Source organism: Lissotriton helveticus, chromosome 4_1 (genome assembly GCF_964261635.1).
Source record: "Lissotriton helveticus chromosome 4_1, aLisHel1.1, whole genome shotgun sequence".
Taxonomy (NCBI): domain Eukaryota; kingdom Metazoa; phylum Chordata; class Amphibia; order Caudata; family Salamandridae; genus Lissotriton; species Lissotriton helveticus.
The window spans coordinates 1791198558-1791342736 of NC_136063.1; positions in this window are offsets into that span (position 1 = coordinate 1791198558).

Below are 144179 nucleotides of genomic sequence, written 5' to 3' on the forward strand. Positions count from 1 at the left end.
GCGGGATCTTGCTATGGGCATACGCCCATATTAATGAAGTCTGAGTATATGCAGGCACTGCGTCTTTAATGGACTTAATAGCTTCCAGAGTCTCCGACGTTGGTAAACTTATCAGTGGGCTTTTCTTCTCAAGTAAGGAACTGGATATTATACCAAAAGGAAGAGGTGTATGTAACATGTTGTGAGTTGTAAGCGCCTCTGAACTGTGTAACTTGGGTTGTTGACCCTTCCTTTTTGCAGTGGTGATGGAACATCATTAATGGAATATTCTGTGTGATATTTTCCATACCTGGAGGAAGGGATGTGCCCTCCTAGTCACATCCCGGTTGGAGGCCCTGTGGTGCTGACAAGCCCTCATAATGACCTGGGCCTCAGATGAAGACATTCAGGTGGTCGTAGGCGGTTTTTAGCTCTGATGAGAGGTGATAGTTATAGCTGTAGATGTGTTGGTGTCAATGTCTGTGGTTGGAGTTAAGTCAATAATTATGTTGGCGTATAACAGCCAGGTGTAATTATGTTGTACAGTGCCAGGAAAGCAGGCAGTAGTGGGTGATCTGAGCAGGCGCTACCCCTCGCCTTTCACTAGTCTTCAGACCTCAAAACTGCTGTGCTAGGCCACCGGTCAGGTCACTGCTCGCCAAGCTGCTGACCGGCCGCTACAGCAGGAGAAAAGAAGCAGAGATCAGAGTAAACAGTGTGTCCCCCACCTCGCCTGACTTTCTCTGGGACAGTTAAAAAAATATTAGGCGGGTGGGGCGGCAAGACCCAGGGAAGCACTTCTTTACTTGGTGTCGATACCCGGTCCAGGTCGGGTGCTGCGAGATCTTAATATCAGATAGTATGCGCGCGCACCCTTGCGACTGCCAGATTTTTTTTTAAATAAAGGAAAATGCAAAGGCAGGGGCTGCGGCTCTTTTACCGCTCCTGCCGGATTACCAGGTCATCACAAGCATTGAATAGTGAGTGTTGGGCGTCGGTCGAGACCCCTGGCTCCCTGCTGTTGGACTTCAATGGCCTCAGCTAGACTTGACCAGGGTGATTGTGTCAGCCGATTGCAATTGTGGCCCCGGGTTATGGCTGTGGCTGCTGTTACGGCTGTGGCCTATGACGAGCTACCGCAAAGGGTGGAAGAGCAGAAGCTGAAGTCCCCACTGTATGGTTCACAGTTACAATCCTGAGTAATCCTGTGACAATCAACTTTGATCAGATACAAAACATCGGGTGACCCCAGGCACGACTAGGCTAGGTCTTGTACTCCCATAGAACCAAGTACTTCAAACATGCATTGTCATAAGAAATAGCTGTGCACTGAATAGAGCAAGAAACAAGGTGGTAAGTTCAAGAAGTAGGCAGAATAACCACCTGCACAAGAAACCAAATAGTATACTGGACTGTGGATTGGTATGTCCATACCCTTACAGAGCCACCAGCTCCGGCCTCCTCTGACGTGTAAACAATAGCTTCATGAAGACGAATAATCTGCCCCGCATTCAACGCTAACATTAGTTTTAATCCTTTCCACTTTCTCTGACGCATGCAACGTCGATTCACGAAGGTCTCATGGGAATTGTAGTTCCCTGCCCTACGTTAATTCCGCCAACCTTGCAAGGCTTGGAATAGCGCCACCAACGCGTCCTGTTTACCCAGAGGTAATGGGCCTGTTACCCGTGGCGTCTTCTTGATGTCAGTTTGGAGTATGTGTATAACAGTCTGACACCATTCCTGCAGATGGAACACAACACTCCCTGAAAACCTCCATTTAACAGCAGTGCCTGCAAATCACCGATGCAGCAGGCAGGGTGAGGGAAGTTGCAGGAATGGCCCAGTGAGGGGTAGGAGAGGGTGAGATGAACCAGCAGCTGCCGCTCTGGATGACCAGTAAGCGGCCGGCTGACAATTAGGCTGAAGACTGAGTCAAAGGCATGGCCGGCAAGATGATTGCAACACGTTTCGGCATGGAGTATATAAACTCACTGGGGCTCTGTGAATCAAGAGCCCGGGAACAAAACTGCAGTCTGAAAACCACACCAGCCACAGAAGAAAGAAACACATGGTGCACGAGCACGCCTGACTGTTACCTCTGTCCACAACTCAGGTGTCGGGGAAGCACTTTCTGGGAATCAACAAATAAGTCTCTCTCTGTGAGTCAGCTGCATTTCTACATTAGCAGAGAAGACAATTGGAATGTGTATCACTAAAGAGAAAATATTCATATGATTTGATGAATTCTGAGAAGAGAGGAAGAGTTTAACTTTAAGCTAAGAACAATCAGCAGACAGTTGACTGAACAGCAGAAGCTTATTCAAATACTATGGAGTCTGGACAGTACCAAAAATGCAGTCTGATGTTGGTGACAATTGGCTAACGTACCGCAGCTTGTTGTTGTTGGTTTGCAATGGTATGATTGAGACTTGTGAAGAATTGCAAGGTAGGAAGGCAGCAGAGGCAGTGAACAAGAACTCCACCTTCTAAGCCAAACAGCCTATCACCTGCAATATGGATCTGATTTGAGTAAGGGGAGGCTCCGTTGTGCGTAATCAGGAAAGCTGGGTTCACGCTGAAGACCCGAGTTTCCACACAGAACAATTACTCAGTACAAAACTTGCATCTTCCCTCTTGCTTCGCTCTAGCCAACCCACTTTTCATAAAAGTGGATTTTAGAACTAAATCACATCAAATAAGTGCCTTAAAAATAAGAAATATGCTCACTTTGCCACTGCATTCAAGCTAGCCTGGCTGATGAGGGCTGTTAGCCCAAAACGGGTCCCGGGATGCTTGTTTCTGGTCCACGGAAGACATGTTTTGGCAGTTCGGGCTTGACTGTTCCCATGAGGCACAGGGTCAAAACTGATTGCATATAGGTGTGTCTGAACTGGGGTGGTGAAGTGAGCTAAAGAACGATGATGGATTCAACCCAAATCTGTGACTGGGGGTGAGTGTCTGAAAAGTTTCAGTGCTCTCCCCATCATCTCCTTGTGTTTGCTTTGTTCGCCTTAAAAATAAGAAAGGCATTCCGACATTAGAATTCAGTTCGCCAACATGGAGTGTGTTCTGTGAGATTGTTCTGTTAAGTGCAGAATAGTCCCCCAATCACTCTCTCACATCACCTGTAATGTTTACTCATAGAAAGGCCTTTACTTGGAGCTTTATTTTATTGAGCTTCCGCTACATAATATTTGGACTAGGCCTTTCTGCTGGGACACCCTAGATTGTTTCCTTCTTCTGCTGCCCTATGCTGAACCTGTATTTGTTGGCTTTTAGGATTCTGTGCACTTTTACCCTGCTAGACAATGGTAAAGTGCTTGTGCCCACTCTCCCTAAAACATGGTAAAACTGACCTACCTCTGACTGGTACATATACTTTACTTGTACATTCCTTGTAAATGGCACTGCATGTACAAGGTAACCATGGGTGTTAAAATCTGCTCTGCTGGAAGAGGTTGCGGATTTTCTGCATGGAGGAGATAACCTCACTGGGGGCACTGCGAATCAAGAGCCCGGGAACGGAACTGCAGTTTGCAAACCACACCACCCACACATAAAAGAAACACCATGGTGCACAAGCACACCTGACGGTTCCCTCTGTCCACAACTCTGGGGAAGCGCTTTCTGGGAATCAAGAAAGAAGTCTCTCTCTGTGAGTCAGCTGCATTTCTACATTAGCAGAGAATGTGTTTCGCTAAACAGAAAATATTCATATGATTTGATGAATTCCGAGAAGAGAGGCAGAGTTTAATTTAAGGTAAGAACAATCAGCAGCCAGTTGACTGAACAGCAGAAGAAGCTGGTTCAAATACTATGGAGTCTGGACAGTACCAAAAGGGCAGTCTGATGTTGGTGACAATTGGCTTGCGTACCTCAGCTTGTTGTTATTGGTTTGCAACGGTATGATTGAGTCTTGTGAAGAATTGCCAGGCAGGAAGGCAGCAGAGGCAGTGAACAAGAACTCCACCTCCTAAGCCAGACAATCTCTTCACCTGCAATACGGATCTCATTTGAGTAATGGGAGGCTCTGTGGTGTGTTATCAGAAAAGCAGGGTCCATGCTGAAGACCCGAGTTTCCACACAGAACAATTAATCAGTACAAAACTTGCATCTTCCCTCTTGCTTTGCTCTAGCCAACCCACGTTTCATAAAAGTGGATTTTAAACTACATCACATGAAATAAGTGCCCTAAAAATAGGAAATATGCTCAATTTGCCACTTCCATCAAGCTAGCCTGGCTGATGAGGGCTGATAGCCCGAAACAGGTCCCAGGATGCTTGTTTATGTTCCCGGGAAAACATGTCTTGGCAGTTCGGGCTGGACTGTTCCCATGAAGCACAGGGTCAAGACTGATTTACATATAGCTGTGTCTGAACTGTGGTGGCGAAGTGAGCTAAAGAACGATGATGGATTCAACCCAGATCTGTGACTGGAGGTGAGTGTCTGAAAAGTTTCAGCACTCTGTCCATCATCTCTTTGTGTTTGCTTTGTTTGCCCTAAGTTGGCAGGGTATGCCCAGACGTGGGTCCCTTACTCACTTTGCCACTGGATTCAAGCTAGACTTGCTGATGATGGCTGTTAGCCCAAAACTGGTCCGAGGATGCTTGTTTCTGGTCCAGAGAAGCCATGGTTTGGCAGTTCAAGATGGACTGTTCCCATGAGGCACAGGGTCAGAACTGATTGCATATAGCTGTGTCTGAACTGGGGTGGCGAAGTGAGATAAAGAACGATGATGGATTCAACCCAAATCTGTGACTGGGGGTGAGTGTTTGAAAAGTTTCAGTGGTCCGTCCATCATCTCCTTGTGTTTGCTTTGTTCGTCTTAAAAATAAGAAAGGCATTCTGACATTAGAATCCAGTTCACCAACATATAGTGTGTTCTGTGAGATTATTCTGTTAAGTGCAGAATAGTCCCCCAATCACTCTCTCACATCACCTTTCATGTTTACTCATAGAAAGGCCTTCACTTGGAGCTTTATTTTATTGAGCTTCAGCTACATAATATTTGGACTGGGCCTTTCTGCTGGGACACCCTAGATTGTTTCCTTCTTCTGCTGCCATTTGCTGAACCTGTATTTGTTGGCTTTTAGGATTCTGTGCACTTTTATCTTGCTAGACAATGGTAAAGTGCTTGTGCCCTCTCTTCCTAAAACATGGTAAAATCGCTCGCTGAGGTTGCGGATTTTCGGCAACTCCGCATTCCGCGTAGAACGTGGAGTTACCGAAAACTCAGCAATCCGAGTCGTAGCGGAGTTTTTTTCTTGTACACATTTTCAAAATGTGTTTTCGTGTGCGCTATAGCGACTTACTTGGATCCCTGCATTCACCAACAAGATTTCCTATCCGTTCGCGTGCGCCAAGAGATTTTGGTAGCCGGCCGCGTGATCCCGCGAGAGTGTGTAATCGTGAACACGTCAGTCAGATGCCCCATTGGACATCCGGCAGAAGTTCGGTGGAGATCGTGATAATGAACACACAGAAATTGCAATCTGGAGAAGAATATCTCTCAAGCAGCATAAAACCGTCTCGAAAATGATAATTTGGAAGAAAGAAACCTCCTCAGATTGACATTTTGCTGTACTTTTTTGTGCAAGGAATCCTTTTTTAAAAACTTTTTTTTAAGGGAAGGAAGTGTCCCAGAATCTCCAACTTCCTGTTTCAGTCCAGCAGGCTCCTCCCAGTGCTTTGTCTATGCCCTGTTCACTTTTCATTTGGATTTGGAGCTGAAAGGATCACTCTTAGTGCTTGCTGCATCATATATCATTGGATTTGAGGACTTTTGGATTTGAGATTTTACAAGTAAGTTGGAGAATTGATGTTGTTTATTTGATTGGGTATTTGCACCTGCATTTTTTGGTACTTTTCATCGTTTTTTTGTAGAATTTATTGTTGTGGGTGGTCTCTAGTTTTAGTAGGGGCCTAGTTGTTTTTCTTTGGATGTAAGTTTTCTACTAGTTTTGTTTGATAAAGGAAACATGTTGCAAAGTTCACTATATTTTCTCCAACTTTTGCAATCAATTTGCAATATTTATATAATTCACTAGTCCAGTAGTCTGGCCCAATAAATAGGCCTTTCAGCCAGTATGCCCAGAGCTACTCATGGGTGCATGAAACAACTGTTTCTGTGGTGTCTGTTGAATTTAAACATCCTTTAGGGCATGAATTGCATTGGATCGAATTGCAAAAAGTATTTTTCTGGGGGTATTTCACTTTTTTGGTGTGTGGTAAATAAATGCCTAGTGTGGTGTGGTTGTTGTGTAACTTGCAAACCTTTTTTATCCTGGTGGATTTTTGTTTTTACAATTTTGCATTAAAGCTGTGTTGTTTGGCATGCCTTCTTTGTCTGGACATATATAGGTCTGCTTAAGTTCATTGTTTTACAGGCCTCCTGCTTGTTGTGTCTGTCAGTGACCATGTTGCTGGTGGCCATTTTGGGGTGATAGTTTAGCAGTGTGCTGCTTTAGTCATATAGGCCTGCATGTCTTCCCTTTGTTCCTCTTGACTTATGCTTCTTGTTGATGTGGCCTGGCCCTTTGGCTTGCGGCCATTTTGTGAAGCCAGGCAGTGTGCTTTTGCCATAGTCCTGCATTGTCTGTCTTCCCTTTCTTGTTGTTGTGGGTGGCCTGGCCATTTGGCTCGTGGCCATTTTGTGAAGCCAGGCAGTGTGCTTTTGCCATTGGCCTGGATTGTAGTGTAGTTCCTATTATCCCAATAGGCTCTGCGCATTGGAATAATATCTTCAATAGTATAGACGTAGGACAGAGGTTAACTATGTCTTCTACTGACGATATTAGACTTAAGTTTTGTGTGCCAGCTAGCTCAGAGTTCACTAGAAACTTTCTCGAATAGGCGAGGAGGAGTTTAACCTCCTTGGATAGACAAGAAGGGATTTAGTTTCTGACAACCATAGAACATGACAGCTTTGCTCTCCCTAATCAAGAGTATATCTCTAGAGTCGTGTGAAAACAAAAGACAACTATTTTACTCAGTCAGTACGTGCATACTTAGTTCCACCAGATTGTAGAGAAAGAAGAGATGGGCGTGTTCAATAAAAGGTGTTATTTATTGTTCAGTCTCTTTTTCGCATACAAGAGAAATGAATCGCTACAGTAGCAATACTTAAGGTTAAGTAAAGTGCATACAGTAAAAGCAGGATTATAAAATAATACTGTAAAAGCATTGATATGGTTTCTTAGCCATATGATACTTTAAAATGGATAAAAGATATACATACATATATACAATGACTAATCGTACTCAACTGGTGCTTCTAACTACGCCTACCCCGGTGTACCTGACCTAAGCCTAATACGTGGGAGGGAGTAAGTAAGTAGCCGTTTAAGTTAGGTTTGTTTTACCAAGAATCTGACTCAAGAATTCTCTGTAAGGGGTTAGTCAGTTCAGTACCTGGGATTTAGAAGGCAGGAGGGCTGGTATCTCTGTCCCAGGACTCGATAACCCAGTCACCCGCGAAGGTGGGCTGGAAACGCTGGAAGCTGGATTTCTCGGCAGGAGAAAAGGCAGCGTCTCTCTCAGCGCGTCAAGAGGGAGGGGCAGCGTCCGTGGGCTTCCTGCATCAGCTGGGCTCTCCGGCAAGTAGTCACTGCTCCAAGCTCATCACCACCGTGTCTTTGCTTAGGGCAGCGTCGGTATATTTATACCTGAAAGGTGCCGGGTTTGACATAAGGATGGACATAAGACGTCAATAAAAGATGTCATTAAGAACTGGTCGTTCTTACATTCTTTACAGGAGTTCTCGAACGAAATCAAAACAATAGCAGCGGGGATTTCCCAGGTTTGCTGGAGGCTTGGTTTGTTTAGAGAACTCGGTGTGCTTTCTAGGGGGCTGGAGGAATAGTGCTTGCTTAATGTGACAGCATGCGCTATGACTAATTTATGAAACGGGTTTCTGTGCCGTTGTATGGATATTAGTGATTTATAACCGGACAAGGGTCAGAAATTGGAGTATCGATACAGGTCCCTAGATAAACATACTACACCCACTCCACGAATTCATGTCCATATTTACTAACTAAGCAATAGTAAACATAACTAATAGTGCATGTGTATACCGAACCACCCCAAAATACATTTTATGCATTTGAAAATAGGCAAACTCGAAATACACGAAAATGAGTATAGGTACTGTATGCATTAAGCAGTGGAATCATTCAAAAAAGATGCACAATTTATATCAACATGAATGATTTGCGAAATTACACATGAAATGGCTCTTAATACAGAAAAAAGGTGCAAGACCATCTCATCACATATAAATACAATTACTTGTACATAAGCTAGAGGTTGAGGTAACGTATTGTCTCTAGAGTTCCTAAAAATAGAAGCTCCGTTCTCTAAGAATAGTTCTACTTTAAGCAGAAGATAAGTGCCAAAAGGTAAATATTTTGGGTTTGGGAAAAAGGTTTTCGTTTTTCAGTGAAGAAGGAAAAAAATTGTCAGTAGCTTTGTTTTTAAAGCCGAAGGCCAAATTCAGAGTTCAGGGAACGCTGTGTGCAATCTTGCTTAAAGTCATTCTCTCTGTTCTGGTGAAAACATCATTTCAGACAGACTCTCGAAAAAACAGTCTACCGCTTCTGGTGAAAGTTCGACCAAGTTGGAAAATGTCGCTACCATGCAGTCATGCGCATGTTCGCTTTCAGGGATGTTTAGACCAGTACTGCTTACAGAAGGTCGTACCTGGTTGATGCTGCTCTCATCCTGTACTTCACTACCCTTCAATCGTAGTGGTGAAGTCTCCATGAATGCCGTCATCAGGATAGGTAGCCGCTGGGGACAGCACAATGCATGAGCCTTTACTGGACCCAACAAAGTATCTGCATCCAATGGTACGTCTGATTGTAGTGTAAGACAGGTGTCCAACACGCATTCTTCGCCGCATAGCATGCATCTTAATACAGGTAAGACACAATTCTGCCATATGGGTCTGAACGAAAGAAACCAGGTCATATTTAGATCTCTTAGCCGGGCTAATCCAAGGACTTTAGTTATGCGGTCCCGGTAGCGTATAGCTAGGATCGTTTCTTCCATTGTTGCTGGAGTCTTGTCTGTGACATGGCTTGCCATAACGAAGCAAGAGTAGCAAAAATAGGATGCCTGCTACGAGTCCCAACAGGAGAGGAAGTCCGCCAAAGATGGAATGGACGAAATTTGGAAAAATACCCAGGACTGCTTTGAATGGGGTTAACAGGTACCGAAAAAACGGTCTTAAATACACTCGCGATACCATTTGTATCAGAAATATTTAAGATTTCGTTTAGCATTTCTGCGAAGTGTAGGGGGCAATTTGTTGATAACAATGCATGTATCTCTCCCGTTGTCCTTGCAACTTGGAGATCATACGTTTCTTTTGATGACGTCAAGTGAACTGGCGTCTGTAGGAGCACAGTCTTCATTCTGCTTAAAGTATCAATTCGAATAGAAGAGATATTCAAACTGGGCCAAATTTTTCCCTCCCTGTCTGGAGTGTCATTCGGAAACAATACTCGCTCACAGCAAATGACCATGGAAGTCACGCTTACTAGATAAGGTTTTCCTGGCAGTAAGCCACAACATCTGTGATCTACAATTAAAATGTAACTCCCGTTAGAAAGTCTTCTAAAGAATGGTTCTATTTTTGTTGCAGGTGTGCCGAGCTGGTGACATGAAAGGTTATTTGAAGTCCCCTCACAGGCCCCATGTAAACTTATACCCTGACACAGAAGTATACCACTTAGTGATTTTTCATAATTATTACCACTAAGAAATACACTTTGTCCCTTATTACTGTAACATGTGTGTGTATAAGGTAAGTTCCATGTTGACTTAATGTATCCTTTACCCAACCTTTCATACTGGCCTGCCTGTATATGTTTCTGGCAGTATCGAAATTGGAAAGTCGTTATCGGAATAGTTATGATTCCATGTATTATCCATTCAATGACAGGTCGTTGTGACATTGTCAATGGTAATCTCTCAAGTTTTTCAATGCTCAGAATTGTATACTCTGCACCCTTTTGTGCCAAGCTGATTTGTGTATCAGTAAGGTTAAAGATAGTGAATAGTGACGTGGTGTTGATTAAACGCCAAGGCACGTAGCCTGAACGCAGATTTTGTAACGTCCAGCCAAGCTGTACAATAGAACGCAATTGGGACTGACCGTGTTGTAACATCAGTAAGTCTTGTTCTATTATATCGATTGCAGATGATACAATACTGTCCAGTGAATATATTCTGGAAGACAGAGTCATTAACCCATCATCCACAACAGAAAACGATTTTTCCAAATTAACACGGTCAATTTCCCGTATTTTCTCTGCTGTTTCAATTTGAGTTACTTTCCAAGCTTCGTTGTAAGCTGCATATATAGAGGCCGCTATGAAACGTTTTTGACGCTGTTTGCGTGGTCCCATAATGAAATCACGCAAGTCAGCACCTTCTTTAAGTAAAGTCAAGTGTTGCTTAATTTCTGCCAGTGTGGATGTTCGTAGCCATTCGAGGCAGAGTTTCCCTACACTGTATGTAGTTATAATCCCTGGATGTTGTCTCTGGGAGTATCTAGGGTGTGGCCTGGTTATTGTGAACCCCTGTTTTTTGTTCAGGAATCTATCTTGACAGATATTTGTGTCTGTGGGCCAGATCAACCATTTTTTCCAATCTGGATGTGTTCTGTTTTGGTTTAAAATATGGGATACGTCTATCTCAACATCTGTAGTGCTATTAGTGTCGGGTGTTGGTTTTGGAATAGACGGTTTGTTTAAGTCTTTAATTTTGGCTAGGCCAAGACAGGATGTCTGTTGAATTGTATCATTCAAAAATATAATTTGTTCTGGGATCATGCAGGCTCTAAATAATGATTCTATACCTTGCACTTGCCAATCTTTTGTACCCCAGATCGTTTTTGTTTCAATATTATTGTTCCAGAAATCAAAACCAAATGTTTTAATTTTTTCAAAAAATGTCTCTGAATAGATTAATTTTGTGTTTGTAAGCATGTTTTTCATTCCTGTCTTATTTAATAGTCTAAAATAAAACGTTTCTACATCACTTGTGTTAAACCCTGAGAAGTATGAAAACTTATCATAAAATGTTTTTGAACTTCCTTTTGGTGGAGTTGCACAATGTTCCCATTGGTTATAATTAAAAACATTTCTAGGTTGAGCTGATTTATGCAGATAATGGTTACCATAGTGGTTATAACAATACATCTGGTCATAATTAACCTTGTAAATAATCATGTCCTGTAAATTTAGCTGACATCACTAGATCTGACATCATATCATTAATACTGTCAAAGTCCCAATCATCAGCGAATGTTCTTGGTTTTACAAAGTCACTAAATGAAATCTTGAATTGATGAGGATACTTCAGGAGCTCGACCGGACCATAGATTTCGTAATCAGTTTTGTCCCATGCTACCCCACCTGGTATAGGATTTGCTGTGAAGTTCACTGAAGAAAGTTCTCTTTTCTCGATGTGTGAAGACTTGTGTGGTTTCAGGACCAAGTTGATATTCTGACTTGCTGTGTCCATTGTAACATATTTTCCCTCAATGAAATGTCCCAAGCATAGTACCATGATGAGCCAAAGTATGAGGATGAATACTCCTAGTGCCACCCAAAGTTCAATCAATGGAGAAATCAGATAGGTTTCTTTTAGTTGATGAAAGAGTTCCTTTGTTTTGTTTTTAAAGGTTTTTGTTGTTGGTTCTTCCTCATGTTCACTCGGATCTTCAGAAAAATCATCGAAGTTGATGAAGTAGCCTGATGCTGTTCTGTCAATTGTATCAATTGCTTCTGGATTCTTTTTTGCTTTTTGAATTTTCTTTGTTTCATTAGCATAGTCTGTGGTTACATCATTGTAGACTGGTGTTTCTTGATGTAAGTTTTTGATTTGGGTTTCAAGAGGTTTAAGTTCCATGGCTTTGTTGCATAGTCCTTGTTGATTCACTGTAGGTTTATCAATTGTGATTAATCTCTCAGTTTGAACCTCTGTATTTGTAGCAAACTTTGGTGTTCTACTACTTCTTGGGAGTCCACTTGGCCTACTACTTATTATCGGCCACATGATTGTGGTTTAACCAGGTTGATGGATACAACTCGGTTCTCCTTTTTACCAGCAAGGGGCGGTAATACCACTGATCTTGTCCCGTTGACAGACAAGACAGGCACTGCTTTTCTGTAAGAAGGCCCAAATTCCTTCTTTACCGCGATCTTCTCTCTGACCAGATCCCCGATTTTTGGAATCCAGACAGGCCTTGCTGGGACAGGTGGTTTCTCTTCAGTGGCTGTTGGCAGTTGCTTCAACTTTATGTTGCTCAGGTCTTTTCTTTTTTCGTTTAAGTCCTGTAAAATAGCCAAACGATCTTTGATATCAAAGCATTTTTCTTTAACCACTGAAGTTTGACTGTCGAGGTCCTGGATTAACATTCTAGTCCCAAACAATAGTTCGTACGGACTGAGACCTCTCAGAGAATTTCTTGGCAGATTATTAAGACTACGTTGCCGTTATAGATTGCTTTATGCGTTGGTTTTTTCTTTACACCATCCCGTTTCCCTCAGGAAGGAAGTGACAAGAGTCCCGCAATGCGATGCCCATGCTGTTCATGGCCTCTTTGTAAGCTCGAGAGCTAAACGCAGGACCCTGATCAGAATGTAGCATGCCAATTGCGTATATGCCATTATAGACTCGCAAATCTTAGTATAATAGTTCAGACGTCAGCCGAGAGCTGGGGTCTACATTATAAGTGAAATAGTCTCAAATAATATACATTGGGACGCATGTTTCTTGTTTAATCATGCGAATAGATCGTTTTATGCTTTCTATTATGTGTTCTGGCAATACCTCGGCCGGTTCGTCACTGCGATCTCTGTTGCAGTTTTCACAATTTTTTGCAAATTTGTGATTATCCACGCTCATCCCCTGACCACCAGTATTTTGATTTTAATTCTGTTAAAGATTCTTTGATTGTCTGATGCCTTAAACCTAATCCCATATGTGCTTCTTGTATTAAGAAGCCTCTCCTGTTCCTGTTTGGAATTACCCTATCCCCCACTCCAGGGATTTGAGCAAAAGGAACAGAGTTCGCATCGATTATGTATGTATAATTGAGTTGATACATGATGGGTAGCGCTGAGCAGTCGCCTTTTGATGACGTTTTCACCGCCAGCATTGTTTCCCCGTCAATGTATTTTCCTGAACGCTTTTTTGTAGCTACGGGAGCCGATTTGGTTGCTTCCGCTGTGGCTGTCTCAGCCAATAAATTCCCTGCAGCGTGAACGTCATCACGCTGATGACTCAGTGTATGTATCACGTGAGCCTTTTGTAGTTCTTTCTGTAAAAGAACTACTTGTTCCCAAAGCGATGTTTGCTTTATTGTGGCATCTGTGTCATCTTTGTAACCGTTTTGAACCCATTTCTGCAAGTCTTCGTTGTATGATTTGACGCAGTAATACGAATCGCAAACTATTAGTGTCGGGAATTCGCGATCGGCATTATCTAGCGCCATTTTTAACGCTATTATTTCAGTCTGTTGTTCTGAATTATTTTCCACCGAGTGTGTTTTTGTAAACAGAGGTCTCAATTTACCTCGGTGCCATACGTTTTTTACAATCTCGCATGTGGCGTTGTAGGCTTGCTCTCCCCAAACTGAGGGTTGAGCATAACTGTTTGTGTATATTACGCAGGCGTAAAGTTGTATGGGCAGAATGTCGCTAGGCAGAGGGTATTCTCTTTCATATTCTAGATTTTTAAATTTTTTCATTTCCGGGTCAAAATAGTATTTCACTCTGTCTGTAGCAAGACAATTTTCCCATTGTATCCATTTTGGATTTAATGCCATAGTAGGTAAATTACATGGGCTTGTGCCTCAAAGGCAGATTCTGCTGTTCTGACTGTAATCTGTCTGCCGTCTGCTTGGTATCTTTCTCTTGCTACAGCTGTTTGAACCGCATGAACAATGTTTTCTTTAATGCTGAATGTTTTTTCAGCTTCTGTGTACAAATGTGATTTGTATGCCATTGGTACCGTTTCTCCCTCATTAGAGGTTAGGTATGTGAATCCGCATCTTCCTGGGATGACTCGAATCACAAGGTTGCGTGTGTTATCGCGTGTTTGTAGTTTTGTTTTAACTAACATGTCCGTTTGTAAAGATCTCAAAATTTCTGTGTGTTTTTGAGTCCAATTAATTCTTTTAAAATCTGGTCTTATTAAGTCATAGAGAGGTTTAACCCTCTCTGTGTAATTTATAATGTAAGTTCTTCCGAAATTCAGGAAACTTAGAATTGATTGTAAGTTTTTCAGCGTTCTTGGTGTTTGGATTACAGCACATTTCTCCAGGAAATTGTCAGCCAGGCTTTTGCCTTCACTTGATAATTCATATCCTAAAAATAGGACAGTCAGATGGGCAATTCTTGACTTTTTGAAGTTGAATTTGTAACCCTCTGCTGCAAACCCAAGTATTATGGTGTTCACTCTTTTCAAGTGAGTATCCAAGTCATCATCTGTTAGATAGATGTCGTCGACATAAGATAATGCCTCATCATCATACATTTGTAGTAACTCTGTTACTCTCGCTGAGAATAATCCTGAGCTGTTCTTGAACCCCTGTGGCAAACGACAGAAATTTTTCTGCGAGCCATTTATTGAGAAAGCGGTCAAATATCTGCTTTCAGGTGCTATATTTTGACAAAAGAATCCATTAGAGATGTCTAATGTTGTTTTGTATATTTTTGCGCACTATGCTATTCATTAGTGCTGCACTGTGTGAGTTTTGTACTGCAAAAGTTTTGCAACATGAGTTAAGGTGTCTGTAGTCCAAAACTAGACGATATGAATCATCTGGCTTGGAGACAGGAAACAAAGGATTGTTCATTTGTGAGGTGCAAGTTTCAATCACCCCCTGGTATTCAAGTTGATCTAAGATCTCCCTGACCTGTTTTTTAGCTTCTTGCTTAATTGGGTACTGCCTTTGTTCAGTTGGTTGAGATTTTAACTGGATTTTGTGAGGAGGTGAGTCCTCATCCCATCCTACGTGGTTTTTATATAATGCAGGAGCTTGGGCTACTGTATATTTTTTATGTATTGGAATGTGATTTGAGAAGGCAGGCATATTCATTTCTTCGCCATGAGGGCACTCCCTGACAAACTCTGGTGGCCAGTCTTTTTCAGCTAAAAGGATGTCATAGCCTTTGGAGAGATTATCCCAAAATAGACCCCTTATTTTCCTAGTCTTATCTCCCTCTATACTTAATGTTATTTTGTGTATTTTATGAGGTTTGCTAACTCTGGTATCTGCAGTTTCCACCTGAATGTATTCATTCGTGTCCAATGGCTCCAGATGATTCATCAGGATCTTGCGAGCTATGCTCACTTCTGCTGCGCTGTCTAGCATTGTCTGAGCCCACTCTCCGTTTTTCAGCTGTGTCTTCAGTATCCTCGGCATGTTTGATTACTTTAATACTGGCTACCTTCTTCTTTGGAAATTGGAAATTTTTATTTTGATGAGCAGGTTCCTTGTCTTTGGACTTGACGTGCTCTTCCCTGTGCTCTGACCGTTCTCTTCTCTCCGATTTCTGCGAGGAAGTCTGAAAAGATCGAGATGGACGTGTACAATATCTTGATATCTATCAGGTTTCTTCAAATTATCCCTATTTCTAAGGTTGTATTTTTTCTCAGAGGGCTCCCTCTGGGGAGACTTGTGTCCTTGGTCCGGAGATCTTTCTCTCCACCGAGGAGACCTTCCTCTGGACTGGAATCTTTTTTCTTTGGGAGTGGATTGTTTATTTCCATCCCAGCTCTTTTTTGGAGTGTTTAGATTATTTTTAATAAATACTTTTTCTGGATTTTCAGTTAGTTGGGGTTTCACTGGTTTTCCACCCAAACTATCTCTTCCTAGTTCTTCATAGGATTTTTCTATGATTCTGGCAAGTTCAAATGGTTGTTCTGCTACATCTGTTTCTTTCAGTCTTTGGCGGATCGCCACAGTTGCTGCTTCCCCCTTTATGTTGGCTAGTAATATTGCCGAGACCTGCTTGAAATCTTTCAGTAATTTCATACCCAGAGTTAAAGCAGGTTATGGACCGTATTCATTTTGAATCTGTTTTAGCACTTCTGGTATTACCGCCATGGACGGAACACCATGTGTTTTTGTGTAAGTGGAAGCAAAGACTGTACCCCAAGTGTCACAGTCCTCCACATGTGGTGCGATCCCCATTGGGAGACAGATAGTCAGAATTCTGTGTTTCTCAGTAGGGGTAGTATCCGGAAATACTGCCTCTATTTGAGTGATTTTTTGCGCTAACCAGAATGGAATTTGTTCCCTTTTAATGGGTACTTTACCTATACAGGACTGTATGTTCTGTGGTGTGATCTTATTTATGTTCCCCTGATGAGGGGTCAGCTGTGGAATTTTAATAGCTGGTTGGACTGTTGAAGTCCACATTATATACTGGACTAATTGTCTATGTATTTTAATCAGTTGTTTTAGCTGTACTAAAAGTTCTGGTATTGACATTTTTTCAATGTCTGGATGTGGTGTGTAGCTGGCTAGAACCGGCCACGTTGCTCCTGGTCTACCTAGTGGACCGAGCCTGGTGATGTGATCATTAGCGATAGCGATTTCCTCCTGAGGCGAAAGCCGGGAGTAGGCCTGTCTGTTTGTGGTGCTTAATTTTAATCTTTGAGAGTCACTTATTTACCATTGTTGTTTTAAAGACGCCCACTCCTTACCTGACCAGGGCGCATTCACGCCCTTAATTTCACCGCGCAGCGGATTCTATCGCTGACGCAGGACCTGGGAACCGCCGCCATCAGCGACGCCCATTCAGGCCACGCCCCTCGCTCGAGAGGCCACGCCCCCTTTCACCGCTATATCTGGCGCTGATTACAAGCGCACAGACGATAGCGATTTCCTCCTGAGGCGAAAAGCCGGGAGTAGGCCTGTCTGTTTGTGGTGCTTAATTTTAATCTTTGAGAGTCACTTATTTACCATTGTTGTTTTAAAGACGCCCACTCCTTACCTGACCAGGGTGCATTCACGCCCTTAATTTCACCGCGCAGCGGATTCTATCGCTGACGCAGGACCTGGGAACCGCCGCCATCAGCGACGCCCATTCAGGCCACGCCCCTTGCTCGAGAGGCCACGCCCCCTTTCACCGCTTTATCTGGCGCTGATTACAAGCGCACAGACGATAGCGATTTCCTCCTGAGGCGAAAAGCCGGGAGTAGGCCTGTCTGTTTGTGGTGCTTAATTTTAATCTTTGAGAGTCACTTATTTACCATTGTTGTTTTAAAGACGCCCACTCCTTACCTGACCAGGGCGCATTCACGCCCTTAATTTCACCGCGCAGCGGATTCTATCGCTGACGCAGGACCTGGGAACCGCCACCATCAGCGACGCCCATTCAGGCCACGCCCCTCGCTCGAGAGGCCACGCCCCCTTTCACCGCTATATCTGGCGCTGATTACAAGCGCACAGACGATAGCGATTTCCTCCTGAGGCGAAAAGCCGGGAGTAGGCCTGTCTGTTTGTGGTGCTTAATTTTAATCTTTGAGAGTCACTTATTTACCATTGTTGTTTTAAAGACGCCCACTCCTTACCTGACCAGGGCGCATTCACGCCCTTAATTTCACCGCGCAGCGGATTCTATTGCTGACGCAGGACCTGGGAACCGCCGCCATCAGCGACGCCCATTCAGGCCACGCCCCTCGCTCGAGAGACCACGCCCCCTTTCACCGCTATATCTGGCGCTGATTAAAAGCGCACAGACGATAGCGATTTCCTCCTGAGGCGAAAAGCCGGGAGTAGGCCGGTCTGTTTGTGGCGCTTAATTTTAATCTTTGAGAGTCACTTATTTACCATTGTTGTTTTAAAGACGCCCACTCCTTACCTGACCAGGGCGCATTCACGCCCTTAATTTCACCGCGCAGCGGATTCTATCGCTGACGCAGGACCTGGGAACTGCCGCCATCAGCGGCGCCCATTCAGGCCACGCCCCTCGCTCGAGAGGCCACGCCCCCTTTCACCGCTATATCTGGCGCTGATTACAAGCGCACAGACGATAGCGATTTCCTCCTGAGGCGAAAAGCCGGGAGTAGGCCTGTCTGTTTGTGGTGCTTAATTTTAATCTTTGAGAGTCACTTATTTACCATTGTTGTTTTAAAGACGCCCACTCCTTACCTGACCAGGGCGCATTCACGCCCTTAATTTCACCGCGCAGCGGATTCTATCGCTGACGCAGGACCTGGGAACCGCCGCCATCAGCGACGCCCATTCAAGCCACGGCCCTCGCTCGAGAGGCCACGCCCCCTTTCACCGCTTCCTGTCCCCTATAAAATGTGCAATTCCCGTACGCGCAGCGGACGAGCGCAGCGGGCGCGCCGATTGCGCGCCGAAGGCGCGCATAAGGCAAGCCCGTCTGCGCCCGTCCGCGCCAGGACGGGCCACGGGACACAACACTCTGCACTACCTCTTACTTACACTCCAGACCAGCTGCGCTCGCTGAATGCTAACTGGCCACTGAACCAAGCTGTTAGGTCATACACCCACAAACTAGGTATTGCAGGACCGGACAATATTACACAACCCCTATCCCCTCCTACCATCACCACTTCTGCCCTTCTCCTCAACACGAGATCGGCTGTTAGGCACCAGCTCGAAATTTTCGATCTTTTGGACTCAAAATCACCAGATCTTCTGTTTCTTACAGAAACCTGGTATAAACCAGACTCCTTGCCTAGCATCCTTGCCGCCCTCCCACCTGAATATTCAATGCTCCGCGCTGATCGACCTGGAAACAGAGCAGGAGGCGGCGTAGCCTTGATTGCTCGCAAGGAGTTCCATTTCCAAATTCTGGCCTCGCCTACGATAGCAGCCGCGGACTGTCTTGTAACACGTTCCACCTATCTCAAGACCCCTCTTACATGCTTACTGACGTATCGGCCCCCTCAGCCATCCCCTGACTTTCTCCTCGCCTTCCAGAACCTTCTTGCCACTCTGGTAATTAATAACGCCTCTGTTTTGGTTTTGGGCGATTTTAATTACTGGCCTACCGACCCCGCCGAAGACCCCACATCCAAAGATTTCACTCAATCCCTCCTCAGTTTTAATTTTACCCAGCATGTCCAGAGCCCTACTCATATCGGCGGCCATATCTTGGACCAGATCTGGACACTCAACATACCTACTTCCCCTCCCACTGTTTCGCCTTGTTCCTGGTCAGATCATTCCTTACTTACCTTCACTATGAACCTGAACTCAAGTACACCCCCCCTAACCCCAAACACATTTGGGCTAGGAACTGGAACAAAGTAGACATCACCTCCCTCTGCAGTTCGCTAGTAGCCACTTGTCCCGGCATTGCGGGCTTAGATCCCCACTCCGAGATAGCCACACTTGATCGCTGGCTCACCACCGCCTGTGACCCTGTAGCCCCTTTAAAGCGAATAATTATCAACCGCTCCCACAAGGCCAACAAATGGTTCAGCCCTGACCTTAAAACAAAGAAATTAGAGCTTAGACAGGCTGAACGAGCCTGGCGTCGTGCTTACTCACCCATCTGCCGGCAACACTTTATAACTGTACTTAATGAATATAAAACCTCCATACTCAGAGCTAAGACCGAGTATTTCTCCGGACGCATTCTAGCGGCGGAATGCCAACCCCGTGAGATCTTTTCAACTGTACATGAACTTGCATCATCGGATAGAGCCTCACCTAGTATTCCCCCTTCCCATGCCCTATGCGAATCACTCAATGATTTTTTCATTGATAAAATAACTCTGATCAAAGGTAATATTCCCCCTCCTTCCCCCACTTTTTCCCCCCCTCAACCACCTGAAAATCACTATTCCTTAATCTCAATTCCTTCACTTGTCAGTGAATCGTTGCTCTCCCTACTCAATCGAGTTAAGTCGGGCTCTCCGACCGACATTGCCCCGGCACACATCCTTAGCCAGTTTTTTACTGCATGCCCCTCACCAGTCTTGGCCTTCCTGAATAGCTGTTTTATGTCCGGACATGTCCCGGCCTCCCTTAAGACTGCCATAATTTTCCCAATATTAAAAAAACTCGGAGCGGACCCCTCTTCTCCTGCAAATTACCGCCCCATATCCCTCCTCCCTTATTTGGGTAAAATAGCAGAGTCTCATGTCACCCAGGTGCTTAGCTCCTTTATTGAAAGTAGCAGCTATCTGGCACCCTGCCAGGCGGGCTTTCGCCCCTGACACTCTACTGAGAAGGTGGTTATCTCAGTCATGGACCAACTCAGGGAGGGCCTAGACACCAACACCCCCCAAGCTTTGGTCCTTCTGGACCTCTCCGCCGCCTTTGACACGGTAGATCATTCCATCCTTCTGTCCCGTGTCAAGGCGGCGGGCATAGGGGGCCAGGCCCTCGCCTGGATAGGTTCTTTCCTGAAGGGACGAACTCAGGCGGTTCATCTGGCCGAATTCTCAGCTTCACCTAGTAAGGTGAACTGTGGCGTTCCCCAGGGCTCTTCCCTTTCCCCTCTCTTGTTTAACCTTTATATTTTCCCCCTTATTTTCGCACTCCAACAAATGGAGGTCACAGTCTATAATTACGCTGACGACCTCCAGCTTATTTTTAATTTTTCCTCCGCTTCACCCGCTGCCTCTAACTTCCAGTCGGTCCTTCTGTTTATCCGAGGTTGGATGAACGCTAACCATCTTAAGCTCAACCTGGATAAGACAGAACTGATCTTGACTGGGGGAAGCGGCAATCCTTGGTTACCATCCTTTTGGCCTGCCTCCTTCGGCCCCCCTCCCACTCCCTCTCACTCTGTTAAAACCCTGGGCATTATGCTCAATAATCAGCTGACTCTTCACACCCATATTAGTTCTGTTGTTTCCTCCTCTTTTTTCACTCTACGCATCATCAGGAAAGTATCTCGTTTTTTTTCTCCCTCTGCACTAAAAATGATTGTTATGGCCATGATCCTATCCAAAATTGATTATGGCAACATCATTTATAATGGAGCTCCGGCCTATGCACTCCAACGCCTTTCAGCTGGTGCAGAACCAGGCAGCTCGCCTGGTACATGGCCTCCCAAAATCTCACCACTCCTCCCCCCTTCTTATTGCCCTTCACGCTCCCAATCAAGCAAAGAGCCCTTTTTAAACTTGGCTGCCTTACTTTCCAGGCTCGGGCTGGCACGGCCCCTACTTTCATTAATGCGGCTATAACCAACTACATTCCCGCCAGAGACTTGCGCTCTTCCTCTAAATCCCTGCTAGTCACTCCCCGGTTTAATAAGAGCCGCTCCGGCGGCCAGAAATTCTCGGTGCAGGCCCCCACCTTTTGGAACTCTCTCCCCTCCTTTCTAAGATCTTTGTCATCTTACACTGAATTCCACAAAAACCTTAAGACTCTGCTGTTCCAGCAAGCGTTCAGCTCATAAATCTCCCCCTTCCCTCAGATCGAAATCCTATAGCGCCATGAAACTGCTAGTGAACGTGCGCTTTATAAACAACTCAAAATTCAAATTCAAAATTCAAAATTATGTTTTAGGGCGCCTTTAAACCAGAGCAGGTGCTCTTGGTATTTTAATGGGATTTCCACCTCCTCGAAAGGAGTGTACTCATCCGGTGGTTCCTCTATTTTGTAATAGTGGAACTCTTTTGTTACAGCGTTTGCTGCTGGAAAGTTTATCCATGAATAAAATACCTCTGTGTGCCGATATTCATTTGCCTCAATTACAAATATGACGGTACCACCTCTCGATGTCAGTCCAATTTCTATACGTTTTAAAGTTATAGTTTTTCTTATGCTGACCGGGATGAGTATTGCATCTGGGTCTTGCTGTAGGAGACTTGTGTCATCCGCTAGGAGTTGAGCTGCTATTCTAGCTGTCTCCCTATCTTCTTCATTGTCTGACATTTTACTGACAAGAAGATTTTTGTTGCAGATCAGGTTTTCACGGAAACAAAGATTAGGTGCACAATATTTTGGAACACTGTATCCTTCAACGTTGAATAAACCAAAAGACCATACATAGGAGTCTCCTCCTAATAAGTTTGGCGGATTTTTAACCTTTTACCCACTCCAGACGTCTTTGGAGTATTTATGGGAGAAAGGGTCTGTGTGAAAAGCACGACTGAGTTACTCTAATGTCTTGCGTTAGTTTTATCGCCTTACCAAACCGTTGGGCGCCATGTAGTGTAGTTCCTATTATCCCAATAGGCTCTGCGCATTGGAATAATATCTTCAATAGTATAGACGTAGGACAGAGGTTAACTAGGTCTTCTACTGACGATATTAGACTTAAGTTTTGTGTGCCAGCTAGCTCAGAGTTCACTAGAAACTTTCTCGAATAGGCGAGGAGGAGTTTAACCTCCCTGGATAGACAAGAAGGGATTTAGTTTCTGACAACCATAGAACATGACAACTTTGCTCTTCCTAATCAAGAGTATATCTCTAGAGTCGTGTGAAAACAAAAGACAACTATTTTACTCAGTCAGTACGTGCATACTTAGTTCCACCAGATTGTAGAGAAAGAAGAGATGGGCGTGTTCAATAAAAGGTGTTATTTATTGATCAGTCTCTTTTTCTCATACAAGAGAAATGAATCGCTACAGTAGCAATACTTAAGGTTAAGTAAAGTGCATACAGTAAAAGCAGGATTATAAAATAATACTGTAAAAGCATTGATATGGTTTCTTAGCCATATGATACTTTAAAATGGATAAAAGATATACATACATATATACATTGACTAATCGTACTCAACTGGTGCTTCTAACTACGCCTACCCCGGTGTACCTGACCTAAGCCTAATACGTGGGAGGGAGTAAGTAAGTAGCAGTTTAAGTTAAGTTTGTTTTGCCAAGAATCTGACTCAAGAATTCTCTGTAAGGGGTTAGTCAGTTCAGTACCTGGGATTTAGAAGGCAGGAGGGCTGGTATCTCTGTCTCAGGACTCGATATCCCAGTCACCCACGAAGGTGGGCTGGAAACGCTGGAAGCTGGATTTCTCGGCAGGAGAAAAGGCAGCGTCTCTCTCAGCGCGTCAAGAGGGAGGGGCAGCGTCCGTGGGCTTCCTGCATCAGCTGGGCTCTCCAGCAAGTAGTCACTGCTCCAAGCTCATCACCACCGTGTCTTTGCTTAGGGCAGCGTCGGTATATTTATACCTGAAAGGTGCCGGGTTTGACGTAAGGATGGACATAAGACGTCAATAAAAGATGTCATTAAGAACTGGTTGTTCTTACATTCTTTACAGGAGTTCTCGAACGAAATCAAAACAATAGCATCGGGGATTTCCCAGGTTTGCTGGAGGCTTGGTTTGTTTAGAGAACTCGGTGTGCTTTCTAGGGGGCTGGAGGAATAGTGCTTGCTTAATGTGACAGCATGCGCTATGACTAATTTATGAAACGGGTTTCTGTGCCGTTGTATGGATATTAGTGATTTATAACCTGACAAGGGTCAGAAATTGGAGTATCGATACAGGTCCCTAGATAAACATACTACAGGATTGTCTGTCTTCCCTTTCGTGTTGTTGTGGGTGGCCTGGCAGTGTCGCTGGCAGCCATTTAGTGAAGTCAGGCAGTGTGCTTTTGCCATAGGCCTGCATTGTCTGTCTTCCCGTTCTTGTTGTTGTGGGTTTCCTGGCCATGTGGCTGGTGGCCATTTTGTGAAGCCTGGCAGTGCGCTTTTGCCATAGGCCTGCATTGTGTGTCTTCCCTTTGTTGTTGTTTTGGGTGACCTGGCCATGTGGCTGGCGGCCTTTTTTGTAGATTCTGCCAGTGTGCTTTTTGCCATAGGCTTGCAAGCTTGTGGCCAGCCAGTAGGCCCAGAGCTACTCATGGGTACATGAAAAATGGTTTCTGTTGTGTCTGTTGGATTTAAACATCACTTAGGGCATGGATGGCATTGGATTGAATTGCAAAATGTGTTTTTTGGGGTATTTCACTTTTTTTGATGTGTGTTAAATAAATGCCTTTGTTGAATGTGTGTGTGGTGTGGTTGTACTTGGGTTGTGTAACTTTCCAACTTTTGCATTAAAGCTGTGTTGTTTAGCAAGCATGCCTCCTTTGTCTGGCCATATAATACAGGCCTGCTTGAGTTCATTGTTTTGCATGCCTCCTGCTTGTTGTGACTGTGAGTGAAAATGTGGCTGGTGGCCATTTTGTGGTGGTAGTTCAGTAGTGTGCTGCTTTTGCCATATTGGCCTGCATGTCTTTCCTTTGTTCCTCTTGGCTTACAGCTTCCATCCCCTTTGCTACCTGCAGCTCCCTCAATGACGTGATGCAAAAAATAATGCCAAACAGGTTCCACTTCCATTACAATTGTATTTTTGTTTTTTTTCTTCTTCTTCTTTCCTATCCTTCCTGAGTATACACAGTATACTATGAAAAGCCCTGTTGTCAAAATCTCACAAATGGCTACACTGTTGTTATGTTTCTTTAATAACTGAGTTAATAAAATATAATACTATAACACCAACTAGTGTGACCACCACACACTAACTTATATCTTATATTTGTTTGTTTGTACTAGTAATAATTTAACCCCAACAACAAATGCAACATTTCATTGATGTTCTTCTTGCTTCTTTGCTTTCTTTCAGGTGAACAAAAGGCTGAGGAGGAGGTGTCATCATCATCATCACCCATTTTACTGCCAGACAAAAGTCCTGCTGCGCATGACGTCACATGGCATATGACTGACCACAGACATCTCTGCAACTTGTGCAATTGTGTTCTGCTGACATCTGAAGAAGATGGCCCCAAAGAAAGGTACCAGGTCCTCCAGTTCCAAAAAAGTTGCCAGTGAGAAGAAGGAATCAAAGAAAGAAGAAGTGGCACTTAACAAGACTGGTGTGCCGCCCAAGAGGATTTTTGGGAAACAAAAAATGTATCCTACAGCAGCAGTGTCCGGGGAGCAAGCTGGGAGCAGCACCTCCGCATCAGTGGGCCCAGCCCTCCAACCTAGGCCCATGAGTGTCGCAAAGGCAGCCAGTCTAATTGCACAAAAGCCAAGTGAGCGGTGAAGTTGAAATTGACTTATTGTTATTGCAAAGTAGTACCCAATCAATGCACTAGAAACTCAGCAGATAAGTAGGCAACCACAGCTGCAACCACGGCCGCAACCACAGCCAGAACCACAGTTCCAACCACAGCCGCAACCACAGCCGCAACCACCGCTCACAATAGTAGTTGTTCCTCTCGAATTAGGGGCAGTTCAGGAAATCGAGCTTCCTGCAGAGGAAGAAGAAGAGCAAGCCACTCTTTCAGAAGATCCATTGTCTTCCAGGTCCCCAGCAAGGAAAAGGAGGGTTAGTCATCAACTTCTTCTTGAAGCCCCCCTTCTGATGATCTGGATGCCACTTGGAAGCCACCAGCTCAGTCTGAGAGTGAGGCACACCACAAGTCAAATATAGGGAAAAGGAAGCTTCCAGAAAGCCTTAGAGTTATGGAGGTAGATGTATAAGAGGAGGGTGATGACGAGCCAGTATCATAAACATCACTCCCGCCCCAGTGGAGAGGGAGACCGACATTTTTACCTCATCCCAAATTGTTGTGAGGGATGTGGCACGGACTCCACCAACACAGGTAACACCAGCACCTTCAGCTTCCATATTTGCATTTGCAAAGGCCCGGCCTATATCCATCACAACCACCACCTCAGTAGGTAGTGGTACTGCACAGAGTCAAATTCCAGGCACACGCTCCAGTTCATCTGGCATTCTAAGTGGCACCTCCAGCAGCACAAGAAATTTCACCTCCCCAGTTTGGGACTTCTTTTCGGTTATCAGTAAGGAGGAGAACGTTGCAATGTGCTCAATTTGTCAACATAGTGTTAGTCGGGGTGAGCTTGGTACAAACTGTAGTACAGAAGGCCAAACAACCCACCTGAAAAAACACCCCTTGATCCAGTGGGAGGAACACCTTAAAGGTCGAAAAAGTAAAACTACACCCATTGCTGTTGGTGTGAATGAAGATGTAGAAGAAAATATGATTGCTGTGGAAGGTGAACAAGAGGGAGACATTATCTCTGGTACAAAAAGTAGCCCTGTCCCCAGCAGTGCACTACTGCCCACATCGTCTTAATCCTCAGCAACTTCTCAGTGGCACCGTAGTAAGAGTCAGGCAGAGCCTGAAACAGCAAGGCAACAGAGTACCGTAGGTAAAAAAAGTGTGTATTTGAGCCTTTCAAATTCTGGGTTCAAGAAGTCACCTGCATCAGCGGCACCAGAAAGGAAAAAATCCAGCTTAACACAGTTAGAAAGTTTTGATCGGAGGGGCAATATGAAGGCAACCACCCAATGGCACAATTTTACAATGCGAAGCTGGTGAAAATGTTAGCGTTGGACCTTCTCCCTTTTTCTTTTGTGGCATGGGTGTGTTAGAAATGGGATCTCTGGTTGACTAAGGCTTGCGCCAAAGCCAGGCAGAAACCACCTCTTCAATCAGGCAAGGGAGTTACACACCAAAGAAATCTCCTGCTCACCCCCTTGGTAGCTTGGCACGAGCAGTCAGGTTTATACCGGTGTCCATGTGTAAAGCATTTGCGCACGCACACAGCAACAACATCCCAGACACTTTACAAAAGGAACTCCTTACAAGGTTGTATAAAAAATAATCTTTGTATTCTCAAAACACATTCGAATAGTTAACACATAATATACACTGTGCCAACTGGCACGGGCAATATTCACAAGGGATTATATACACATGACAGGGCCACATGGACCACTGTCAGAACTATAACAAAATGAACTTGGTAAAAGTAAAACAAATCATAAATGTACAGCCAGTAACCGCTGGTATTCACTGTAATTGGCATCAGCCTGTAACATAAACTACATTATGCACAGTATCACATCAGGATCGAATTACATTCTGCGCCAATCTCACCAGCATAAATACATTATGCAATCCTCTCACAAGTCTAAAAAAGTTAGACCCTAACCTCCTAAGAGTAACTCACATTAGGGGCATAAATCACAGAGACCATAATCTAACTGGCATAAACCATAATATGCAAGACAACCTCATAATCATAAAAACACATTTAGAGATATAACACAGGGTACGTAAATCATACTACATGCATTACATTTCCTAGCACCACAATCGCATTAGGGCCTGGCGCCCTACAAACCTACTAGTCCCCCTGGCCAAATGGCCATCTCAAAAGGGGCTTTGAATGCCCTATGTCCCGAGAGTCAGTGGGCGGGGTGCCAGGCGGAAGTGCTGCAGGACGGGAATGGCGGCATGGCCGCGGCGCTGCAACAAGGGGTAGGCTCCATCTGAAATTAAAAAATAGAGCGGGGTGGGCACCCACATAAAAATAAAAGTAAATACATCCAAAGCTGCCATGTGGGGTGGGCACCCACCGTAAATATAAAAGCATCAGCGGAACGCGGGGTGGGCACCCGCAAATCCGCATAGTTGCAAGAAAAAGCAGGGTAGGCTCCCGCTATCACAGGCACCATAACGCGGGGTGGGCACCCGCTCTCGGCAGCATCACGAGGGAATCCCTCCCACGGGGATTCCCTCTCTCTCCCTTCAGGCAGCACAGCGCTGCAAGGGTACAACATGAGCACCTCCCCTTCAAAACAAAGCGCTCTTCCAAGCAAAACGCCCCTGGGGGAACGAAAGCAAAGCACTCACAAGGAGCCACAGCTCCAGTAACAGGCAAAGATCCATGAGAGGCTCCAGGGGCAGATCTGAGCCCAGGGGCCAGCACACAGGGCTCTCCAGCAGGGAGGCAGCCCCCATGGCAGTCTCCCCTGGCCCCAGCAGCAGCAAGCCCCCCCTCCATCAGAATCAGGAACAGAACGGAACAATTTCATGGGGACACAGCCCCTATATTTATATTACATTTTTCCTTTGTGACACAGCACATGGCGGGGGAAAAACCAGACACAACTGGTTTGGGGGAGCTTTAGAGCACTTTGTTGTGCTCAGCTCCTCTAACCATTGTCAGGTGGGGGCTAGAAGCACCACAGGGGGCGGAGCCAGCATTGTGGAGGGAAGGCACAGCCCTATTTTGGTCTCAGGTGCAACTCCTCCCTCCCATCTACATGCAGATCTCCCTATTCACCACTGGGCAGACTCATCCTGGTTCCTGGAGCTAACCCAACCATCCAGCCCTTGTCAATCACAAGCCAGACATGCAATTCACATCAGGAAGTCAGACACACAGCACACAGAAATGCCAACTGCTAAAAGTGGCATTTCTCCACCAGACACCATAAATCTGCGCACACCATTGCGCAGCATTTATCCTCACGAGTTCATACATACTAAACTCACCTTGCACTCCTCTCATACCAGGAACTACCAGGGACACACATATCCCCCATGCATTCCTAGGGGAGGAAAGGCCCATCTAACAACACATACACAGAGAGCACACGCACTTTACACTGGACCACAGTGCAAAAGTGCTCAGAGGCCTAGAATCACCAACACCAGGTTACAGAAAAAGGTTAGGAGAAGGCAAAAAGTTTCAGGGTGAACCTGCCAAAAGGGCCAAGTCCAACAGGGTGGGTTTTCTGGAATTTGTGACAGCCATCTTCCCAAAATGGAAGGTTCCCAGCGGGTCCTATTTTGCCAGAGTCGCTGTTCTAGCACAACATCACAACGTGCTGGAATTGCTTGGACAAGCATTGCAGCAGAGTGCTGTTCACAATATCCACCTGACAACAGGCATGTGGACCAGGTGCCAAGCCACAGATTACATGTGCATCACTGCACACTGGATCATTTTTGTGGGGGTTAGAGAAAAGATATCTGCAGCAGTGGTTGTTGACAGTGCTGAGACTTTTAATGACACTCATAAACACGCAACTGGAGCCATGTTCGACATGGAGAAATCTCATACTGCTGCAAACATTTTTGAAGGGTTTTACAGCAAGGTCTTTGAATTGGTTTTGTTGCCACGGACAATGGCAGTAATATAGTTAAGGCCATGGGCGATAGTGGCCATTTCAGGGTCCTGTGTTTGGTGCACTGCATTCACATCATTGTTCAAGACTTTCTGAAAAAAGAATACCAAGTCAGCAACTTACTGACCACTTGCAGAAGAATATGCACACATTTCAGCCATTATTTTAAAGGCTGGTAGCTGCTAAGGATCATTCAACATGAGCATAGAATGCCAGTCAAAGTACTCATCCAGGAGGTGCCAACACATTGGAACTCAACTTATTACTTGCTTAAACGTCTGTTTGAGCAGTACACACCAATCAATGACTACGTCATGCAAAGACTAGGAGATGCTACTGTGAAAGGCATGACCATTGAGATTGGCCAATGGGCCCTAGTTAAATGCCTTACAGAGATGCTACTTCCTTTCGCGCTCTTCACATGTGAAGTCAGCAAGGAGGACTGGACTGTGGGCCAAGCTATCCCAATGTTGCACATGCTAGAGCAACATCTGAAGGTGGTGTCTGAAACATAAGCATGTGTGGAGGTAAAAAATTAAGCATATGAGTTGGTGGAGAGCTTAGCCCTTCGCTTAGCTGAAAAAATAAAGGTGCAAACAAAGATTGTGTCAAACAAACATTACATTTCTGCCACAATTCTAGTCCATGGTACAAAACAATACTGAACACTAAGACATTAATTGTGTTCTCATAAGTGGATGTTGCCAGTACAAAACTTGGATAGCTGAGGCAGCCAGTGACTTGGAAAAAGAACGCCTGGTAATTAAAGGTCCGATAATCCAATCCACAACAGGTACTGTAGCAGGGCATCCGACCTCAAGTTTAACTTCTGAGCCTAAGGGCAGTGCGTTGGGCTCACAGCAGTCACCAACACTATCAACCACAGCAAGAACAGGATCATTAGCCCCAGTAAAATCGGCACAGGATTGGTATCTACAGCAAGGGCTTGTTAGGTCCAGTGCTGATTCAAAAGCAAAAGAGGCCCAGTAAAGGGTAGCACCCCTGAACATTGAGGGGATGGTCCAGGCCTATCTGGATTACCCAACAGAGGTCTACAATGATCAAAACCCATTGGTGTATTGGTATGCAAAAAGGCGACTGTGGCCAGTCCTCAGCACGCTGGTGATAAAACATCTGGCTTGCCCTGTTGCAAGTGTCTCTTCTGATGCGTGTTTTCCATGCTGCTGGTCCCATTGTAACAGTGAAAAGGAAAGGTTTCTCACCCAAAATCGTGGAGAGGTTAACCATGATCAAAATGAATCAGCACTTTATACCACCGGAGTACAAAATACATGAAACACAGCAGGAAGATGAGGACAGCGACTTAGGTGACGGAAGTAGTGTGGTAGAAGACCTACTTCTGGTCGAACCACCAGAGTTTGAGGACGAGCTCTACTTCCCTGACAACTAGGCTTTCAACTTGTTACTTTCTTTCTTCCTTATTTACTTTTATTATTTGTGTGTGTCTTTGTATTTCTGGTTCGAATCCCAACAAACATATCACCAACATCTTCTCTTTATATTGCTAGATTGGAGTTGCAGCTGTGTGCATTTAAATCCACTCCTCCGATTCCTGCTCATCCTCTTAACTCAGCCTAAATCCATTTCCCTCAAGCCAGATATTTGATGGAGAATAGTACAAGAAATGTTGTCTCGTGGAGTCCCTCCAAAAGTAATAGAACAACATGACTATAGCTATCCTCCTTTCCGAGCCGAGAGAGACTGCCCGCTAAGTTAAGATGAGAAGGAGCAGGTAATGATGGCATGCATTGGACGCTGACTCTGAGTGATTGGTGTTTGTGTTGTTGTTTGTTGTGCATGAAGTGAAGTCAAAGTGTACTAGTATTTAATCTACACACTAAAAGTGACTCACTCAAGTCAATGTTTCCCTTCTATAATTGATCCCTTCAGATATTTTTAAATTTTCTTTGCTAGCTTTAGAAGGAAGTATGTCATTTAGGTCAGACAGGCAAGGCAAACAGCATAAGAATTAATAATATACTGCTGCCCTGTACTGTCTCCTACTACTCCAGTTAGTAAGTACTACTTATCATCATTAACCATCAAGTCATCATCATGCATGCATTTCCTTTTTCTCCCTTAACAGATATATGATGGTTGTATGGCAAGATAGTGTGTGTTCAGTTGTAGTTGTACATGTGTAGTGTTTGTCTTTGTCAAACCTTTCCCGCAAATACCCCTTCCCAAACATTCATCAAACCCTAACCCTCTTCCCCCAGGCTGTGTGATTTATATTAAGTGTGACTACATTAAATTTACATCAAAAATTGATCACACACTTGCTGGGGCGGATGTGGTGAAAGCAACACTAATTCAATTTTAATCAAGGGAGGGCGAGGATCTTCTCTTCCTTGACAATGCCCACCCATGCTCAGTATATATTTGCAAGTCACTTTTTTTTTCTCCAAAGAAACATAAACTATAATATTTAATTGCCAGCATCAATTGGATTCATCATCCCCCTCCTAAATTACAGCACTAAAGGTTATGCTTGTGTCGAGTGACTCAAGTCAACTACAGTTTGTAAGCTTGTTGTACGAGGCTATCCCTGCCACCATTATGTTTTATTTTACTTTAGCATTGCTAATCATTATTATTATGGTTTCTTGTTTAGCATTCTTCTTGTGTACTGTACTATACTTCGTTCTACTACTTCTTCCATAGTCTTTCTCAGGCAACTGAATGCCTCATTTGCTTTTTTTGCAAATGATACTGCCAGTGTATACTGTACTACCACAGCAACCATGGCATCTTGGGAAACCAAACCACCATCACCATGCATCCATCGCTGTGCCTAAGTATAAACATCAATCACAGGTAAGAGAAGAAGTTTGAGGGAGGCATAATTAATAATTGAAATAAATGAATGAATTCACAAACCCACGCCCTTGAGTCCAGTTGCAGACTGCATAGACTAGGAGGAGAGACTGACAGTAATATTAGGACAAGTCACTCAGTGAGGGTACCACATCTATCTGTTTGTGTGTTACAAAATTGGCAGATTATTTAAATCAACATCTGGCTGCGCACCTGCAGCAGCAAAGGAAGGAAACCAAGTGATGCAAATGAGTAAACCTCCCACACAACATTTACATCGAATGTAAAGTTTATGTATAAGTATAATTAAATCCCATAACAAAATAAACTAATGCAAAAAATCCCACAACACCTGACACACCCCTCTCTCTAACCCCAACCAATGTCCAAAAAGATAAAGAGTCCAACCAATGTACGTTAAATAAAATTCAAAAAAAAATTTGACCATAAATATATATAAACCCCAACTTTTCTCCAACTTAGCCCAATTCCCACCCACCAAAAGATAATAAAAAAGGGGCAATCCAATGGGATTTCTATCGGCAGGCTCACAGTCTCTGGTTAATCCCTAGGACCTCCTTTACCTGCTCTTCTAGGTGCGCCATTCGGTGGAGCATGCAGCGCTTAAAAGCTCAGCAATTGCATTCACAGGGGGGGCAGCAGTGATAGATAAAGTGATGCGGGCGGATGCCAGACTGTGGCGCTGCACCACTCAAGGGGCCTGCCTGGGGCCCGGTGCATTGGAGAAGGCTGCAGCTGCTGATGCCTCCTCCTCCTCCGCCAGAGCCACCAGCTGCTGATATTCATTGTGGATGGCCTCAATCTTCCGGCATCGGGCCATGGCTGCCAACTTCTTCCTGTCAGGTTTTGCTTTTGGTGGGAAGGAGGAGCTATATCAAAAAAGAAAAAAGACTATTGTAACCAATACTGTTTGCAAAACAGTAACACAAAATTAATTCTACACACATAGTGGCACAGTAGCACTAGCAAGCACTTGAAATAACATTTGTGGTATCTATGGACTCAAGTACATCAGGTTTCTTCTACTCTCTTGTGTTGCTAAATTAAGTAACCTTGTTGTAGCTGGCATGCCAGCTCAGTCAGCTTGCGCCCAAGACAAACATACTTGTGACGCAGACTCATGTTATTTTTATTTACTACTGGCTACAGGTGGGGAAGCTGACTGCGCAATCCTTGGCTTTGCTACTCTGGAGCAGTTTATTTCCTTTTACATTCTCTTCAAATACTCTAGTCTTCAGCCAGGGACAGTCTACTCTGTCTCCATCTATGCAATGATGAATGCCATCCAGGGCAGGCACCCATCCAAAGTAAACATGTCTATCATTCTTCTTAACCTCTTAACAAACGTTAGTTTGTTTCAACAACAAACATGTTTTTTTAAACCACCACCCATGTGTCCTTCCTTTCTTGCTTGCCTTTGAGTTTGACCCATGAAACACCCTGGAGGATTATTGCTATCACCCATAAAGTTTCACCCAACCAGACAGGCATCTTTTCTTTCAACTTCCACCCAACCTTCAACCACCCATGCATCTGATTCTTATCAGCCACCTAGGCATGCATCCCAAGTGGCACACATCTTTCTATGCCAGTCACATATATTACATATCACCCGTTCTTCATCCTTCCAACCTTCTTTACCTTTTCATTCAACCCATCTATCGATGTCATCTGACTATTAGTCTACTTCATAAAACTTTCCCAGCTGAATTGAAGTCAGATGGAAGAGACCATTAGTTACCCAACTACTACTCCCACCGCTAATTTTATTGCTCTAATGCTTAGTAAAGGATGACTTCTTCAACCGTTGTTCACAACAACGGAGTCCCTCTCAACATACAGTGTACACCCTTGCAGCGAGTGTGTAACTATTGTCAATAGGTAAAGAATATAAGTATAACTTACCACCGCCTGCCACTGCTGCTGAGTCACCCACCCCTGTGGCAGCTGCCGCATCCACTGCTCCCTTCCTGGCTGGCGTCGCCTGCCACGCCGCTGGTACCAGCACTGGTGGTCGGTACGCCTAGAAAAAACATTAAAACATTTTTAGATGCCATATACGCCTCCCCCTATTTGATATTTTTCACTAGCAAGATTGAAAAAAAGTTAAAATACATATATATATACCACATACATCACTAGTACAAATCGGGTACTAGAGAACAGTAGACACTAGTAGGAGTATGTCCTATCCTATCAAAAATAGAAAAATATCTGGTTGGGCATTTTGTTGGTGGGAATTGTCGAAAAGCCTATCAAGATTAAGAAGACTAGAAGAGGACAAACCAAAGGACTGGACTCGGTGGCTAGAGCTATTGCTGAATCTGAGTTTTAAAACCTTTTAAATAAAAATAAAGAGTGGCCAACTGGGCAAGCTTAGCTTCAGACGGACTAATATAGTAGTAGTACAGAGAGTCAGAGCAGAGGCAGGGATAACAAGAATTTAGAAACTGATCGAAGAAGATTTGGCAAAAAATTTAAATAGGAAACAGAAATAAGGTGCAGTATAAGTTAGGGAAACATATTTATTAATATTAACAACTTGAGGACTTACTGGAGCCAGCAGCATGTCGTGCAGGCCTCAGCTAGACCCGCTAGTGTAAGGGTTCGCTCTTCTCGGCACGAAGTCCTCAGATCAATAGAAAGAAGTTGGCACAGAAACTGGAATAGAAAACGTAACATTTATTACACCTCATGAGGTGGTGCTACGGTTCAAACAGTACCCTTCGGTATTGCAAGAAGTAGCACCACGAACTAAGAAAGCATGGTTTATTTATACCCGCACAGGGGCTCAAAAGAAGGCGGTACAAAGCACAAGAGCACATTTTATGTACATATAAGGTAATATCGAAAGGCACAATCGATCAGTGGGAGGAGCTAACAGTCTTGGGGGCTTGACAAGCACATTCCTATCTGAAGCTAATCACTACCAGATGTGAACCCTAACGGTCAGCGGCAAAGTAGGGGATGCTAAATATAGCTTGTTGCTGGGCAGATTCAAGCACCATGAACAGGAAGATAGGACAAAGCACATGGTCGGCACGAGGCAGCATGTAGCAAACAAAATGTCTGCCATGAACACAAAATGTCAAGATAATGGCTAGAACTAAGATGTCTTCTTCTAATGCTCAATCCAATCGCTGCCAAATTACAACAGACAACCCTTTAAACATTAGCTGAAGAAATACGCTCTTCTGGGATAATCTAAACATTCATCCTGTATATCTATACGCATCATATCGGCTACTTCTTTATCTAACGTGTGTTGTGCTTTTATATCCACAGTATTCTTCTTGGATGGTATACAAGCAGTTATACACGTAGAAGATAGCATTGGGCCACAGTGGATACACATACAACAGGTGAAAATCACTGCAATTGCAATACAGAGAACAGTCAGTAATTTCCAACCCCAGGCAGAAACTAGAGCCCAAAACCATCCAGCAAAATTCCAGGTGCCATTCTTAGTATGAATATCTGTAGCTATCTTATGCAGTTTAAGAATTGCATCATACACTTTAGGATCAGCCACCATTCCGGCACATAATAACTTTTAAACACTTAAACACTTAAAACCCCCCCCGCAAAACCTCCTGTATATCCCCCGTAACCCCCATATATATACAATCAGGCGCAATCAGGCGCAAAAGACTAAGGCCCGAGGCCTACGGCGCTGTAGGGGGGCTCCTGGCAGGTGTGAGCGCTGTTTCAGCGCTGTGATAACAATGCCTGCTAGTAAGGGTGGGGCGGTTGCTGCTACATTGTGGACCCTAGCGTCAGGGGGCCAAAAGTTCCAGCGTGCGGTAAGCAGGCGTGAGCGCTGTGTGGAGCTTGAGCGCTGTGATAACAACGCCGCCACCAACACTGCCCAGCTTGCCTATCTGGCTACGTACTCATTGAGCAAAGGACCCCAAGTGAACCAGAGCGCAGGAGGTCTACTGATCTGAGGAAAAACAGAGAGTAGGATTAACTTCGGGTCCCTCTCTAGGGGGTGCGGGAACACCGCCCTTATTTTCACTCTCTTTCACTCCGACCAGCTCAGAGTGTATTTTCACTTCGACCAGTTCAGAGTGTACAACGCAACGCAGCAGTAACTTTAATAGGAACCCAGTAGGAGAAAGGAGAAAGGAGAAACTATGAGGACTAGAAATTCGACCTTACTGCAGGCCCATATCCAGGCAAAGCCGCGTCCTCACCGCTCTGCCAGAAGACGGAAGGCAAAACTCTTTTACCCCCAGGGAGCGGGCGAACTCTACCCTGGGCCAGTGCCCTTGGAGGGTGCACTCTTGGATTCTTCTGGAGCTACAGGAGCCACTCCTATGCTCCTAACCTCACTGACGGCGTCCCCAGCATGGTCAGTGTCATTGAACAATGTACAGCCGCATACAGGGGAAGAGGGGAAGTGTTACACCCGAGCTTACCTAACCCCTCGCCCAGGTGCTACCGTAGCCACCCCTGGGTCCTTAGGAAATAAGGACATAAGAACTTTCTTGTGCCCTTTGGTAGTAAGTTCTGCAGCACCTGCTAGGCCCCAGAGCTGTATATCGCCTACATATACTCTCGAGGAAGGACAGGGCCAGAGCTTGAGCGCTACTGCGGTGCATGCTCCAGGGCCACCACTCTCATCTATAATAACTACGTCCCGGGGGGATGATCCACCCAAGCCAGAGCCAGCTGACAGGGTGGCATCGAGGCCCGAGCTCAACAGAACAACAACCCCGCCCCCTCATGCTTTAGAAAATCATCAATCAATTTTCTCCCACAACGGGGCCCCAACGACTGAAGCTGGTAACAGCCCACGCTGCAGCGTATCTGTAAAGAGAGAGTACCCTCTTGATGTGTCTGGCAACAGAAAAAGTCCTAAAAAAGGAGGAGCAACTACAGAGCCATTGGCTCGGCTCATCCAGTCTCCGATCTTGTTGAGCTGGAGTCCCCCGGATCAAGAAAAAATGTCTCAGTCATCATCTTCTAGACGCAGCAGGGGGGATAGCCCCCCAGCGTTTGTAGACCATCTAACATTGATCAACGAGACCCTCATTTCTATGACTGGAGCCGCAATCATGCATGCCGATAAGCTCGATGCCCAGATAAACATATTACAAACAGTTGCTAATCTAATATCAGGGTTCGATGCTAAATTGGATCATTTGAATTCCTTGATCCGTAGAGTACAGGATAGCACGAATTTTAAGCCTGAACCATGTAGTTGCGATCCTATTTTGAAAAATTTTGAAAAACTCCCGCACGTTATGACCACACTAATTGAGGATTTCAAAATAGAAGCGGGTAAGAACAAGGTCTCAAACATAAAGGCACCAACGCCCGACCCGTCTAAAAAAGAAGGCACAAAAAAAATCTCATCACCGGACAGAACAGAAACTTGTAAAGAAAATAATGAAAACTAATCTGACAGGGCGGGACTCCCATTGGTGACGGATGCAAATTCCCCAGAGGTCTTATCGACCTCAACAAATACTCACGATTGGGAGAAGATACCTATATCGACTAGCTTAGACTTTCAAAAGAATCTATCAAGAAAAAATAAGAACATATTTAAAAAACTGAATAAGGCGAACAAGAACAAATCCATACGGGAATGGCTACGTCCAGGCAATCAGTCGCAAGGCCATACAGACATAACGGAAATGATTCATTCAGATGCTACTCTCATTACACCAGAAAGCTCGGAACGAAAGCACGAAGCTCTTTACCTGACTGATGCAGTAACAAACCCTGGGCCGGCTGCCCCCCCGTTGGCGCCCCAGCCAGTCCCACCAGCTCTACCTACATGCATAGCAAACAACCTGCACGGTCAAAACGCCGTGGAAGCGACCCAAACTTGTTCTAATGAACATGATGCCGGATTAAAATATCTTTTGGACGCTGCCCCATCAACGTTGACGACGCACGTCGCGATTCAAAGGCCACGGGCCGTCTTAGATACCAAGGATATTGAAAACATCTCGCTTAACAACAGTCTTCCTAGCTTTCCACTCATGGTGGCCCCTCAACGAGCCACGGGGCCAAAAGGGTCGGCAATCGCCCTATCATCTGGTATACCAGTAGTATCACAATCATGCGGTCAGGCCGCGGGCCCTGTGGTTATATAAATAATGCCCTACCCCAGGATCGGGAAATCAGGCTGTATCCAGAATACGTCTCGCAGGGGAGGTGGGACGTTCTCAAACGCAGCAATCTTCTGACTCTTTGTGCAAACATCCCAGGTTGGAGGGAATAAAAACTACCGACATTGAAACCATCACCTTCCTACCACCAGATGCGGAAGAGAAAAATGAAACGACAGAGTTCACCTTCACGAACTCGGCCATGGCAGAGGCCTTGAAAAGCCAGCACAAGATACTGGAAAGCTGGGGAATCAAGATAAAACCCAAGCGCTCACAAAAATATCCCCTCATATTAAAAACACAGTTTGCAAACCCCCAGAGGGGAAACATGGTACAACCGGTTGGAGAACCACCACGCTCGCATGCACCCTTCTCCCACGCGCCAAAAATGGCTCCTACTCTCCAGGGGTCAAAAGGTGGCACAAATACTGGCCAATTCATCATAACCCCCATAAAGATAACCACGAATCCAACACAGGGTACACGCACATGCGCTACACTGGAAACCGCAAATAAAGACTGGTCCTGGCTGCCGCTTGCTTTAAATTCCAAGACCTAATGGTCCTTGTTTCAAACCCTGGGGTTACACCTATCGAGACGCGACAAATACGCATTTAAAGCCCCCAGAGAAGGAATGGTCTCCGACGAGCTTGAAAACGTTGCTGGGCTCAGGTGGTTGCTTCTCAAGCAATCTGCGGTGTCATTTATGGAGGAAGCAGACATAATTTGCACACAAGAAACTTGGCAAATCCATCCCCTTTCTTTGAGAGGACACGCTGAGTATGGAAAACCTGCAAAAAAGTCCAACATTTTCGGTAGACCCTCTGGTGGGATATGCGTCTATATAAAACACGCACTCAATCTGGAATTCGCGGAAATATCCAACCTGCCGGACACCATTCAGGCAGGCATTTTGAAAAGGCTGCAGCCTAACTAACAGTAATTTTTCATTATTATTAATTAATCTTTACCATATCCCTCAAGGGCTCATATCTAACACGTTGATACGCCACATCGAGCGTTTACTGCTGCAATTCGCGGGCCTCGAATGCATCATTGTTGGTAATTTTAACACTCACAACATTGGGCTTTCAACCACACGTAGGCTCCAGGCTGGGGCCACTAACGCCCTGAATGCCCTACTAAAATCCTACAAATTGGAGACAACGCACTCAGTCCTCCTAAAGAACAGCCCTGGGGTGACTGTCGGCCCTACATTTAACAACCAAACTACGGTCGACTATATAATCTTAAGTGGCAAACTCCAACTTCTAATGTCAAATTTTTTAGTGCATTCACGCAGTGATAGCGATCATGCTGCCCTAATCGTCATTTTGAACCTCATAGTGGATCATCACCATAAGCTTGAACCCATCGGAGAAGCCGATGGAGAAGAACTCATAAGGCTGCCTAGAAGGATTAAATGGGAAAAGACCGCAATTACTGGATTTAACAGCTGGGTTGATCAGTGGACAGGCTGGCCACCGAGCGAACAAAAAAAGGGCGCCATAGAACTCTGGAACTCCCCTACAGAGACTCTGGCGGGGATTCTTCGCGGGAGTGTGAAAAGTACATCACAAAGGCGCCTTTTACCCACATATGGTCATAATACTGAAATCAAAATAAGCGCTAAAAAATTAAATAAGCAATACAAACTTGCCCGCAAAATTGGGACTGCCCTGAACAAGAAACGTTTACAAGAAGTTAAAAAAAGCCATGCAAAAAAGGTTTGGGCAGCAAAACGTGCACATTGCAATGCACAATGGCTAATAATTTTTGATTTGCTCAGACCGGAAAAGTCACAGGAGTTTTGGAAGTTCATATGTAACTTGGGCCGCTGCCCAAACCACAGAGAAAACTCCCCTGAAGCCTCGATCTGGGTCGCGCATGTAAGAACACTTTACACTAATGCTGGTCCGGCCCACATGCAAAATGAAGCATCCACTGCTGGAGACAACTTAGATCTGTTCGCCGAGAAGATGGCTCCACCTGTGAAATCGCTTGTCGTTAACATCATAAAAAACATCAGACAAAACGCCGCTCCAGGGCCCAATGGCCTTCCCGGGCACTTATTCAAGGCAAACATCGATTTTTGGTCCAAAAATCTGACCTACCTGTATTCTGAATGCTGGCTCCTGGGGGACGTACCAGATTCATGGAGAGGCTCGCTTCTACAGCCTATCCATAAAAGAGGCCCAAAATCTGAACCGTCCAACTACCGGATGATCGCCTTGTTGGATATTGAGGAAAAAGCGTATGCTAGCGCCATCTTGAGGGACCTCGCAGACTGGTCCAGCGCTGAAGGCATCCATCCGTTCTGCCAAACCGAATTCAGACCTGGGTCTGCCACGGTTGACAACATCATTGCTCTTTCTTTCCTGGCACATCGCACACGGTCAAGCAAAAGCCTCCCCCTCTTCGCCTGCTTTATTGACTATTCAGCGGCGTTTGATGGGGTAGACCGCGCAATTCTGTGGCACAAGTTGGTCCAATGGAACATCACTCTGGTTTTGTTAAGAGCAATACAATCCCTCTATCAAAAAACATGGGTGCGAATCAATTTTTCGAGGGACCACGCATCCGTTAATCAACACAGACAGAGGCCTTAAACAAGGGTGTGTGTTAGCCCCGTTATTATTCAACCTATATACAGCAGACATGGAGAAGGCCTTCACTGGGGCCGCCCTGGCAACTCCAAAGATCGGTGGATTTAAAAACCACTTTATGCAGTATGCTGATGACTTGGTCCTTTTGGACCACACGAGAATGGGGCTACAAAAGGCGCTGAAGGCACTCGCTGCATATAATGACAGTAACAGGCTTGTAGCAAACCCAACCAAGTCTAAAGTAATGATCTTTGGTCATTACCCAAGGAAGAAATCTTTAAAATGGAGGTTAGGCAACCTCCTCCTGGAAAGCACGCAGCGGTACACCTACTTGGGCATTTGCTTCCAGGAATCCGGATGTGCAAGTGGCCATCTTAAGACAATTCAGGCTAAAGGCAAATCCATCACCTACGCCATTTGCAAGCTGCAAGCCACTTTATACAGCCCGTCTACCACGGCCATCAACAGAGTACTTAAAGCTAAGCTCATGCCGGCACTCAATTAAGCTCTACAGGCATTTCCGGGCAAACTAAGCAATGAATTAGAAAAAATTCACTGCAGAGCATATAAGAAACTTTTCCATCTTCCAAGGTGCACCAGAAACACCCTCGTCCGCCTGGAGTTCTCACTTAATCAGCAAAATCTAGAAGAGCTGGCCGCCCTAAGCAAGTATTACTTTTTAACAATGGCGGCACAGGAGAACACACTAAAGGCAGTTTTGAAAGGTATCTTTAGCGAGCCAGGGAACCCCTGGTCGGCCACCTTCAAAGCGGCTAAGGACCAGCTCAATCTCGCTACGGATTCATGGAACCCTGTACACGTCAAATATTCTGCCATCAAAAACGCAATTAAAAAACAAGTGCGTGCGAAGTCATAGGAACTGGATCTGGAGGCGCTTGGAAGAAAAGGCTTGCATGAGACCCTGTGTCTTCCGCACATTTTGCATACCGCTAAACCTCACCTCACGCAGGCAGTGGGCCGCTCGGCCCTTCACAAGATCTTGGCGTACAGACTTCACCCATTGCCCCTAAATGAACTATATCCAGGTGGCCAGGCAAGCTCAGGAGTCCAGGAATGCAGGCTTTGCATGTATAAACGCGAGTCTCTGTCCCACCTCCTCTTCTGCTGCCCGGCCCTGCGTGTGGCCCGGAGTCTCTATCTTAGGCCATTACTAAGACAATCTGGATCACGTACTGCAAAGGAGGGAATTAGCTATCTTTATACTTTGTCTACGGTAAAGCACATGACGGCTTTCGGAAAATGTATTTTTCAAGCTCGGGCAATGCTAATGATTTCTACTAGTCGGGTCATAGAGCTGCCTGTGGGACCATGAACCCTTTCATTTGGAATTTCCGGGACCTATGGAGCAATTAGATAAATTGCATTTTGATTTTAACTTTTGTAATGCTGAGAGTTTGGTATTTTGGTTTTATGTAATGGTTTTTAGTAACCAAACAATAAATATCATTCATTCACTCCCCACCAACACCACCACTACCACCATCACTACCACCATCACACCAGCACAGACAATCCCCAGCACACAACACACCTCACACATCAACACAACACCCACAACACACACCCCTGCACCCACAAACACTGCAAACACCACTCATCATGGCAGCACAGAAAATGCCAAAATTCATAGATGGTGAGTTGACAGTTATGGTCAATGAGATAGTGAGAGTGGAACCACAACTGTTTGGTAGCCTGGTCCAACAGACACCATTAGCCACAAGGACACAAATGTGGGAAACGATAATCCAAAGGGTCAATGCGGTAGGGACCACCCCGCGATCTAAGAAGGAGATCGTGAAGCGGTGGCATGATCTGAAGAGGGTTGTCTAGGAGAGGAAGAGCAAGAACTGGGAGCTGGCTACCCGGACTGGCCCTCCCATCCCACAGAAAACATTCACACCATGGGAGGAGAAGGTGCTTGCCATACTGCATCCAGAGTGTCTCACAGGAGTATCCGGGGGAATGGAGGCTGGTAAGTATAAACAAATGGCAACCAACACACTGATAAGTACTTCCTTGCACAACCCAAATACCATTGCATTGTTCACCCTCACCTAACAGGTAGCTAGCCATCTTGCTTGTGAGGCTTGTTTTGGGGGTGGGAGGCCTGTACCACGACTCCCACCATGCCCCCTGTTCCACACTCCAGCAGCATGGAGGCCTCCCCCACCCAGGAGCATGTGTCAGCCATTGCACTGTTTTCCCTCACCTAACAGGTAGGTAGCCATCTTGTTTGGGAGGCTTGTTTGGGGTGGGAGGCATGTACCATGACTCCCACCATGCACCCTGTCCCACACCTGAGCAGGATAGCGGCCTCCCCCACCCAGGAGCATGTGTCAGCCATTGTACTGTTCACCCTCACCTAACAGGTAGGTAGCCATCTTGCTTGTGAGGTCTGTTTGGGGGTGGGAGGCCTGTACTACCACTCCCACCATGCCCCCTGTCGCACACCTGAGCAGGATAGAGGCCTCCCCCACCCAGAAGCATGTGTCAGCCATTGCACTGTTTACCCTCACCTAACAGGTAGGTAGCTATCTTGCTTGTGAGGCCTGTTTGGGGGTGGGAGACCTGTACCACGACTCCCACCATGCCCCCTATTCCACACTCCCCCCCACCACCCAGGAGCACATGGAAGCCATTGCATTATTCATCAAACAAACTTACAGGTAGGTAGCCATCTTCACTGGTCTGTCTGCTTGTGGTTGTGAGACCTGCATCACTGCACACTCCACCAAATGCATGCATTGCATCGATACCTGACATGTATGATTAATTGAGGTTCCTCTGCACCATGTAATAACACCCAATATTGCATTTAACAATAATTGTGCAGTTGTTTCGATTGTTTAGTGTACAGACAGCGGATGACATGCAGCTAACAGAATACTTGCACATTGCCCAACACTGACCATTCCCCATCTAATCCACAGGTGATGAAGATCTCGCTGCTGAGGACAACAACGACCAGCAAAGCCAGTCTCCACCCCCGGTACATGGGTTCTCGGATGTTGGCTCCCAGGATAGTTTGGACAATGAGCTCTGGGCCGGCCCATCTGGTGTGCCAAGGACCAACATGTCCCAGGACCCCATCCTCCCCACCACCACGTCTGCTGTACCAACAACAGCACAGCAGACCCCTGCAGTCACGGCCTGTGCCTCCACCACTGCCACCTCGGCCACCACCACCACCAGCTCCCTCCCTGTCCCAGGGGACGACCAGGACACACCACCAACTGTGAAAGACAGGGAGAGTGTGCGTGGACCCACCGTGGCTAGGCAACAGGTCCGTGGCAGCAGGGCAGGTGGGAGGGCCAGGGTCACCCCCAGACCTCACGAGGTGGGCACACCATCCCTGGACCACTTCACCAGAGTCATTGGAGCATATGAACAGGTCCAGGGACAAAGTTGCCGGTCTGACGAACTATTACGTGAGCTCATCGGATGTATGACGTTACAACTCATGCTTTTACATCGCATGCCTTTACAACGCGGTTTTTACATCGCATACCATTACAACGCATAGCGCTTTTGGGTGTTGGATAGTGAATAGTTTAATTTACTATTCCAACTCCAGTCCCCGTGGACACTAGGGAAGGTTATTGGATAGTAAATTAACCTATTCCCTATCCTAGAGCGCCCCCCAGCGCAATGCGTTGTAATAGTTTGCGTTGTAATGACCGCGTTGTAATGGTAGTGCGTTGTAAAAGTTTCGTTGTAAGTGATGTTTCCCGAGCTCATCCTGCTGATGAGGTCCATCGACACACGCATTGGTCAAATGGTGGACCTCATGGCCCAGCAAGTGGCGTTGCTGAGGGACAGGCCTGCTTCCCAAACAACACCTCCGCCCCCTCTGTTGTGCTGCAGGATGACAGTGCACCACCCTCCCCTCCAGCTTGCCAAACGACTGATAGCCCTACATCACCGGCTTCTCTGTCTCCCCAGTCAAGTGTTCCTGCTGACCCCGACACACAGACAGCTCCAAGTCCACTGACAGCCAAATGTGAGTGGCAGTCCCCCTCATACACCTGTTTCTCATAGAGGTGTGCTAGTCCTGCCCATTGTTTGCCACCTGGGTGTGTTGCTGGTCATGGAAGGGTACAGTGAAACAGTCAGTGTGCAGCTCCTCATGTCCTGACTCCGCATTTCTCCATGGCCACTGAAATTGTCATTCACTGCTGTGTTGTACTCCCCCATGTGCCCTGGACACTGGCCCTGTTGTTCTGCTGTGTTGGAGTCTCACCTGTGCCATGGACACTGGCCCTGTTGCTCTGCTGTGTTGTACTCTCACCTGTGCCATGGACACTGGCCCTGTTGCTCTGCTGTGTTGTAGTCTCACCTGTGCCATGGACACTGGCCCTGTTGCTCTGCTGTGTTGTACTCTCACCTGTGCCATGGACACTTGCCCCGATGTTCTGCTGTGTTGGAGTCTCCCCTGTGCAGCCTCTCATGTACCTGCTGTGCCACCTGCCCTGGACACTGGCCCTCTTGCTCTGCTGTGTTGGAGTCTTCCCTGTGCCCTGGACACTGGCCCTGTTGCTCTGCTGTGTTGGAGTCTCACCTGTGCCATGGACACTGGCCCTGTTGCTCTGCTGTGTTGGAGTCTCCCCTGTGCCATGGACACTGCCCCTGTTGCTCTCGTGTGTTGGAGTCTCCCCTGTGCCATGGACACTGGCCCTGTTGCTGAGCTGTGTTGCACTCTCACCTGTGCCATGGACACTGGCCCTGTTGCTCTGCTGTGTTGGAGTCTCACATGTGCCATAGACACTGGCCCTGTTGCTCTGCTGTTTTATAGTCTCCCCTGTGCAGCCTCTCATGTACCTGCTGTGCCACCTGCCATGGACACTGGCCTTCCTGTTTGTAGTTTGCCTGTGCAGATTATCTTGCATATGATCAGCATGTTGTGCCTTGCTCTTGTCTACTCTTGTTCTACTGTCACATCTGTGCAATATGTGAATAAATACAGTTACTCCTATTGTCTGTTTTGCCAGTGTCCTTCCTGATTAAAGTTATTTTGGTGTGTGCATTTGGTTGCCTGTGCTCCATGCTCTGTGTGTCACTTCAACATTGCCAAGATCTTTGCCTGCATCACATTTTTATCCAGGGGTGACATGGTCTTCGGGCCATTCAGACACAGATACTAGTGTTATCTGTGTCGGCTCTTTTACCTGTCATGCAGTTCTCTTGTTAGTGGTTTGCTCTTGTTGGCTACGTTGTTGCCATGTCAGGTTGGGGTACACTGCCAGCACAGGGTGTAATGCTGTGCACAGGTTTGCATGCAGGCTGGGCAATGTCATGATGAATGTATGACATAATATCGACCACAAAAATATCGCAATACAAAAATATCGCAACAAAAATATCGAGGACAATAATATCGGGATCCTATCTTCATAAAGGTAAGTACAAAAATATCGAAAAAATAATATCGTAGTACAAAAATATCGAAATTAAAAATATCGTTTTTTTAAATGTATTAATAATAATGTAAAAATAATGTTAAAATACATATAATTTAACAAATATTAATAAAAACATTAAAACATAATTAAAAAATTAAAAGTAATACATATACATTTAAAATAAATTAAAAATTTAATAATTTAATGTAATTTTTTTTTTTTTAATTTCATTTAATTGATTTAAATTAAATTTAAATTTATTTTATTTTTACCCTTTACGCCTGTACCCCAAAAACCCAAAACTGACCCTGAACCCTAAAAATACCCCTGTACCCCAAAAACCCAAAACTGGCCCTGAACCCTAAAAATACCCCTTTACCCAAAAACTGAAAACTGACCCTGAACCCTAAAAATACCCCTTTACCCAAGAACTGAAAACTGACCCTGAACCCTAAAAATACCCTTTTACCCAAAAACTGAAAACTGACCCTGAACCCTAAAAATACCCCTTTACCCAAAAACTGAAAACTGACCCTGAACCCTAAAAATACCCCTTTACCCAAAAACTGAAAACTGACCCTGAACCCTAAAAATACCCCTTTACCCAAAAACTGAAAACTGACCCTGAACCCCAAAAATACCCCTTTACCCAAGAACTGAAAACTGACCCTGAACCCTAAAAATACCCCTTTACCCAAAAACTGAAAACTGACCCTGAACCCTAAAAACACCCCTTTACCCAAGAACTGAAAACTGACCATGAACCCCAAAAATACCCCTTTACCCAAGAACTGAAAACTGACCCTGTTTGGGGGTGGGAGGCCTGTACTACCACTCCCACCATGCCCCCTGTCGCACACCTGAGCAGGATAGAGGCCTCCCCCACCCAGAAGCATGTGTCAGCCATTGCACTGTTTACCCTCACCTAACAGGTAGGTAGCTATCTTGCTTGTGAGGCCTGTTTGGGGGTGGGAGACCTGTACCACGACTCCCACCATGCCCCCTATTCCACACTCCCCCCCACCACCCAGGAGCACATGGAAGCCATTGCATTATTCATCAAACAAACTTACAGGTAGGTAGCCATCTTCACTGGTCTGTCTGCTTGTGGTTGTGAGACCTGCATCACTGCACACTCCACCAAATGCATGCATTGCATCGATACCTGACATGTATGATTAATTGAGGTTCCTCTGCACCATGTAATAACACCCAATATTGCATTTAACAATAATTGTGCAGTTGTTTCGATTGTTTAGTGTACAGACAGCGGATGACATGCAGCTAACAGAATACTTGCACATTGCCCAACACTGACCATTCCCCATCTAATCCACAGGTGATGAAGATCTCGCTGCTGAGGACAACAACGACCAGCAAAGCCAGTCTCCACCCCCGGTACATGGGTTCTCGGATGTTGGCTCCCAGGATAGTTTGGACAATGAGCTCTGGGCCGGCCCATCTGGTGTGCCAAGGACCAACATGTCCCAGGACCCCATCCTCCCCACCACCACGTCTGCTGTACCAACAACAGCACAGCAGACCCCTGCAGTCACGGCCTGTGCCTCCACCACTGCCACCTCGGCCACCACCACCACCAGCTCCCTCCCTGTCCCAGGGGACGACCAGGACACACCACCAACTGTGAAAGACAGGGAGAGTGTGCGTGGACCCACCGTGGCTAGGCAACAGGTCCGTGGCAGCAGGGCAGGTGGGAGGGCCAGGGTCACCCCCAGACCTCACGAGGTGGGCACACCATCCCTGGACCACTTCACCAGAGTCATTGGAGCATATGAACAGGTCCAGGGACAAAGTTGCCGGTCTGACGAACTATTACGTGAGCTCATCGGATGTATGACGTTACAACTCATGCTTTTACATCGCATGCCTTTACAACACGGTTTTTACATCGCATACCATTACAACGCATAGCGCTTTTGGGTGTTGGATAGTGAATAGTTTAATTTACTATTCCAACTCCAGTCCCCGTGGACACTAGGGAAGGTTATTGGATAGTAAATTAACCTATTCCCTATCCTAGAGCGCCCCCCAGCGCAATGCGTTGTAATAGTTTGCGTTGTAATGACCGCGTTGTAATGGTAGTGCGTTGTAAAAGTTTCGTTGTAAGTGATGTTTCCCGAGCTCATCCTGCTGATGAGGTCCATCGACACACGCATTGGTCAAATGGTGGACCTCATGGCCCAGCAAGTGGCGTTGCTGAGGGACAGGCCTGCTTCCCAAACAACACCTCCGCCCCCTCTGTTGTGCTGCAGGATGACAGTGCACCACCCTCCCCTCCAGCTTGCCAAACGACTGATAGCCCTACATCACCGGCTTCTCCGTCTCCCCAGTCAAGTGTTCCTGCTGACCCCGACACACAGACAGCTCCAAGTCCACTGACAGCCAAATGTGAGTGGCAGTCCCCCTCATACACCTGTTTCTCATAGAGGTGTGCTAGTCCTGCCCATTGTTTGCCACCTGGGTGTGTTGCTGGTCATGGAAGGGTACAGTGAAACAGTCAGTGTGCAGCTCCTCATGTCCTGACTCCGCATTTCTCCATGGCCACTGAAATTGTCATTCACTGCTGTGTTGTACTCCCCCATGTGCCCTGGACACTGGCCCTGTTGTTCTGCTGTGTTGGAGTCTCACCTGTGCCATGGACACTGGCCCTGTTGCTCTGCTGTGTTGTACTCTCACCTGTGCCATGGACACTGGCCCTGTTGCTCTGCTGTGTTGTAGTCTCACCTGTGCCATGGACACTGGCCCTGTTGCTCTGCTGTGTTGTACTCTCACCTGTGCCATGGACACTTGCCCCGATGTTCTGCTGTGTTGGAGTCTCCCCTGTGCTGCCTCTCATGTACCTGCTGTGCCACCTGCCCTGGACACTGGCCCTCTTGCTCTGCTGTGTTGGAGTCTTCCCTGTGCCCTGGACACTGGCCCTGTTGCTCTGCTGTGTTGGAGTCTCACCTGTGCCATGGACACTGGCCCTGTTGCTCTGCTGTGTTGGAGTCTCCCCTGTGCCATGGACACTGCCCCTGTTGCTCTCGTGTGTTGGAGTCTCCCCTGTGCCATGGACACTGGCCCTGTTGCTGAGCTGTGTTGCACTCTCACCTGTGCCATGGACACTGGCCCTGTTGCTCTGCTGTGTTGGAGTCTCACATGTGCCATAGACACTGGCCCTGTTGCTCTGCTGTTTTATAGTCTCCCCTGTGCAGCCTCTCATGTACCTGCTGTGCCACCTGCCATGGACACTGGCCTTCCTGTTTGTAGTTTGCCTGTGCAGATTATCTTGCATATGATCAGCATGTTGTGCCTTGCTCTTGTCTACTCTTGTTCTACTGTCACATCTGTGCAATATGTGAATAAATACAGTTACTCCTATTGTCTGTTTTGCCAGTGTCCTTCCTGATTAAAGTTATTTTGGTGTGTGCATTTGGTTGCCTGTGCTCCATGCTCTGTGTGTCACTTCAACATTGCCAAGATCTTTGCCTGCATCACATTTTTATCCAGGGGTGACATGGTCTTCGGGCCATTCAGACACAGATACTAGTGTTATCTGTGTCGGCTCTTTTACCTGTCATGCAGTTCTCTTGTTAGTGGTTTGCTCTTGTTGGCTACGTTGTTGCCATGTCAGGTTGGGGTACACTGCCAGCACAGGGTGTAATGCTGTGCACAGGTTTGCATGCAGGCTGGGCAATGTCATGATGAATGTATGACATAATATCGACCACAAAAATATCGCAATACAAAAATATCGCAACAAAAATATCGAGGACAATAATATCGGGATCCTATCTTCATAAAGGTAAGTACAAAAATATCGAAAAAATAATATCGTAGTACAAAAATATCGAAATTAAAAATATCGTTTTTTTAAATGTATTAATAATAATGTAAAAATAATGTTAAAATACATATAATTTAACAAATATTAATAAAAACATTAAAACATAATTAAAAAATTAAAAGTAATACATATACATTTAAAATAAATTAAAAATTTAATAATTTAATGTAATTTTTTTTTTTTTAATTTCATTTAATTGATTTAAATTAAATTTACATTTATTTTATTTTTACCCTTTACGCCTGTACCCCAAAAACCCAAAACTGACCCTGAACCCTAAAAATACCCCTGTACCCCAAAAACCCAAAACTGACCCTGAACCCTAAAAATACCCCTTTACCCAAAAACTGAAAACTGACCCTGAACCCTAAAAATACCCCTTTACCCAAGAACTGAAAACTGACCCTGAACCCTAAAAATACCCTTTTACCCAAAAACTGAAAACTGACCCTGAACCCTAAAAATACCCCTTTACCCAAAAACTGAAAACTGACCCTGAACCCTAAAAATACCCCTTTACCCAAAAACTGAAAACTGACCCTGAACCCTAAAAATACCCCTTTACCCAAAAACTGAAAACTGACCCTGAACCCCAAAAATACCCCTTTACCCAAGAACTGAAAACTGACCCTGAACCCTAAAAATACCCCTTTACCCAAAAACTGAAAACTGACCCTGAACCCTAAAAATACCCCTTTACCCAAGAACTGAAAACTGACCATGAACCCCAAAAATACCCCTTTACCCAAGAACTGAAAACTGACCCTGAACCCTAAAAATACTCCTTTACCTAAAATTAATTAACATTATTTAATTACCAATTAATTATTAATTAACAATAACAATAAAGTAAATATATTAGCACATTAGCTATAATTAATTTAATTTACTAATTAATATTAATTTTTCCCAAATAATTAATTAACAATAAAAAAAGTATATATATTAAAAAAATAATCTAATTAATGTAATTAACTAATTAATATTAATTAATTACCAATTAATTATTAAATAAAAATATGTACAAATTTATATTAATTAGTTAACTAATTAATATTAATTAATTACCAATTAATTATTATTTAAAAATATTTACAAACATATATTAATTAATTAACTAATTAATATTAATTAATTACCAATTAATTATTAATTAAAAATATTTACAAACATATATTAAATAATTAATTATTATTAAATTACTTCCCACCCTATTCCCCTATAAACCCACAACCCGCTCTAATACTAAAACGCAAAATGTTAACAAAATTACTAATTTTCAAACATACATTTCTAAACATATTTAGCAAACATATAAACAACAAAATAAAATACATAACACTAAACAACAAAATTTCGATATTACTAACATACATACCTTAATCTCGATATTCTGTCTGTCGATATTATGGCACATCGATATTCTATACCATCGATATTAAAACATCGATATTATTGTATATCGATATTTTAATTTCGATATTTTGTCTGACTACCGTCATGATATATGTGTGTTATTCCTGTATATGTGCCCAGCTGTGTATGTGTATGGTCATTTTGTGTTGTGAAGAACCGGGTTTTTAGAACCCAGCGGCGCCAGGGATAACGCCCGAAGTCTTCGGATTCCCCTGTCTCGGCATACAGAGATACGGGACTCTTCTTGGTGGCGTCAAAGATCAAATTTATTGGCTGCAACCAGTAACAGAAGTTCACGAAGTACAATGACGTATATTCGTAGGAGACTGCTCAACTTTACAAAGCCAGTCAACCCTTTTTATACAAAATATTGTGCTTCAAGCAAACATTCCTTATTTACAACCAACCAATCCCATGTGTATACGACAAAAAGCATTGCGTGACAAACCCACATTTCATTGTCCAGCCCACCATCAATTATTGGTCGAACCCAACATTCTTCATCAGACAATTCGATCGAAACCCATCATAAAATCGGTCACCTCCCCATCGTAAACAGGCCATAAAGAAAGGAGCAGAGACAGGTGTAAGTAAGATAAGACATAGTTGTGTGTAATAAAAGTTTACAATGTCCTGTGCCTTGATCGCTAATCTTGATCAGCTACTGGGAAAAGAACTGGCCTAACAAGTTTGGCTTCGGGCAACGAAGTCAGCTTGCCCAGGTCACACAAGAGTCAGCTAAAGGTGTACGTGTCTCAAGAACTCGTTCAGCCGTAGTCATCGGCCTATGTGAGGGCAACCACAAAATGGCTGCCGTACAAAAAATGGAACCCAAGGGTTCAAAACGGAATCCTTTATTTCATGATGAATCCATCACTCGAATATGACGAAAACACCTGTGCATAATATACTCGCCATTCTCAGTCTACTGACACCAGATTCGTCACAATACGACAATCTTTATTGAACGGGTTCAGAATCTCGGAACCTCAGTTGGCCCTTAGTCCTGGTCCCCTGGCATACATGAGATGTGTGCTCTTGGGTAGTGAGGAGGTGTGCTGTGTGAAGGGTGTGACTTTGTTTTGGGTGTGGATGTGTGTGCGCCCCTGGATTGTGATAGACACACATGTGTCACCCAGGAGTTGTGTGCCTGTTGTTTGGATTGTCCTGCCCTGTGTAAATGATTGTATGCACTTGTGTGAGTTGTCTGTTGTGCACTGTGCAGTGTGTTGGTGTGTCCATGCAGTTCTGCGTGACTCCTCCTTGTTGTTTTGGTCACTTATGAGTGTGCAAAGTGTGTGACTTGCAAATCAGTGTTGTGTTTGTTTGATCATCAATGTGTCTTGAGTGTGTTTGTGTAGACTGTGTGGCGCTGCTGCTCCTCACTGGCATTGTGTTTGTGTTTCTCATGCATTTCAGGCACATGGTGCCTTTTCTCCTCCTCTATGGCATGGTGTTTGTGGTGTGATGCCATCCCCTATGTGTGCCACTTGTGCCTAGCCATTGTGGGTCTGCACTCCCTCTATTTGTGTATGGAACACCCCTTACATGTCTGCTACTGACATGCAAGTTGGTTCACTTGTCAGCTGTCCCCTTTGTTTACATGTGTATGTGTCTCCCAATCACTTAATTTGTGAGACTGTGCCTTGTGGTGCAGTTGTTGGGCCAAGAGTGATGTTCCACTCTGGACATGGCCCCAAGGTTTATGTGTGATGCTCTTGAGCTATTTATCAGTGAGTATTGCCTATGTGCACTTGAGCTGTGTGTGCTGCCCAGTGCTCTTGTGTAGATGGTTGTGCTCGTGTATCCCAGAGTGGTGCATCCTGATGTTGTGTTGGATGTCTTTGTGTTGGTTGTGGTGTTGCTTCACTTCCTGGGTGTGCTGTTGCTTTTGTGCTGTGCTGATTTGTGGTGTGTGTGTTGAGGTTGTGTCAGTCAGGTCTGTGTGTAGTTGTTGTGCTTGTTGTGCACATACTGCTTGTTGTGCATACAGTGCTGTGCGTATGTGGGCTTGACATTGCCTGTTGTGCATCGCCTGATGTCCTGTGATGTTTGTTGATTTGTGCTTTCAGGTGCATGTGTGGTTGGTTTGTTGTGGCAGTGTAGTTCTGTGCAGGTGCACTTCCTATGTGATTTGTGGTATGTTGTGTGTGTGTTTTGTTCGTGAGTGATGATGTTGTGCACTCATGTTGTGTTTGCACTCCCATTGCCTTTCCACAGTTTGGCTGGCAGGGTATGTATGCTTCTGTTGGGGTTATGTGTGTGTTCCTGTGGTGTTTATGTGTAGTTTTGGGCAGGCATCTATTCAGGCTACCCTGTATGTGTGTTCTGTTTGTGGCTATACCCGGGGTGTGTGTTTGTTTGTGTGTATATGTGCTGGGAAGTATTGTCAGCCTTCAGTGTGTGAGGCACTGGTGTTGTGTGTTCCTTGTCAGCTACTCCTGCAGTGGCTTTCTCACTGGTTGTTTGTTGTGTGGTGCAGGGTGTGGGATGTGCTTGCTTGTTTCTGTGCTTGTTTTTTGTTGCTGTGCATGGAGGTGCACAGGATGGGCACCAGGCCTGTGACTTGCTGGTGTGTGTTGATGTGTGGTTGGGGTGGTGTGTCCCTGTGGTCTCTGTGCCCTTCCCATGTCTTGTAGTGGCCCTGCCTTCTGCATTATGCGCATATAATGACCGCGCCGGTGACGTGCCCGGGAGCGGGACGTTGCTGCTAGTTCATGGTCATTGTGTGTCGCGGATGCAGAGGGGTGACTTGTTGGCAGGTGGGATATGTGTGTGTGCCCTTGTGGATGTGTTGGGACCCCCAGCAGGGTGTCTGTGGTAGAATTGGACCCTGTGTCAGCCTGTGTGTTGTATTTGTGTAGTTGCGTAACTGCGGCGGCATCCGTGGTGGCCCATTTGATGGTAGTGCTGTAGCAGGTACATGACCGGATTCATATGTAGAGCTGGATCCATGGCGTTCATGACCGAGTGGAGAGGACCGGGTGTCTGCTATGGCGCTCCGCAGTCGAGTTTCCGCCATGTCTGGTTGTGCGGTGTCTCCGCTGCGGTGCGTCTGCATTTTTGGGCCATCCTAATTTGTGGAGCGGGGCGGACGTCATTCCGCATGACAGTGAGTCTCCATTGGCTCCCACCGCCGTGGTGGCGGGCGCACTTTGATGGCGGTGCGCATCGCTCCGCGGCGGACGGGAAATGACCTATGTTTTGCTATACTAATATGGCGGACGAGAGTACCGCTGCTCAGGAGCGGAAAAAGGCATTTTTCCGCACCACCAGCACCGCGGTGGTGCCATCGCCCAACATCCTAATGGAACCACAGGTAAGCGGGAAACAGAATTACGCGACCAAGCGAGTCTCGTTGTTCCTGAATTCTATTTATTGGTCCTAGGTGGGTGGGGTGCATGTGGGGCCTTAACGAAGAACCGTCAGGAACAGATATGTGTCTCACATGGCTTAACTGTCAACTTGGGGATTTCTAGTGACAAGCGGCAGAAACGTGCATCTGTTTTGCATACCGTACAGTAGAAAGAAACTGAATGCACTTGAAACGGGACAAATATAAATAATAAAGCAATTATTCAATACAGATTATCTTGCCTTAGACTATATATGTATTTTTTTTACAACAACTTTATGGGAAAAATTAAATAAGGTATACAATGTCTCCAAAATATAGACCATGCTCCGTGTATAATATGAGTACTGCCCATTATTATTATTATTATTATTATTATGTTTCTTATATAGCGCCTGAATCGACCCCCGAAGGGGTATCTCCGCGCTTGCCTTGGGAACCCGTCCTGGCTTTTCCCTGTGAGATAGCCCCTACAGGGCATCCCCAAGGTGAAAGCCAGGCATCCCGCCGCAGGGGGGCCGTTGTGGAGATTAAGCAAGCTTAATGCCCAGAGTTGCAGAGTGTGAACCCATGATTAGGTCAGGCACCGAAGCGAGAATTATCGAGTCCATGGACATTTGAGCTCAAGACCCTGCCGCGTCGGGAATTGAACCCTGGTTCCGGGTCTGACCTCTGCTTCAGGGTCTGCCTGCACTAACCAGTGAGCCACACTTCTCCACATGTTCAATACACCACTCCTAACAGTTTGATAGGCCCCAACCTTTCCTTCTAATACATGTAAGTCACCCCTAGGTTATGCTCTGGACAGCACAGAAGGCCGGGTACAGTGTATTTAAAAAGTTGGTCATGGATGTTTTAGTTCTACATCTCCCGGTAGTAAAAAAAACTCAGAAATGTGTTTTTCACTATTGCAAGGCCCACCTCTCCTGTAGCATAATAAGGGAATTTTCTTAGTACATTTAATTAGTTGTAACTTCCAAATAGGAGCAGGTAACTCATTCATGTGTGGTGTCTTTTGAAATGAAATAGAAAAACCTAATGTTAGACAAGACAGCCTTAGGATGGTCTTCCCCGAAACATTTTTCCTTCCTCCTCCTTTTTTGATGATCTTATTTTTGCTGGACATAGCACTCTGAAAACTTTACCACTGCTAACCAGTACTAAAGTGCATGTGCTCACTCCTTAAAACATGTTAACACTGGTTCATCCACAATTGGCATGTTTAATTAACTTGTAAGTCCCTAGTAAAATCGCACTACATGTACCCAGGGCCTGTAAATTACTTGCTACTAATGGGCTAGCGCACTGATTGTGCCACCCATTTAAGTAACCCTCTAATCATGTCTCAGACCTGCCACTGGAGCCTGTGTGTGCAGTTTGTAACTGTCATTTCAATTTGGCAAAACACTCCTTCTTACCATGCCCAAATCTTCCTTTTCAATACATATAAAATCCCCCTAAGGTAGGCGCTTGATAGCCCAGATACATGCAGTGTATTTAAAAACAGAACATACAGTTTTACAAGTCCTATTAGTGAAAACCTCCTAAAGTCATTTTTCTCTGCTACAGGCCTACCTCTCCCATAGGATACCAATGGAGTTACAATAATACATTTAATCAACAGTAATTTACAAATGGGAAATAGTAACCAGATTATCTTTGCTATCTTTGGTACTGTAATGGAAAATCCTAGCATATGGTGATTTCAAATTTTAAATTGCAATTTTGAAAATGCCACTTTTAGAAAGTTAAAAGAACAGATGATGGAAGGAATGTTGAACAAATCAAATATTCACCCCCATTCACAGATCTGGGTTTAATCTATTTTTTTGCTCATCATGCCATCCCAGTTGGGACCCAGCCATATGCAAATCAGTCTTGACCCTGCTCCCCATGGAAACAGTCCAGCCCAAACTGCAGGTGCTCCCAGGACCAAAAACAAGCATACTGGGACCGGTTTCAGTGGTATCACCCCTCATCAGCCAGACTAGCTTCAATTGGGTGGCACAGTGATCACAGGATCCACGTCTGGGCATATCCTTTCCACTTAGGGCAACAAAAAGAACAGGTGATGGATGGAAAGCTGAACAAATCATCCACCCCCAGTCACAGATTTGAGGTTAATATATTGTTGAATTGCTCACCATGCCATTCCAGGTTGGAACCAGTCATATGCAAATCAGTCTTGAGCCTGCTCCCCTTGAGAACAGTCCAGTCCGAACTGCTAAGCTGAGTCCTCCCTGGACCAGAACAAGCATCATGGGACTGGTTTCGAGGTATCACCCCTCTTCAGCCAGGCTAGGGTAAATCCAGTGGCATAGAGAGCACGGGACCCAAGTCTGGGCATACCCTTCTCACTTAGGGCAACAAATACAAAGAGAACAGATGATGGACAGAATGCTGAACAACTCAAACATTCACTCCATTCACAGATCTGGGTTAAATCCATAGTTTCTTTTGCTCGCCGTGCCATTCCAACGTGGACCCAGTCATATGCAAATCAGTCTTGACACTATTCCCCAAGGTAACAGTCCAGACCAAACTTCCATGCTAGCTCCTCCGTGAACCAGAATCAAGCATCCTTGTATCAGTTTCATAGTATCACCTATCATTAACTCGACTAGCTTGACTCCGGTGGCATAGCAAGCACAGGACCCATGTCTGAGCATATACTTCTCACTTAGGGTTCCAAATGCAAAAAGAACACATGATGGACTGAATGCTGAACAAATCAAAGGTTTACTGACAAAGTACTGACCTCCAAAATATCCCCATACAAAAATATTGCAGCATAAATATTGATGCCAAAAATATCGTCATACCATACTTATCATATAAATTAAAAAAATATCTATATTATGCCACGTTTAGTAAGTTAAAAGAACTGATGATTGAAGGAATGCTGAACAAATCAAATATTCACCCCCATTCACAGATCTTAGTTTTATCTAACAACTACTTCAACCCAGTTCTGTGACTTGTGGGTGAACATTTGATTTGTTCAGCATTCTGTCCATCATCTGTTCTTTTTGCACTTTTAGAAAGTTGGCATTTTCCTGCCTTAGCCATTTCATACCTCTAACCTGTACCTGGGTCACATGACTGTGTATAGCTGACAGGTGAACTTTGCATTTTCCTCATAGACAGTCATATATAATAGGTAACTTAGGAGTGCCTGGAATTACCAACACTGGCAGGATCGGATGGAGGAGCTGGACACAGCACCACTTATACTTGAATAGGCTGTGTCCTGCCTCTACACAAAGGGCTGCATACCCCATGTAGTTAGCCTGGAGCCTGGAAAGGGAAGGAAGGATACCTGGAGGCTTCAAAGAGAAACCTTCAGAAGCGTCTCACTGACTTCAAAGGCACAATTTGGTATGAATACTGGACCTCAGACACCATTTCTCAGTACACTTTGGAACCAGTGGATACTCTGCCAGGAAGAAGAACTACTGTGCTGCTGAAGTACTACCATTGTGCTGGACTACTTCCCTGCTGGCCTGCTGACCTGCTGCCTTGCTGTGCTGACTTGATTATGCTGCCCTCTTGCCTGGGTGAGAAGTGTCGGATCTGTATCTCTTGAACCCAGAACCCCAGAGTGGCTCCAAGGGCTAGTTTGCTGGCCTCCTGATCTGCAGCCACAGGGACACAGCTGGCGTCCATCAACCTTACTGTTGCACTCAGACTATGCATCTGTGACCCTACCCTGCAAAGGGCAACCACCCCAGTCCTGAACACTTGGGAGTGGGCCTAAGGTATTCTGCCAGCCTCTGTGGAACCTATTGGAACTGATGCATTTTCTCTGCTGTGCAGTGCAACCCTGAGGAGAACTGAGGCATTGCCACTGTTACATGGATTGGAATTACTGCAACAACTGCATTGCACTCTGTTGCCACAGCTGAACTGCAACTGTGCGATGCATCCTCAGTGCAGGCCCTTGCACCTCTCATCAATGGCAGCCTGGAGGATGATGCGGGACTCCATATCACAGCCTCACAGCTCCTCAAAACCGATAAATCACCTCAATTGCATGATGCATCTTCAGTGCCGGACTTTGCATCAAAGTTCTCACTGATGGGATCCTCGTCGAGGATGCAAGACCTAGCACTAGCGCCTCCCCGCAACTCAGAACCAACGCATCCCTTCAACTGCATGATGCATCATCCACATGGGTTTTTCAATGCTCCGCCAACCAGGATTTAAGGAACTCAACTCAATGGTCCTAACTATGTCAATGTAGCCAGCCTGTGCATCATCACGGTCAGACTAAACATGTGACTTTGTCCCAGTGCGGCACATTGAAAATACCTAACAAATTGCCAGTGAGTTAAGCATGACTGCTGTGTGCCAAGCTACACCAGGGCTGAGCGCAGGTTAATTTAGGGATTGCCTGTGACTACACCCTGAGAAGAATTGTGGTTGCTTCTTGAAAAGAGTTTTATTAGCCCCCCTCAGCCAATAACCTGATTTGTTACACCTACCTTATATTAAAGTTGGATTTTAAATGACAGTTTTGAAATGCCCACTTTTAGAAAGCTGGCTTTTTCCTACCTTAGCCTATTGGTGCCTGCAGCCTGTCTCTGGATCACTTGACTCGTTGTATCCGACAGCTTGGCTTTATGTATTTCTCCTAGACAGCCACACACAATATAGAGAGTAGGTGTACCTGGATGGGCCATCCTTGGCAGGATAGGAGGGGGAGCTGAGTACTGCCCAACTTTCACTTGAATAGGATGTGTCACGCCTCCACACAAAGAGCTGCATAACCCTGTCGTTATTCTTTAGTAAGGGCAGGGAAGAGAGGGTACCTGTGCATTACAAAGACATGCCTCTAGAAGATTCTCCATAATGAGGAAAAACTGGGTATAACTATTGAACTTCAGACACTAACTCTTCAGTTCACTTCTGGATCTGTGGATACTCTGCCAAGAAGAAGGGCTGATGTACTGCTAAAAAGACTGCTACTCTGCTGACCTTCTGCTATGAAGGACTGCTGCCCTGCTGTGCTGCACTGTTGCCTGCTGCCCCCTTGGCTGAGTGAGAAGGACTGGACCTGCATCTGTTGAACTTAGTACCACTATAGTGACTCAAAGGGCAAGTCCCATTTCTGGATCCCTGGAAATAGGGCTATGGTGTTCTGCCAGTCTCTGCTGTTCCAGCATAACCAATGCATCTCCTCTGCTGTGCAGCACAACCCCAATCAGAACTGACACATTACTCCTGCTACATGGATTGGACCAGTGTCAAAGACCTGCATCTCCTCCGCAGCCTCTTCAGAACCGCTACTGTGAAACACTAGCATCACTCATCGACAGCAGCCTTGAAGGCCATGCAGGACGCATTGCCCTGACTGCACGACACATCCTAAACACCGGACTTCACATTTCAAGCCCTTTGAAAATGGGACCCTCTGTAATGATGCAGGACCTCATTTTGGAGCCTCAAAGCACCTTGGAGCCAATGCATTGGTTCGCCTGCTCGATGCATCTCTGACGCGGCTCCTCCCAAAGCTCCATAAACCAGGATTGAAGGTACTTTGGGGTATATATACAAGAACTGCTGCTAGCTAGCATTAGGGTTAGTTAGCAGCAGTTTTCTTAATGCTGCCTAGCACCAAAACCTATTGCCTTTTTAGCGATGTATTTACAATACGTTGCTACATGGCGATAGTAACAGCTAGCCGCGATGAAAACCGTCGCTAACACTAGCATCAAGTCGATACAAATTTTGACATTGGTGAGCGAAAAGTGACAAAACGCCCATTAGAGGCAAAAAAGAGCCTATAAGTCCACCTCCAATGAAAAATAGGAAATAAAACCTATAGAATGCAGAATGAGCAGCCAGGGTCAAGTCCAGCACAGATCAACAACTCCCCTAACCCTCACAACAGCCGGGATGACTTATCTTGGTCTATATTTATTTATTTGTTATAAATGCTTCTTTTAAAGACCATTGTGATAATTTTAAATTAATACCCAAGGTCTTTAATTACCTATTGGGTTCCCTTGTTCTTTCTAAACAGGTATAGCGCAATCGCTTGATTGCAAGGGATTAACTTCCAATCCCTCTCCTTTTCGAGTGGGCTCTCCTCCACCTTGTTTCCTCTCTACCTAACTAAAATCTATACTATTTCCAGCTTGTTTTGAACCACTATGTCAGACCATGCTCCACTGTATTCGGATGACAATGTTAAGAAAATATGTGAAGGTCCCTCGCTCTTTTCTGATTCAGCTGATGCTCCTAGATATACCAACTCCACACTTCCTGAACAACTAAAAAAATTGAAGAAGAAACAAGTCTGCTTGCATCTTATGATCCGTATGCTTATGGAATATTTAAAGGTGGACATAATACCTGAAGGTTTGCAAGTTAGAAATATTCCTGGTTTATTTACCGATAACCCTAACTGCATTAATAATTTCAGTTACATTGGAACAACCTGTTCTAGACATTGGCTAGTACTGAGAATTGACATTACAACCGAAACTTTGAAACGCTGGCTGAGGAAATTCTTGACATAGAGAAACAACTCCAAGAATCAAACCCCAGTTGAAAATAAGAAACGGCTTGACCAAATTCAAAAAGCTGTGGAAGATTTCCACAGACTTGAGCATAACAAAAAACAACTAAAGTTAAAAAGGACATTAAATCCTACAGTGTAGAAAACACTTACCCTTATTTACAAAAGGACTTCTACAGCAACAGATCATACACTAACCCGCAGAATACCCGGCCTTGGGGATGTTTTAATAGATGCCAGAATTTGGTTGGGTTTTCAAGCACTTCAGCATACTCTTCTGATAACTCAGACGCTGGGGAAGGCCAAAGTACTTCCAGCAGAAACCCTGGTACTAATAGCAATTGTTTAGGGAGAGGCCAGCATGACACTCCCAAATGAGGCTGAGCAAAATGGACACAGCGTTGGTACAATCAACCAGGCGAATGCCAGACGCTCAGAAATGTTATCAGTGGTGAGTAACAACAGCACTGAAATGGCACAATCCAAGATCATCCTTATTTTTAATTTATCCAAACATACCTTAGCAGAGTCTGAGCTATCCCTCCTCAGCAAAGGACTCTCTTTTGTGCCGACCATTCCCCCAACTTTTTGGAATTGCATAAGGAACTGCTGAGGTTCTTTCGACACTTACGCTTACAAGCCTACTTCCAATTAAATCCCAATCCTACCAGCACATCTAATATACCCTCATGTCCACCTTCTACATTCTTTCCCACGTCAAGTATGATTCCATCAGAAATCCTGACATTTGAAAAAATGGTTCTGAAAGATATCACCTCACTTGAGGAGAAAAGATGTTTTATTCCATATAATCTGTCCTTTGAGGAGAAAAAGGCTATCAAATCCAATGAGTCTCTAATTATCAAGTGTGCTTACAAGGGTGGTGGTATTGTCCTTCAAGAAAAGGATCTTTATAAACCTGAAATCCTAAGACAACTTGCTAACTCCGACCATTATTGTAGGCTGCCTACAAACCCCACTAAAACTACAGGGCCTCAATACACAGATCACCACAGAGGCATTGCATGAAGGATTCATTAACAAAAAAGAATTCCTTTTCCTCAATGTTAAGTCACCCAGGATACCCGTGATTTAGACGCTCCCAAAGGTTCACAAAAATCTCACCAGTCCACCAGGCAGACCCATAGTTTCAGGCAGTAGGCCCATTTTAGAACCTTTGGGGCAATATGTTGACTTTTTTATAAAAGAGTTTGTACCCACTACCGCATGTCAGTGATTAACCTAGTGGAGCACTACCCATTCAACCCAGACACTGACTTATTATGTACAATGGATGTTGAATCCTTGTACACAAATATTCCCCAAACCATGGTCATGTTGGTATTTCAGAAAGGGCTTGACTCAAGGCCATGCCCGGAAGCTGTTACCACATTGTACATTCTTCAACTCCTGGAACTATGTTTAACAAGAAACTTTACTGCCTTTGATAATCAGTTCTACCAGCAAGTAAAGGGCACCTCTATGGAGGCCATTTTCCCCAATCTGGCAGTACTTTTTATGGATCACCTCGAGATGACAACAATTCTGTTACCTTCTAACCCATTTTTTTCCGGTGTCACGTTGTGGTGCAGATATATAGATTATATTTTTCTCATCTGGCATAACAACCGTGATACCCTTAACCAAGTCCTGCATTGGCTAAACAACAATTGTTCAGGTTTGACCTTCACCCTCACCACCGACAAATCCGCAATTCCTTTTTTAGACCTTACCATCTATCATTCTGAAGGGGTACTCCTGCTTGAACAATACATGAAAACAACTGAGCGAAACACATTACTAAGCTATGGCAGTAACCACCCAAGAGCACTCAGGGATTCCCTCTAGTACTCCCAATTCTTGAGAATAAGGCATAAATGTTATGCCAAATAGGACTACTTTCGAGAGGCCACCACACTGTCTACCAAATTGAGAGATCGAGGGTATCCAAGGAGGCTAGTACGCAATGTACAGAAAATGGCTTAGTTCCGAAGGAGGTCCTCCTAAGCCCTAAACCAAAAAATCAGACAAACAGAATAGCTTGTATCACAACATTTTCCCGTTTCCAACTCTGTCTGAAAATCAATACTCAACCACTGGTCAATACTGAATGCAGGGGCTCTGAATATCAAACATCCAATGTTTGCCTTCCGCAAAAGCCGCAATTTAAAGGATCACCTTGTGAGAGCAGCGCTTCCCAAACCTACATCACACTCTACACTTGATGCACATTGGGGGTTGGAGCAATTGGTCGGTCACTCAAAATGTGAATGTTGTAATGTCTGTGACTTTACTATGGAAGGTAAATCCTTTAATTTCAACAACACCATTGTGAAATGTCGTACTTTTTCCAATTGTAATACATGTAATTTCATCTACTTAGTCCAATGCCCATGTTCAAAAGTGTATATTGGTCAAACAACAGAGAAATTCAAGACCCGGATCGTCCAACATCGGAGCAGAGTGAGGTGTAAAACTCTGAATGCACCGCTAGTTGAACATTATTCTTTGGCTGGTCATAATGAGGAAGATATAAAATGGACAGTTCTGAATGCACTCAAACACCCCCTAAGAGGTGGAGATATGGATCAACTTCTTACCAAGGTGGAACTGAAAATGATAATTCGTATGGAAAGCATCAGACTGGGTCTGAATAGAACCAAGGACTGGACCTCTCTACTCTGAAAGTCAAAAATGGACCTTTCTGATCACGCTACTGCAATTTCAATAAGACTGTACCCTGATATCACTGACTGTAAATAATCTGTACACAATGATTGCTTTCCTTTTGTTTCTGTACACATTTATTGTTTCCCTTATGATGGTCCAGGATATTAGTATCTAAATTCTCCTTCCTGGTTTACTATGTATAATTCTGGTACACCCCATGGTTGAATTCATTACGTAATAATGTGCCTCTAATGTCTTTGCCTAAATTCTACAAAAACACTACGGTGAGATAGGACCCAGGGGAATATTTAAAGACCAAGCTCTGTGAACGGTCCCCAAGAGTATATGACAACAACAAGGTTCCAGAGGGTCTACATAGGGGGTGTGAGCCTGCGGTAGCCAGAAGACTAGTCAGAAAACTAGGGCCCTAGACTGACTTACACAAAAATTCACTGTGACAACTGATTGGATGGTCAAAAGTACCCATCAGTCACCACTCGAGACCGCCCTTCATCATTTGGGATTTTTTTGGGACCATCTATGCAAGTTGATGATACTCAAAACGATGGGGAGACTAGATGGTAAATAGTTCTCCCCCGTTGAGTGACAATAGTATGGTATACCACTATCTGTGACTGGTAAGTGGTAGAGGAGCGGTGTGACTGAGGGGGTGCAGTGCAATAAGCCAAACGTGAAAAATTAATAGAAAAAAGTGTCTAAAATTGGATAAGGGAGCATAGAGCAAACTTTATTCAGATGATGCTCTCTTTACCAAATCTAAAACCATTATTATGTAGAGACAGTTTGAGAAATGCGCTGTCTATGGGTGGAACTAGGTCAACATGTTTCAGCAATTCATCGACATAGTGGTCGTTGCTTTCTTCAGGACCTCATAATAATTAATTGCTACTGCAAATCAAAATAATAAGTGAAATTTGTAAAAGGACAAGTACATTAAATCACCTGCAATCTCCAGGTGACGGGTCTTGTCCTAACTCACAGCTCGTGTCGTTCACTGCAAGGTCAGAATAAACAAAGGTCAAGCATCAGACTAACCTAAATGCCCCTCATAGCTCACAAAAGACCTAGGTACACACAGTAAAATCCTTAGATCAAGTCGACTATAGTGACTACAGGATTACCAAACAGTGGTGTGGTTGCATGATCAATATTAGGATATACAATTTATATGTAAAAAATAGAAAAAGGTCACGTCTTACCACAATCTGCGAGACGTGAAGACCTCACCCCACCTGGCAGCGGCTCAGGGAAAGAGTGAAGCACCGCTCTATGAAACATGTAAGCAAAGAAAACATGTTTGCCATGGTGTGCAATTTAACCTTCATCACAGCCCTCCAAATCCCAGCTGTGCAAGGGACGAAAATAAAAAGGTGTTCGAAAGACCCACTTAATAAAGTGAAATCAACTCAAACAAACGACCTTGTCAATCTAAACTGTTCACCAAATAATGTCTCCTTGGTGAAAAATGGGAATATACTGGGAGGTTCCCTTAACGTTACAGATTTATATTACTTCACCGCTCGTTCCCAAAAGGAGTTTGTAAACCAGAGCCTGGGAAACGAAGTGTCCAAGTACGTTATGTCTGGAGCACGTAAAGGAAAAGAAAGCTGGCAGGGGGCACTCACCTAACCGTTGGTACTCCTTCGCCGGCATCCGAACCGACTGGGGAGGCACCGGACGGTTAGGGAGTGCAGAGATAAAAAGAGGATGCCGATAGGTCTATTGGTCACGTGACCGGCACCTCTTGCAATTTGATTGGCTCGGCCAGGCAAAGTAATGGCGCTCGCTATTGGTTAGTTGAACTCGCCATGGTAACAGATGTAAACAAAAACAGAAGAAGACGAACTGAAAGCGTCTTCCGGGTTGAGGGAAATAATTCATGTACAGGCTCGATGGTACTTGCGCTGGCTGGGGGTAGTAGCGCTCGCTATGGTTAATTTAATCGCCCTGGTGCTAGCGCTTACTCATGTTTAATTTTACCATTGCATTTTTATAGCCCTGGTGATAGATGTCTTTAGCAGGAAGGGCGAACGAGTGTAAAAAGGATAAGTGAACTCGTTGTCAAAAGGAGAGAACACTGATAGAAAGGGGCCAAGCGAAAGATCAAGGGTCATATCGATGTTGGCAGTGTTAGATAGGGAATGGATATACGTATAAGACGTACTTCTTGTTATGAATAAAAGACACACTAAGGTGGTGATAGATAGATGTACTGAATGGCACCACGTAATGGATACCTGATGTATTAATCACTCCTTGGAGCAAAAAGGCAGATAAGGAATAGACAATAAACACTAGGCCCAAAAGTGCTCCGTTCGGAAGACAAAGTTATAAGGTGGACCATGGAATATCATCGTTGAGTCCTTGCTTGTGGGTATTACGTTTCAGGACCCACTTTTGCTCCTTTATCAAAAGGAATTTGGCTACATCTGCAGTGTTAGAGGGAATGAAAGGTTTTTCTAACACAGTCCAGTGAAATCGGTGGACTGGTGATTGACTTCCAGGAAATGTGCAGTCAATTTGGTAGCCTGTCTTCTGCATCGGATGGTGCTTTTATGTTCCGAGATTCTTATGTGTATCTTTCGAGTGGTCATTCCCACATATTTGAGTCCGCATGGGCATGTGATCAAATACACCAAGTGGTCACTGTTACAGTTGGTAAATTTTAATTGCCTCCAGGGTCTTGAAGTACCTATGTCCAATTCTGATGTTTTCTTTGTTTGTGGACATGCTTGGCATGTACCGCAGGGATGATGTCCTGTGACAGGAGGGAGGTCCCATAATGAACCGACGGCCCTGGGTTGATCTTCAAGGGGTCTAGTGTGTACTAGTCTGTCTCTCAAATTAGAGCCTCTTTTGAATGAGAACAGGGGTTGTTGCAACGTAAGGCGTCCAGAATTCAGAATGGGCCAGTGTTTTTTGACCAGTTTTTTGATCTTATTTGACATGGTTCCAAAGGTATGAACAAACGTCAATCGTTCCAAAGGGGATTTTGGGATGGTTGGCTCCAAAAGAGCAAGACGATTGTTATGCATTGCCCATTTCATTGATTGGCCCATTCTGAATTCTGGACGCCTTACGTTGCAACAACCCCTGTTCTCATTCAAAAGAGGCTCTAATTTGAGAGACAGACTAGTACACACTAGACCCCTTGAAGATCAACCCAGGGCTGTCGGTTCATTATGGGACCTCCCTCCTGTCACAGGACATCATCCCTGCGGTACATGCCAAGCATGTCCACAAACGAAGAAAACATCAGAATTGGACGTAGGTACTTCAAGACCCTGGAGGCAATTAAAATTTACCAACTGTAACAGTGACCACTTGGTGTATTTGATCACATGCCCATGCGGACTCAAATATGTGGGAATGACCACTCGAAAGATACGCATAAGAATCTCGGAACATAAAAGCACCATCCGATGCAGAAGACAGGCTACCAAATTGACTGCACATTTCCTGGAAGTCAATCACCAGTCCACCGATTTTCACTGGACTGTGTTAGAAAAACCTTTCATTCCCTCTCACACTGCAGATGTAGCCAAATTCCTTTTGATAAAGGAGCAAAAGTGGGTCCTGAAACTTAATACCCACAAGCAAGGACTCAACGATGATATTCCATGGTCCACCTTATAACTTTGTCTTCCGAACGGAGCACTTTTGGGCCTAGTGTTTATTGTCTATTCCTTATCTGCCTTTTTGCTCCAAGGAGTGATTAATACATCAGGTATCCATTACGTGGTGCCATTCAGTACATCTATCTATCACCACCTTAGTGTGTCTTTTATTCATAACAAGAAGTACGTCTTATACGTATATCCATTCCCTATCTAACACTGCCAACATCGATATGACCCTTGATCTTTCGCTTGGCCCCTTTCTATCAGTGTTCTCTCCTTTTGACAACGAGTTCACTTATCCTTTTTACACTCGTTCGCCCTTCCTGCTAAAGACATCTATCACCAGGGCTATAAAAATGCAATCGTAAAATTAAACATGAGTAAGCGCTAGCACCAGGGCGATTAAATTAACCATAGCGAGCGCTACTACCCCCAGCCAGCGCAAGTACCATCGAGCCTGTACATGAATTATTTCCCTCAACCCGGAAGACGCTTTCAGTTCGTCTTCTTCTGTTTTTGTTTACATCTGTTACCATGGCGAGTTCAACTAACCAATAGCGAGCGCCATTACTTTGCCTGGCCGAGCCAATCACATTGCAGGAGGTGCCGGTCACGTGACCAATAGACCTATCGGCATCCTCTTTTTATCTCTGCACTCCCTAACCGTCCGGTGCCTCCCCAGTCGGTTCGAATGCCGGCGAAGGAGTACCGACGGTTAGGTGAGTGCCCCCTGCCAGCTTTCTTTTCCTTTACGTCCTCCAGACATAACGTACTTGGACACTTCGTTTCCCAGGCTCTGGTTTACAAACTCCTTTTGGGAACGAGCGGTGAAGTAATATAAATCTGTAACGTTAAGGGAACCTCCCAGTATATTCCCATTTTTCACCAAGGAGACATTATTTGGTGAACAGTTTAGATTGACAAGGTCGTTTGTTTGAGTTGATTTCACTTTATTAAGTGGGTCTTTCGAACACCTTTTTATTTTCGTCCCTTGCACAGCTGGGATTTGGAGGGCTGTGATGAAGGTTAAATTGCACACCATGGCAAACATGTTTTCTTTGCTTACATGTTTCATAGAGCGGTGCTTCACTCTTTCCCTGAGCCGCTGCCAGGTGGGGTGAGGTCTTCACGTCTCGCAGATTGTGTTAAGACGTGACCTTTTTCTATTTTTTGCATATAAATTGTATATCCTAATATTGATCATGCAACCACACCACTGTTTGGTAGTCCTGTAGTCACTATAGTCGACTTGATCTAAGGATTTTACTGTGTGTACCTAGGTCTTTTGTGAGCTATGAGGGGCATTTAGGTTAGTCTGATGCTTGACCTTTGTTTATTCTGACCTTGCAGTGAACGACACGAGCTGTGAGTTAGGACAAGACCCGTCACCTGGAGATTGCAGGTGATTTAATGTACTTGTCCTTTTACAAATTTCACTTATTATTTTGATTTGCAGTAGCAGTTAATTATTATGAGGTCCTGAAGAAAGCAACGACCACTATGTCGATGAATTGCTGAAACATGTTGACCTAGTTCCACCCATAGACAGCGCATTTCTCAAACTGTCTCTACATAATAATGGTTTTAGATTTGGTAAAGAGAGCATCATCGGAATAAAATTTGCTCTATGCTCCCTTATCCAATTTTAGACACTTTTTTCTATTAATTTTTCACGTTTGGCTTATTGCACTGCACCCCCTCAGTCACACCGCTCCTCTACCACTTACCAGTCACAGATAGTGGTATACCATACTATTGTCACTCAACGGCGGAGAACTATTTACCATCTAGTCTCCCCATGGTTTTGAGTATCATCAACTTGCATAGATGGTCCCAAAAAAATCCCAAATGATGAAGGGCGGTCTCGAGTGGTGACTGATGGGTACTTTTGACCATCCAATGAGTTGTCACAGTGAATTTTTGTGTAAGTCAGTCTAGGGCCCTAGTTTTCTGACTAGTCTTCTGGCTACCGCAGGCTCACACCCCCTTATGTAGACCCTCTGGAACCTTGTTGTTGTCATTTGCCTAAATTCTATCCTTGCAAAACCCTGACTTTTATTGTATACAAACTTCATCTCCACACCGACCCGTAAATCCTTTTTACTGTTTCAGTCTTTCTTCTCTATCTCGGAAACCACTCACCCAATATGGCTGCCGAATCACGCACAACTCTAGACCAGATATAAAAGCACTTGGTCTCTCACAGAAGTTGGAATCTCCGCCATCTCGCACTGAGCACCCTTGATTCGGCCCCCAACGCCTGCACTTCTGGCAAGCTCTCTCCCCACACGGGTCAAACCTTGCTGGCTATCACGCTATTAAAATGCTAAATGCATAATTACTGAGGTTTAACCCTAACCCGTACAGGTACCACTATACAGACCAACTAACCGGCCCTTTTTTAGGATTTTCCCCAAGATTAACAGCATTGTGGTATCTACCACATCGCTTACACGCCTTGCTTACGGCTCCTTGAGAGCAAAGGTAATACCAATTCCTTATCCTTGCACCGTAGCTCTCACCATTGATCGTATTAGGTTTAAGTAACACTCTCCCATTTTTTTAGGAATCACTCATGTCCATGTCGGACTTTCAAATCATCAGAACCGGAGCATTAGAGACTATTTCCGTTTTAAGTTTAGTTTACGTATTTTGCATGCATGTCCTAGACTCAATGACTATACGTTCTGATAGGCACGGTAGGCACTATCGCGCCAACTTCACTACGACCTACTCCCAAATCTTTGATTCACTGCACGTCTGTTTAAACTCAGTCCGCCACATAATGCCACTGTCTTCATCTGTTACTGCCTTCACTGTCTCTCCAGCACCTTGCTCCCGGATGTATGCACAAGCCTTTATGTGACTTCCCGCAAGACAATGCCTGCCTTATTTGCTTTGGAGCTTACCTATCACGAGTTGCACCGTTACTTCACCAGTCCATGCACCCACGCATGGGTCATAGCGTGGAGCATCGGGCCATAACTACACCATATCCTTCAAGTGCATGGTACCGTTTAATATCAGTGTCTTCTAGCAAGCTCTATCTCTTTTTCACAACGTAGCTAATCTAGTATGCAGCTCTTCGAACTTCACTCTCCTAGGAGATTTTAATATTCATCTTGACAATGCCCTAGACAATAACGCCTCAGAAACAATCTCCAGTCTTGCTGCTCTACAGCTCAAACAATTAGTGTCACAATCTGCACATTCCAAGGGCCACCTTCTTGACCCCATTTTTTCGAATTGTCCAGACCTCTCAGTGGGAATCCCTCTGACCCTGCCATGGACAGATCACTCTCTAATACCTGCCTCATGGTAAAGCACAATCCCATCTCTAACACCCAATATAGCCACCCGGAAGGAGCGTAACTGGGCCAAACTTCCCCAAGCCGAATGGGCAACCTCTCTAAATGCCTCGAGACCAACATTTAATGGGGATCCCTCTATAGCCAATGAGAACTTTAACAACTGGATTCTAAACTCTCTAGATTCCGTTCTCCCCATCACTACTATTAAACCAAAACACACCAACAAGAGCGCCCCCTGGTACTCCCAGGATCTTCGAGATCAAAAAAATTAGAGAGAAACTGGCGATTAGACTATTCCGTCACGCAATAAAAACCTATAAGAATGGAATTAGAACTGCGCAAGCATCATATTACGAGAGCAAGATTAATGAGGCAGCCTCCAAACCGAAGGAAATCTATAAAATTGCAAAATCTCTTCTGAAACTTCCTGAAAAAATCCACACTCCCCCCAATCTGGCTGTAATGACCTGGCAGATTTCTTTCACACCAAAATACAATCCATGTACACTTCCTTCCCCCTTACCCACGAAACAGCTCCAGCATTTATCCCTCCTGAGACAAGAATCTCCACTTCGGTAACATTTGCAAACCTTCCCCTACTTGATTCCCTCACACTAAACTCCATCATGCTTCAAGTAAAATCCGGATCTCCCAGCGACCCAGCTCCACCACGGTCTTTGCAAACAGTTACCACACACATCCTCCCTACCATCCTAGAACTGCTCAATTCCTTGCTAACCACCGGATCTGTCCCGCTCCCTTGGAAACGGGCTATGGTTAAGGCTCTATTAAAAAAAAACAGCCTAGACCCAAATATCCCGGGAAACTACAGACCAATATCCCTGTTGCCCTGGCTCAGTAAGATCTTGGAGAAGCACGTCAATAATGTTCTGACGGAGTTTCTCGAAACACACCAACTACTTGATTCAACCCAAACAGGTTTCCGACCAATGCATGGAACCGAGACGGCCCTCATCAATGTCACAGAAGAGGCAAGGAAGATTACGGATCAGGGAGGGATGGCAGCCGTAATCCTGCTAGACCTAAGTGCCGCTTTCAACACTGTAAATCACAGGATTCTACTACAGTGGCTAATCAATCTAGGAATCTCATAAACAGTACTCTCAAGGTTCGAATCATTCCTGAAGGATCGATCCTTCCAAGTGTTTGAGAGCGACACCGCTTCCACCAGTAAACCTCTCGATTGCGGGGTACCGCATGGATCCTCCTTAAGTCCCACACTTTTTAATATATACATGAGGCCCCTCATTGAGATCGTCCGCCCCTTTGAGATAAAGATAGTTACCTATGCGGACGATACTCAGCTAGTGGTGGCTCTCAGCCACTCTCACAACACCCCCAATAGTCTGAAAGACCGTTTGGAGGCAGTAACATCCTGGATGACATCCTCTTGCCTCAAGCTAAACGGAGATAAAACTGAGCTGATGCTACTCGGCCACCCCCTCACCCTCAACATCAATCACCAATTGGCCCACTTGTCTCGGACCCCCCCCCCGTGCCCAAAGACACCATCAAAAGCCTTGGCTTTTGGTTGGACAAGTCCCTCAATTTCAATTACCAAGCTGCAAAGCTATCGGCCACCTGCTTTGGCCTACTCAGGACCATCCGAAAAATTATGCCCCTTCTCCCATTCAACGCCAGACGGATAATGATCCAAGGTATAATTCTTTCTCGCCTGGACTATGGCAATGCCCTCTATTTAGGGGCCTCACAGTCCACCCTGAATAAACTACAGGTTATTCAGAATTGTCCTGCTCGCACACTACTCCAGATCCCCCGTTGCACGTCAGTTCATTCAACACTCAGAAAGCTTCATTGGCTCCCGGTTAAAGATAGAATTATATTCAAGGGCCTGTGCATTGCACACAGAGCATTCTGGAAATCAGGCACCATAATCAATCACACCCTGGTCATACCTTACCAACCAAATAGACAGCTAAGGTCCACCTCCCCTCATCTGCTTACAATTCCCAGAATCAAGAAAGCTAGATGTGGTGGTCGTTCCTTTTCTCACACCATGGCTAAACTCTGGAACTCCCTCCCCCCTCACCTGCGCGCAAAACTCAACCTGCTATCCTTCAGAAAAAAGCTAAAAACTCAGCGGTTTGACAACTAGAACAGGCTCCCCATGTTTCCCCACGTGCGTTTGTTCTGCAGCGCTAGGACACCTCAGGGTAGCTACCGCGCTTTATAAATGTTCTTTTCATTTAAATTAATTTCATTTCTTTTCATTTAATTTAATTTCATTTAATTTCTCTGCCTTGTTTCCCCCTCTTTCTCCCCGCAGGCAGCTTTGTTATGCTCAGGCATGTAAATTACAGCGTCCTGATGATGATCCCATTATCCTTTCAAAAGGGATCGCAACGTCGTCGACCTATGGAATAGTTTCACGCGTAAAACCATTGTGTTACATTAGTGTGAAAACTATGGATTGCTAGTCATGTATTCTCAAAGCCTCCCTTGTCTTTTGCCTGAAAATCTTTCTGTTTACTTTTGTCTTATGTTTTCATGTACTGGATGCAGGACTGCATCCCACTCTATTATTGGATGTTTTTTGAAATGATGAAACATTTACTTAATTGATTAAATTGTGTGTCCGGCTGGATACCGTGGAATATAGCACTTATCTTGGTCTATATTTATTTATTTGTTATAAATGCTTCTTTTAAGGACCATTGTGGTAACTTCAACTACAGCACCACCACAGAACTCTCCTGGACTGACCATCATTGTATACATCACGCCTTCACCATGCCCACCGTACACCACCGCCATCATCGCCCCCGTCGCAGCTGGATCAAGGACACCTACGAACTTCTCGTCAACTCCCTCTGCACCACCACTCTGCCAACACTTACAGAGGCCTCAAGAAAAGACCAGGCGCGCAAACCTCCAAGAAGGCCAACTTTTTCACTCCAGCCCTCCACTAGTCCAGACGCACTCGTAGACGTCTCAAGTAGAGATGGAGCAACACCATCAGTCAACTCCGCAACACAGTCACCCTTGCATCATGGTGCATGGGCACCTGCACTGACACATAGCAGCCATTATGTGCCATTGTAGGGGAAAAAGACAGGGTGGCTTAATCCTGAGTCCCTTTTGGAAGTTACCGCCGCTGGTGCGTCATCTTCTTGACGTACTTGCAGTGGTGATCTTGCACAGTATTGCGCCTTTTGTATAAAGGGATGCATCTAGGCATATGCATGACCTTGTGAAGCCCTGTGCAACATTATAACTGTATCTGGGATGTTGTATGCAGGATGGGCATTCCCACTCAAAAAAGCCTTGTAGGATTGGCGCAGTGAGGTCTCTCCGATTTTTCTGTGACAATTCTAAGACACCACTGCATCAAAAGCATATGCCTGCCTCATGCCAGGTGTAAGGATGATGCAGTGCCATAGGGATAGGATGGCCCCATGCATTGATGTAGTTGTGTCATGCTTGTAGCAATGCGTGACTTCAGCGCTGCTAGATACGTCAGGATTCCGGAAATATCTGTCATTGATTGCGACATTGAGCGCCGTACATTGAATACGGCGCATCGATGGTGTTGCAAGGAGGGTGCAGTGAAAATTGTCGCAACACTGTTTTATCTCAGTGATGCAGCACTTTTCATGAATGGTGCCCAGGAATGCGCCATATCTAATTAATAAGGCGCATCCCTGTCCTTTTGTTTTGGTGCAGGGCACCACAGCAGTGATCCTTGCAGCGCTGCCCAGCACCCAAACATCTAAAGGTGGAACCAAGTGTTTGCACCAATTTTAAGACCAGCTATTTTCTGGTCTTAAAAAACTGCCTCTAACTGTACTTAGCAGCAATTTTGGGAGGCTATCGCTGTATGGGAATTTCATAGTAAATATCCTGAAGTGGGGTTAGAGCCAGCTTTTGCATGGGAACGCCCACCTTGCATCTCATTTTCGTTAAGTCTGGCTAACAGAAGTGGCATCTTAAAAATTCACATTTACGCCATAAAAGTGCTGCTAACTGCAGTTAGCGGCATTTTGTAAATAGGGTGATAAAAATAAAGCAGCCAAAAATGGAGGCTACAGCAACATTAACTGTAATCAAAAACAAGAGGACCCCCCCTAAAACTAAATCTATTAATTGGCGAACACTCTAATCCATAACAAACATCATTATAGTCCCACACAGAGAGTATTTATTTGAAAAACATATATCTATATATTATTAATTTTCTGAAGTTTTCATTTATAGATCCAACAGTAATAAAGGCACAAATGTATATACAAAATCTATTTACATATCAGGATGTATGCGACACATACCCTCTCACACCTTCATAGTAACCACCAATCACACCCATACAAGCCATCATCAGTCATACCAATCAACAGTATATACAGAAAGTACAAACAATTTACAAAAATATACACCATAAGAAACAAACATACACAGGTAAAACAAAACAAAAACGAAAAAGGAGAAGCGCCGACGCGCGTTTCGGAACTGGACCGATATTCACCATTCCTTCGTCAGGGCGCAAACAGTTTCATATAGTCTCTTCTGTGACTTTTCAGAACAAATCCATACATGCGAAGAATACATCAAAAGATACACACAATTGTATGTAGAAACCTAGACTCAGGGCTGCCGCTTCATATCACAATATTCAGTCATTAGACAATATCCCTATCCACAAACAGGGAATTGCGTGGATGATAAACAAGAGGGAAGAATACTTCACACCGAGATGAAAAAGACTTGAATTAGAAATGGAAGTTGAAGAAACGTGGGTCCGGCTTTACTTGATGGAGGTGTCACCTCACGATATATAGGATCCACTCTTCCCCTCTCAAAATTTATCCCAGGTAGAGACACCTCACAATCGGGCGGGGCACAATTCCTGAGCAGGCTTCTTCGCACAGATGCACTTATAGTTCAAACAGCCTGAATTCTTACACGTTCATATGGGCGGCAAGTACATAGCGCGTCCCTCGTATGTGGAGTCGTGGCGAAACGTCCAACGGTGAAGACCCACGTTTCTTCAACTTCCATTTCTAATTCGAGTCTTTTTCATCTCGGTGTGAAGTATTCTTCCCTCTTGTTTATCATCCACGCAATTCCCTGTTTGTGGATAGGGATTTTTTTCCCTGCCTCCTCCCCCTAACACTTATTTTCAGGGACCCTCGTGTGTTTTTGACTACAGCAACATTAACTTCTTGTACATATGCCCCTTTGTAGAACTGGCCAAACTGGATCCCTATAGTCGGCCCACGCTCAATGGCGACCGGTGCGACCAGATTTGCACAGTAGGTGCTTTGTGCTTTTTAGTAATATTTTCATTAACATCTTCAGAATTGCACATCTCCAGTTCTATTGATTAGAGTTTTGTCATTTTGGTCTTGTTCTATTAATTGAAAATAACTATATTTTTCTAACTTGGTTGGGATCCTTTTGTGTGTTTGTTTTTACTTTATTACTATTTGAAGTGTTGCACATATTCTTTACACATTACTTCTAAGTTAAGCCAGATTGCTCTGTGCCAAGCAGCCAGATGGTTGATTTAGGGTTGGATTGTGCTTCACTCTTACAAGTATTGTGGTTGCTGATTGACCAGGGCTAACACCACACTCAACCAACAATCCACTTTCTTACAATCACCCTTTAGTAGCTTGCATAAGGCAGCAAGGTTTTCTTCAAACAACCCATGTGGTTAGTGTGCAACAACAGAAAACCACAATACAATTAAGAAATGAACCATGACACAAATATACAAATAAATAAATATCAAGAATCATTCTACAGGGTGTTGTAGAAGGGATACCCATGATGGCCAACCTGTGATGGAAATTAACTCACAGAATGTATTTTTTTCTGTGAGAGTGTTTTACTGATGGTATTGTGCGAGTGAGTCACACCCACGTCTGTAGTAAGATGCAGCTACTAATAGAAAATGTGTTTTGAATCAGGCTTTGAGGTGCTGTCTAAGACTCCAGCAATACACATTTTGTCAAGGAAATGTTTGTATCAACCAGGACATTTGTTGTAGGTACGTGGGTTTCTGTTGCAGTAACCCCCCCACACTTTTTGCCTGATTTCTGAAGCAGTTTGACTTGATGCACCAAGGGTCCCGGCCACTCAAGTTCCCAGGACCTGTGTTCTGTCAAAAAACTGTACAATTGTACCCCCAATTGGCAACCCTCTGACCACATGTAAGTCCTTTTTTAAATGTGCCATGGGTACCAAGGGCACTGTGACCAGGCAAGGCCTCTATGGGCTGCAGCACATATTGTGCCACCCTTAGAGGTCTCGTACCTTAACACATACACACTACCATTGCAGTCTGCCTGTTTTGGTGCAGAGAAGAGTGTAGAGTCAACATGGCACACATACATGTGTGCCATGCCTGCAACCCACTGCCCATGGTATATAAGTCATCCTTCTAGCTGCGGGCACTATACCACTGGTGAGGGTGCAGTTGCGTGAGCACTGTACCCTTACAGTGTCTGAGTCCATTCTTCAACACTGTACGTGTAGTAAAGTCATGAAGAGTGTATGATCTGAGAGTGTTTCATTACTAACTCCACAGCACCATAAGGGCTTTACTGAATTCTGAGAAGTTTGGTAACAACCTTCTCTGGATGATAAACCGACAATGATGAGACTGTGAGGTTTATTATACAATGAACTCAGAGGGCATCTTAAAGATGCCCCCTGAAAAACAACCAGCCTCTGGTGGGTTCCTTGACTGGTAAACACCAGCCTGCCATCATGTGACATGTTTCTGGACCCCAGGGGTGGGAGGCTTTGCTCCCAGAGCCCAGAAACACTGCCTTTCCTAGGCAGAGGAACCACCACTGAACCAGTTGCCTACGACCCAAGTCTAAGTGGCCCTCCAGTCCCAGCAAGGTCCCCCAGTGCTCCAGAGTCTGAGTACACCATTGTTTGACCTCTCTCAGACTCCCCAACGTCGCCTGCAGCCTCTGCACGGAGACCCTACAACCGCATTTGGCCCGGTAAGGGGAAATCCGACCTCAAAAGGTACCCCGGCATCCGGCCGCCCTGCATGCAGGAGAAGAGGACTTACCTTTGAAACCGATAATGATTTTTCTCCCATAGGAACCCATGTCAAGAGATTTTGGGCTAAAAGTGTTGAAAGGATGTATGTATGGAGAAAAGAGAACCAAACTGCAAAGTATAAAACGTCTTACTTTCTGTGTATTGGGAGATCCTAATGTGCGGTATCTAGACATACCACCCTCAGCCCTCCAAGTAATCCAAAAGTAACTCAAAGGTAATCTGAAAGTACTTACTGTATAATTCAAACTGCATTTCCTTGAACAGTCTTGCATTTGAGAGTATATTTTACTTACCTGTGCCAAGTCCTACTTGGTTTTTAAATAAAACATAGGTATACCTTTTTATACGTACCTGATTGGTCTGGCTTATGTCTCTGAGTGTGTGCAATCAGTCCTTGATTGAGTGAGTACAATAAATGCTTAACACATCCTCTGGATACGCCCAACTACTTGACTATTACTACCACAAAGAGAGCTGTTAGTGCTTACCTAATTTTGCCTATGCTATATCTCTGAGGGCTTCCTGGACTCTGTGCACACTATACCTTACTTTGGTATAGTGTATAAATAGCCAGTTTCCTACATTTGTCTTGTAATAAACTAACTGTGTTGGTTGAGCTCTTCACAATTGTGCTGAAGTCAAAAGACAGCATATCAATATTGATTTTGTTGCCCTTGACCTACTTGTTTAAAGGGTATTCTGCCCTGATTCTCAGCATATCACTGACATGAAAAGAAAAAACTTTTATTTGTGCATAATCAGATATCTTTTAACAGATGAGGGTAATGGTTTCGTCTAGAGATACCCAACCCTTTTCTTAGGTTTTCTATGCTGGTGCATCATTTTGTGGTTCTTATGAAGAGCTTTTTGTATATTGTAATAGATGTGTCTATAAACCAATATTTATTTTGTCTACAAATCTGCCATTTAAATACTGATTAGAACATGCTCACATTGTCGGGCTGTGAAATTGTTTGCATGTGTAGGAAGTTGGCCCTCTATATAGTGTATTAAAATGAAGTACACTGTGCAGAGAATCCAATGGTTTACAGAGGTTAAAGTAGGTAATATTAAGACTCTCTTTTACGGAAGTGTGGCTGAGCAGTTATCAAAGGGTGGTGTATAGCATTTGTTGTACTGACAGAGGCATACAAGAGATATACACTCAAAGAATACATCCACAACCAATTTAGAAAAACACATTTTTTTTTATAAATACTTAACCCCTTCCATGCTCATGACAAGCTCAGCTCGTCATGCAGTACAGTGCTCCTGTGCTCATGACGAGCGGAGCTCGTCATGACCACACCCGTTTGTATTGCTGTCCAGCACAGCAGGAGAATCTCCCTAGCAGAGATGCGGTTAAACTCAAGAAGTTTGTTTCAAGGAGAGTACAGTTTTCAATATAAATATTCACAAGTAAGTAAAAGATTCAAACCTGTGCGCTTTTAAGCACAATGCACTCCGATTGGGGGAAAAGTCATAGATGTATATAGGTAAATAAAGTCGGTTTCAGGTGTCCACATTCTGGGATCAAAATAGTAGTGGACTAAGGTTCAAAATACTACCAGCAGTTCTTCGAGATCTGCCCGGGTTCTACCGGGAGCTGTGTGCTAGTGAGGCTGGTAGCTGGCACAAAACAGAGAAGGAAAGCAACCTGAAATGAGGTTGCACAGGTGGACTTGTGGGCAAGTCCAAGGGCTCTAGATCAAGGAATATCAAAGAAATTTTAAAAGGTGGTAAATTGAGCAAAACGGATCTAGGTCAGAGAGGCATGATGAAGTGCCAAAATTGTGGTCATTGTGGGAATGTACTGGTAGGGAATACTTTTGCGCATCCACATACAGGCAAGAAGATTATCTTGAGGCATACATCAGATTGTAATTCTAGTGGTCTAATTTATGCGATTAAATGTCCATGTGGACTTGTTCATGTTGGACGCACTGCAAGAAAGGTAAAAGTTCGGATGACCGAACATAAGAGTACGATACGCACCAAGAACTTGAAATCATGTTTGGCAACACACTGGAATGAGAGGGGCCACACCATACCACAATTGAAATTTACTGTGCTAGAGAGATTGGTGGTCAAACCACATGTTGACACAATGAAACTGTTGGCTCAGAGAGAGACGTACTGGATCAAGTCCCTTAGGACGCTGACACCCTATGGGCTAAATTATAAGATCGAAATGATACATTACCTGTAAATTGGCATTATAATTAATTTGCTGTTTTTACTAATTCAACTGTTTTGTGTAACTTAGTGATTTTTCATGTAATGGCAGGTACCTGTTTACATTTTATATTTTGTTGTATATATTTTGCAGTGCACATGCTCAATTAATCTCACCAACTACACGTGATCACATACATGATAGGTATTTTTATCGATATTTTCTCACTTAGACAGAGTAACGATAATGTTAGTGTATTATAAGCGCCATCTTGGGACAGGACGGGGCGTTGAGGAGTCCGTTTTCTATGTTGCACCTATTATGATGTCAGACGCTGAAAACCGGCGTCTCGAATTCGGCTCTGTTCGAACATGGAGAGTTAGACGGATGAACCTGAGAGGCACGCATAATCTGTGAAAAGTGAGGTGAGATGCTAGGGAGGCTGCTTCTAAGCATAAGGGGTTTAAAAGTTAATGCGATACTTAGGAGGTTTCCTGTGTTTACATTTCAGCGTTAAAGTATTGGAAAAGAAGGGAAAGAGTTGTAAAGATTTTGACGCGTGTAAAAAAAGACCGAGTAAGTATCGGATGCTCTGGTTCAAGACAAGATACCTTAAAAGATTAGAGGAAACACAGTGAGGATAACGATTTTCTTTGGTATTGTTACTTTGTAGAAGAAGAGGAGTTGTGCACTTCATTTTCGTGTGGTTACAAGTGAAGGTAAGAGTACACGTTTGTGGCTCTTTGCAAAATTAAGGTTATTGGTTAGCACACAAGGTTTCATTTGGGATTTCGCACGTGCATGTAGTGATGAAAATGTGGTGACAGTAATGGGATCAACAGGTGGCAGGTGAACTTGGTTGAGCATGGATTTTAATTATAAAAACATACGTAGTCTCATTATTTAAGATCTTCTGGTTTCTGTTTACAACAAATTGTTGAATGAATATTGTACATGTTTTCTTTTACACAATTGTGATAGATGTTTATGTTATTTATAGCATATTCCCCTGACGAAGGTGCATACCGAAATGCATTGGGACATGGCTTCATGAGTTGTCTGAGGAATTCATATTTGTCTTTGATGGACAAAGAAGAATAAATCTTGTTTGAAGAAAGAAAACATTGTTTGAAGAAAATATTTTTGGTGTTATGTCTTTTATGTTTTCAGCATAACGTGGATAAATGTTGATGCAATTTTTTGAATCAGGTCATTTTTACTAATTGTTTTTTGTGGCAATATTGTTGAAAAACGAGTAGTCAAAACAAAGGTTTGAAAACTCAACACGTAATTGTGTGTATGTGAATAGTGCACCCCATATCACAGGTTTCTGTGAATTATTGCAATTTGTACCAACTTGACTAGGGGCTAGTCAAGACATGGGTTAGCACCATTTATAATAATTTTGTTTAAATTTTGATCAAGGAGTAAAAAGAGGAGTGCTTAGCACATAACATTACTGAACAAGTCCAAGGGCTCCCACATGGGGGCTCATTAAGCATGGAGTCTTGGAGCATGGGGGCACAGCTGATTTGTCAAGACTCGGGCTGAGGGGCTCGGGAGCAGAGGGGTTTGGTTGGCTGCGCTGGCTGAGCAAAGATGCACCTTGTGATCAGGGACACATAGCTGACAGAGGAGAGCCTATGTACTCGTTATGACTTTCCTGTGCACTCGTAATATCTAAGGGGGAATTTAGATATCACTGGGAGACATCCACTCAAGCAGAAACACCCACACCTGGGTATAGTACACCCTGCCTTTGGTATGTAAGACCTGCTGTAGGTGTGACTCACCTATACCACAAGCAGTGCTTGGCTGGCATGGCACAAGTGGATGTGTGCCATGTCGACTCTTCCATTGTCTCTGCACCATGACATGCAGGCTGCAGTGGCAGTTTGTGTGAGATTGGAGAGGGGTCCCTTAGGGTTGCACAATTCGTAATGCAGGCCTTAGGGACCCTCATTAAGTCCAATGCCCTAAGTACCAGGTGTACCATTTCCTAGGGACTTACAAGGGGCCTAAATGTTGGTCCAATTGGGAAACAAGCTTACAGTTTATGGGAAGAATTCTAGTGCTGGGGACCTGGTTAGCAGGGACCCAGCACAATTCCAGTCAAAGGTGCACCAGATACCAGGCAAAAAGTGAGGGGTACCCGTGTCAAAAGGGGTACTTTTCTACAGCATGACTGACTTTTAGGTGAGGGCTAGATGTCCACCTAGGGTGTGAGGGCATGGTTGACTTAACATGATGGAGACAGGTCTGAAGAATGATCTGATCGCTCTCTGATTGATTATGTTGTGGAATGAAGACATTTGTGTATGTTTCAGGACTGGAGATAATTAACAAGGTGATGCCTTTGGTGTCACAATTTGTAGACTCATTGAGGAAGGACTTTTGATACTGAGCATCTAATCAGATGATGGTGCTTTGATGGTGCAGTAATCACTGTGTTCTGCCTGTCTATCCAAGAGAGGGTGTATGGCTGGTGTTGTGTCTGGCGTCAATATAGCTGCATGGCAATAATTATAGTGTGCCCTCACCAGCAACAATTCCATGTTGCCAAACCCAGGATTTCAGAAGAGGGGGCTTCTCCCCATGGATGTTTTGGATGATGTGAAGATGTTTCCTGTTCTTCAACAAAGATTTCCTGTTTGTTTTGGTATATCATTCTTTTTGATTCTTTCCTTATTGTATCTCTCTGTGACATAGCCTTTGTTTTTAGGAAATTGTCTTGATGTTTGTAGTCTGCCTTCCAGGTATGTTTTTTCTTGGGGTGCAAGAGTCAGTTTTAGAATTGACTCTCACTCTCATTTTCTCTTGATACTTCCGTCTTTGCACTGCAAGTTCATGAAATCAAGGCCCTCTACGACAACTTCAGCAAACATGCTCCGGACACCATGCCCCTCCTCACCACGGAGAACCTGCTGATCATCACAACCTGGAATCCTGCCACCACGGTAGACACCGCCATGACCATGAAGAACACCCACTCAGAAGCCCCCACAGACCCCTGCCCACTGCACATCTACCACAGAGCCGCCGCCATAGTACCCGAACTAGGCCGGACCATTTAGGCCTCCTTCCGGAAATCTTCCCAGATGACTGGAAGCCGGTGGAATTCAAACCCCTCCTCAAGAAGCTCTCCGCTGATCCGACAGACCTGAAAAACTACTGGCACATCTCTCTCCTCCCCTTCCGTGCCATAGTCACTGAGAGATTCGTAAACGCCCAGCTGACAGCTTTCATCAAAGAGAACGCCATCCTACACCCCTCCCAGTCTGGATTCCGCAGCTTTCACAGCACTAAGACTGCCCTCTTCGCCGCCACCGATGACATCCGCATGCTACTCTACCAGGACCACACTACAGCCCTCATCCTACTTGACCTGTCTGCAGCTTTTGACACCGTCTCACATCGCACTCTCACAGCCAGACTCCACAACACCAGAATACAAGGAACCGCCCTCATCTGGATCAAATCCTTTCTCTCCGGGGAAACCCAGAGGATCAGACTCCCATCCTTCCACTCCGAACTCAGAGAGATCAACGGCATAGTACCCCAAGGATCCTCACTCAACCCCATGCTCTTCCACATCTTCATGGGCCCCCTCGCCGCCGTCGTCAGAGAGCACAGGCTCAGCATAGTATCATATGCTGACAAAACCCAGCTCATCCTCTCCCTCACGAAGAACCTATAAGACACCAGACTCTGCTTCCAGGAAGGACTGAAGGACGTCACAGACTGGATAAACAACAGCTGCCTGAAGCTCAACTCGTTGAAGACAGAGGTCCTCATCCTCTGACCCTCGACCACCACTTGGGACAACACCTGGCGGCCCTCCACCCTCAGGAGCCCACCCACCCCATCAGACCATGCACACAATCTCAGCATCATCCTTGACTCCTCCCTCGCATGACCCGCCAGATCAACTCCGTCACCTCCACCAGCTTTAACTTCTTCTGCATCCTCCGCAAGTCCTTCAAATGGATCCCCCGAATGCAGAAAGACTGTCAACCACACACTCATAACCAGCAGACTGGACTCGCCTGCACAAGCTCCAAACCATCCAGAACACCGCAGTCAGACTCGTCCTGGGAACCCCACGGCACAAACACCTGACCCAACACCTGCAAGACCTCCATTGGCTCCCCTCAAGAAGAGAGTAACCTTCAAGCTACTCACCCACAACTACAAATCCTGAAAGGTAAGCGCTGCGGTTCCTAAGGATAATTTGCATATTTAAAAAAAACGCTGCTTAATGCTTGATCTGCGCAACCTGGTCGCGCTTTTATTTTACATTTGACTATTTTAATCTCTCGGCTTTTTAGCCGCTTTAATTCCGCCGCGTCTATGTGGGGGTAAACGGGGCATGTTAGGACATTGCTAGCACAATAATTGGTGAATCTCACCGCTGTTACAGCGGCCCTTTAGCTGCTTCTGTTTGTGAGGGGACATCTTGGGGGAGGTAGTGCCGGCTGCGGCAGACATTTTTGTTAGCAGACTAGCTGCTAGCTGCTGCCTGACGCGATAGGCTCACAGGAGGCCATTTAAGACAGATTGGCCAGGGCGCTCTCCCTGAAAGGTAAGCGCTGCGGTTCCTAAGGATAATTTGCATATTTTAAGAAAACGCTGCTTAATGCTTGATCTGCGCAACCTGGTCGCGCTTTTATTTTACATTTGACCATTTTAATCTCTCGGCTTTTTAGCCGCTTTAATTCCGCCGCGTCTATGTGGGGGTAAACGGGGCATGTTAGGACATTGCTAGCACAATAATTGGTGAATCTCACCGCTGTTACAGCGGCCCTTTAGCTGCTTCTGTTTGTGAGGGGACATCTTGGGTGAGGTAGTGCCGGCTGCGGCAGACATTTTTGTTAGCAGACTAGCTCCTAGCTGCTGCCTGATGCGATAGGCTCACAGGAGGCCATTTAAGACAGATTGGCCAGGGCGCTCTCCCTGAAAGGTAAGCGCTGCGGTTCCTAAGGATAATTTGCATATTTTAAGAAAACGCTGCTTAATGCTTGATCTGCGCAACCTGGTCGCGCTTTTATTTCACATTTGACCATTTTAATCTCTCGGCTTTTTAGCCGCTTTAATTCCGCCGCGTCTATGTGGGGGTAAACGGGGCATGTTAGGACATTGCTAGCACAATAATAGGTGAATCTCACCGCAGTTACAGCGGCCCTTTAGCTGCTTCTGTTTGTGAGGGGACATCTTGGGTGAGGTAGTGCCGGCTGCAGCAGACATTTTTGTTAACAGACTAGCTGCTAGCTGCTGCCTGACGGGATAGGCTCACAGGAGGCCATTTAAGACAGATTGGCCAGGGCGCTCTCCCTGAAAGGTAAGCGCTGCGGTTCCTAAGGATAATTTGCATATTTTAAGAAAACGCTGCTTAATGCTTGATCTGCGCAACCTGGTCGCGCTTTTATTTTACATTTGACCATTTTAATCTCTCGGCTTTTTAGCCGCTTTAATTCCGCCGCGTCTATGTGGGGGTAAACGGGGCATGTTAGGACATTGCTAGCACAATAATTGGTGAATCTCACCGCTGTTACAGCGGCCCTTTAGCTGCCTCTGTTTGTGAGGGGATATCTTGGGTGAGGTAGTGCCGGCTGCGGCAGACATTTTTGTTAGCAGACTAGCTGCTAGCTGCTGCCTGACGCGATAGGCTCACAGGAGGCCATTTAAACCTGCCACTTGCAAGCGCGCAGCGGGCGCGCCGTGGGCATGCCGGAGGCTCGCCAGAGGCGAGCCCATCTGTGCCCATACGGGACCAGGGGCCAGGACCCCTGGCTCGCGCATCTTCTATGATAGAGGTGAGCTATTGGAAGTTAACCTGAGTAATACATCTCTCGAGGAGGGGAGTGCAGCCCTACTTCCAGAGAAAGGGTCTGGATGGCCTCATGCTCATAAAGCCGGGGTCTAGCACTACGGGCTGTTAAACACCCGTTCCCTCCAAAAACACCATGGAGGGGTGTTTTCAATATTGGAGGACGGGGAGCTCGACTTGTTAGGAGTCACGGAGACGTGGCTGGAGGACTCCTCGCTGCCGGATCTTGTGGCTGCTCTACCGGCAAATTTTTCGGCTCTATATTGTAATAGAGCGGGTGAGAAGAGAGGCGGAGGGGTGGCACTTTTCTTTGCAGATTGTATGCGAGGAGAAACAATCTTGGCAGAAAATTTGGGAGGGTCGGAGGTGCTTGGTGTTAAACTGGGGTTGGGGACAGACTGCCTGACAGTCCTGGTGGTGTATCGTCCTCCATGGGCTATGCCGGAGTTTCCAGACCTGTTTTTGAAGCTAGTGCAGGATCTGCGCTCGAGGTATGATAATATGGTGATATTGGGAGACTTTAACTACCACTGGGAAACTACCCTGAAAGAAGGGCAGGCTAGCCAGATTGATGAGGCTCTATCATCACTAGGGCTAGTCCAACAAGTAAAGGGGCAGACACATGTGAAAGGTCACACGCTTGATCTGGTGTGGACGTCACTTCCGGTACAGGGATTGACGATTACGTTGCCTTGTGTCTGGTCGGATAACCATCTGGTGAAGGGAGATCTCCTGATGAACTTACAAAAAATGAAACCTGTAGAAGGGCAGAGGGTGGTGAGGAAATGGAAAAATATTAATGGAGACAAAATGGTAGCACATCTCCTAGCAAATCCACCCCAGAATTTTCTGGATGAGAATCCGGATACTCTTTGCAGTAATTTGGATGATAGACTTCGAAGGGCGGCCGACTACGTGGTGCCAGCACGAAGGGTCAACTTAGTAAATAGAGGCTCGGGATCCCCTTGGTATAATGACTCTCTAAGGGAGAAGAAGAGGGCTTTACGCAAGGCGGAGAGAGCTTGGCGCAGAGCCTATGACACCAATGCGCAAAGTCTCTATATGCTAGAACTATCGACCTATAAACGGGCAATAACAGCCAGGAAGGCCGAGTTCTATGAGGAAAGGATCACTACAGCTAAAGATCCACAAAAAGAAATCTTTAGAGTCCTAAATGAACTCAGGAAAACAAAAGATCAGAGGCCGGAGTTCACTCTAGAGGACTGTCAGAGATTTCAGGACTTTTTCACCAGCAAAATTACAGACCTCATCTCTGAAATTGCTCGTACTCCCATGCATGCCTGCCCCTTACAGACCACCCCGGTTAAGAAGCTGGTGGACAGTCCTTTGGACACTCTACCCTTGATTGCGAAGGATGGACTGACATTGCTTGTGGGGCGAGTTAAGTCTGGTTCTCAGGCTGATCCTTGCCCTCCTGAAGTATTCAAACTGGCTATGGCAGGAATAGAGGAAGAGGTCTTGGCTCTCCTGAATTCATCCTTAGTATTAGGCAAGGTTCCGTCAGTCTTCAAGGAAGCACGACTGATTCCTTTGCTAAAAAAAACAGGGGCAGACGTGAAATGCCTGAAAAATTTCAGGCCTATCTCCCAGATTCCTTTCCTGGCCAAAGTGCAAGAACAGCATGTTTTGTTCGACCTCTCTGACCATCTGGAAAGGAATGGTTTGTTGGAACCAAATCAATCGGGGTTCCGTGCGAATCACAGCACGGAGCTGGTCATGCTGTCTATCTTAGATGAGCTCAGGAATAGGGCAGATAGGAAGACACCTGGTGCCCTGGTGTTGTTAGACCTCTCCACGGCGTTTGACACTGTGTGTCATAAACAACTTCTGTCGCGGCTGAGGGACTTCGGCATTCAGGGCACAGTTCATGTCTGGTTTGCCTCTTTCCTACAAGGGAGGACGCAAAGAGTACAGCTGGGAGAATTGCTTTCCACTGCAACACCAATTTCATGTGGAGTGCCGCAGGGGTCTGCTCTGTCGCCCCTTTTATTTAATATATATCTACAACCGTTGATTTCACTCCTCAATCAAATGGATTGTCAGGTGTATAATTACGCTGACGACACCCAAATGATCATCCAAATGGATGATGCTCCTGGGGCGTTAGCAAGGCTGCAAAATATCCTCAAGCATACAGCCAACTGGATGTCTTTGAACTCCTTAAAAATCAACCCTGACAAGACGGAGGTTTTACCAATCACCATTGCCGGTAACCCATGGCACGACGGGTTGTGGCCAAGAGAACTTGGGCCACCCCCAGAACCTGCAGCGGTGGTAAAAAGCCTAGGCATCCATGTGGATGATAAACTATCCATGCGGAAGCAAGTCACCACGGTGGTAGGAACCTGTGTTGGTCTTCTCCGACAACTTAGGAAAATTGCGCCATTATTGTCCTTCTCCACCTTGAGACGGGCGGTATCTGCAATGATACTATCAAGGTTGGACTATGGCAATTCGCTTTATTTAGGACTGCCCCAAAAACTGCTGGATAAACTTCAAGTGGTGATGAATGATGCCGCCAGGCTCATCTTTAAGAAACCAAGGAGCTCGCATGCGTCCCCACTTATGCGCGAGCTACACTGGCTGCCAGTAAGGCAGAGGGTGCTCTTTAAAGGGCTCTGCATCGCACACAAATCGCTCTATGGAAAGGGGCCAAGATATATCAAAACCCGTTTGACTCTGTACAAACCGGGTAGATTGTTAAGATCTGCTGAAGCAACCCTTCTTACCCAACCACGCTTCAGACTGGCCACAGTGGGTGGCCGCGCCATTTCCAATACCCTCCCAGCAGTCTGGAATAATCTGTCGGCGGATTTGCGGAAGGAATCCAATTTGATGTCCTTCCGGAAGAAGTTGAAAACTGTTCTTTTTCAGAAGGCCTGGGTTGGGCTATAACTCCTGGAAGGGCTTTTTAGGAATTTCTGCTGTGCGTACCTGACAAAGCGCTTAGAGACCCCTGGGTTATAACGCGCTATATAAATCGAATAAATAAATAAATAAGAAAATAAATAAATCCCTCCACAACATTGGACCCAAATACCTAAATGAGAGAGTCTCCTTCCACGTACCCAAAAGGAACCTCCGTTCCGCCGAACTCACCCTGTCAGAAACCCCACACATCTGCAAAAACAGAGCAGGTGGAAGAGCCTTCTCCTACATCACTCCCAGGGCCTGGAACGAGCTAACAGTCAACATCAGATACTCCCCTACCCTACACACCTTCAGGAAGAACCTCAATTCCTGGCTCTTCGGCTGAACTGGAGTGGCACCACCCGCTCCCCCCCAAGCACCTTGAGACCCTCACGGGTGAGTAGCACACTTTATAAAACCCTGATTTATTGATGAGCACTGATAGACTGCGCACCATGCTCTTTTCACATTTTTTCCTGTAAGATAAACATTTTTCTTCTGTTCTGTCCTTCCTCCATGGCTGTAGACTTTCTTCTTAGAATGTAGGCTGCATGGAGGATGAGTGGAACCAAACGGCTGCACATTCAACAACATATTCTGAAAGACAGCATCTGCCATCAAGCTCTACATACATAAAGCATAAAGTAGAACTCAATAACCCTGATTCAGCTGCAAACAGATATGTGCTGCTGAAACCAGACTATAAATTGTGAACACAGTTCACACTTTTTCCCTGCACACAAGGTTGCCAATTAATACTTGCCACAATGAAAGAGTTTAAGGTTTCTGGCTCAAAGCAGAGAAAATGTAGGGTATTACTAAGCTATTCCTTTTTCCAAGCTAAGCAAATGGTAGTTGATAATCAATACTGTATATAGGGAAAATTACACTCTGTGACATTGGTATTTATTGGGTGTGGTTTTAATGCCCAAGTGCTGGATTACTCAAAATGAGAGCCATAGGGTCATATTCTCAAGGACGTGTGATAACCATCGCAAAAGCAACTTAACGCAACCTCCGACTCTGCATTCTATCGCTGGAAAATTACGCTGTGTTAACGAAGTATTCTCAACACTGCGGTACCATGCGATAGTCACCAGATAGTGCATCAAATGACCGCGTTAAAATCAATGCCACACTGCAAAAATGTGAAATTCTAATGCAATAAATCTTGCGATGAGCCCAATTGCGGCACTAAAAGCACCGAAAACCAGCGACCGGCCTGCAAATCCCACGCGTCTGGCGGGAAAATGCACCGTAAAAGCAGAGTAAATAAACGGTGAGATGACAATGTGCGAACACAACCCTACAGCTGTCAGGCAGAACAAATGTCCAATGTCCAAACCAGATAGGCATTTCCCCACAAACAGTTGCAACGCACATTGACATGCATTCTGCATTTAACCTGCGCCAATGTGAAATCAAACATGGTGTACACTGTGAAACTGCATCTCCCCCTCACATTGCAGAGGAACAAACAACACCCCCTGCAAACCGAAATTCCATGTCCATGATCAAACAAGAATGAAAGCACGGACCAATGTAGGGACAGTGACTTCCCCTTACATACATGTTGCAAATATCAGAGCACAAAAGAACCCTGTTGCCACTAGTAGGCACACATGAAAGCCAAAATGGAAAGAATCGCGACACATGTGAAACGCCAAAGAGTGGGATACTGTAACAACTGTGACACACAGAACTGGGAGTTCAAATATGTGACACCATCAACAGCCTCACTGCACAGAGGTGACACACCCATTATTCATCAACAAATCCCTCAATTGGCAGCACAACATGTCGCACCCACACTGGTCTGAGTGAAGCACCTGTACCCATGAGTGACATGCACGCAGCGAATGTGTATCGGAATGCTTTATTAGAACATGCAGTGCCTGTGGCAGTCAACGAACTGTGCCATTACTGATAAGGACCCACACAATGTGACGTCAACCAAAGAAGAAATTGTCAATGATGTAGTCCCTACAAGCTATTCCTGTTTTGGCTGCAGTGGGGTGTGGTCCACCTGCTTCATCTTCATCATCATCGCCCAGTGCATCTGGCACTTGCATCCATGGGGCTTTGCTGCGGACACATATGTTGTGCAATACACAACATGCAATGACCATCTTGCACACAAGGTCTGGGCAGTACAGGAGCTTACCACCTGTGGCATCCAGGCACCTAAAACATGACTTCAACACGGCAAAGGTGCGCTCCACAATGCCCCTGGTGCGTTTGTAGGGCACATTGTACTGCCTCTGGTCCTGTGTGTTCAGCGCTCGGAGGGGTGTCATCATCCAAGCGCAGAGTGCATATCCTTGGTCACCTGTGACAGTGTAGAGAGACATGAGTCAAGACCACATATTGAATGATGTGTTGGCAGGCCCACTGGTTCACTGGTGTGTGATATGTGTGACGTAGTGATTCCTGTATGACGTACTGCGTGTTGCAAATCAGCTGCATCACTGTGTACTACGTAGCCTCACTGCTGCACCCCCCGAGCACATTCACAAGTGTGTGCAGAGCAATTACATCACATGCACCCCTACGGCACACCATTGACATGCCTGTCTCTGCATGTCTACAAGCCTGACTATGACACAGTGATGATGCTGCGCAGAATGTGGCCGCCCATGTGTGTATATGCCCATTGCAAGGACAGAACTGACAAAGATGTAAGGCACCTGCCAACCTGAACTTGACATACAGTTGAGGGTACATCTTTGGATCATGCAGTGCTAATAGTGGCACACACAACAGTTGGCATGTGTCATCCCTGACCCCAAGCAGGCATGGCCTTCCCCATGTACCCCTTCGACCGACCACGCAGACCGGGGGCATGCCACATAGCAACATTGTCGATTGCATGACGGGTGGTGCAGACACTACAACAGAGACACATGCATCAGCCACATCCTTGGCAAGGCCCACACTGAACCACACCCAGATCCATGTGTGGAGGAGCCACACTCCAGGCCTACACCACCGCCTGCGGTGACATGGTTGCGCAGGTAAACACCCAAAATATCGAATTCTAAATATCGAGAGGACACAATATCGAATTAAAAAGATCGAGTGGACAGAATTTCGAATTCCCAAAATATAGTTGTGTAGAATATCAAATTAGATTTTTTTTTAGTGGTATGTATGCTAGCACATGTGTTAAAATGATATATTATTTTTGTAGTGTATGTATGTTTGAATTTTTTTAAGTTAGTAATTTTATGTTACATATATTTTTGCGTATTTTACTTCCGTAGCGGGTTGTGGGTTTATAGGGGAATAGGGTGGGAAGTAATTTAAATATAATATATTTTTAAATATTTATTTTGAATTAATTATTTATATGTAAATTCATTTTTGTGAATTTAATTCCATAGCGGGTTGTGGGTTTATTGGGGAATGGGGTGGAAAGTAATTTAATTGAAATTCATTAACAATTTTTTTTATTATTTAATGGTTTAATATTTAATAGGTATATTGTTAATTAAGTTAATCAATTCATTCTTAATTCATTATTAATTGATTAAAAACAGGTAATAATCAATTGTAATTATGTTAAAAAAAGATTAATTTGTAATTAATTCGATATTAATTAATAGTAATTAATTTGTTAATTGCGTACATTTTTTTAGGAGAAGGTTGAGCGTTGATAGGGGGAGTAGGGTGTGAAGTAATTTAATTTTACATTTTTTTTATATAATATCTAATAAAAATTATTTTATAGTGTTAATTGTGTGAATTAATTTGGATATGTTGGTTATTATTTTTCTTGTTAATTGTCATTAGCTAATTAATTAATTGTTAATTAACTATGCTGATTGATTAATATTTCACAAAATTGGAGGAAAATGGTGGGCAGTAAATACATTTTTATTCATTTATTAATTGTTAATTAATTTTAATTATATTGCAGGAGTGGGTATACTAAGTTATTCCCTTATGCTATCCAACACTTTCCCTACTGTTCCACTCACTGGAGTGGGAATAGTAATTTTTACCCACCCGCTATCCAACACTTTACCAACTGTTTCACTCACTGGAGTGGGAATAGTCATTTTTATTCTGCTGCTATCCAAAACTTTCCCTACTTTTCCACTCACTGGAGTCGGAATAGTAATTTTTACCCCCTCGCTATCCAACACTTTCCCTACTGTTCCACTCACTGGAGTGGGAATAGTAATTTTTTCCCACCCGCTATCCAACACTTTCCCTACTGTTCCACTCACTGGAGTGGGAATAGTAATTTTTATTCTCCTGCTATCCGACACTTTCCCTACTGTTCAACTCGCTGGAGTCGGAATAGTAATTTTTACATTCCCGCTATCGAACACTTTCCCTACTGTTTTTAACTCACTGGAGTGGGAATTGTAATTTTACCCACTCGCTATCCAACACTTTCCCTACTGTTTCACTCACTGGAGTGGGAATAGTAATGTTTATTTCCCTGCTATTCAACACTTTTCCTAGTGTTCCACTCACTGGAGTCAGAATAGTAATTTTTACCCACCCGCTATCCAACACTTTCCTACTGTTCCACTCACTGGAGTGGGAATAGTAATTTTTACACTCCCGCTATCCAACACTTTCCCTACTGTTTCACTCACTGGAGTGGGAATAGTAATTTTTTCCCACCCGCTATCCAACACTTTCCCTACTGTTCCACTCACTGGAGTGGGAATAGTAATTTTTATTCTCCTGCTATCCAACACTTTACCTACTGTGCTACTCGCTGGAGTCAGAATAGTAATTTTCACCCACCCGCTATCCAACACTTTTCCTACTGTTCCACTCATTGGAGTTGGAATAGTAATTTTTACCCACCCGCTATCCAACACTTTCCCTACTGTTCCACTCACTAGAGCGGGAATAGTGGGCCATATTATCAAGAAAGGGCGATACATTATCGATGCTTTTATCGGCAGGAAACTGCTGCTAAAGCAGCGATAATGAGCTTGATAATATGCCCTTGTGAATGCCCATAGAAGCCCAGGTTCTCGTGTTAACCTGGGCTTCTATGGGAATTCACAAGTGCATATTATCAAGCTCATTATCGCCGCTTTAGTGGCAGTTTCCTGCCGATAAAAGCGGCAATAATGTATTGCCCTTTCTTGATAATATGGCCCAGTAATTTTTATTCTCCTGCTATCCAACACTTTCCCTACTGTTCCACTCGCTGGAGTAGGAATAGTAATTTTTATCCACCCACTATCCAACACTTTCCCTACTGTTCCACTTGCTGGAGTCAGAATATTAATTTGTACCCACCCGCTATCCAACACTTACCCTACTGTTCCACTTGCTGGAGTAGGAATAGTAATTTTTACCCACCCGCTATTCAACACTTTCCCTACTTTTGCTGTTGTTGGAGTGTGAATACTCATTTTATTCCCTTAGCTATGCAACGTTTTTAATTTTGTTACATTTAATGTAGTGTAAATTATTAATTAACATAAAAAATTACTTTCATTATTTACATTATTATATATTATTTATTTGCATATTTATATAATAGGTTTATTTATATATATACATATATATACATGTACATATATTTTTTAGTAATGTTTTAAATATGTTATAATTAAGATTAATAATTATTTTATAATATTATTAGGTAAATATATATGTTAAAAAATAATTAATATTTTTGTTTCATAATGCATTCATTATTTTTACATTTTAAGCTTTTTTACATTATTTTAACTATGTTTTATTTGATTGGGTTTATTATTTAATTACTTCTATATTATTTTTAATACATTTTAAAAATTCGATATTTTAGTTAACTATATTTTAAATATCGATATATTGTACTCAATATTTTAGTACTTACCTGTTTGTAGATAGGGACTCGATATTCTGTCCCTCGATATTTTGGCATTGATATTCGGGACAGTCAGTATTCTGTCCCTCAATATTTAGTCACTGATCCGGTTGTGCACGCTGGACACAGCACAATTTAATGTGGAATGGCCACGGTCCCACATGCATACATAATGACCAGAGGGATACACTGAGTGAGTTTGTGGAACTGGCTGTGGGCACGTGCCCCCGGCCCCTTTTATTGCCTGTGCTGGATAGATGTTGGGTAGTGTAAGCCACCTCTCAGGGGTTGGTTGGTGCTGGCAGCAACCACAACAGTGATCTAACAATCAGCAATACAAGGTATTAACAGCAAGGGTCCTAGACTTGAGCGGCACAGGGTTAGTGGTCCCGGATGCACAGCGGCTGCAACTGGCACACCACCCTGGGACGGTGACTTGTGGTGCACTGAGGTACTGCCACGTGAGCTGAGCGTGCACTCGTCAATGTCCAAGGGGAATGTCGCAGAGGGTTGCAGTGGAAGGTTTCCCTCCAAGGCATGATGCGGAGGGCAGAAGCAATCCGGAACAGGCAAATTGTAGAGTTGACTACGACAGACTTCACTTTTACATCTTGCCAGTATCAGCTACATGTAGAGTAGGACAATCTCCAGCCCAAGGGCCCAGATGCCACCAACGTACAAACAAATATCGACCTTGAATTTCAGGGCACCCACTCAGGGGCAACAGAGCTGTAAGGGGATGCAGTTTGCGATGAGGCCTGTACAATGACATAACTCTGCTATGTAAAGGGCAACTCCATTCAAAATGTGTGACCTACTCCACCGCAGTGTGTGCTGGAGCCAGTGGTCATCAGGGGCCCACAGCCACTTGTGGTAGGCATGCGCTGCACAGAGTTAGTGACACCAGTGCAGTTGTTGAAAGTGTCCCATCACCTCCATAAAAGGTGAGCCTTTTCTCCTCCGGACCGAAGCGCGTCTTTCTCTTACTCATCTCCTTGCGAACTGTGGCATGTGCACTGCCATGAAGAAATCAAGACTCAGTTCCAAAAGTGCAACCTAGTTGGCCAAAGTGTTGGACGGAGGCTACGGTCAGCGCGGGTTAACCACTCTCCAGCCATCTCCTCCTGGATCTCTAACACACAACGTTGCAATGGCATTTGTATTAGATTTGTGGGTGACATAGGTAGTTGCACCAGAGCTGAGCGGGTGTTTATCCAGCGACGATGCAGTGTCCTGCCAGTGACGGACTGTATTGGGTTGGTGTGAGGCCTGCAGGACCGCAGTGTAGGCCGGAGTCCGCAATCAGCAAGTGCCCACAGGCACGTTTGGTGCGAGTCCAATGCACAGCCTTGGTGGCACCACATTGAAGGGAGTATAGTGACTTAATCTCAGCCTTGCGATTGTGTAATCAAGACTCAGTTCCAAAGGTGTGTCCTACTTGTCCGCTGTGTATGCCGGGGGAGTACGTCAGCATGAATGGATATCAGCGGGCCCGTGTCGCGGAGGCTCTGATGGCCATAGCAGGTTGCCAGGTTTGCGTGCCTTGGGCTTGGAGCTTGCACCGGCACATGGTGGGCCCTCTTCGACACACACCGGTGTCAACAGTTGGGCATTGAGGCCTGGATGCGCAGGGGCAGGTAAGTCTGGTTCGGGCACCAGTGGCCCGGGTGTAGCAGGCCCACAAGATCACAGGCAACTCCGCTCATGGCGATGGCCTCGGCCTCGTGGCAGGGTGAGTGACGCCGCCACGGCAGAGACATTGGGCATTCCGGGAGAAAACCACGCCCAGAGGTATGTGCTTTTCATTCACACCCCTACGCTGGCCTGGCATAAGCCGGGCAGGCCCACTCCGCTCACACTCAATCAATCAATCAATCAATTAAATTTATATAGCGTGCTACTCACCCGGAAGGTCTCAAGGTGCTGGGGGGGAGGGGTCCGCTACTGCTCGAAAAGCCAGGTCTTGAGTTGCTTCCTGAAGGAGAGGTGGTCCTGGGTCAGCCGTAGGTGGATGGGGAGGGAGTTCCATCTCTTGGCTGCCAGGTAGGAAAATGATCTTCCTCCGGCGGTGGCTCTGCGAATACGTGGTACGGTGGCGAGGGCGAGGCTGGACGATCGCAGCTGGCGGGTGGGCGTGTAGAAGGTGAGGCGGTTTTTGAGGTACTTGGGGCCCAGGTCGTGGAGAGCCTTGTGTGTGTGGGTGAGGAGTTTGAATGTGATCCTCTTGCTGACGGGGAGCCAGTGCAGGTCTCTCAGGTGGTCGGAGAGGTGGTTGTGGCGGGGGATGGCCAGGATGAGTCGTGCAGAGGCGTTCTGTATGCGCTGGGGTCTTTTCTGCACTTTGGCAGTGGTTCCCGCGTAGAGGGTATTCCCGTAGTCCAGTCGGCTGGTGACGAGTGCCTGGGTGACCGTCTTCCTGGTTTCGGTGGGGATCCATCGAAAAATCTTACAGAGCATGCGCAGGGTGTTGAAGCAGGATGATGAGACGGTGTTGACTTGTCTGGTCATCGAGAGGGAGGAGCCCAGGATGAAGCCCAGGTTTCGTGCGTGGTCTGTTGGCTTGGGAGTGGAGTCCAGGACGGGGGGTCCACCAGGAGTCGTCCCAGGCGGAGGGGGATGATCCCAGGATGAGGACTTCCGTCTTGTCTGAGTTCAGTTTCAGGCGGCTGGTCTTCATCCACTCTGCGACGTCTTTCATTCCTTCCTGGATGTTGGCTCTGGCCGTGGCGGGGTCTTTGGTGAGGGAGAGGATTAGCTGGGTGTCGTTGGCATAGGAGATGATGTTCAGGTTGTGTTGGCGTGCGATGGTTGCAAGGGGGATCATGTAGACGTTGAAGAGGGTGGGGCTGAGAGAGGATCCTTGAGGTACGCCGCAGATGACTTTGGTGGCCGTGAATCGGAACGGGTGGAGGCGGACTCTCTGGGTTCTTCCGGCGAGGAACGAGATGATCCACTCCAGTGCCTTCTCTTGGATTCCGATGTTGCTGAGGTGCTGTATTAGGGTGCGGTGGCAGACAGTGTCGAACGCCGCAGAGAGGTCCAGGAGGATGAGGGCAGCTGTTTCCCCGTTGTCGAGCAGGGATCTGATGTCTTCGGTGGCTGCGATGAGGGCGGTCTCTGTGCTGTGCTTGGCTCGGAAACCAGACTGTGAGGGGTCGAGGGATCCGTTCGTCTCGAGGAAGGCGGCGAGCTGTTTGTTGATGGTCTTCTCGATGACTTTGGCCGGAAAAGGGAGGAGCGAGATAGGGCGAAAGTTCTTGAGGTCGGTGGGGTCCGCTGTCGGTTTCTTCAGGAGGGCGCTGAGCTCGGCATGCTTCCAGCTCTCCGGGAAGGTGGCGGTGGCGAAGGAGATGTTGATGATGTCTCGGAGTTGGGGTGAGATGATGGAGTCGGCCTTGTTGAAGACGTGGTGGGGACAGGGTTCGGTTTGGGATCCGGAGTGGATGGTGTTCATCGTGCGGGTGGTATCTTCAGTGCTGACCGGGGTCCAGTTGCGTAGGGTGGTGGTGGGGGGCGATGGTTCGGTGTTTGGGTGCGTGGGCGGTGCGCCGAAGCTGTTGTGTATGTCGGCGATCTTGCGGTGGAAGAAGGAGGCGAGTGAGTCGCAGACGTCTTGCGAGGGAGTGATGTTGTTGTTTCCGGCGCTGGGGTTGGAGAGCTCTTTGACGATGCTGAAGAGTTCCTTGCTGTTGTGGGTGTTGTTGTCCAGTCGTTCTTTGAATGTTGTCCTTTTGGTGGTACGGATCAGCTGGTGGTGTGTGCGGGTGGCGTTCTTGAAGGCAGTCATGTTTTCTGTAGTCTGGTCGTGGTGCCAGGCTTTTTCGAGGGTGCGGCAGTTTTTCTTGGATGTTTTGAGTTCGTCAGTGAACCACGAGGCTTTCTTGCTGCCGGGTCTGCTGGGAGGGTTCTTTAGTGGTGCGAGGTTGTCGGCGCAGTTGGTGAGCCACTGTGTGAAGATGCAGGCTGCATCGTTGGGGTCCGTTGCGCTGGCTGGAGGGTTCTGGCTGAGGGAGGTGGAGAGCTGGTCGGCGGTGATCTTGCTCCAGCTCCTGCGGGGAACCTGTTGCGGGTGGTGGTGGGTCGTGGTTCTCCTGAAGCTGAAGTGGACGCAGCTGAGGTCAGTCCAATGGAGTCCGGTGGAGTGGCTGAAGGAGATGTGCTTGCTGGAGGAGAAGACGGGGTCAAGCGTGTGGCCGGCGTAGTGGGTGGGGGTGTTCACCAGTTGCCTGAGTCCGAGGTTGGCGAGGTTGTCCAGCAGGGTGGTGGAGTTGTTGTCCTTGTTGTTCTCCAGGTGGAAGTTGAGGTCCCCCAGGAGGATGTAGTCAGAGGAGGTGAGGGCGTGCGGGCTAATGAAGTCTGCGATGGCTTCGCTGAATTGTATGCGTGGTCCCGGGGGTCTGTAGATGAGGGTGCCTCTGAGGGTGGTCTTGGGGTCGGTGTGTATCTGAAAGTGAAGGTGCTCGGCGGCAGTAAAGGTGTCGTCGGAGTTGGTCGTGATGCGGATGGTGTTCCTGTGGACGATGGCGATGCCTCCTCCGGTCTGATTGACGCGGTCCCTCCGGGTGATCTTGTATCCGTCCGGGATGGGTATGGCGATGTCAGGGGCTGAGGAGGCGTTCATCCAGGTTTCCGTGAGGAAGGCGACGTCTGGTGATGTTGTGTCGAGCAGGTTCCAGAGTTCGATGGCGTGTCTGTGGACGGAGCGGGTGTTGAGCAGGATGCATTTGAGGTGGTTGATGCTAGTGCCTGTCCTTTCAGGTGCGGTGCAGGTCCGGCGGCAGGTGAAATTGCAGGCTTGGCAGGTGAAGGGTCCGTTGGTGCGTTTCGGGGTGGCTCGGTAGCAGGTGTGGTTTCGGCCGGCGTTGAGTGCGGACGAGTGGGACGTAACAACATTTCCGCGGTCTACCCCAGTGGCTGGAGTATCATGTTTGCGGCCACTGTCCACAACACTCCATAGACCGGCGGTGTGTGTCGACATGGATATATGTGTGTTCTGCATACAGTCTGATCAACACATCAACATCACACTTGGCATTGTGTACATGCTTATTCATGGGTCACTAGCCTCCTTTGCACATGCCTGGTTCCCACCTCTTCCCATAATCTGCTATTGTGTGGCTGAGGTGCCATGCCATTGATGGCTTATGTACATGGCTAGCCCAGGTTCCCACAGTAAATTGTGCTGTTGTGTCTGGTAGGTGGGCATGTTGTTTGGCATGTTGTATGTGATCTTGTGACCTGTGCATTCCCAGTGTTGTGAGTTGCATGATTGTGGAGTTGAGGTGTGTGGTGTGTTCTTTTGGTACTTACTAACGAGCAGTGCATTTCCATAGGTGCCATCCTGGAAGAGCTGGTTGATGATGTACTGTCAGAAGATGAAGGAATCATGCACACTGCCTGGGTAGTTAGCGACGACATTGGTGAAGAGTCCCTATTGGTCCACTATTGCCTGCACACTGATGTAAGGCGTGTGCTTTCTGTTCCGTAATTGTGTGCAGTGTCGGCAGGGGGCAAAAGTAGGACATGTGTGCAGTCAATTGCCCCTAACACACTGGGGAACCCAGCTATGCCGTAGAAGCCTTGCCTGGTCTCCAGCTGTTTCTGCGCAGTGTGGGAGAAGTATAGGTACTGGGGTACCAAGCTGATGATGGCATCCAGGACAGGTTTGAGGAACTTTGATTGGGCTGGCTGTGAGACTCCTCTGACTCTGGCGGTTGTTGGTTCGAAGGTACCAGAGGCCAATAGGTGCAGCACAGCCAGCAGCTTTGTCTGCGGAGGGATGTTGGTTGTCCGCTGTGTTGGTACCATTAGCCTGTGGACAATGATGTTCAGGATGCGGAAATGGTTGTCCTTTTGAGCCTGCAGTGGACAATGACATTCTCTGGTGTTAAGTTTGTGAGGCTGGTGTGGTTTTTGAAGGTCTGTGTCTGCGCTGCCTCTGTGATGGTCCGGGGGGTGGTGCGGGGGCTTCTGAGGGGTGATTGTGGGCCTGGGGATGGTGGGGGTGGGTGTTGTGGGCCTGTTGGGGCTCCGAGCTGCACGATCAGTAGCTCCATGGCATCTGTTGTTCTTCAGGTGTGGCTGTGAGCTGGGCTCCCTTTTCTGGTGCTGGATGCTGTCTGACTTTACACCAGATCAGAGCAGGTGTTACTTTCCTGCTGCTAACGTGCCTTTTCGCATGTTTTGTGGTCGTATCGCCGATCTGGCTGGTGGTTGAGAATGCTACGGAGTAGCGTTTTCATCGCGGCTTTTTGCACTGGAACGCCTACTCTGCATCTCATTAGCGATAGTTGTGGGTGTCATCTGTGGCAATGTTTTTTGTGGCTGCTATCACAGGTAAACTGGTGCTATGGGCTGTGAGCACCAGCTTGTGAATGGGGTGATACATTTATCATGACTTTGGCTGAGATAAACTGCTGTTAACTCGGCAATACCTCCTTGAGAATATGCTCCCAAGTGTTCTAACACCCTCACTATACCTCAGATTTGATGCAGTTATTCTGCCCTACAATTTGAAATAAAGCAAGATGTGGAAATTAACAAGTGCACAATTGCTGCACCACTCCAACCTTTGGACTTTAAAAGGGAGATATAATGCTAATTGTGTGTGTTGAATCCATTCAAGAAGTGCAGACCTTAGATTTGCAGAATTTATCCCTACGATTTTCACAAGGCAGTATCTTGTAGAAAACGTGCTGGAAAAGAGAGACCCAAACTGCATCCAGCTTGAGTCCACGATTTGAGCACAAACAAGAGTTTGCATGGGTGATAAGAAGCCAGCATAGTAAATGTGTCAGACCAATTGGGTTTAAAGTTAGGTTATCAAGACTAGTTGTTTATCTGTGTTTTGAAAGCCATTGAAAAGAAGCTAAACAGGGTATATTCTAAATTAGATGACTCAAGGAGCCACAACAACTCTACCTTAATATTTTATTTCAAAATTTCTACCCAGAAGATTCCTGATCAAAGTCACCACATGTTGATTGAAGGTAGAAAAACTACCCTAGACATCAAAAGTTTATGAGTTCAGAAAACATAGGTCTAAGACAAAACTGACTTTGTGTTCTGCCGTACCCCACCTTGAAGCACACCTTATCAAATTCCTATCCACAATTCTTGTCTTCTCTGGTCTACCTTTTGCTATTGGATTTCCTCTCGCAGGTATTTCCAAAAACAGTAGTCTTGAACAGTGTATCCATGTCCTGCTATCTTGCATGACCCCCTAAATATCTCCAAGCAGCCACTACACTGTGTATAGTAGCTCTCAAGGCCTATTCCACCCATAAAGGTGTACGGCTTATTTCGTTTCACATCCACCACATAATGGAACATGGTCTTCTCATTCCTTAGACACATAAGCTAACAACTCATTGCACAGTGAATATATTCAACATTATTTCTCTAGTAATTTCTTTTACATCTTGCACGGTGATGCAATTATTTTGGTATTTTCCATTGCATTCCTGGGCTGTCAATAACTAACTAAGAAGTGAAAACTTGTAAGAAAATATGTATTTTCAGTATGAAGTTTTCCTGTCAAATCTGATATTTTTGTTTTTATCTCAGTAAGCGGTAAACAAAAAAAATAATAAATGAGGGAAATTATTTTCGTCGTGCTTTCATTGTGGATGTGATACAATTGATTGCTTGGCAGAGCTTTGATTTGTTTCAGAGTTGATTGCGAACACGGGCAATCAAAACGCACCCTGTTGTTAGCCACTTACTCATAGATTGTACTGCTTCATATTTCTATGCCTGGTTGTAGGTCTGTTGTGCTATTTGCGAGATATATTGATTGGCGCATACAGGTCCGGGGCTCAGTTACCTTGCCAAGAAATAGCAATTTAAGAAAAATGTCATATCACTGTCACTGTTCGTTAGCATAGAAACAATAGCAGGGTAAGCTATATTTTTGTAGTACATTTTGGATTAATGCCGTTTGGCCAGGCTGAGCACTCCTCCTCTTTCATATTGACATGTCGGGTGAAACGGGTGGTACGGAAAGAATGGAAAAGAATGTAAGGCATCATACACCGAGGTTGTCAATAGGATTTCCCCTGACGGTTTGCCTCTACCTCCTGCATTTTGTTGACTGTGTACTGGATTTCGTGTTTGCTGGCTTAGATGACTGGGCACTTTCCACTGCTGCAAGTGCTCCATGTATTAATTGTGATTAGGACTGGTTACGGATAAATAACATAAAGTGCACTGAGTGTGCCTGGCCCTATAAATAAAATACTACTAGTGGGTTTGCAGCACTGGTTGTGCAACCCACTTGAGTTGCTCTGTAAATGTGTCTCAGACCTGGCACTGCAGTGTCTGCGCATGCAGGTTCAAATTGCCATATCGACCTGATGTGCACTTATTTGCCAGACCCTAATCTTCCCATTTCTTACCATTTAAGGTAACTCTAAGGTATGCCCAAGGTACCACCATTGCAAAAACAACAGTTGGTGGACAGAATGCAGAACAATGTCATACATTCACCACAGTACAGAGATCTGGCCCTAAATCGATCGTTTTTTTGCACTCCACACCACCCCAGTTCAGACAAGGCCATATGTAAATCAGCCTTGACCCTCTGCCTCTTGGGAACAGTCCAGCCCGAACTGCCAAGCCATGTCTTCCCTGGACCCGGATCAAGCATCCTAGGACCGGTTTCTGGCTATCAGCCGTCATCAGCCAGGATAGCTTGACTCCAGTGGTGTGGAGAGCACGGGACTCACGTCTGAGCATACACGTCCCACTCAGGGTGACAAATGCAAAAACAACAGTTGATGGACAGAATGCAGAACAATGTCATACATTCACCCCAGTACAGAGATCTGGGCCTAAATCCATCGTTTTTTTGCACTCCACACCACCCCAATTCAGACATGGCCATATGCAAATCAGCCTTGACCCTGTGCCTCATAAGAACAGTCCAGCCCGAACTGCCAAGCCATGTCTTCCCTGGACCGGAATCAAGCATCCTAGGACCGGTTTCTGGCTATCAGCCGCCAACAGCCAGAATAGCTTGACTCCAGTGGTTTGGAGAGCACGGGACTCACGTCTGAGCATACCCGTCCTACTCAGGGTGACAAATGCAAAAACAACACTTGATGGACAGAATGCAGAACAATGTCATACATTCACCCCAGTACAGAGATCTGGGCCTAAATCCATCGTTTTATTTGCACTCCACACTACCCTAGTTCAGACATGGCCATATGCAAATCAGCCTTGACCAAGTGCCTCATGGGAACAGTCCAGCCCGAACCTCCAAGCCATGTCTTCCCTGGTCTGGAATCACGCATCTTAGGACCGGTTTCTGGCTATCAGCCGTCATCAGTCAGGATAGCTTGACTCCAGTGGTATGGAGAGCACGGGACTCACGTCTGAGCATACCTGTCCCACTCAGGGTGACAAATGCAAAAACAACAGTTGATGGACAGAATGCAGAACAATGTCATACATTCACCCGAGTACAGAGATCTTTGCCTTAATCCATGGGCTGGGTGCAGTGTATGTGAAAAGTAGGAGATGTACTGGTGTGTTTTACTTGTCCTAATAGTGAAATACTGTATATTTTGTTTTTCACTGTTGAAAGGCTGGCTGTCCCACAGGCCATCATTTGATCTGACTGTAGCATTTTGTATGTGTAACTTTCAATTGGGAACAGCTTGAGATTTGGAGTTTAGGCTCTCTGAACACAAAATGTAAGAACATATTTTAGTAAAGGTGGTTTTTAAATTGAGTGTTTGAAAATACCACTTTAATAAAGTGGGTATTTTCTTGTTTAACTATCCTATGTGCCTCTTCCTGTTCTTGTATTAACCATCTGGTTTTGGAGTGACAGGAGCTGGGGATGTTCATTCACTGTATGAAGTCACAAGGGAGGTTGAGGTGTGCTCTACCTTTCCTGGGTGACTCATAGCCAGGCAGAATAGACCTTTCTGCATTTAGAGTAATGGGAGGCAGTTTTACTAGCACCTGAATGGGATGTGTCTGCTCTGCAAAATGGTGTAGCCAGCTCCTGTAGTGAAGCTGGATCAGGGAGGACAGAACTGTTTTTTACTGAGCTCAGAGACTCTTGCAACAATGTCTATAAGACAAAATGGGGTATAAATATTAGACATGAAACTCCAGAACTTTAGATCACTTTTGGAAATAAGAGGAACCTCTGCCAAGAAGAAGAGCTGAAGAGCTATAGGGAGGAGTACTGCCCCTTTGCTGTGTGTTCCTTTGCTGGGTTAGCCTACAGTTGCTACTTCTGCCAAGGAGAGGACAAAGACTTGAACTTTGCTGTGAATCTGCTTGTGAAGAATCTCGAAGGACTTGTATGCGCCTGCCTCCTGTTCTGAAGTCTCAGGAACACAAAGACTTCACCACCACAACAACATTCTGTAGTGTTTTCACTTTGTTGCTGTGTGTTCGGGTGCAAATATTTTACACATTGCTTTTGGGATAAATAAGCCTGTCTGCTCTCGCCAAGCTACCAAGGGGGTGAGCCGGGGTTATCTAAAGTGTGTAACACCCTTATCCTGACTAGATGTAAGGCTCCCTACTTAGACATTGTACATACCTGCCAACTAGAAACCCCCATTTCTAACATTGGTGGCAGTGGTGGGATTTGATCTTGTATTTGCACTTGACATACATTGATAAGTGTACACTACTGCTGAGTGCAGACCATTACGCGACCACATACTGCTTTTGACTTATTTTGATAACCCTTGAAGTATCTACATACCATGTCTTTCCCCGCTGAGCCAGCAAGTGATGTTGCAAAATGTATGTTTGAAATTGAGAAGTTGCAGTCTTACAAAGTGGATCAACCTTAACAGTATTGCAAAGATTTTGGATGCCTAATGTAAAGCTCTGTCAGGAAGGTGGAGCTGCAAAAGGTGCAGAGGGCCATGTGGCAGCAAAAGAGGCTGGGGAGGTTGAGGATTAGAATTTGGATATGGAATTGCAGAACCATCAATGGGGTTTTAATGCTCAGGAATTTCCTGTTGGAGCATCTTCCAGGAATAGCAGCAGTGTGTCATTCAGGAATGTGTCCCCATAGGAGCTGGAGCACAGGCGACAGGAGAGAGAGAGTGCAAAACAGGGCTTGAGAAGATCAAATATGACATGGAAATCTAAAGGTTTGAAATGGAGCACAAACAGTAGGAGAAAGAGAAGGAGGCAGTCCTTGCTCTAGAGTAGAAAAATCTCTTGTTGGCTCATGAGTTAAGTTTGAAGGAGCTACACATCAAGGGCAAGCATGCAGATTTAATTTCAAATGGTGGCAGTGTGCAGCCATTGTAGCCTGTGGAGAATATACACATTCCTAAGGATCACATACATAATTTCCAGAAGGGGAAGGAAATTTATGCATGGTTTGCAAGTTATGAGGCAGCACTTTGCATGAATGAGGTCCCAGAGAAGCTTTGGGAGCAGGCTTATGGAAACCCTTTTGCGGCCAATGGGAGGAACACCCCGACACCCCTGGAGGAAGTGGGTAACCTTACTTAACCCCACATAAATGACGCCTTATGTCTCAGGAATGTGAACACCCTTGAGCAGTATTGGGAAAAATTGAGAGCTTTTAAGAAAATGGTGTCTCACACAGGTTGAATGTGTGAATCTTATTTGCAGGGCACTGGATGGTTGTATAAAGGGCAGCAAGGTAACTGACAATCAGTGGTTGTAAGATGTAATTGCATCACTCTGGCTTTACCTGTGGATCTCAGGGGGTGGTGGTCCTGATGCGCCGCGCTCTTCCATTTGTGGCACGTCAAGTGGTACATGATCCAGGAGGCTGCTTTGTTATCCTGGAAGGGAACATTGGGTTCCAATCCCTGAATCTGATCACGGTGTACTCCCCCCTCTCTGCTGTCTTCCACACTTCGGCGTCTTGCTCTGCTTGTGGCTGCCCTGCCTCCGGGGATTAAACACAGTTATGGACCCGGGCCTTGATTCTTTTGCAGCGCCTTCTGCCTCTCAAGTTTCCCAATCTGTGCTTCTTTTGAACTGGGCTGCGACTCTGGGCCTCGGGGACACCTGGAGGCTCTGGCACTCAACCACTCGTATGTTCACTCACACACCAGCCTCCCTCCACATGCATGCCAGACTGGACTATTTCTTCCTTCCGGCCCTGGACTGTCGGTCAATCCAGGCCATCACCATTCTTCCCAGGGGCCTCTCAGATCACTCCCCAGTCTCTATGCAAATGGGAGGCCTCCCGGCCTCATTGTACCCGAATTGGGGGCTCAACACCTGGTTTCTCAAGGACAAAGACTTCCGGAAACACATAGGGGATGAACTGCGTCAATTCCTCACAACTAATCAGGGCTCAGTCTCATCTCCTGGCACTTTGTGGGAGGCCAGTAAGGCCACCATTTGTGGCTTTGCCCAGGGCCAACTCAAACTCCATTATACGAAACAGGAGGCCCGGATCACACTTCTGGAGGCCCAGGCTGCCCAGCTCGAAGCTCACCCACCTGGGGAGAATACGGAGGCTCAGGATTGGAAACTAGTGTTTTTGAGGGATGAGATTAAGCAGGCTGCCATGGAGTGCGCTAAGCTGCTATGGAAATCCTCCGTGGCCCGAGTGTATGAATGGGGAGATAAAAATGGGAAGCTTCTCCACCGCTTGGCCACTTATCCTATGGAGCACCGTATTATCCCTGAAGTGACTGATTCCCACGGGGAGACCCATCAGACCCCCATGGCAGTGGTTCAGTGCTTTGCCTCTTATTATGCCTCTCTATATGCTGTCCAGCCTCCAGACCTCACACTCACAGAGCTCCTCCGGAGGGAGGGTTTCCCCTCCCACGGCTCAGCGATACTGAGGCGGAGGACCTGGATCTCCCAATTACACCCGGAAGAAATTAACAATGCTATCTCCCGCAGGGTAAGATGCCGGGACTGGACGGGTTGCCACAGGAGTTCTATGTGTCCTTCTAGCAATGTATCATGAGGCGGTTGACCGCGTTTCCTTCCATCCTGAAACAGATCTGGCCACTATCGTAGTGATTCCCAAGTCTCAACCTTCCTCGGCCCACTGCTCCGATTATTGATTATTGCCCCATCTCTCTCATTAATTCGGAACTCAAAATATTTGCCTGGACCCTGGCAAACCACATACATCCCTACTTGGATAAACTGGTCCAGATTGACCAATGTGGGTTCATGCCCTCATGGGGAACCAGGCACTGCCTCAGAAGGCTCCACCTCGCTTTGGCGAATCAACAACAACTGACCCCTTATCTGTCTTTGCTCCTCGTGGACTTTGAGAAAGCATTTGATTCAGTTGATTGGCAATATCTGGAGGCAGTGTTGTCGGAGATAGGATTCCCTTTTGTAATTTGGTCAAGAAACTGTACTGCAAGCCACGAATCCAGGTGCTGGTCAATGGCGCCCTCTCACTTCCCTTCCCCATTGGGAGGGGCATGAGGCAGGGTTGCCCTCTTTTGCCCCTTCTTTTTGCACTAGTGATGGAAATCTTCGCTTCTCTTATCCGTATCAATCCGCTTCTCACGGGATGGTAATGGCCCGGTCTGGCAGAGGACAAGATTGCAGTTTAGGCTGATGACATTCTGATCTTTTTGTCAGACCCAGCTCGATCAGGGCCTTGATGTCTCTGAGCCCTGCGCCTTTTTGGGCAAGTCTCTGGCCTCCGTTTGAACGTGGCCAAGTCGATCTTGATCCCCCTCCATTTGTCAAGAGAATGCTTTGATTGGCAATGTGAAAAGTAGGAGATGTACTGGTGTGTTTTACTTGTCCTAATAGTGAAATACTGTATATTTTGTTTTTCACCGTTGAAAGGCTGGCTGTCCCACAGGCCATCATTTGAACTGACTGTAGCATTTTGTATGTGTAACTTTCAATTGGGAACAACTTGAGATTTGGAGTTTAGGCTCTCTGACACAAAATGTAAGAACATATTTTAGTAAAGGTGGTTTTTAAATTGAGTGTTTGAAAATACCACTTTTATAAAGTGGGTATTTTCTTGTTTAACTATCCTATGTGCCTCTTCCTGTTCTTGTATTAACCATCTGGTTTTGGAGTGACAGGAGCTGGGGATGTACATTCACTGTATGAAGTCACAAGGGAGGTTGAGGTGTGCTCTACCTTTCCTGGGTGACTCATAGCCAGGCAGAATAGACCTTTCTGCATTTAGAGTAATGGGAGGCAGTTTTACTAGCACCTGAATGGGCTGTGTCTGCTCTGCACAATGGTGTAGCCAGCTCCTGTAGTGAAGCTGGATCAGGGAGGACAGAACTGTTTTTTACTGAGCTCAGAGACTCTTGCAACAAAGTCTATAAAGTCAAAATGGGGTATAAATATTAGACATGAAACTCCAGAACTTTAGATCACTTTTGGAAATAAGAGGAACCTCTGCCAAGAAGAAGAGCTGAAGAGCTATAGGGAGGAGTACTGCCCCTTTGCTGTGTGTTCCTTTGCCGGGTTAGCCTACAGTTGCTACTTCTGCCAAGGAGAGGACAAAGACTTGAACTTTGCTGTGAACCTGCTTGTGAAGAATCTCGAAGGACTTGTATGCGCCAGCCTCCTGTTCTGAAGTCTCAGGAACACAAAGACTTCACCACCACAACAACATTCTGTAGTGTTTTCACTCACTTTGTTGCTGTGTGTTCGGGTGCAAATATTTTACACATTGCTTTTGGGATAAATAAGCCTGTCTGCTCTCGCCAAGCTACCAAGGGGGTGAGCCGGGGTTATCTAAAGTGTGTAACACCCTTATCCTGACTAGATGTAAGGCTCCCTACTTAGACATTGTACATACCTGCCAACTAGAAACCCCCATTTCTAACATTGGTGGCAGTGGTGGGATTTGATCTTGTATTTGCACTTGACATACATTGATAAGTGTACACTACTGCTGAGTGCAGACCATTGCGCGCCCACATACTGCTTTTGACTTATTTTGATAACCCTTGAAGTATCTACATACCATGTCTTTCCCCGCTGAGCCAGCAAGTGATGTTGCAAAATGTATGTTTGAAATTGAGAAGTTGCAGTCTTACAAAGTGGATCAACCTTAACAGTTTTGCAAAGATTTTGGATGCCTAATGTAAAGCTCTGTCAGGAAGGTGGAGCTGCAAAAGGTGCAGAGGGCCATGTGGCAGCAAAAGTGGCTGAGGATTAGAATTTGGATCTGGAATTGCAGAACCATCAATGGGGTTTTAATGCTCAGGAATTTCCTGTTGGAGCATCTTCCAGGAATAGCAGCAGTGTGTCATTCAGGAATGTGTCCCCATAGGAGCTGGAGCACAGGCGACAGGAGAGAGAGAGTGCGAAACACGGCTTGAGAAGATCGAATATGACATGGAAATCTAAAGGTTTGAAATGGAGCACAAACAGTAGGAGAAAGAGAAGGAGGCAGTCCTTGCTCTAGAGTAGAAAAATGTCTTGTTGGCTCATGAGTTAAGTTTGAAGGAGCTACACATCAAGGGCAAGCATGCAGATTTAATTTCAAATGGTGGCAGTGTGCAGCCATTGTAGCCTGTGGAGAATGTACACATTCCTAAGGATCACATACATAATTTTCAGAAGGGGAAGGAAATGTATGCATGGTTTGCAAGTTATGAGGCAGCACTTTGCATGAATGAGGTCCCAGAGAAGCTTTGGGAGCAGGCTTATGGAAACCCTTTTGCGGCCAATGGGAGGAACACCCTGACACCCCTGGAGGAAGTGGGTAACCTTACTTAACCCCACATAAATGACGCCTTATGTCTCAGGAATGTGAACACCCTTGAGCAGTATTGGGAAAAATTGAGAGCTTTTAAGAAAATGGTGTCTCACACAGGTTGAATGTGTGAATCTTATTTGCAGGGCACTGGATGGTTGTATAAAGGGCAGCAAGGTAACTGACAATCAGTGGTTGTAAGATGTAATTGCATCACTCTGGCTTTACCAGTGGATCTCAGGGGGTGGTGGTCCTGATGCGCCGCGCTCTTCCATTTGTGGCACGTCAAGTGGTACATGATCCAGGAGGCTGCTTTGTTATCCTGGAAGGGAACATTGGGTTCCAATTCCTGAATCTGATCACGGTGTACTCCCCCCTCTCTGCTGTCTTCCACACTTCGGCGTCTTGCTCTGCTTGTGGCTGCCCTGCCTCCGGGGATTAAACACAGTTATGGACCCGGGCCTTGATTCTTTTGCAGCGCCTTCTGCCTCTCAAGTTTCCCAATCTGTGCTTCTTTTGAACTGGGCTGCGACTCTGGGCCTCGGGGACACCTGGAGGCTCTGGCACTCAACCACTCGTATGTTCACTCACACACCAGCCTCCCTCCACATGCATGCCAGACTGGACTATTTCTTCCTTCCGGCCCTGGACTGTCGGTCAATCCAGGCCATCACCATTCTTCCCAGGGGCCTCTCAGATCACTCCCCAGTCTCTATGCAAATGGGAGGCCTCCCGGCCTCATTGTGCCCGAATTGGGGGCTCAATGCCTGGTTTCTCAAGGACAAAGACTTCCGGAAACACATAGGGGATGAACTGCGTCACTTCCTCACAACTAATCAGGGCTCGGTCTCATCTCCTGGCACTTTGTGGGAGGCCAGTAAGGCCACCATTTGTGGCTTTGCCCAGGGCCAACTCAAACTCCATTATACGAAACAGGAGGCCCGGATCACACTTCTGGAGGCCCAGGCTGCCCAGCTCGAAGCTCACCCACCTGGGGAGAATACGGAGGCTCAGGATTGGAAACTAGTGTTTTTGAGGGATGAGATTAAGCAGGCTGCCATGGAGTGCGCCAAGCTGCTATGGAAATCCTCCGTGGCCCTAGTGTATGAATGGGGAGATAAAAATGGGAAGCTTCTCCACCGCTTGGCCACTTATCCTATGGAGCACCGTATTATCCCTGAAGTGACTGATTCCCACGGGGAGACCCATCAGAACCCCATGGCAGTGGTTCAGTGCTTTGCCTCTTATTATGCCTCTCTATATGCTGTCCAGCCTCCAGACCTCACACTCACAGAGCTCCTCCGGTGGGAGGGTTTCCCCTCCCACGGCTCAGCGATACTGAGGCGGAGGACCTGGATCTCCCAATTACATCCGGAAGAAATTAACAATGCTATCTCCCGCAGGGTAAGATGCCGGGACTGGACGGGTTCCCACAGGAGTTCTATGTGTCCTTCTAGCAATGTATCATGAGGCGGTTGACCGCGTTTCCTTCCATCCTGAAACAGATCTGGCCACTATCGTAGTGATTCCCAAGTCTCAACCTTCCTCGGCCCACTGCTCCGATTATTGATTATTGCCCCATCTCTCTCATTAATTCGGAACTCAAAATATTTGCCTGGATCCTGGCAAACCACATACATCCCTACTTGGATAAACTGGTCCAGATTGACCAATGTGGGTTCATGCCCTCATGGGGAACCAGGCACTGCCTCAGAAGGCTCCACCTCGCTTTGGCGAATCAACAATCACTGACCCCTTATCTGTCTTTGCTCCTCGTGGACTTTGAGAAAGCATTTGATTCAGTTGATTGGCAATATCTGGAGGCAGTGTTGTCGGAGATAGGATCCCCTTTTGTAATTTGGTCAAGAAACTGTACTGCAAGCCACGAATCCAGGTGCTGGTCAATGGCGCCCTCTCACACCCCTTCCCCATTGGGAGGGGCATGAGGCAGGGTTGCCCTCTTTTGCCCCTTCTTTTTGCACTAGTGATGGAAATCTTCGCTTCTCTTATCCGTATCGATCCGCTTCTCACGGGATGGTAATGGCCCGGTCTGGCAGAGGACAAAATTGCAGTTTAGGCTGATGACATTCTGATCTTTTTGTCAGACCCAGCTCGATCAGGGCCTTGATGTCTCTGAGCCCTGCGCCTTTTTGGGCAAGTCTCTGGCCTCCGTTTGAACGTGGCCAAGTCGATCTTGATCCCCCTCCATTTGTCAAGAGAATGCTTTAATTGGCAATCCTCGATTCCTCTTTGTCGGCAGTCATTCAAGTACTTGGAGATCTGGGTGGCCCTCCTTCCCGATCTCGCCTGGTCTCTCAACGTCACCCCTCTTGTGAAACGGGTTAGTGCGGACCTCCTTAAATTGCAAACGCTGCCACCACTACATGGAAAAGAGCGACACATTGACCCTCCAGTGTGAATTACGCTGGCAAATCACCTTCGAAACCGGCACACTCGGAACTGGTGCTCCACTCAATTGACCCGTCACATCGTCGCCACTGTGTGAAGAAAATTGACATATCAGCTCGACTGCTTGCTCGACATCAACACGTCGCTTATCTTCTTCCCGCATCTCACTGTTGTGACCAGGATCAAGGGATTCTGTTCACTGGGCCTGCATGGCTCTTGCCCCTGACGTGCGCTCCATCGTGGTCATCTTCAACTTTTGACTTTGCCCCTGTCCAGCACGACCAGATAACCCCCATTGGTGCTTATTTCATCTAAGCGCAATAACTCTTTTTATTCTCTTTGTAAGTTTGGTCTTTATTTTTGTGCAAAATTATTGTCTATTATTCTAAACAAATGGGGAGACTTTTTGCGGTGTTTTCATGTTTTACTATGTGTGTGTGTGTGTTGCACAAATACATTACACATTGCCTCTGTTAGATAAGCCTGTCTGCTCTGTGCCAAGCTACCAGAGGGTGGGCACAGGTTATATTTGCGTGCGTATCTAGCTTATCCTGACTAGGGTGGTCCCTATTTGGACAGGGTACGTACCTCTGTCAACTAGAGACCCCATTGCCAACCGGCCACATTTCATGTGCATAATTTTCAGTTATTTATGGCTTTCTTTAACCTAAAAGCTAATTGCATTATGAGATATGTAGGGTTTTTTTTAGGCATAAAAATACCAGTCTGAAAGGTTTTGTTGACTAACATGCTAAATTTGGATAAACGTGTCACAAATTACATTTCTTTGCCCTGGGTACAAGATGGAATAGGTCTAATCCTTCAGGGTTCCTCTTTGGTAAAAACAGCAGTTTTAGGGGCATATACATCATAGTTGCATTTTGCGATTACCAAATAGCGATGTTTAAGAAAGCGTTATTTGGTAAGCGCAAAATGCAATGCAACAAAACAGACAACAAGTAGCAATTCTCTCATTTCGATTCCTTAAGAATCACAAACACAATTAGGGAATTGCTATTTGCTATTGCGACTCCATTCTTTCCTATGGGCCTCAAGACCCATAGGTGGGAATGGTCTTGCATTGCCTAAATTGCGATTACCTAATTGGTAATCATAAATTATGTAATGCAAAGGCAAGGGTGCCCTGGGGCCTAAGGCCCTCCCCGAGGTACCCGTAACAAACAGAGGTGCACATGTAAGGCACACACATGCCCTGTGGGCATGTGTGTTCCACATGGCACTTTGAAAAAAGCAATTTTGTGCATTTTTCAAAGTATGCGCATATAACCATCAATTTGAAGTTGATGATAATTATCGTTTCCTAAACTCACAGTTCGCATTTAGGAAAGGCTTCTTGCATTTCATTAGGGAATCGCAAATTGTGATTCCCTATGTGCATTTGCAATTCTGGTAATCAAAAGGAATTGCGATTACCAAAATTGCAAATTCCAAAGACTTTCATGCATTGCAAAAGGCCATTTTGCAATCGCAAACGGTCAGTTTTTGTGATTGTAAAATACCTTGATGCATGTGCCCTTTAATCTTTTTCTTTTTTATGTCAGGTCCGGGAAGTGTTGTGAAGAGTTGCCATGGAGTGCTCCATTTATGCCTTGTCGGTGGGGGAGACTCTTCCCCCCTCCCTGACCAATTAGGTAAAAGTTCCCAGCATCAACCCTGACCACTTTTGCATCAGTTCCTGTGTGCACAACTGCAAAACAAACTGTGCCCCTCTCTTGCTAAATACAAAATGGTGAAACCCTTCTCCCTGTGTGCAGAATCTGATTGCTCACCCAGATGTGTTGCCAGGGTATTGAGTAGCCCCTCCTCTGAGGCCACTGAAAGCCAGTTCTGGAGGTGGCGTCTCTCCCACTGATGCATGCTAGATTGGGGGAATGAAATGACGGGCCTGTCCAGGTGTCATCTGACATCTGCCTGTGACAGGAAAGTAAATGAATTGAATTAAGTTCTGGGGCACAGCCGGATACGGAGGTAATTAACTAACATCCTGCCAGACCTATTTGTGCTAAAACAAAATGTAGCTTTATTATTAGAGATTTGTACTTCAGCTCTATTGCTTACAATAGAATTCAATTCATATTGAAGTTTCTGTAATTTTTCTTTATATAAGAGTTTATTAGAAGTAATATGTAGACGTTTGTATTCAGCTATCTGCTTTCCTAATTCTTTAATTTTCATGTTAAATAATTTATTTTCATGTGCCATAATGGAAATAGACTCACCTCTAATATATGGTTTAAATGCATCCCAACGATTAATAGTAGATGTGGAACCATCATCATGAAATGAAAAAAGCTCTTTATTAGCTATTAAAAGTCTAGGTTTATTTTTTCATTATAACAATATTGGTATTCATATGCCAACGATTATGATATCCTGTTTGGATTCATTGTATGAAATACACAAGACTAAAGCATGGTCAGAAATACCTATATTCTGAATGTCTGGGTTAGAAATTGAGGAAATTAAATTTTGAGAAATTATAACATAATCCAACCTAGAATAAGAGTCACGAGGATTATAGAAAAAAGTAAATTGTTTGTCGGTAGGATTATGTAGACACCAAATATCAACCATTTCCGTTTTCTTGAAAAATGGTTAAAGTGTGAAAAACGCCTTTATAGGACGACATTTGACTTGAGATATTCTATCTAGTAAAGGGTCAAAAATAAGATTAAAATCACCTCCAATAATCAGAGGAACATTCCCCCATATTTAAAACCTCTGATGTAAATCTTAACCAAAACTCCGGATCATCATTCGTAAGCCCATATACATTAATGAGGAAGAAAACCTTATTGTCAATTTTTATCTTAGCTATAATAAAATGACCTTCCGAATCAGAATGCTTATGTAACATTTGAACATGTAATTTGTTTGCAAAAATAATTGCTACCCCATTTTTCCTATCGAGAGCCAGAGATGAACTAACAGTTCCAACCCATTTCTTATTCATATAAGACAGAACTTTATCATCTACATGACTTTCCTGAATTAAACAAATATCCGCTTTATACCTCGCTAAATAATCTAAACCTTTAGTACTTTTAACAGGCTGCCTTCGCCTTTGACATTGAATGAAACAATATTAATACCATTACCGCTTGACATTTTGAAAAAAGAAAAAAGGTAGAGATGAAAATGGATAAACAAGATAAGTTAGAAAAAGAATAGTAGCTCAAGAATTGATATATAAAAGACACCAACAGACACCAAAAATAATAACCAAACAACATAGAAACACATATAGAACTTTTGAATCGTGCACTCACATATCAAGAGTAAGCCACTAAACATGACCTAAAAGAATACTCCAATCAATTACACATACTGCCAATAAAAATTAAGCAACAATGAATTCATGTGGTAGCTTCATTTGTTTCCATCAAAGACTGAGACTGCAAATCCAGAAAACAGTAAAGATCTTCAGGATGATGAAAAGATTTAGAAAAAACGTCCTTCCAGATTCGCATAGCAGACGAATCAAAATAACCATATTTATATCCAGTATTTCTTAGCCGAGGACGAAGGTTTGCAAATTCCTTACGAATATTGGCTGTCTCTTTTGCAAAGTCTTGATGAATGAAAATGTTATTCCCATTGACCATTAATGAAGGGATATCTCTGGCAGCCTTTCTCATTAAAATTATATGGTGATGACGCAACACTTTGAAAACCATTTGATGAGGCCTATCTTATCCTTGGATTGCGAAGAGAGAGTTTTTTTTGCGCCTTATCAATTTCAAATTGTTCAGGAAACTTAACACACAAAAGACCAGGAATTAGGTTTTCCAGACAGACCCTGCAGTCTTTACCTTCCACATCATCTGGTAAATTAAAGATTCACAGATTGTATTGTCTATTGCGATTTTCCAAATCTAATAGTAATTTATTAATTGGATTAATTTTGGCTGCAATGAGTGCAAGATGGTCAATTTTAACTTTATTGTTGTGACTTTTAATAGCGCTGTCAGAGAACTCCATAGAAAAACCTGCCATATCTTTACGGAAATTCTCAATATCAGTCGCAATATTATTAGTATTAGAATACACAGTTTGAATTCCTCCAATAAAGTAGATAATGAAGGTTCATTAATATACACTGATTTGGACTTTTACTGGTGGTGGAGAAACATTTTGCTTCTGTTTAGAAGACATATTGTGTGACTGCTTGCCCTCCATAAATGATAGAGAAATAAATGCAGGCAGCAATAAAGGAGCAGTCAAAAACAATATTGAAAGAGCAACACTAATAAATGATGAAAACAGCCTGAATAAGCAGTGTGCAGCAGCTAAAAGCAGCACAGGAATTCCTTGGACAAAAGCACCCCAGCCACCGGAGAGCAGCTCACCTCAATGAAACTCAGCTCTACTTGCTGCACCAGGCTCCAAAAGGTACTGTTTCAAGCGCCTTCCTTATGCCAAATATCATCTTTATATGGAAAATAAAAATGCCAGATTTAAATGGGCATACAATCGTCAAAAACGGGTTGATTTCGCCTCAGATCAGCGAGGGGCAGCCATCTTGAAACGTCACACTCGTAAGACTCTCTATATCCATTGGTTTGATTTAATATAGTTGGGTTACATTCTGTCCATCAATTTACAGAAGCACATCATATCTAATACAGCAATTATATGATTAATATATAAAGTAGAATATTAGGAGAGCAAAGTAGAAGCTCTGAATTTGCCAACATATGTTTCACAGAATTCTGTCTCCCCTTCTTCAGGGCTAAAGGAAACAAGCATTGGCATAGCTAATAGGTCTCGCCTTTGGGACCTTATAAGTGTTTAGCTAGATATATTGACTTTGCCTATGTGTTTATTCTGTGCAGTATAGAAGTGTGCAGCATGCTGAAAAGTTATAATAAAGAAGTGTTTGAAGCATTTTTGTTACCCTATATATGACCAAGAAAGCATTATGAACAACTGAACGTCCATATTAAAAAAGTATTCACAATAAATAATTATTATTTTTTTTGGCCTTTTAATGCGTGCAACTTTTATATGTATAATCAAGTGTGCACGGCCATGCGTATTGTACAGTGCTGGAATTAAAATAAGAGCCTACACCGTGACAGGAGGCAAGACAGGTTGATAAATTGAGTTTGCGCATGGAGCTTTACGTAGAAATTTGAGCATATACAGCAGCTACAGTTTTAAATTGAAGGAGGGCTGACTGCAAATGTTATATTTGCTAGAAAGATAACACTTCAACGTAGCATTGTAGCATTTTGGAGTACGGCCATTGAAGAAAGACATAATGAAAAAATTGACAAAGTTGGATAGGAAGAAACGGGAGTGCAAAATGGAGAAAGTTGTGTAAGCGGAGATGGTTGAGAAGGCAGAGCGAGAGTGAGGTAGGCAGGGGAGAGACAGTGCCGAAATGTAATGAAGCACACACGTCCTCGCTTATTGTGGTTGTGAGGAAGGACAATGTGAGCTGACGCCGTGACAGGAGCCGAGACAGGGCGATAAATGGGATTTGCACATGGACCTTTCCGCACTAATGACTGTAAAAGTTATGCTTGCTACATAGCTAAGACGTCAATGTTGCATTGTGACATTTGGGAGTAAGGGTATAGATTTTAGGAATAGTGCAAAATGGACAAAGTTTGTTTTGATGCGAGGGTTAAGAAGTCAGGGCGAAGGTGTCATAGGCAGGGGAGAGATAGTATTAATAATTGTAGTTGGCTGAAAGGACAATGTTGCCTGTTGCTACCCTTCTAGTTGAAAGCTTTTGAGAAGCCTTAACACCTTGCTTCAAAAAGACTACCAAGTGGAACCGTGATCAAGTCTGTAGTGGTGTGAAATGTACCAATAGTCAGTAAATGTGGTTGAATGGGAGTCCGCCCTGGCACAATAAAGCAAAAGCATGCCTCCTTGTAAAGATCGTTATCTTTGGTATGAAATGCAAAGGTGGCGTTCATGCAGTGGCACTTTTGTGTCTAATGTTGAAAGAATAATCTGGCAAGTTAGTTCCTGCGTTCCAATAATGCCCAAGAGTATTTCCTTCTGCACATATGTATGTATATGCAGGACCTACAGGTTTACATTCAAGCAGGGTTGAATGGAAAAGCTAAGACAGGGCAATAAATAAATAAGACTTGCACATGGAGCTTCCCGCACAAATGTATGCATATGCAGGACCTGCAGGAAGGGAAACCAAAAACAAGAGCACACAAAAAACATGACGGAAAAAATAAAAGCTGACAAATGCAAAAAGTTCCAGAAAAGTTTAATTTAAACATGTTACGAAAAGAAAGCTACACCAAAACAAGCAGTTCAGAGTGGGAGAAAAATGGAAACAGCTGTTTTCAAGCACTCTTGCCCAAAAAAGTATAATTGCAACACGTTACATAGCGAAAGCAAAAAGCAAAACAAGCAGTTCAGAGTGTCAAAGCATGTGCTAGCATGCCCCTTGAAGGAGCAAGCAGCGGCACGCGGGCCATCCTTTCAATTAGCGCGCGAGCCACTGCTCGCTCCCGCAAGGTGGATGCCAGCACAAGCATGAGCGCTGAAAAGAGCGGATCAATTTTAAGGTCATCTCCTAGACCTGAAAAGAAAGCCAAAAAGGAAACAATATCTGATTATAAGGAGCAAAAGCAAGAAACATATAATATTACAAATTAATAATATACATTTGTAATAATGAGTGCTTATATTACGATCTCAACTCCCTACTCCCCTCACTGCATTTGTCCCTACCTCTATTTTCTTCTATGGGATGGTGTTGTAGTACCAGTGGTTAGCCATGTGTAGTGCTGGACTTACTACACAAGTGTAAATTACTATATAAGTGTAAGTTATTACAAAACTGCAGTTTGTGAAAACTGAAAACTAGTTAATTTACTCAAAAATGTAAAATTACTCGTATGTGCAGTTTATCAATAAGTTAGGGTTTAAAGACTTGAAAAGTAAATCAAAAGAATTCCTTCAATGTCTTCCAGATGTCCGTGAATTCTGTGAGTGTTCTTTCTATTTCTATTTTCTAGGTTTTCTATTTGCAGCCTGAGTTTGATAACTACATTTTGTAGAGTACTAATTGTATTTATTGCATCAGGTAAGACTTTACTTACTCTTTTTTCAATCCCAAGGACTTTCCTTTTAAATGCTTGAAGGTCTGTCACTAAATTTGTAGACAAAGTTAATTTTAAGTTTCTTGTCTTTCCTATGTAAGCATTCAGAGGAGCCCCCAAATAGGATGTGGTGGATATATGAGAAAAAAAATCAACGGAATGACAACAGCAAAAAAGAGATGTCACATTCCAGTAGGAAATATTGTTTGTGTGAATACTTCACAATCTGTATGAACCCTGGATGAATACATGAAAAAGTTAATGCAAATCGCAGGTTGGCAATAAGTTAATTAATTACCAAATCGGCTGATTACAATAAACTATGTCAAAAACGATGAATATATGTTTATCCCTGTGCCCAATTCATGAACGTTTATTAATGCAGTCTTATGCTTCAGAATTAAAGAACAGGTATCATAGTGGCTCAAAATGTGTAATCTGATTTAAAGCTCTTTATAGCTGGAGAGGTATGTCCCCAAATAATACAGACTTGGTCAAACAACTGAAAAATATTTTCTGTGAACTTGCTGCTTCCAAAAATCTAAATAATGCAAACAAAATTATCAGTGTACATTAAAAATAAACATGTTTGTAAAATGGCGGTCATGCCTCCACACATCTTGAATGCCTCACGTTCTAAGTGTTGTGAAATATTTCATTCCTTTATGAAAACAGCACCATCTGGGTCTCTATTTCATCATTTCCAGCATGGTTTTATTGCCAAAAGGTAGGAAAAGATTTAAAGTAAATTCGGATCTCTTACCCGAGGTAGTCCTTGTACTGGGTCTCCAAATCATGCCATCCTCAATGCCCGCTTTTATCCTGTACATCCCAGGTAGGTCCTAAAACTTTTCAGTTTAATGTTTGATATAGGTTTTTACTCTGTGGCCTCTGAAAGCACCACTTTCCAACATGGACAAGCCCTGCAGATTCGTATTACACATTACTTATGAAGGGTAAAAGGGGAGATTTACAAACATTTGGTGCAATGTAGCCCAACAACCAAAATTGCTGTGTTGCATTTCATCAAAGGGTGAGAGAACACCTCCTACCTACTAAGAAACGGTGTTGTGTTTCTGTCTCCCAGCGCAGGCGTACTTTAGCCAGCCATATGCCAACAGGCACATATATGTGCCATTGTGCAGTGTACGTGTTCTGTCAAGCATAGGTTTTGTACGTTACCATGCTTTAATACATTTTGTATATTTACTGTACAGTGCTGCACACATGCAAAGTTGGAAAAATGTGGAGACTTTTAAAACTTGCCCCACTGTTCTGCTTCCTCGAGGAGGGGTAATATTTTTTGCACAAATACCTGTCTACACTTACTAGTTGATATTGAATTGCGTCAAACTCCATGGGTTGTTGCATGGCAAATCCTATGTGCCACGAACAGCACTCCCTCATGCATTGCCAGGGGTAAGCCACGCATTTGCATCGAAATAAAAGCTTTGCAACTTACACTGCCTCTCCTAATTAACTTTTAAGACACAATATGTTAGGCCCTAAAAGAGATACATCATAAATCCGACAGCAACTGTTTACATAACAAATATCTATACTAGCAAATCCTAGGTATAAAAACATATCAAAAAAGTAGGTGTACTAATCATAAGTCAGGGCATGTAGTCTAGGAGAGGGAGGTTAGTCAAAGGTTTGGAAGAAGATGCACATTCACAACGCCTTTTGGAAATCCAAGTGGCTGTCAATCTCCATTTTGTAATTACTTTGGGTGACCTATTGGCGATTGGCTTTCTTGCACAATGCTGGCATATATTTTCCAGGGATCGAACTGCGTTACAGGTGATAGAAACCCCTTTCAACACTGCAGCTTTACGGCCCTCTTTTTCGCCTCCTATCGCAAGCATCCGACAGTAATGTATGCAGCAGTCCTGTGGAAAAATGGTGGGGAAGATAGAGGCATTCCAGATTACGCTGATTGTTTATTCATTAAATGAGCACGGGGGAAGAAATAAAAGTGCATCTTTAAAGTATATAAACAGCAGAGACATTTCTGTCTGTTGTGAGACAGTCATTCCCTGGTGGCATTTCTGGTGCTGGAAATAAACACACCTTTTCCTCTCAAAGAAATGTATTTTATGAACTTGAGCAAATTGTTTGGTGCTTCTGCGTCCCCCGAGGAACATAACAACCAATCAATCCAGTTTGTCTCCATTACATTAATGGTTTAAGTGTGTGTATCCAGCATTGCAATCTTAATTCACACATGATACATGGTGCACTCCGCAGACCTCTGCTGAAAGATGCAAATTGTCCTGGGCACGCATCATTGGGATAGCATAGCATTACAGACCTAGATGGCCATTTATATCACGCTAAACTAGGAACCTTAGCAAAACGACTTCACGCCGTAAGAGGAAGACAAATGCTCATTTTGCCCCCAAACTAATTGAGTTTAAGGACGTCAGAGCTCTTTATCAGGGAAAAAGCTGCCTGTCGTCCATATGGCTACCCATAAACAAGGTGAACACCAACAGAAACATAACCCTTCTGTGTCTGTATAAATGTGTTCGCCATTTGCAATCCCAATGCTGCCTACTGGGAATGAATCTTCAGGCATATTTCGCGGCTATTACATACAAATAAAATAATAAACGATATAAAAATAACTAGGACATGAATGGCATTTTTACTGGTGTATAATAAAAGTGATACCCATAGGTGTATTGTTTATGGTCTATGTTAATTACAAGTAGGCAATATCCAACATTACAGCAGAAATGTTCGTACATATTGAGGTACAAGCAAGCATAATAATGATGTCATATTTTTCGAAGAATATATATAGAGTTAACAGAGGAAGAATATTTGTCACTGAGATTTCAGAGAAGTTGATGAAATCCAATCTGCCATTCTATAAAGTGTCGAAGTTAAGCGAGAAACCGTTTTATTCAAGAATTGAAAACTAATATTTTCAGGTTAAATGATGGCAGGTTTAGGTGTGGCAAGCAATTATCATCTAATTTCTGGTGAAACCTCTAATTCCAAATGTTGGACTTGGCCTTTCCTGCACTGTCACCCCCAGACTGTTTGCCTTCTCCCCTTCGGTATTGCTGGATTTGTTTTTCTTGGCAAGACCCTCCAGGAGAAAGTAAATATAGCATTTGTTGATCTCGTGTGTATATCCTAGGACCTTAAAATGCAGCTTTTTTCAAGCATCATCAACCTAACATTGCTCTTCATCCAATGTGATATCAGAGATCCTGTGATTAAAGTCACTATAGATGATTGTATAATAAACCTCTTAACTGCTGGGCCTTTTCCCTCCCACTGCTGAGCCCTTTTTAGCTATTTGTGGTATTTTGTACTTTGGGCTCCATCACTTTCTTAACACAGAGGGTAACCATGCCAAATTTACGTCCTTTTTTTTAAACATCCTGGGCATTCTAAAGGTATCCTTGATTGTGGATTCCCCTGGAAAGATCCAATAAAACAGGCTAAATATAGCGACAATTTTGAGTGTTACCCCAAGTCACTTGTGTGGGTAGACCTTGTTCCTACGACAGGATATGGCCCAAAACGCAAAATGGGTACATCACATTTTTCCATTCAAAACGGACCATTTGTTTGCAAAGTGGGTAGCTGTGGATTTTGGGCTCTATCTCAGCTGGCACCTAGGCAAAACCACTAAACCTGCACATTTTTAAAACCTAGACTGGGTGGGGGGAATTGCATGGTTCTCATCAGTTTTTCTTACCTCGAATCCCTTGCAAACCTCAAACGTGGACTAAAAAAAACATTTTTCTCATAGTTCTGTGTTGGAAATTTCTAGAACCTGCATGGAGCCACAAACTTCCTTTGACCCGGCATTCCCCCAAATCTCCTGATAAAAATGGTACCTCACTTGTTTGCCTAGGCCTAGATCCTGCAACAGGAAATGGCCTAAAACAAAACATGGATACGTCAAATCTTTCCACTCAATACAGACCCTTTTTTTGCAAAGTAGGTATCTGTGGATTTTGGGCCCTAGCTAAGCCGGCACCTAAACAAACTAGCGAACGTGCTCATTTTTGAAAACTTGATAACCCGGGGAAATTGAGGGTGGGGCGGCTTGCAAGGCTCTCACCACGTTTTTGTACCTAGAATCCCTTGCAAACCTCATACATTGACAAAAACACATTTTCCTCAACTTTTGGTGAAGGAAAGTTCTGAGGGGATCCACAAACATCCTTCCACCTAGGATTTCCCTATATCTCCCAATAAAAATGGCACCTCAATTGTGTGGGTAGGCCTAGTGTCTGCAACATGAAACAACCCAAAACACAACAAGGATACATCATATTTTTCCAACCAAAGCCAACTCTTTTTTTGCAAATTGGATATCTGTGGATTAGAGAAACCTAGCACATTTTTTTAAACTAGACACCTGACACTAGACACCTGTGGGAATCCAGGGTGGGTAACTTGCATGGCTCTCACCATGTTTTGTTACCCAAAATCCCCTGAAAACCTCACATTTTGGACCCTAACTCAGCTACACCTAGGGTGAACTAGCAAACCTGCACATTTTTAAAACAAAAAACCAAAGAAGAAAAGGGGTGTATGACTTGCAAGACTTTCACTAGGTAATTTTACCCAGAAATCCTTCCAAACTTCAAACTTTGGAAAAAAACACCACACACTTTCCTCAGACGTCTGTGATGGAAAGCTATGGAATATGGAGAAGCCACAAATTTGCTACATCTTTGAGTTTCCACATGTCCCCTAATAAGAACGGTACTCCATTTGTGGGGGTTGGCCAAGAGTCAAAAACACAAAAGGCCCTAAAGCGCTACTTTGATGGAGAAGCAATAGCGGTGGCTGCAGTATTTGGGGCTATGCTGTGGCATCAGCCATGCAAAGCTACAAACCACAAATATTTTTGACAAGTAGACAACCAATGGATTTGAAGGTGGTGTGCATTGTGTGTTTCCCATTGGGTTTTCTTACCCACAACGCCCTGCAAACCTCAAACTTTGCATGAAATCACACATTTTCCTTGGGTATCTGTGATGGAAACTTCCAGAAACCCCACCCAGCATTATCCCACTTGTGCTGATAAAAATGCTGCACCATTTGTGTGCGTGGGCCAAGTGCTCATGACAGGAACAGATCAAACCAAAGTCAATGGAAAGTTACGGATCTTATCAAAGGACAAGTGGGAATTCAGGGTGGTAGGAAATGTGTGGCTCCCCATAGATTCCAGACGTTTTCCCCACAGACATGTGGCATAGATTAGTATTTGTCAGTGTAACTTAAAATGGGTGGATGGCACTATAAAAGCCCTTTAAAGGAGAATCTAAGAACAAAAGCTGGCTTATCGTTTAATGGAGGACATCGAAGAGGCACATCTGGAAGGATATACATTTACATTCCATGGAATTCAGGTAGTGTCCATTAATACTAAAGCTGGCGTTGGTACTCAGGCGGGTTGAAGCTCAGTGGATTAGACTCAAAAAGGAGAAATAATTCATTATAACCTAGAAGAAATGGTGATAGATGGAGAGAGATGCAAACCCTCACCAAGAGTCCCTCCTGGATTTGGTCAATAAGCAGTAGAGACTACCTCCTTAATAAAAAAATGATCATACTCAGACCTATAGAAGGTTGGGTTAGAAGGTGTGAAGGTGGAGGGCAGTGTGCATTAAGTATTGTAACTTACTATACTGCGCTTCAAAGAACAATGTAATAGTATTCTACATACCACAAAGATAACAGGCTGAGTCAGCCAGCTATCAAGCAGTGAAAAAACATACTAGAGCCCAAGTAAAGTTCTGTTATGACAAGAGATGCAACATTTAGATCCAAAATAAATAGATAAAGGCTAAGGCAGCCTAAGAAGCAGGAGTGATGCATTGCAGATACAGGCAGTAAAGCACCAGAAATCAAACAATGGCTGAGACTTGTTTCTTCTCTGAGGAGAGGGCATCCACACAGCAGCTGTGAAGTCAACAGTGAAATCATAGTGCACAAGAAGCAAGATTCTGCTGAGGTAGGTTGTCAGAATTACTGCTGGAACAAAGGAGGGTGATACAACAGGCTACCCCTGCTTTCGTGCTTGCATAATGTGGACCAAACGAGAGTCCTACTGCTGCAGACACTGAAAAGAACAGTGCCTGGCAACCCAACGTGATGTTAATTCTTTAGAGATGTCACTACGTAAAAGACTGGCAATGCTAATCTACTAAGCTTTCTGCCACCATTTTTACAGACTGCGAGAAGGTAAGGAATTGTGGATGAAAAATGTAAACGTTGGAATTTGTAAAGCGCACACCTACCTCCAACGGAGGTGTCCCGGCACTGTCTGTATACCGCTTAGGAACCCTTCCTGGCTTTCCTGGGAAATGTCTACTCCTGGGCACCCCCCAGGTGCAGCCAGGTATCCCAGCGCTTTTGGGGCCATTGTGGAGACTAAGCAAGCTATTGCCCAGAGTTGCAGCGTGGGACCCATGATCAGAACAGGTACTGAGGCGGAAATATCCAGTCAGGGGAATTAATGAGTCGGAGACCCGCCGAGGTGGGAATCGAACCCTGGTCCCTGGCCAGAGCTCTGCATCAAGGTCTGCCTGCTCTAACCATTGAGCCACACTTCTCCACTGAAGCCTGCTAATGCATTTCAGCCCTGGTGCATGGTCCCACAGCACCATATGCACCTCCCCATCTGGGGCACATGAGTGCAGAAATTATGGGTACCTTGCTGAGCAAAGCTCTGCCTGCCACATCACAGTGAAACAAATGAAGGAAATCCAAAACTGTGAAAGGAGCATATGAATGAAATCAAAAGTGTTACCTGCATCTTGATATCATTTTTAGATGGAGATAAAAAACACAGACCATGCTGTGGCTGAGCGATTGTGTCATGGGTAAGGGACCAAAAAAGAAGCAAGGCTTACCATTATGCAAAAAACTCTTCCAATTGTAAGAAATTGGGATATTAGTTGAATATGGTGAGAACTCACCTCAAATAACAACCAAAATCACAATCCTTGTCATAGTGAGCCACAAAAGTCCCTAAACAAACTAGTGCTTAACCCTCTGGTAGCTTGGCACAAAGCCGTCATGTTTAACTTAGAGGCACTGTGTAATTATTTATATAGTACTCAAACAGTAATAAAGTGAAAACACAACACAAGAAAAACCCCAAAACAATTTAGAAAAAGAGAGAATATTCTAATCTAAATGTAATCCAAAATGACAAAAATCCAATAGGTGGGTAGGAATTTTAAAGTTTGAATTAAAAATAGTACCAAACAACACAAAGTGCCAATCACAATTATTTGGTCGCACCAGAACGGGTGAAAGTCAAAAGCTAAGGCCAAACATGATAGAGAGTGGGTTGTATATTGGAACACGGTTTGTCCCAAGGAAAAGTGTACCTTTAGCCTTAGGACTCACTCCAACAGAGGTCAGCAGCAGGTTCCAGGGCAGGTCAAGCTAGTACTAGACAGCTGGGTAGTTGCAGGAAAAGGCTTGTGGGATCTTGTTGTTTCCCTGTAGTTCAAAGAGGTCAGCCAACTGATTCTTGGAGTCACATCTGGGGTTCCGGGCAAGCAGGTTCAGCATTCCCTCATGTTCTTCAGGCAGCAGGGCAATAATTCTTCATATTCTTCGAAGGTCCAGCCCATGTTCAGAGGAAAGTACAGGGGATTTGCAATCGTGAACCACATTTTTAGTATTCTGATTCACTAATACAGGCCAGTTCTATTTTGATTCCCTGACCTATTTTCTGTTTAATTCCAACCGTGGATACAGGGTTATTGCATCCCGCTTGAGTGTTAATCAAAGACCAAGACCCCCTAGGCACCAGTGAAGCTCAGTGGGTGAGAGAAACATCTGGCCAATCTCCAGCCATTGGGGCAAAATTTCCCAGCAATAGCCCTACACATTTTATCGTCAGTTTGTGTTTGTTTTTCCATACCCTATCTCATAGTATTCCCCTCTACCTAACTCCAACATGACAGAACCTTTCTTATGCTGGTCAAAGCTCCTTGTGCCAACTCATAGGTGTGGCTATGGTAATGGGCAAATCCTCCATTGAGGTTACACCAACCTGTTCTGGGGCTGCTTGCTCCTTCAATTTGATTTGGAGCCTAGCTCAGAACAAGACAAAAGTGAAGCAAGCCTAAGTGTGAGCTACATATGCTAGTGACTAAGTTTGTATCCTTTGAACCCCAGGAAGGAGCAGGTTACAGCCCCACAGGCCATCCTGCTCAAGGGAGAAAATAACTTCTCCACACTCAGTTTTTACCGCCATGTCGACCTGGCAAGTGCACCCACTTGCCAAGCCCTAACCTTCCCTTATCTTATAAGTAAGGCACTCCTCAGGTAGGCCCAAGGTACCCCCATGGACAGCGTGCAGTGTATGAGGAAGGTAGGACCTGGACTGCTGTGTGTGACAGGCCCTAATAGTGAAATACTGTGCATTTTATTTTCACAATTGAAAGACCATCTGTCCCATTAGGCTAAAATGGGAGTTATTTTGTAACATTACAAGTAAAACATTCCATTGGGTAAAAAAGAGAGAATATTCTAATCTAAATGTAATCCAAAATGACAAAAATCCAATAGGTGGGTAGGAATTTTAAAGTTTGAATTAAAAAGAGTACCAAACAACACAAAGTGCCAATCACAATTATTTGGTCGCACCAGAACGGGTGAAAGTCAAAAGCTAAGGCCAAACATGATAGAGAGTGGGTTGTATATAGGAACACGGTTCGTCCCAAGGAAAAGTGTACCTTTAGCCTTAGGACTCACTCCAACAGAGGTCAGCAGCAGGTTCCAGGGCAGGTCAAGTTAGTACTAGACAGCTGGGTAGTTGCAGGAAAAGGCTTGTGGGATCTTGTTGTTTCCCTGTAGTTCAAAGAGGTCAGCCAACTGATTCTTGGAGTCACATCTGGGGTCCCGGGCAAGCAGGTTCAGTATTCCCTCATGTTCTTCAGGCAGCAGGGCAATAATTCTTCATATTCTTCGAAGGTCCAGCCCATGTTCAGAGGAAAGTACAGGGGATTTGCAATCGTGAACCACATTTTTAGTATTCTGATTCACTAATACAGGCCAGTTCTATTTTGATTCCCTGACCTATTTTCTGTTTCATTCCAACTGTGGATACAGCGTTATTGCATCCCGCTTGAGTGTTAATCAAAGACCAAGACCCCCCTAGGCACCAGTGAAGCTCCGTGGGTGAGAGAAACATCTGGCCAATCTCTAGCCATTGGGGCCAAATTTCCCAGGGATAGCCCTACTAATTTTATCGTCAGTTTGTGTTTGTTTTTCCATACCCTATCTCATAGTATTCCCCTCTACCAACATGACAGAACCTTTCTTATGCTGGTCAAAGCTCCTTGTGCCAACTCATAGGTGTGGCTATGGTAATGGGCAAATCCTCCATTGTGGTTACACCAACCTGTTCTGGGGCTGCTTGCTCCTTCAATTTGATTTGGAGCCTAGCTCAGTACAAGACAAAAGCGAAGCAAGCCTAAGTGTGAGCTACATATGCTAGTGACTAAGTTTGTATCCTTTGAACCCCAGGAAGGAGCAGGTTACAGCCCCACAGGCCATCCTGCTCAAGGGAGAAAATCACTTCTCCACACTCAGTTTTTACTGCCATGTCGACCTGGCAAGTGCACCCACTTGCCAAGCCCTAACCTTCCCTTATCTTATAAGTAAGGCACTCCTCAGGTAGGCCCAAGGTACCCCCAAGGACAGCGTGCTGTGTATGTGGAAGGTAGGACCTGGACTGCTGTGTGTGACAGGCCCTAATAGTGAAATACTGTGCATTTCATTTTCACAACTGAAAGACCATCTGTCCCATAGGCTAACATGGGAGTTATTTTGTAACATTACAAGTAAAACATTCCATTGGGTCAAAATAGAGACAGAAAGATTAAGCTTTCTGGACTCAGAATTTAATAACACATCTCTTTAGGAAGATGCTTTTTAAATTGTGTGTTTGAAAATGCCTCTTTTTAGAAATAAGGTATTTTCATATTTAACCATTCTGTGTGCCTCTGTATTGACTCTCTGCATTTGGAGTGACAGGGGCTGGGGATGCACATTCAATATAGGAAGCTACAAGGGGGGTTGTGGTGTGTCCTGCCTTTCCTGGGTGACTCAGAGATAAGCTGGATAGACCTTGGCTGCATTTAGTGTGGTGGAAGGAGTTTTACTTACACCTGAATAGACAGTGTCTCCTCTGAGCAATGCTGCCTCCACCTTCTCTAGTCATGCTGCATTAGCGAGGACAGAACTGGTTTGGACTGGGCTCAGAGACCCTTTCCACAAAGACAGCAAAGACAAGATGGGGAGTCAGTAGTGGACCCCAGAGAATTGTATCACTTCTGGACTCAAGAGGAACATTTGCCAAGCAGAAGAGCTGGAGAGCTATGAGGAGGAGTACTGCTGTGTGCTTTGCTGGGTTGGCCTGCAGTTGCTGCTTCTGCCAAGGAAATGATAAAGACTAGAACTTTGCTACGAACCTGCTTGAAGAAGAATCTCCAAGGGCTTGTGTGTGCTGCCGTCCTGTTCTGAAGTCTCAGCGACACAAAGACGTCACCGGCAACCCACTCAACCCACTCAACTGCAACGCATTCAAAAGGGCTCCAATTCCAATTCTTTGCCCTGAGAATTGTGTGGTTGTTGCTGCAAAGCAAGAAAAACAACGTTGACGTCATCAGCCATGTCGCCAGTGATGCTGCGTCCTGCACAGAGGGTGTGGGCACCACTTGTGAAGTGCATGACGCATCACCCTACCTGTACCGCTGACAGATCCAACGCCCTTTGACACCTGCCAACACCTGCAGTTATCTGCCTTCTTGAAGCCAGCGCTCACACTGACATCCCCAGTATTCAGTTATCGTGGCACCATTGACAGATGAAGTTGACTTCCCAAACTCTTCGACTTTGCATCGTCTCATTGGAACCAACACCTCACCGTCGATGCCGCTGACTTCCCCTGTCATGAACTCGACGCATCGCCTCCTCACGGACAGGACGCCTTGCCTCCCCAGTGGCAACCAGTGAAAAGACCTCAACCTTGGTGCTGATGCCTCACCTCCACAATGCCATGCATCATCCATAGACTTTGTTTCCAAGGTACTGTTGTTGTTGGTACCATTTTCTTTCTGCTTCCAAACTGAATTCAAGCACTCAGAACATGTACAACAACAACATGCCCCATTTAAGCTAGGTCCTAAAGGTTGATAGGGCAGGGAGCAATGTATTTAAACAGTAGGAGATACATACTTAAGTTTTAAATCTCCAGCAGTGAAAAATTCCTAAAGGTGTTATCATTGTTGTAAAGCTTATCACTCCCATTTACAAAAAACTAGGTTGCCTTATTACATTTAATAAGTGTTTTGTCTTGCTGCACCTGCGCTGTTTATGCTGCCTAGGGCCCCCTGTAACCTCTGATGCAGTCCACCCTCTTCCTCCTATGGTCCTGTTCCTCCCACCTCCCACCTCCCACTTCCCCTTACTACATGGCCCGACACTGCCATTGCCCATTAAATATTGGCCTCCTTGCTACAGCCATTGCCCTTTTAATATTGGCCTCCTTTCTACAGCCCCTGGAATCCTGCCTACTCATATGGCCTTATGGAGTGGCTACTATTAAAGGTGGCGTCTTGTATAAAGTTGCACCACTGCATAGGTCAACTGCTTGGCTTTAAAGCTTCCCAAGAAGACCTGTCTGTTTGCCCTGAGGTCCTGTTAGTGTTTTCAAGATTTATCACCACTTACCTAACTCCACGGCCTAAATTCTATTGGAGCATCCACCTTCTGTCTTTACATTGGGAATCAAGGTTTTCTGCTCAAGGCGATCACTTGCAAGGAAAACAAAAGAGACAGTCATTACTTGCATGGTAAGGCGAAATACTACATACTTGCGTTAGCCAAGAAAATAGAGCAACAACTTAAAAGAGCCTTTTTGGATGTGTTGGAAGTAGAGGTCCTTATCGCTTACCCCCGCCTCCAAATGCTGGAGGTTGGAGTCCCTGACCCCTCGTTTCAACCTTAGGCTAAGTAAGGACACCATCTGAGATAGCCCTGCTCACCCCCATAGTAGGTTGGCACAAGCAGCCAGGCATCTCCAAGGCACAAGTGTTCAGGATATGCCCAGACGTGGGTCCCTTGCTCACTTTGCCACTGGATTCAAGCTAGCCTGGCTGATGAGGGCTGTTAGCCCGAAACCGGTTGCAGGATGCTTGTTTCCGGTTCAGGGACGACTTGGCTTGGCAGTTTGGTTTGGACTGTTCCCATGAGGCACAGGGTCAAAACTGATTTGCATATAGCTGGGTCTGAACTGAGGTGGCAAAGTGAGCTAAAGAACGATGATGGATTCAACCCAGATCTGTGACTGGGGTGAGTGTCTGAAAAGTGTCAACGCTCCATCCATCATCTCCTTGTGTTTGCTTTGTTTGCCCTAAGTTGGCAGGGTAGGAAAGACATGGGTCCCTTGCTCACTTTGCCACTGGATTCAAGCTAGCCTGGCTGATGAGGGCTGTGAGCCTGAAACCAGTCCCAGGGTGCTTGTTTCTGGTTCAGGGAAGACCTGGCTTTGCAGTTTGGGCTGGACTGTTCCCATGAGGCCAGGGTCAAGACTGATTTCCATATAGCTGGGTCTGAACTGAGGTGGCAAAGTGAGCTAAAGAACGATGATGGATTCAACCAAGATCTGTGACTGGGGGTGAGTGTCTGGAAAGTTTCAACGTTCCGTCCATCATCTCCTTGTGTTTGCTTTGTTCGCCCTAAGTTGGCAGGGTAGGAAAGACATGGGTCCCTTGCTCACTTTGCCACTGGATTCAAGCTAGCTTGGCTGATGAGGGCTGTGAGCCTGAAACCAGTCCCAGGGTGCTTGTTTCTGGTTCAGGGAAGACCTGGCTTGGCAGTTTGGGCTGGACTGTTCCCATGAGGCACAGGGTCAAGACTGATTTCCATATAGCTGGGTCTGAACTGAGGTGGCAAAGTGAGCTAAAGAACGATGATGGATTCAACCAAGATCTTTGAATGGGGGTGAGTGTCTGGAAAGTTTCAACGTTCCGTCCATCATCTCCTTGTGTTTGCTTTGTTCGCCCTAAGTTGGCAGGGTCCCTACATGGGTTGCCACTGGATTCAAGCTAGCCTGGCTGATGAGGGCTGTGAGCCTGTAGCCAGTCCCAGGGTGCTTGTTTCTGGTTCAGGGAAGATCTGGCTTGGCAGTTTGGACTGGACTGTTCCCATGAGGCACAGGGTCAGGACTGATTTGCATATAGCTGGGTCTGAACTGAGGTGGCAAAGTGAGCTAAAGGACGATGATTGATTCAACCCAGATCTGTGACTCGGGGTGAGTGTCTGAAAAGTTTCAATGCTCCGTCCATCATCTCCTTGTGTTTGCTTTGTTTGCCCTAAGTTGGCAGGGTATGCCCAGACGTGGTTCCCTTGCTCACTTTGCCACTGGATTTAAGCTAGCCTGGCTGATGAGGGCTGTTAGCCCGAAACCGGTCCCAGGATGCTTGTTTCTGGTTCAGGGAAGACCTGGCTCGGTAGTTTGTGCTGGACTGTTCCCATGAGGCACAGAGTCAAGACTCATTTGCATGTTGCTGGGTCTGAACTGAGGTGGCAAAGTGAGCTAAAGTACGATGATTGATTCAACCCAGATCTGTGACTGGGGTTGTGTGTCTGAAAAGTTTCAATGCTCAGCCCATCATCTACTTGTGTTTGCTTTGTTCGCCCTAAGTTGGCAGGGTAGGAAAGACATGGGTCCCTTGTTCACTTTGCCAGTGGATTCAAACTATCCTGGCTGATGAGGGCTGTGAGCCTGAAACCAGTCCCAGGGTGCTTGTTTCTGGTTCAGGGGACCTGGCTTGGCAGTTTGGGCTGGACTGTTCCCATGAGGCACAGGGTCAAGACGGATTTCCATTTAGCTGGGTCTGAACTGAGGTGGCAAAGTGAGCTAAATAACGATGATGGATTCAACCAAGATCTGTGACTGGGGGTGAGTGTCTGGAAAGTTTCAACGTTCCGCCCATCATCTCCTTGTGTTTGCTTTCTTCGCCCTAAGTTGGCAGGGTAGGAAAGACAAGGGCCCTTGCTCACTTTGCCACTGGACTCAAGCTAGCCTGGCTGATGAGGGCTGTGAGCCTGAAACCAGTCCCAGGGTGCTTGTTTCTGGTTCAGGGAAGACCTGGCTTGGCAGTTTGGGCTGGACTGTTCCCATGATGCACAGGGTCAAGACTGATTTCCATATAGCTGGGTCTGAACTGAGGTGGCAAAGTGAGCTAAAGAACGATGATGGGTTCAACCAAGATCTGTGACTGGGGGTGAGTGTCTAGAAAGTTTCAACGTTCCGTCCATCATCTCCTTGTGTTTGCTTTGTTCGCCCTAAGTTGGCTGGGTAGGAAAGACAAGGGCCCTTGCTCACTTTGCCACTGGACTCAAGCTAGCCTGGCTGATGAGGGCTGTGAGCCTGAAACCAGTCCCAGGGTGCTTGTTTCTGGTTCAGGGAAGACCTGGCTTGACAGTTTGGGCTGGACTGTTCCCATGAGGCACAGTGTCAAGACTGATTTGCATATAGCTGGGTCTGAACTGAGGTGGCAAAGTGAGCTAACGAATGATGATGGGTTCAACCCAGATCTGTGACTGGGGTGAGTGTCTAAAAAGTTTCAATGCTCCGTCATCTCCTTGTGTATACTTTGTTTGCCCTAAGTTGGCAGGTTATGCCCAGATGTAGGTCCCTTGCTCCCTTTGCCACTGAAATCAAGCTACCCTGGCTGATGAGGGCTGTTAGCCCAAAACATGTCATAGGATGCTTGTTTCCGGTTCAGGGAAGACCTAGCTTGGCAGTTTGGGCTGGACTGTTCCCATGAGGCACAGGGTCAAGACTGATTTCCATATAGCTGGGTGTGAACTGAGGTGGCAAATTGAGCTAAAGAACGATGATGGATTTAACCCAGATCTGTGAATGGGGGTGAGTGTCTGAAAAGTTTCAACGCTCCGTCCATCATCTCCTTGTGTTTACGAGTGTTCAGTATGTGCAACCACGCTCACAGTAACCCCATGATCTCACCATGAATGGACTCTGCACGAGTTTTGATAAAATGTGTATAATCTTTATATAAGCAATTATACGATACGACCACACAATAAAAAATCAACATAAAAGAATGGGTAGTATTCTTTCCGGTGGGTTGGTAGATTCTAAGCCCAACCACCGCTTCTATCCAACAGTTAAACTCACTGCTACCCATTTCCAAATGGTTAGGCCAGTTGTATTGCTAGAATCACACATGTTGCAAAAGGAAACAAATATTGCAATGCATAACAATATTCTCTTATATAGTGCAACAGAGAAACAATGCCATACGTAGCGCCACAGTCATGTACTTTGCAGTTGAAGGAATAATGCAATGCGTTTCCCCATCAGCATGCCCTGTATCAGGAAGTAACAAAGCAATGCGTCACGCTACAATCCTGTACGATGTAGTGAAGAAATAATACACTGCACCACGTTCTAATCAAATACTGTGCACTGAAGAAATATTGTAATGCGCCACATTACAATCAGGTAATTTGTAAGGAAAACAAGCATTGGAAATGCAATAGGTCTCGCATTAGGAAAGTTTGAGCGATTGGTATTGTAAATGACACTTTTTTTATTTATGTGTTGGTTTTGAAAATAGCAAAATTAATAGCTTTGTCAGTTACAATGTCGATAGTTTTAACTTTCGCAAATGTGACACCTATAGCATTTGTAATGCAATGTGTGTTGTATTTACGTGACTTAGATGTATTGATATTACAAATAACAATGGCTTTTAATTTTGTAAATAATTAATACTTAAATAAAAGTTATTGTAATTTATAATGGCAATAGCTTAAACGTTTGTAAATAACTTTTGTGAAGATTATGTTCAGTGTATTTTATTGTGACGAAAATCCAAGAACATTGCATTTGCACCTACACACACACAGAGCCACACACACATATAGATGTGGTGGTGGTGGATCTGGGGGATATGGTGGTGGTGGATGTGGTGGTGGATGTGGTGGGGTGGTGATGGTGGATGTGGTGGTGATGGTGGTGGATGTGGGGGTGGATGTGGCGGTGGATGTGGTGGTGGTGGCGGATGTGGTGGTGGATGTGGTGGAGTTGGTGGATGTGGTGGTGGTGGATGTGGTGGTGGTGGATGTGGTGAAAGTGGTGGTGGATGTGGTGGTGGATGTGGTGGTGGATGTGGTGGTGGAAGTGTTGGTGGTGGGTGTGGTGGATGTGGTGGTGGTGGATGCGGTGGTGGATGAGGTGGTGGATGTGGTGGTGGTGGTGGATGTGTTGGTGGTGGATGCGGTGGTGGTGGAGGATGTGGTGGTGGTGGATGCGGTGGTGGTGGTGGATGTGGTGGTGGTGGATGCGGTGGTGGTGGATGTGTTGGATGTGGTGGTGGATGTGGTGGATGTGGTGGATGTGGTGGTGGTGGATGCAGTGGATGTGGTGGTGGATGTGGTGGTGGATGTGGTGGTGGATGTGGTGGTGGATGTGGTGGTGGTGGTGGATGCAGTGGTGGTGGATGCGGTGGTGGTGCATGTGGTGGTGGTGGTGGTGGATGTGGTGGTGGATGTGGCGGTGGATGTCATGGTGGATGTGGTGGTGATGGTGGATGTGGTGGTGGATGTGGTGGTGATGGTGGATGTGGTAGTGGATGTGGTGGTGGATGCGGTGGATGTGGTGGTGGTGGATGCGGTGGATGTCGTGATGGTGGATGCGGTGGTGGTGGTGGATGTGGTGGTGGTGGTGGATGGGGTGGTGGTGGTGGTGGATGGGGTGGTGGATGTAGTGGTGGTGGGTGTGGTGGATGTGGTGGTGGTGGATGTGGTGGTGGATGTGGCAGTGGATGTGGCGGTGGATGTGGCAGTGGATGTGGATGTGGCGGTGGATGTGGTGGTGGATGTGATGGTGGATGTGGTGGTGGATGTGGTGGTGGATGTGGTGGTGGATGTGGTGGTGGATGTGGAGGTGATGGTGGATGTGGTGGTGGTGGATGTGGTGGTGTTGGTGGTGGTGGATGCGGTGGATGTGGTGGTGGTGGATGTGGTGGTGGAAGTGGTGATGGAAGTGGTGGTGGATGTGGATGTGGTGGTGGATGTGGATGTGGATATAGCGCATACTTATGGCATGACTAAAAAAAAGCAAGCTGGTTCTGAGATGCTACGGGCTCTTAACGACCGAGATGAAATCAGCAGCATTCCCGGATTTCTTAAAGTTTGTCGGAGGGGAGGGGGGCCGTGGGCTTTGCAGCACGGAGCGCACAGCGAAGAGAGTTGTGCTGTTTCTACTCCTCAGAACATTCGTGCTCAAGCATATTTTACTGGAGACACATTGATGCGATGCTTACAGCTTGTAAGCTAAATTGACACAAAGGTAATAAACACCCACTTGCAGCATAAGACAGACAAAAAACCATATAGCTTTTCTTTCAACTTGGATGCATATTCGGCTCTGCAACTGAGAGCCAACATAGCAATTTTAGAAACAACGGATAATGGTCTAAGACAGCTGTCAAACTGTCCATATAATTCTTCAAATTCACACATACAAATGGACAGACAGGACACGTGCGTCAATGACGACACCGCAAAGGTAGCAGGATAAAGAAAGGTAATGTGTAAACACTTCAGCAAATGACAAACGTGAATCACTAGATATCAAGTACATGCATCTACTCCCAATAATGAACGCACGTGCCGTAGTGACAGCATACCAGTTAAAAGCATTTTGCATGACCCTGTCCCAGAAGAGGGTAACTGTACTGCAGAGTAGTATCCAATGGACAGCAAATGACTGGATGTGATTATGTGCATGCCCGCTTTTCCAAAGGGTATACTGGCAAATGTCAACAAGTCAGACTATTCTGCGCAATAATTTAGCATACCAGCAGTCGTATCACATTAGCAGAGTCACTCTTCAATGAACCTGCATTGGCACAATGTAAGGTCATTCATCTCAATGGTGCAGCGCTGGCACTTATTACCAATAACGTCAGTCTTTAATACACCAATTTGACGACCTTTTAACAATCGTCCTTTAAAGAACAGATACATAGGCATGGCAATTATGTCTTTAATGGACCAGTACGGCCATTTCTCAAAAATAACATCTATAAGTGTACAGTAATGGCACGTAAAAGATCTACATCTGCTTGGCTAGTGAGTACACACATTTCTGGCGCTGTAGGTCATGAGAATCGGTATTCGTGGCTTAAACCATCTCGCTTTACATAAAAATATGTTTGTCATAGCAATCCAGGAAAATGTAGTTCAAATCGAGGTCTTTGGCACTGTAACCACATGGAAAAAATGCTGCTGCATGTACAGAATATTAGGAATGTGTGATATGCGGCTAGTGAGAGACTGCTACATAACATGGTAATTTCGTTTTAAGCACAGTCAGAACATGAAAGAAATACTCACAAAAAGGTTGGTACCACCGCTTTAACATACGTACGCTTTACATGCACCAAATACAACAACAAACAAGCTACAATAAAACAAGACGGAGGGCATTGCTGTGGGGAGGAGAAATGCGACACGGCCGCAGCAGGGGGCGGAGCAGGGAGAGTGGCGATGAGGGTGAAGCATCTGGGGCCTTTGAAGTGAAGCAAAGCTTCACTTCAAAGGTGTGGGAGGAGTACGGCGGAGGCAGAGCGCACGCTGGGGGAAGCTTGTGGGGCGGAGCAGGAAGAGCTGTTGGGGAACAGATGTCTGGCGATTTGATGCTGTGCACGCGCATTTTAGGTCAATGTGCTTGCGCATTGACCTAAAAGCGCACGGGCACTGCATCAAATCGCCAGTCTAGGTAAAGTCTGTTTAAGCCCCTATAGTCTCCCTCCGCTCAATGCGCATGCGCATTGAGAGGCGAGACCTAAAAACGCAGTGCGTAGAGCACCAAGCATGTAGTTCGTTAGGCATAAATGAGGTCAGGTGTCATACGACAATTCGATAGTTCATTAGCAGCAATAAGGCAAAGTGTAATACGACAGTTTTATGTGCTCCATTACCAGTGCCCCCATTATGGATCAAATGATGACATAAAAGTGCTGCTTCCCACTCCGGCCCCTGCACTGCCCCACCTTGGGTCAGCATGGGCTGGGATCCGAGCCAAAGCAATGGATCGTGCAGCTGACTGAAATAGGAGGCCGGGAGAGTGTCCCTCCGGACCCCCACCCCACCCCAGGTATTGATCCACTTACCTGGGTGGCGCAACCCCACTCTACTCCTTGACATCAGCGACTTGGGCCTTGATCCAGAACTCCATCACGGGGTGTGGCGGACTTGGGCTCGTGGCTCAGCTCTTCCGTGGCTGCCAGTCTGGGCTGCTGCAGGTGACCCCAAGGGCCCAATGACTTGGCCTTCCTGCTGGTGGTCTCAGTCCACACGAGACCCGCCATCAGCACTGTAGAGACTTTACTTCCAATTCGGTGCACCCCTACTCAGGCACTTCTCACCAGCGCCTCAGGTTGCACTTCGATTCAGAAAAGGGGGTGGTGATGAACAGAGTGTCTGAATTAAGCAGACCACTCTTACCCAGTCCAAAGATCAGGGCTTGATCCATCACCGTTTTTTAGCTCACTGCACCATCCCAGCTCAGAACCTGGCTACATGCAAATTAGTCTGTTCCTGTCCCAGTGCATGATGGGAACAGGGCAAACCAAACTACCAAGCCAATTCTTATACTGGGAAGGAAACAAGCTTCCGGGGACCGGTTTCTGGCATTTCAGCCGTCATCGGCCCGGCTTGCTTGAATCCTGATGGTGCAATGAGCAAGGGACTCACATCTGAGTATACCCTTCCACGCTTATGGTGGACAAAATGATTCAGAAAAGGGGGTGGTGATGAACAGAGTGTCTGAATTAAGCAGACCACTCTTACCCAGTCCAAAGATCAGGGCTTGATCCATCACCGTTTTTTAGCTCACTGCACCATCCCAGCTCAGAACCTGGCTACATGCAAATTAGTCTGTTCCTGTCCCAGTGCATGATGGGAACAGGGCAAACCAAACTACCAAGCCAATTCTTATACTGGGAAGGAAACAAGCTTCCGGGGACCGGTTTCTGGCATTTCAGCCGTCGTCGGCCCGGCTTGCTTGAATCCTGATGGTGCAATGAGCAAGGGACTCACATCTGAGTATACCCTTCCACGCTTATGGTGGACAAAATGATTCAGAAAAGGGGGTGGTGATGAACAGAGTGTCTGAATTAAGCAGACCACTCTTACCCAGTCCAAAGATCAGGGCTTAATCCATCACCGTTTTTTAGCTCACTGCACCATCCCAGCTCAGAACCTGGCTACATGCAAATTAGTCTGTTCCTGTCCCAGTGCATGATGGGAACAGGGCAAACCAAACTACCAAGCCAATTCTTATACTGGGAAGGAAACAAGCTTCCGGGGACCGGTTTCTGGCATTTCAGCCGTCGTCGGCCCGGCTTGCTTGAATCCTGATGGTGCAATGAGCAAGGGACTCACATCTGAGTATACCCTTCCACGCTTATGGTGGACAAAATGATTCAGAAAAGGGGGTGGTGATGAACAGAGTGTCTGAATTAAGCAGACCACTCTTACCCAGTCCAAAGATCAGGGCTTGATCCATCACCGTTTTTTAGCTCACTGCACCATCCCAGCTCAGAACCTGGCTACATGGAAATTAGTCTGTTACTGTCCCAGTGCATGATGGGAACAGGGCAAACCAAACTACCAAGCCAATTCTTATACTGGGAAGGAAACAAGCTTCCGGGGACCGGTTTCTGGCATTTCAGCCGTCGTCGGCCCGGCTTGCTTGAATCCTGATGATGCAATGAGCAAGGGACTCACATCTGAGTATACCCTTCCACGCTTATGGTGGACAAAATGATTCAGAAAAGGGGGTGGTGATGAACAGAGTGTCTGAATTAAGCAGACCACTCTTACCCAGTCCAAAGATCAGGGCTTGATCCATCACCGTTTTTTAGCTCACTGCACCATCCCAGCTCAGAACCTGGCTACATGCAAATTAGTCTGTTCCTGTCCCAGTGCATGATGGGAACAGGGCAAACCAAACCACCAAGCCAATTCTTATACTGGGAAGGAAACAAGCTTCCGGGGACCGGTTTCTGGCATTTCAGCCGTCGTCGGCCCGGCTTGCTTGAATCCTGATGGTGCAATGAGCAAGGGACTCACATCTGAGTATACCCTTCCACGCTTATGGTGGACAAAATGATTCAGAAAAGGGGGTGGTGATGAACAGAGTGTCTGAATTAAGCAGACCACTCTTACCCAGTCCAAAGATCAGGGCTTGATCCATCACCGTTTTTTAGCTCACTGCACCATCCCAGCTCAGAACCTGGCTACATGGAAATTAGTCTGTTCCTGTCCCAGTGCATGATGGGAACAGGGCAAACCAAACTACCAAGCCAATTTTTATACTGGGAAGGAAACAAGCTTCCGGGGACCGGTTTCTGGCATTTCAGCCGTCGTCGGCCCGGCTTGCTTGAATCCTGATGGTGCAATGAGCAAGGGACTCACATCTGAGTATACCCTTCCACGCTTATGGTGGACAAAATGATTCAGAAAAGGGGGTGGTGATGAACAGAGTGTCTGAATTAAGCAGACCACTCTTACCCAGTCCAAAGATCAGGGCTTGATCCATCACCGTTTTTTAGCTCACTGCACCATCCCAGCTCAGAACCTGGCTACATGCAAATTAGTCTGTTCCTGTCCCAGTGCATGATGGGAACAGGGCAAACCAAACTACCAAGCCAATTCTTATACTGGGAAGGAAACAAGCTTCCGGGGACCGGTTTCTGGCATTTCAGCCGTCGTCGGCCCGGCTTGCTTGAATCCTGATGGTGCAATGAGCAAGGGACTCACATCTGAGTATACCCTTCCACGCTTATGGTGGACAAAATGATTCAGAAAAGGGGGTGGTGATGAACAGAGTGTCTGAATTAAGCAGACCACTCTTACCCAGTCCAAAGATCAGGGCTTGATCCATCACCGTTTTTTAGCTCACTGCACCATCCCAGCTCAGAACCTGGCTACATGCAAATTAGTCTGTTCCTGTCCCAGTGCATGATGGGAACAGGGCAAACCAAACTACCAAGCCAATTCTTATACTGGGAAGGAAACAAGCTTCCGGGGACCGGTTTCTGGCATTTCAGCCGTCGTCGGCCCGGCTTGCTTGAATCCTGATGGTGCAATGAGCAAGGGACTCACATCTGAGTATACCCTTCCACGCTTATGGTGGACAAAATGATTCAGAAAAGGGGGTGGTGATGAACAGAGTGTCTGAATTAAGCAGACCACTCTTACCCAGTCCAAAGATCAGGGCTTGATCCATCACCGTTTTTTAGCTCACTGCACCATCCCAGCTCAGAACCTGGCTACATGGAAATTAGTCTGTTACTGTCCCAGTGCATGATGGGAACAGGGCAAACCAAACTACCAAGCCAATTCTTATACTGGGAAGGAAACAAGCTTCCGGGGACCGGTTTCTGGCATTTCAGCCGTCGTCGGCCCGGCTTGCTTGAATCCTGATGATGCAATGAGCAAGGGACTCACATCTGAGTATACCCTTCCACGCTTATGGTGGACAAAATGATTCAGAAAAGGGGGTGGTGATGAACAGAGTGTCTGAATTAAGCAGACCACTCTTACCCAGTCCAAAGATCAGGGCTTGATCCATCACCGTTTTTTAGCTCACTGCACCATCCCAGCTCAGAACCTGGCTACATGCAAATTAGTCTGTTCCTGTCCCAGTGCATGATGGGAACAGGGCAAACCAAACTACCAAGCCAATTCTTATACTGGGAAGGAAACAAGCTTCCGGGGACCGGTTTCTGGCATTTCAGCCGTCGTCGGCCCGGCTTGCTTGAATCCTGATGGTGCAATGAGCAAGGGACTCACATCTGAGTATACCCTTCCACGCTTATGGTGGACAAAATGATTCAGAAAAGGGGGTGGTGATGAACAGAGTGTCTGAATTAAGCAGACCACTCTTACCCAGTCCAAAGATCAGGGCTTGATCCATCACCGTTTTTTAGCTCACTGCACCATCCCAGCTCAGAACCTGGCTACATGGAAATTAGTCTGTTCCTGTCCCAGTGCATGATGGGAACAGGGCAAACCAAACTACCAAGCCAATTTTTATACTGGGAAGGAAACAAGCTTCCGGGGACCGGTTTCTGGCATTTCAGCCGTCGTCGGCCCGGCTTGCTTGAATCCTGATGGTGCAATGAGCAAGGGACTCACATCTGAGTATACCCTTCCACGCTTATGGTGGACAAAATGATTCAGAAAAGGGGGTGGTGATGAACAGAGTGTCTGAATTAAGCAGACCACTCTTACCCAGTCCAAAGATCAGGGCTTGATCCATCACCGTTTTTTAGCTCACTGCACCATCCCAGCTCAGAACCTGGCTACATGCAAATTAGTCTGTTCCTGTCCCAGTGCATGATGGGAACAGGGCAAACCAAACTACCAAGCCAATTCTTATACTGGGAAGGAAACAAGCTTCCGGGGACCGGTTTCTGGCATTTCAGCCGTCGTCGGCCCGGCTTGCTTGAATCCTGATGGTGCAATGAGCAAGGGACTCACATCTGAGTATACCCTTCCACGCTTATGGTGGACAAAATGATTCAGAAAAGGGGGTGGTGATGAACAGAGTGTCTGAATTAAGCAGACCACTCTTACCCAGTCCAAAGATCAGGGCTTGATCCATCACCGTTTTTTAGCTCACTGCACCATCCCAGCTCAGAACCTGGCTACATGCAAATTAGTCTGTTCCTGTCCCAGTGCATGATGGGAACAGGGCAAACCAAACTACCAAGCCAATTCTTATACTGGGAAGGAAACAAGCTTCCGGGGACCGGTTTCTGGCATTTTAGCCGTCGTCGGCCCGGCTTGCTTGAATCCTGATGATGCAATGAGCAAGGGACTCACATCTGAGTATACCCTTCCACGCTTATGGTGGACAAAATGATTCAGAAAAGGGGGTGGTGATGAACAGAGTGTCTGAATTAAGCAGACCACTCTTACCCAGTCCAAAGATCAGGGATTGATCCATCACCGTTTTTTAGCTCACTGCACCATCCCAGCTCAGAACCTGGCTACATGCAAATTAGTCTGTTCCTGTCCCAGTGCATGATGGGAACAGGGCAAACCAAACTACCAAGCCAATTCTTATACTGGGAAGGAAACAAGCTTCCGGGGACCGGTTTCTGGCATTTCAGCCGTCGTCGGCCCGGCTTGCTTGAATCCTGATGGTGCAATGAGCAAGGGACTCACATCTGAGTATACCCTTCCACGCTTATGGTGGACAAAATGATTCAGAAAAGGGGGTGGTGATGAACAGAGTGTCTGAATTAAGCAGACCACTCTTACCCAGTCCAAAGATCAGGGCTTGATCCATCACCGTTTTTTAGCTCACTGCACCATCCCAGCTCAGAACCTGGCTACATGGAAATTAGTCTGTTCCTGTCCCAGTGCATGATGGGAACAGGGCAA